A 144,179-nucleotide genomic window follows, 5' to 3' on the forward strand; every position below is an offset into this window, starting at 1 on the left:
CGGGGACTGATTCTAATGGGGTGCTGTGTGCAAGATCACGGGGTCCCCAGCGGCGGGACCCCCGCGATCAGGCATCTTATCCCCTATCCTTTGGATAGGGGATAAGATGTCTTAGCGCCGGAGTACCCCTTTAAAGAAGTGTTCTAGCATTAATCTCTTTTCATTTTGAAGGAACATGCAGCTTAATTCTTGTGGCAGTTGTGGCTGAAATCTTGGCATTTTACAATTGCTGCCATGGTATGCAGACATTTAAGTGTATATATATATATATATATATATATATATATATATACATATACAGCCCAATAAAAAATAGGTGAAGATATTATTTTAAAAATGCAATCACTTAGCTAACACAATCCAAGGCTGGAAAGGGAGCTCATCTGGGACCTCTAGTGTTTCATATTACAACTGCAGGAAAAGCATTGTTTCCAAAGTCAATCTAAGGCTGGGTCCACACTACGTTTTGTCCCATACGGGAGCGCATATGGCAGGGGGGAGCTAAAAGCTCGCGCTCCCGTATGTGACCGTATGTGCTCCCGTATGTCATTCATTTCAATGAGCCGACCGGAGTGAAACGTTCGGTCCGGTCGGCTCATTTTTGCGCCGTATGCGCTTTTACAACCGGACCTAAAACTGTGGTCAACCACGGTTTTAGGTCCGGTTGTAAAAGCGCATACGGCGCAAAAATGAGCCGACCGGACCGAACGTTTCACTCCGGTCGGCTCATTGAAGTGAATGGCATACGGGAGCGCATACGGTCACAAAATCTGATTGGTTGCCATAGTCAACTGCACCACTGTTCCTCTACACAGGTTTTGATAATTCTCCCCATGGTTCATGAATCACTTGTGACAGAAGATACATTGGGACTGTAACATCATAGCTTCCATAGGAACATTACTCACATTTAGGCCAGCTTCACACAAGTATAATAGGGGCGCATTTATGTGCTTGTATAATGGCTACAAGTCCTGGCCTGACCCAAACTGATGGCATATTAGATCACTATGATGCTGCCCGTTTGGGTTATTAGACCCGCAGTGGAACCAGGAATTAATACTATAATTTTAAACTTGTATGAATATTATTCTTTAATGAATAAGCCTTATTTCAAAGAAAAAGTGCACTTGCTTATGGAAAATCAATCAACAACTTGATTGGTTTCCATATATTACTACTCTGCTTTTTCTCTGCATTAGTCTTTATGAATCTTGTTTAGTATTACGTTTCCAGCATTATATGTTGCCCTTTTTCAAATGTGCTTTTTACAGACGGGTCAGCACCAGGGCTCAAGACCCACAGGAATGCATAGGAATGGAGTTTGTGCACTTTTTCCACAGCAGGAGCACTGTTCCCATATGCAGGAGTTCTGCAAGACCAGCCATTGAGTGAAAATCTTGGGTGAGTCCCCACACTTTTTTCCCAGGACTTGAACCCTGGTCAGCACCATGTGAACATAACCAAAGTGACAACAGGTAAGGACTGCAATTACTGCTCCCATAATGGATGTCATTTAGTTTGCTATTCAGTGCTATAGGAAAGCTGTTTGACAGTCTATAAATGTAATGACACAGGGGAAATAGAAGAACTAAGACACATAGAGAAGAGGTAAAATTGTCCATTTGTAAATGAAGGGCAAGAGTAAAAGGTTAAAACAAGTACAATTCCTCCTCTAACTGTAGCACTTCAGTAGCACATCCTCTCCTGGCAGCTCTGTGCACACACAGACCAAACGGAATACAATAAAAGCTTTCAGATAGAAGCTTTAAAAGTCCAAAGTATATATAATGGCTATGTGGCTGTGTGAAGATGCTGTTTGATCTGGAGAGCTATTATGCCTTCATAACAAGGCTCCTCCTGTTCTAATCTATCAGACAATCAAAGGAGCTTTTTCCTATGTCATCTTCTTGGGATTTTAAGGTAGTCATTTCTTATTAATTAAATGTATATCATTTGCTATGCCTGGTACTTGTAATAATTTCCAGCAGAGTAGTTTCTGCCTGGTCATTCCTACTATATAATTTTTTATAGATCTAAAATGCTATCGCTTTGAAAATTCTGATCTAAGAGCAACACTATATTATTCTGATTCACTGGTAAATTTTACTTGCTGGAAGCATATTCATATTATCAGTTTATAATAACATTTAATATTAGCACCATAGAGCCAGGCAAATAATGGAAAACAGCACTCAGAGACAGTGACGTGGAAGTAGAGTTTAGATGGGTACTCCACCAGAAAAAATCTTATCCCCTATCCAAAGGATAGGGAATAAGATTTCTAATCGTAGGACCCCCACGATCTCTGGACCCCCACGATCTCTGCTGCGACACCTCAGTCATCCGGTCCACGGAGTGAACTACAGCCGCTACAAGCTTCCATGTTCCAGATGCCGCCACTGCCGGACCAGAGATCGCCGGGGTCTCCAGCGATGGGGCCCCCGTGATCAGACATCTTATACATCTTATAAGATGTTTTCTGGTGGAGTATCCCTTTAAACAAGGCTTCTCCACATAAACCTTCCCTATCTATACAGGTAACTTACTACTAGCCACCCAACAACCAGTAGATGTTTAGATTCCTTCCAGCCTCAGCCTGCAGACTGAGTTATACCTTGCTTTAAAGCCCATTAACCAGCTGTCTTCAGCACCTGTGCTGATTTGAGCTGCACAAAAGAATTAGATTGGCCAAGGAGGTACTATAATACACTTCTCCAGCTATTGCAAGCTGCAATTACAGTTAAAAGCAATACATTGAGTTGCATGCGATCTTGTAGATCTTGTAACTCTGTTAGTAAGATCCCGTAGTAGTGCTGCAAAAAGAATGCTGCAATGTATAATTAGGGCTTGTGTACATGAGCAAACACATTGCAGCTACATTGGGGTATTATGACACCCAAACATCACTCCTGGCCCAAGGTACAAGATTTCTGACAGGAAGAGGACCGCAGCAATAAACTAGAGCAGAATTCCAGAGGCACCTCAGAAATGCTAGATGTACTATAAGTAAAGGTTACATTTTTAGATCATGTGCAATGAGCAAAGTTGTAACCCCCCCCCCTCCCCCACCCCCGCTGGATCACCAATTTAATACATTAAAACGTCACAGACACAATCAACATCAAACTAAATTTTTGATAAGTGGATCTTATGTTGCCCCGATAGTCTACCATTGACATGTGGTCCACCACTATGTGCAGAAAAACTAAGAAAAAACACAGATAATACGTACAGTAATCTAGCTATGGTGTTCCAAATAATGTAGACTAAACTGCACAGATACCAGTCCCCCATGCTGTGCTCGTGGTTAGCGTAGATAATGAGTGAATCAATTCCGTCACCAGCTCTTGAATGCTTATTAGTAATATTGCATATTACAGGTACGCAAGATGCGTTTTCCTTGTTGCCTTAACCCCTTAAGGACCATGGACGTACGCATATGTTTAAGCATCCTGGTAGTTAAGGACCAAGGACGTACGCGTACGTTCGTGAGATTTTTGGTCCCTGCCGCGTGCTGGTCGGGGACCGGACCGGGGTGACTGCTGATATCGATCAGCAGTCACCCCGCGCAAATGCCCAGGGGGGTCATCAGACCCCCCCATGTCGGCAATCAGCACAAATCGCAAGTGAATTCACACTTGCGATTTGCGCTATTCCAGGTCATTACGGGTCTATGGGGACCCGGTGACCCGGAATATAAGGGAGATCGCGGTTGTCTAAGACACCTAGGATCCCCCTGAAGGTATAGGAGTGAGGTGGCGGGGGTGCCACCCCTCCTATCCCTGCTATTTGTGGTCTAGACACGACCACCAATAGCAGATCGGGGGCGGGGGGGTTAACTTTCGTTTTCCCTGTTCTGCCCACCCACAATAGGCGGGGCAGAACGGGGGAAACGACGGGGACCGGCGCCGGAGTCCACTTACCGATCTGCGGAGGCTGCGGGCGACGATCGGTGTCGGAGATCGGCGGGCGGCGATGACTTGCAGCAGGCTCCCTGGATCCGACGGAAGCCGGTAAGTTGCCTAGAAACATCTGGAGGGCTGCAGTCCAAGACCACTATATAGTGGTCTCTATACTGTAGCACTCCAGATGTTGCAAAACTACAACTCCCAGCATGCCCAGACAGCTGTTTGGGCATGCTGGGATTTGTAGCTTTGCAACAGCTGGAGGGCTTCAGTTTGAGACCACTATATGGTAGTCTCTGAACTATAGCCCTCCAGATCTTGCAAAACTACAACTCCTAGCATGCCCACACAACTGTTTGCTGTCTGGGTATGCTGGGATTTGTAGTTTTGCAGCATCTGGAGGGCCACAGTTTGCAGTGGTCTCTATATTGTAGCTCCCAGCATGCTAGGAGTTGTAGTTGCGATCCCTCCAGCTGTTGCATAACTACATCTCCCAGCATGCCCTTCGGTGATCAGTACATGCTGGGAGTTGTAGTTTTGCAACAGCTGGAGGCACACTGGTTGGAAAATATTGAGTTAGATAACAGAACCTAACTGAAGGTTTTCTGCTTCAAGTATGAGCTGCGGCAAATTTTTCGCCAGAGCACAAACTCCTAGCAAGGAACTCACTGTAAACCTCCGCCAGTGTTGTACCCTAAAAACACTACACTACACTAACACATAATAAAGGGTAAAACACTACATATACACCCCCTTACACTGTGTCCCCCCCCCCCCCAATAAAAATTAAAAAACGTATTGTATGGCAGTGTTTCCCAAACGCAGCTGTTGCAAAACAACAACTCCCTACCAGCATTTCTGGACAGCCACTGACTGTCCAGACATGCTGGGAGTTTAGCAACAGCTGGAGGCACCCTGTTTGGGAATCACTGGCATAGAATACCCCTATGTCCACCCCTATGCAATCCCTAATTTAGTCCTCAAATGCGCATGGCGCTCTCTCACTTCAGAGCCCTGTCGTATTTCAAGGAAACAGTTTAGGGCCACATATGGGGTATCTCCATACTCGGGAGAAATTACACTACAAATTTTGGTAGGCTTTTTCTCCTTTTACCCCTTATGGAAAGGAAAAGTTGGGGTCTATACCAGCCTGTTAGTGTAAAAAAAAAATGTTTACACTAACATGCTGGTGTTGCCCTTTACTTTACCTTTTTTTTCACAAGAGGTAAAAGGAAAAAAAAGACCCGCAAAATTTGTAACACAATTTTTCTTGAGTACGGAAATACCCCATATGTGGGCGTAAAATGATCTGCGGATGAACAACAAGGCTCATGAGTGAGAGCGCACTATGTACATTTGAGGCCTAAATTAGTGATTTGCACAGGGGTGGCTAATTTTACAGCGGTTCTGACATAAACGAAAAAAAATAAATACCGACATCTGACCCCATTTTGGAAACTACACCCCTCGTGGAACATAACAAGGAGTATAGTGAGCCTTAACACCCCACAGGTGTTTGACAAATTTTCGTTAAAGTTGGATGGGAAAATGAAAAAATATATTTTTTTCACTAAAATGCTGGTGTTACCCTAAATTTTTCATTTTCACAAGGGAAAATAGGAAAAAGCCCCCCAAAATTTGTAACCCCATTTCTTCTGAGTAAGGACATACCCCATATGTAGAGGTAAAGTGCTCGGCTGGCAAACTACAATGCTCAGAAGAGAGGGAGCGTCATTGGGATTTTGAAGAGAAAATGTGTCAGTGTGTTTACAAAGCCCCCATAGTGCCAGAACAATGGACCCCCCAACATGTGACCCCATTTTGGAAACTACACCCCTCACGTAATGTAATAAGGGGTACAGTGAGCATTTACGCCCCACAGGTGTCTAACAGATTTTTGGAACAGTGGTCCGTGAAAATGAAAAATGTAATTTTTCATTTGCTCAGCCCACTGTTCCAAAGATCTGTCAAATGCCAGTGGGGTGTAAATGCTCACTGCACCCCTTATTAAATTCTGTGAGGGATATAGTTTCCAAATTGGGGTCACATGTGGGGTTCCACTGTTCTGGGACCACAGGGGGCTTTGTAAACGCACATGGCCCCTGACTTCCATTCCAAACAAATTCACTCTTCAAAAGCTCAATGGCGCTCCTCCTCTTCTGAGCATTGTAGTTCGACCGCAGGGCACTTGACGTCCACACATAGGGTATTTCCATACTCAGAAGCAATGGGGTTACAAATTTTGGGGGTAATTTTCTCCTATTACCCCTTGTAAAAATGTAAAAATTGGGGAAAACCCAGCATTTTTGTGAAAATGTTTTTTTTTTCATTTACACATCCAACTTTAACAAAAAGTCGTGAAATACATGTGAGGTGTTAAGGGTCACTGTACCCCTTGTTAAGTTCCTTGAGGGAGGTAGTTTCCAAAATAATATGCCATGTGGGTATTTTTGCTGTTCTGGCACCATAAGGGGCTTCCTAAATGCGACATGCCCCCAAAAAAACATTTCAGCAAAATTTGCATTCCAAAAGCCAAATGTGACTCCTTCTCTTCTGAGCATTGTAGTTCACCCACAGAGCATTTTACGTCCTAACATGGGGTATTTCCATACTCAGAAGAGATGGGGTTACAAATTTTGGGGGGTATTTTCTTCCATTACCATTTATAAAAATGGTAAATTTGGGGGAAAAATGCACTTTAGTGAAAAAAAATTTTTTTTCATTTACACATCCGACTTTAACGAAAAGTCGTCAAACACCTGTGGGGTATTAAGGCTCACTGGACCCCTTGTTACATTACGTTCAGGGGGTTTAGTTTCCTGAATGGTATGCCATGTGGGGGGTTTTCTGCTGTTCTGGCACCATAGGGGCTTCCTAAATGTGACATGCCCCCCAAAAACCATTTCCGAAAAACTCACACTCCAGAATTCCACTGTCGCTCCTTCCCTTCTGAGCCCTCTACTGCGCCCGCCAAACACTTGACATACACATATGAGGTATTTCCTTACTGGAGAGAAATTCGGTTACAAATTATGAGAGGATTTGTCTCCTTTTACCCCTTGTAAAAATTCAAAAGCTGGGTCTACAAGAACATGCGAGTGTAAAAAATGAAGATTTAGAATTTTCTCCTTCACTTTGCAGCTATTCCTGTGAAACACCTAACGGGTTAACACACTTACTGAATGTCATTTTGAATACTTTGAGGTCTGCAGTTTTTATAAAGGGGTCATTTGTGGGGTATTTCTAATAAGAAAGCCCTTCAAATCCACTTTTATGAAAGGTAAAAGCATCCCAGAGTTATTAATGCTTAAAGTGAAAGTGGTCAGATGTGCAAAAAATGCTCTGGTCCTACAGTGAAAAATGGCCTGGTCCTTAAGGGGTTAATCAGGTAGTACAGGAATGAAAGGTACGCTTCTTGCATGCCTGCACTATGCAATATTACTAATAAAACCTGCTAAGCAAGAGCTAGTGCCGAGATTGATTCATTCAGTATTTACAGCTTGTACTGCCCTCGGTGCTCTGCATGAATACACCACCTTAAAGGGGTACTCCGGTGGAAAACCTTTTTTTTTTTTTTTTTTATCAACTGTTGCCAGAAAGTTAAACAGATTTATAAATTGCTTCTATTTTTTTTTTTAATGCTACAGAGGAAATGGTTTTCTTTTTGGAACACAGAGCTCTCTGCTAACATCATGACCACAGTGATCTCTGCTGACATCTCTGTCCATTTTAGGTACTGCCCAGAGTAGGAGAAAATCCCTATAGAAAGCATATGCTGCTCTGGACAGTTCCTAAAATGGACAGAGATGTCAGCAGAGAGCACTGTGGTCATGATGTCAGCTTGGAGCTCTGTGTTCCAAAAAAAAAATTATTTCCTCTGTAGTATTCAGCAGCTAATAAGTACTGGAATAATTAAGATTTTTTAATAGAAGTAATTTAGAAATCTGTTTAACTTTCTGGCACCAGTTGATTAAAAAATAAATAAAAAGTTTTCCACCAGAGTATCCCTTTAAGATCAACTCATGCCAAAAAGTTAAACAGATTTGTGAATTACTTCTATTAAAAATTGTTAATCCTGCCAGTACTTCTTAGCAGCTGTATACTACAGAGGAAGTTCTTTTCTTTTGGGATTTCCTTTCTGTCTGACCACAGTGCTCTCTGCTGACACCTCTGTCAATTTTAGGAACTGTCCAGAGCAGCATATGTTTTCTATGGAGATTTTCTCCTGCTCTGGACAGTTCCTGACATGGACAGAGGTGTCAGCAGAGAGCACTTCCTGTGGAACACAGCAGCTGTTGGGTGTGTCTGACTTCCAGAGAGAGAGGATTGAAGCAGTGTTTCCTACAGCCTTTTCCCCAGGAGGGTGGCAGCTTCCTTGGGAGAGCCTCCTGCTATGGAGCCCCAGACTTCCACCCCTCGAACTAGGCCGGAGGGGGGTGGGAGTGAGAGAGCTACGGCCGATTCCAAGGACAGGGTGAGAAGATCCAGCAGGCTCCGCAGTAATGTGGAACTCACTCCCCCGTCCTTCGCTGGAAACCGCAAGGCGTCCGGTAAGAAGCTTATGGTTATGTCTTCGGGGACTGTGTCTGATACTATGGAACCCCAGCAATGGGGGGTGAAGGGTCCCAGGGAGTCGCTAGCTACTTTCGGTTCCCGCATGCAGGCAAATCTTGTAGAATATGAGCAGCTGGGGAAAAAGCTGAAAATCATAAGGGAAGACCTGAAGTTTGCTCGCTACCAAACAGATAACTCTGCCAAGGCTATGAGGGCTAAGTTTGCTGCCAGGGTGTGTGAGCTGAAGGCAGAGGAGCAGGAGGTGGTGAGAGCCCGAATGCTGATTGTAGAGGGAGCAGGCATGTTTAAAGAAAAATTAAAGAATGAAGACCGCTATAAAACCATGCGGACCCCTGTGAAGGAGGAAGAGGATAGTCAGGGGGAGGAAGAGTGCTTGTGTGTCACGGAGGAGAAGATGGAGGAAGGTGGTGAGGGAGATGGCGGCAGTGAGGGTGATGAGAGTGAGGGGGATGTGTGTGATACCCCGTGTACCCCTAAGACCTCTGTCACCCCGAGTGCGGATTACATCAACCCTGCCCAAGTTGCCCTACCAGCCACCTCTGAGGAAAGTGACAGTAATGATGGCGGTGACAGTGGACTGGTCTGTGGGGGGCTCCTGCGGGCCATAGTGATGCAGGAGTCACCCACCCGTCTGGAAAATTTCAGTTTTGGCCAGGACCTGGGCCCTGAGGAGAGGAAGAGGAAGAAGAAGAAGAAGAAGAAAAAGGCTGAGGAGCAGATAAAGTTTGTTTTCTCTCCTATCCAGCAGTCTGGGCCACCTGAAAAGTTGGTTCAGGCTGCTGGGCCCCCCACCCTGCCAGATCCCGCTTCTGCTGTGGAACGGGACCAGAACGGGGGGTACAGTGCTGCATCCAACATGGCCGCGGGTGCTACAGTCACGCGTCCTGCTGGTAGGGAAGAGCAGGACAGGCTAATAGTGGGCAATAGTTATGCGGCAGTTTGCAAGGGGAGCGGTTCCCTGAGTATTGTGGGCAATGTTACTAGCCCTGCGGGGCACTTCCCTGAGAGGGGGGGGAGTGTCCAGGCGCCTGAGGTGTGTGGTGAGATCTTCTGCTTGGGGGGCGGTCCCCTGGGCGCTGCTAGTAGTGTCGGTGCTGCGGGGCACTCCCCTGAGAGGGGGGGGAGCGTCCAGGTGTCAGAACCTGCTGCTGAGCCTGTGCGGTTGGGCACAGTGTGTGGCGCAGGCACTGCAGGGATCTCCCCTGTGAGAGAGGGGAGTCCCTGCACATCAGTGGCAGGAGGAGTGGTGGAGGTGCGCCTGGAGGGGCAGCCTCAGCTTCGGGAGGTGATGTCGGCGGTGACATCTCGAATGGAGGAGGAGTCAGCGTCGCCGACAATGGCAGCCGCCGGCGACCTGAGAATGTACAAAAAGGCCAAGCTAAAGCATGTCCAGGCCAGCCCAGAGGTAGTGGGTGAAGCAGCTGCTGATCCCAAAAATACTGTCAATAAAAGCAATGTTAATACAAGGTGTGTGAAAGATGGGAGTGGTAGTGCTGTGGATGAGAGGGGTGTATGTGGCAGTGGTAGTGGTGCAGATGGGAGGAGTGGTAGTGGTGCAGATGGGAGGAGTGGTAGTGGTGTGAATGAGAGTGGTGATAGTGGAGTGAATGAGAGGAGTGGTAGTGGTGTAGATGGGAGGAGTGGTAGTGGTGCAGATGGGAGGAGTGGTAGTGGTGCAGATGGGAGGAGTGGTAGTGGTGCAGATGGGAGGAGTGGTAGTGGTGTGAATGAGAGTGGTGATAGTGGAGTGAATGAGAGGAGTGGTAGTGGTGCAGATGGGAGGAGTGGTAGTGGAGTGATTAAGAGTGGTGATAGTGGAGTGAATAGGAGAGGTGGTAGTGGTGTAAATGAGAGGAGTGGTAGTGGTGCAGATGGGAGGAGTAGTTGTGTGAATGAGAGTAGTAGTAGTAGTGGTGTGGATGGTAGGAATAAGAGTGGCTTTTGTGGCAGTACAGGTGGCCTAGGCGGGGATGTAGGGACGGTGTCTGGTCCGGCTGCCCCCCCGGTCGTCAGGAGTTATGCAAGTGTGGCGGCTGGGGGTTCAGTAGGATCTTTACCTCCTGCATCTGGTGAAGGTCAGTTGCAACGGCGTCTCCTGGAGGCACTAAAGAGAGGAGAAAGGACGCTCCAGGTAGAGGGAAAGGAGATGGACCTGTCTTTTTGGGTGGAGAGACATGGTCTGGGAGCGTTCCGAGAGAGGAATGGGGAGACCGTATGGTCCCTCCAGACACACGGGCAGGAGGTAGGTCGCAGGAATGTGGCCCGTTTGGTCTGGAAAGGCGAAGATGCGTGCCCCCAAAGGGGCAAGGTGGTGGAGCTTCTTTTCCAGATGGGTTTCAGGGCTGGGGACATCTTTGCCCTGATTCACCCCTTCGGCTCCTCCGAGTTTGACGTCAGCTTTGTTAGGCCGGAAGGACTAGATCTCTTTTGGTCTAATTATGAGCTGATGAAAAACGAGCCCGGATGGCGAGATTTCGCTGTAAAAGCAGTATCTCGCCAGAGTATGGTGGTAAAGAAAGTGACCGTTTTGACCCGTAACGAGTCACTTTCTTGTTATGACATTATGACCTGGCTGGGCAGGTACGGGGAGGTGACGGACGTCCCCCGGAAGAACTTTGACGAGCACAATATATGTTCTGGGGCCTGGACGTTTTCCGTTCGTCTCAGGCGTTCAGGGAACACGGTCACCCACATCCCTTCGGCCGCCTTTCTGGGACACGACAGGATTCAGATCTTCTACCAGGGGCAGCCGAGGCTGTGTCACAGGTGTGGTGACCCAAACCACTTTAGTGCCAACTGCACTCAGCAGATATGCGCCCTCTGCTGTGGGGTGGGTCATCTGGCGGCCACCTGTGGGCAGATTCGGTGTAACTTGTGTGGTGACTTAGGTCACCCGTTCAGCCGGTGTCCACGCTCGTTCTCCAACGCTGTGACCGCCCCAGCTGGGGAGAGCCTAACGGTTGCCCCAGCGGGGGAGGGGACTAGTGGAGGAGAGGGGGCACCAAAGCCAGTGAAGGAAAAACATAAGACCCCCTCTATGCGGAGGCGAGAGGAGAAGCGCAGGTTGGAGAGGGCCCTTGAGAATGCCCAGGTGCCAGGGGTAGCTCGGGGTTCCACTCCAGACACTGGCTCAGAAGGAGGTCAGAATAACTCTGAGGCTTTGGGTGGGGCCGAACTGGATGAGGAGATAGGGAGACTGCGTAGGGAAGAATGTCAAGATGCTCCTTCCTCCAGTCATGCCTCTGAATCCGAAACTGTGGATGAGGAGGAGAAGGAGGGGCAGACAGTAAATGGTGGCCAGGAAAAGAAGAAGAGGAGGAAGAAGGGTAAGAGTAAGGCAGCGCCGTCCTCCTCTTCAGTTGTAGCCTCAGACCATAGAAGGAACAACTTAGTCTCTGACCCTCTGATCGTCCTTTCAAATCGATATGAGGCCCTTGGGGATACCATCTCCCCTCCTCTTCTCGAGGGTCCGGAGGCAGTGCGGCCTCCAGGAGGTGCCGAGCCTCCTTCCTCTGGGGCATTTTCCTCAGGGGGAGAGGTAACACCAGATGCTGGAGGTAAAGATCCTGGGATGGATATATCCCTGAGTTTAAAAAGAGGCAAAGGGTCTTCCTCCGATTCAGATGGGGGTGGAGGGAAGGAGAGGAAGAAGGTTTAAAGGGTGAGGCCATCTAACTCAATCACCCAGGATGGCGGCACTCACCCCACTGACACTGGCATCTATTAACTGTGCCAGCATAAAGTCTGATACGGCTAGATTCGCAGCCTTTGATTTTCTCGGCCGTGTTGAAGCCGACATTTTGTATCTGCAAGAGACCAGGTTGTCAGATTTAGCCTCCCTGGTAAAAGCCAGAAGAGAGTGGAGGCGCGGTCCCTCCCACTGGTCTCTTGCGGCTGAGCCGTATAGTGGGGTGGCGGTCCTTTTTACCGCTCCTGTTGAATGCAGACGGGTTATTGAGTTAGAAATGGGGAGGTGCCTGATCTTAGATGTCTTCATGAAGGGACAAGAGCTCCGGCTCATTAACATCTACGCCCCACAAACTAAGCGGGGCCGTAAAGATCTCTTTATGAGGATTAAGCCCTTTCTTTTTACGAGTCGGCAAGTGATCTTTGGAGGGGACTTCAATAATGTCACGAGGTCCCAAGATAGGAGAGGCTCCAATGGTCCGCTGACTTGCGATAGTGTGGCACTGATTAGCATAGCTAGAGAAGCTCGCCTAGAGGACGCCCACATCCGGAGCCCCTCAGGCCACACGGGTTTCACCTATCATCAAGGTAGTCGCAGGTCTAGGATAGATAGGTTTTATTTAAAGGAGGAAGCCGTCTCTTCCGCAGTGTCCGTGGTTGAGGTGGAGTTCTCCGACCACTGTATGATTTTGTTTTCCCTGAATGTTTCAGAGACCCCCCGGATGGGAAAAGGTTATTGGAAGCTGAATTCGTCCCTCCTGGAGGAAGCGGAGATAAGACAGTCCTTTGAGGATTTTCTTCAGAGTCAGGTACCTTTACTGGGCCTATGTAGTAGTAAGTCAGAGTGGTGGGAGATATTCAAGAAGCGGGTTGCGGGGTTCTTCCGCCAGCTCTCGAGCCTCAGGTCCCTGAACAGGTATCGCCTGTATCAGGGTCTGAGGAGGAAACTCGAGCTTCTCGTCTCGACTGGAGGTAGCCGAGAGGATATCTCCAGAGTGAAATCCTTGCTGATGAGGTGTCAGTACGATAGGCACGCATCTTTGGTTTTTGAGAGGGATTTCGGGAAGTACCGCTCGCCCGACCCTTACAGAAACTGTAAGATGTCAGTGAGTAGTAAAGTCATTTCAGGACTGATTGATAGTACAGGATCTCTGAATCGGTCCAGATCAGGGATCTTGGAGGTCGTCAGATCCTTCTACTCGCACCTCTTGGGGAGGAAGGATCTAGATCGAGACAAGATGTCGGTTTTCCTGGTTTTCCTCCCTCTCTTGATGTTTTGGCAGAAGGAATCAGGGAAGAGGAAGTGAGACTGGCGATCGAGGGGCTCGCCCCTAAGAAGTCGCCGGGTCCGGATGGCTTAACATCCGAGTGGTACAGGACCTTTAAGGAGTCTTTAGCTCCCCTCTTGACTGAGGTATTCAATGAGTGTCTCTCCTCGGGCACTCTGCCGAAGTCAATGAGGAGGTCAGCCCTGATTCTTCTATCAAAGGGTAAAGATCCCAGCCATATTGAGAATTGGAGGCCCATAGCTCTTCTCAATACGGACAGGAAGCTTCTGGCCAAGATACTGTTTAATCAGCTGGTGAAGTTTGCACCCCGGCTCCTTTCAGGAGCTCAGCACTGCTCTGTTCCAGGCCGAAGCACCTTAAGTGCGGTCCTTAGTGTCAGGGAGGCAGTGGAGAGGAGTAGTGCGGGTTTCTGGAAGGGGTACTTGCTGTCCCTGGATCAGGCCAAAGCGTTTGATCGGGTGAACCACGAGTACCTCTGGTCCGTCCTCCTGAGATATGGCTTACCGAGTACTTTTGTCAATTGGCTTAAGATCTTGTATGCAGGGGCAGAGAGTTTCCCGCTGGTGAACGGTTGGTCTGGCCGCTCTTTTGAGGTGGGGTCCGGAGTCCGTCAGGGTTGTCCTTTGAGCCCGCTATTATACGTGTTCGCAATCGATCCCTTCGTCCGGAGGGTAGATTGTGGGCCGTTGGCGGGAGTCGGGATGAACCTGGCGGAGCCGGATGTCGCCCAGAGAGTGGTGGCATACGCTGACGATGTCACCATTTTCGTGTCCTCGCGAGAGGAGGTCGATGTGGTGATGTCGGAAGTGGACCGCTACTCGGAGGCATCCGGGTCTAAGATCAACCGGGATAAGTGTGAGAGTCTCTGGCTGGGAGGGGGAGATCCCACGTTTGATCTCCCGGACACCCTTCCAGGGCCCCAAGAGTCAGCAAAAGTGTTGGGCATCATATTCGGCCAGGATGATTATCCCACCAAAAACTGGGATGGTAAGCTCCAGGATGCCACTCAGAAGGTGGACCAGTGGAAGGGTTGGTCTATGACCCTCAGGGAAAGGGTACACCTGATCAAATCGTACCTGCTCCCCTTGTTTATCTATCTGGGCAGCGTATGTATCCTGCCAGAGGCTTACTACACTAGGGTCTACAGCCTGTTTTTCCAACTGTTATGGGGGAACAGGATGAACCTAGTCAAGAGGGAGGTTACGTACCGCACGAGGAGACTAGGGGGTTTATCTATGGTAAACCCTGTGGTGTTCTTAACCAACACCTTCTTGAAAGCTAACATCTCAAACCTCTGGTCAGAGAGGGCTTCTCCGTGGGTACTCTCCTGTAGGGAATGGTTTCGGCCTTTCTTCCAGGAATGGGAGACAGGAGGGCAAGTGAAGGACCTCCGTACGCCCCATGGATATCTTCCGGCTTACGCTACCCCGACTCTGAAGGCGATACGTCGGTGGGGTCTGGGAGTGTGGGAGATCAGGACCCAGTCAAGGCAGTTCCTTGACAAACGGGTTCTGTTGACCCACTTCCAGAAGCCTCTGGCGCTCAGGGACTGCCCAGGTCGGGATCTGAGGGTGGGGTTGTACCTTTTAAACATGAAAAGGATCCCCCAGAAGTTTTGGGACTTGGCCTGGCGCTGCTTTCAGGGGAAGCTATATGTGAGGGACAATTTGAAGTGTAGGAACTCTGATGACCGGGGATGTCCCCGAGAAGAGTGTGGGGACACGCTGGAAAGCATGGACCATTTCCTGCTTCATTGTCCCTTTAATATAGGAGTTTACAACAGGGTGGGCGCTTCCATCGGCTGGAGTCAACTTGCCGGCCTTACCTATCAGGAGTGGGCTTATGGGGCATTCAGGAACCTGGGTGGCCGAGATCGGGGCACTTTATTCTTAGTCAGTTTAGTGGTTAGGTACTACACGTGGAATGCACGGTGTTTAGTGTCGACCCAACAGAAAATCCTCTCCGAGGTGGAGGTCTGTAGGAACATCACCGGTGACCTTGGGAAGATCAGGTCTTTGGAGTATGGCAGTCTTGGTACCAGTAGGGCTTCTCTCCTGTGGAGAGGGTTTTCTTTTGATGTGCCCTAGGTACTAGATCTTTTGGGTAGAGTACCTTTATTTTGGTTGGGGACAGTGTCAGAGGGACAGAGATAGGATGAGAACAGGGTTAGTTTGAATGAAGGGATAGGATTAGGGAGAATTGTAGGGGGAGTTAGGGAAAGAGTGTAAAATTATTTTGAATGTATCAAGTCTGCCATCCTTCTCCCTGGTGGTGGGCTGATGCATGCACACGCTAGTTTTTTGTTTTGTTTTTAAGCTGATATGGTATGAAGGGCTTACAGGCGACCAAACTTGGGCCTAAAGTGGGTTGTGGTTCAGTTTGTATAAGTTTGTGTATAAGTTGGTTGGGAGGAGTGCTAGGTGGGGAGGGTGTGCTTGTGGGTGGTGGTGTTCATCTTTGGGGGACCTGACATGGGTCAGTTAAGGACTGGACTTTGTGAACTGTAAGAACGGTATGGACTCTGACCCATGTACAGGAGGGGTGGTGTGGGTGAGGGTACAGTTTTAGTGTAGGGTTTTTCCTAGGATTTTCTATTGATTTTGTAGGGGTTTTCTGTAGTGCATATATTTTGTTTATATTATATTTTATTTATATAGTATATTTAGTAATTTTGTACCTATATTGTGTTATATCTATATTGTTTCATATTGTTTCAGCGTTATGGTAGCCGGACCAGTTGCTGTGTTGATATGTGGTTTATTTAGTTTATTTCAGTTATTTGGTCTGTTTTATGTTTTCTTTGGTATTTTCATTAGTCCCGGATAGAGGACCCAGTTAATTTGGACGTTTTGTAAGTGAATGTATGTGTGATATGATTATTTTGATGATTATTATTATTATAGTTTTTGTTTGTATGTATGTATATGTACAAAAAATATAATTTTTTTTTTTTTTTTTTTTTTTTTGAGGTGTGCTTGCTACGTTTCTGTTTAGTTTTCTTGTTGCGTGTTCCCAAGTATGGATGGTTTTGAGTTATAGTCGGATAATGATAACTTTTATGTTTATATTTTGACAAGCCAAGTTGTGCTATTTTATTTATTTATTTTTCTTATGTTCATTTTCGGTAAGTGTGTGAGTGTTTGATTAGATATTTTGGGCATACTTTAATATCTTAGTATTTTAGTATCTCAGTAAAGCTGGGCTGGCCGGTTAGGCAGGGTTTTGTTTATGAGGTTTTGTTTTTGGTTCTAGAGTATTTCTTATTTATGTTATAGCTGGTTAAGCTTGCTTTGTGTTTTGTATTTGATAAGTTTTGTATTTTTCTAATAAAAAGAGTGTCAGCAGAGAGCACTGTGGTCGTGACAGAAGAGAAATCCCGCCCAAAAAAGAACTTCCTCTGGAGCATACAGCTTCTAATAAGTACTGGAAGGATTAAGAATTTTTAATAGAAGTAATTTACAAATCTGTTTAACTTTCTGACACCAGTTGATTTTAAAAAAAAAATTCCACCGGAGTACCCCTTTAAGGTCATTTTGCAAGCATCAGAATTTTTCCATGCAGATCTGTCACACATATGTAGCAAAAACAGCATGTGTTACATATTCAAACAGATGTTGCTACAGATTCATCATAGGTCTCACTTATATACACAAAAAGTGAGGAAATCAATCACAAGCCTACAACATTATGAACATTATGGCTGCAGATAAAACTCACAACTGTCCTGAGCCATGTGGCTTCACGCAAAGGGAGAGGGGGAGATTCTCAAGGCCAAAGCATTGTGGCAGCAGCTACCTCAAAAAGATTTATTTTATTTATTTTTTTCTTACTGAAGTGCTGACCCCCACCCCCCAAACACCCTGCTGCCCAAGGCATGGGCCCTATTGGCAAATGCAGGCATGGTGGTATGGCAATTGAGGGGGAGAATGGGGGCCTAAGAGGCACATGCAAGGCATATTGGGACTTGTAGTACACAGCATCTACCCTGTGCCTCCTCTGAATCCTTCCCACAATCTCTCCTGTTTAGCCTGGGACGCAGGGGGTAAAGGACTCTTTAACCCCTTAAGGACTCAGCCCATTTTGGCCTTAAGGACTCAGACAATTTAATTTTTACATTTTCATTTTTTCCTCCTCGCCTTCTAAAAATCATAACTCTTTTATATTTTCATCCACAGACTAGCATGAGGGCTTGTTTTTTGCGCGATCAGTTGTCCTTTGTAATGACATCACTCATTATATCATAAAATGTATGGCGCAACCAAAAAAACACTATTTTTGTGGGGAAATTAAAACGAAAAACGCAATTTTGCTAATTTTGGAAGGTTTTGTTTTCACGCCGTACAATTTATGGTAAAAATGACATGTGTTCTTTATTCTGAGGGTCAATACGATTAAAATGATACCCATTATTATATACTTTTATATTATTGTTGCGCTTAAAAAAAATCACAAACTTTTTAACCAAATTAGTACGTTTATAATCCCTTTATTTTGATGACCTCTAACTTTTTTATTTTTCCGTATAAGTGGCGGTATGGGGGCTCATTTTTTGCGCCATGATCTGTTCTTTTTTTTGATACCACATTTGCATATAAAAAACTTTTAATACATTTTTTATAATTTTTTTTAATAAAATGTATTAAAAAAAGTAGGAATTTTGGACTTTTTTTTTTTTCGTTCACGCCGTTCACCGTACAGGATCATTAACATTTTATTTTAATAGTTCGGACATTTACGCACGCGGCGATACCAAATATGTCTATAAAAAATGCTTTTTGGGGGTAAAATAGGAAAAAACGGACGTTTTACTTTTTTATTGGGGGAGGGGATTTTTCACTTTTTTTTAACTTTTACTTTTACATTTTTTTTACATTTTTTTTTACACTTGAATAGTCCCCATAGGGGACTATTCATAGCAATACCATGATTGCTAATACTGATCTGTTCTATGTATAGGACATAGAACAGATCAGTGTTTTCGGTGATCTTCTGCTCTGGTCTGCTCGATCACAGACCAGAGCAGGAGACGCCGGGAGCTGGACGGAGGAAGGAGAGGGGACCTCCGTCCGGCGTTCTGAATGATCGGATCCCCGCAGCAGCGCTGCTGGCGATCCGATCGTTCATTTAAATCGCGAACTGCCGCAGATGCCGGGATCTGTATTGATCCCGGCACCTGAGGGGTTAATGGCGGACGCCCGCGAGATCGCGGGCGTCGGCCATTGCCAGCGGGTCCCTGGCTGCGATCAGCAGCCGGGATCAGCCGCGCATGACACGGGCATCGCTCCGATGCCCGCGGTTATGCACAGGACGTAAATGTACGTCCTGGTGCATTAAGTACCACTTCACCAGGACGTACATTTACGTCCTGCGTCCTTAAGGGGTTAAACTGAGTAAGAGTCACAGATTCTGTAAATGTAACACAAGAGACTATTGCTGGTGACTGCTTTGGGAACTTTTTGTTTTTAAAGAGAGCAACAAACTGTTTAAAATCCTGCTGGGGAGCACCTGCCAGTGCCCCTTGAAGAGGGCAAAATGCACATTGGCATATGTCTTACCTCTTTCTTGTCTTTCTTAGTTGCCCACTGCCGTGTCAGGATATTCTTATATCATTATGAAGCCAGATGTCTCTCATTAATGAATTAAATAAAAAATAAAAATAAACTAGTTGGCAGGGAGGGCTGGGCACATTGCAGCCTGGCCCAATAGAACACTATTCTCATGCTGGGGAATGAATGTGGCAAAGTAGTATTCTCAGTGGTCTTCAAAGTGTGAGCTTCCAGCTGTTGCAAACCTCCAACTCCCAGCATGCCCGGACAGCCAACGGTTGTAGTTTTGCAACTGTTGTAGGTCCACAGTATGGAGATCTGACCACGAATCAATCCCATGCAAAGCTTGTATGGCAGAAGAGCGCAAACATACTGCAGCTGTTTGTGCTTTGCTACAAGTGACCGGTAGTATATACCATCATTGTTGTTACAGTCTAGCTCTTTGTTGCGTTTAGTATCCTTTAGGTTGTGTTTCCACCTAGTTTCCATTTGGGAAAACTACCACTGCAGTTTTTGAGCCAAAGCCAGAAGTGGATCCATGAGTAAGGAGAAGTGTAAGTCCTTCCTTTATATGTCCTATTCCTTTTGAACAAGAAAAAGCAATGTGGGGGGGCTCACCGCAATATAATATATGGATATGGGTGCAACTCAGTGCAATACATCATACTACCAAAAAACAGCTGCCTCTGAAAACAAGATGCACTCCACTAGATTTACAACAATATCTTTATTGGTACAAAACAGCAGATCAAGTTAACAGAAATATTAAAACCATTTAAAAGGCTCCTAAGGAGCCAGAACACAGCCTCAGAGCAGGGCCATGACCCCCTGCTCCGGGTAAATGACCCCGTCCTACTGAAGATGTAATATTAATAAATAGTGTCGGCTCAATTTGGCTACAAAAGACAAAATAAGGGCATCCTAGATAGAATTATTCTTCATGTTACATTATTGTGGTGTTTACTGTGCCCTTATTTTGTCTTTTGTAGCCACATTGAGCCGACACTATTTATTAATATTACATCTTCAGTAGAACGGGGTCATTTACCCGGAGCAGGGGGTCATGGCCCTGCTCTGAGGCTGTGTTGTGGCTCTTTAGGAGCCTTTTAAATGGTTTTAATATTTCTGTTACCCTAACTTGATCTGCTGTTTTGTACCAATAAAGATATTGTTGTAAATCTAGTGGAGTGCATCTTGTTTTCAGTGGCAGCTGTTTTTTGGTACTATTCCTTTTGAAAACACTTCTGGCTTTGGCTCAAAAACTACAGTGGCAGTTTTCCCCCCAAAAAAACAAAAAAAAATTTTAGCAGAATTCCGCAGTAATATTCCGTTGAGAAATTCCGCAAATTTTAGTGCACCTTATTTTCTTTTTTTTTTCTTTTCAATTCAGTTTTATTGAAAATTAAACATGTGGTATCACGTGATGATACAATTTAAACGACATTTTAAGAACATATGAACATAAGAAAAAATTTCAAGAATACAAGTAATTTAACAGACCCGACACAACAATGTTGCAAAAAGTGCACCTTATTTTCTATGGGGATTGTACTGTCCCATTCACACAGCTGAATTTCCACTGCGGACATTCTGCTGAGGAAATTCCGCATTTCGGATCCCGCAAAATAATGTCTTTAAGGCTAGGTTCACACTACGAAACTTCCGCCTGCCATTCCGCTTTGAAATTGCTTACTAAAATGCACTGTACACTGAATGTTTCCATTCACAAATTCCCACTTTGGAGTTTGTGAAGCGGAATGTGTGAACGGAAAATTCGCTTTAAAATTTCCGCCTGAAGAATGGCGTCGCTCATTCTTCTGGCGGAAATACTCGCGGAACACATTGCAGTCTATTGAACACTGCAGTGTCCGTGCGGTCCTAGTGCCGACTGATTCATTCGGCCGTGGCTGCACTCGAGAATCTCCGGGATTTTGAGAAATTCCGTTCAGAGCCCCATTGAATTCAAGCAAAATCTGTGTTTTAAATGCCAAGAAATTCCGCTTGAATTCAGCTGGAATTCCCACAAATACCGCAAAACTGATTTTCTGAGCGGAATTTGAACGGAAAAGCAGAAATTCTGCGAACATGTGAACACAGACTTAGAGAAGATCAGGGCACACATGGCATATACCTGCCAAGATATTAGCTTTCTCCTCTTATATTAACTAGTGATGAGCGGCATTGCCCATATTCGAATTCACGATATTTCCTAAATATATAGACGAATATTCGTCCTATATTTGTGAATTTCGCGTATTTGTTATATTCGCATATTTGCATATGCGAATATTTGCATTTTCGCATATGCAAGGAAGAAAACAGTGAGGGAGTGGGCAACTTTACTATTGGTTGCTAGGGATGTAGTTGATAACCTCTGACAAGTGTATTTGCATCATTCTAATTGGCCCATAAGGGAAAAAAAGGAATATGCAAATATTCTCATGTGCGAATATTTGCACATGCGAATATGCGCATATGCGAATATTCACATATGCGAATATGCGCATATGCGGTAAAAAAGTGACTATTCGCAATTTTCAATATTTCGGCCCAGATTTATCAAACTGTGTGAGAGAAAAAGTGGAGTGGTTTTCCTACAGCAACCAATCACAGCTCAGCTTTCACTTTACCAGAGCTCGTTAGCTGAGCTGTGATTGGTTGTTGTGGTACTATATCTTCACTTTTTCTTTCACACAGTTTGATAAATCTGGGCCATAGAGAATATATTCGCAAATTTGCGATATTCGCGATAAAAATTTGAAATGTGAATATTCGTGCCCAACACTACAAGGAAGGACATGGCTAGCAACCCTCCCATTGAGTTATACAGTATGATCTTTTTTGTTTGATAATACTCTGGCCAAAAAGAATTGTGCTGTTTAATTGTTATAGACGTGTTGCCTAGTGAATTACATAAAGGTAACGAGGGATAGCCGTTTTTCAGCATCAGCTTACATTGCAACCAATCAGCTTACTTCTTTCATTTTCATGAAGGCCTGTGAAAAATGAAAGAAGCGATCTGATTGGTTGCTATGGGCAATAGGACAACTTTTCCTCTGCACAAGCTTTGATAAATCTCCCCCAGTGAGTGTTATTTATGCATGGTAACAGATTGTGACAGAGCTGTATGTGCCATAATAATATTTTACAGTCCAGCTGATACCTTGTTGCACTTAGAATCCTCTAGAGAAGATCAGGGCGCACTTCGCTATTATCCATAACAAGATAATATCTGTCTCCCTCTATATTAACAAGGGAGGACATGGCTAACAATGATCCCATTGAGTTACACAGTATGATCTTTTTGTTTGATAATACACTGGTCAAAAATCATCTTGCTGTTTAACTGTTGCATTCTTGCTGCTTAGTGAATTACATCAACAAGCAATAAGGGAGCACTATCTCTCAGTATAAGCTTGCCAAACTATTATTCTCTGGTGTCAGCTTAGAACAGTGTTTCCATACCATGGTGCCTCCAGCTGTTGCAAAACTACAACTCCCAGCATGCCCAGACAGCCGAAGGCTGTCTGGGCATGCTGGGAGTTGTAGTTTTTGCAACAGCTGGAGGCACCCAGGTTTGGAAACAGCAGCTTAGAACACAGATCTTAAAGGAGAACTCCAGACCATAAAAATCGTCCCCCATAATGCCAGCAGTAAAAAAAATAAAATAAAGATGTACATACCTTACCCCGCTCCCCTGGGGCCTCCGGTAACCGGCTCCGGTCTCCGCCGCAATCCACTTCCTGGTTGCCGGTGGTCGGATGAATCAGCCAATCACCAGCCGCAGCGCAGTCCGACTCGGCCGGCGATAGGCTGACAGTGTGACGTTTTCGGCCCCGGCCGCAGGTGCCGGTGTAGTGAAGAATTGTGTGTCCTGAAGCGTTTTCACACTGCCGCTTAGCCTATCGCCGGCCGAGTCGGACTGCGCTGCGGCTGGTGATTGGCTGATTCATCCGACCACCGGCAATCAGGAAGTGGATTGCGGCAGAGACCGGAGCCGGTTACCGGACGCCCCGGGGGAGTGGAGGAAGGTCTTTTTTTTACTGCCGGCACTATGGGGGACAATTTTTATGGTCTAGAGTTCTCCTTTAATAAGTATCCTTTAATTTATCCTTTAGTATCCTTTAATAAGTATCCTTTACTCAATGATTCCTAAAAGAGTAATCAGTGTGCAAATACTATGCGCAGTTTCCAACTATTGCTCTCTGGTGTCGGCCAAGGAAAATTGTTATTACCCTAGTGCAAGTAGGACAGTAGAGTGTACAGTGTAATAATACAAATATAGGGACACAGACCAGAGTATAAATAGCAACATAACAAACAAGTACAGTGATCCCTCAACTTACAATGGCCTCAACATACAATAGTTTCAACATACAATGGTCTTTTCTGGACCGTTGTAACTTGAAACCAGACTCAACATACAATGTACAGACAGTCCAGATATGTGAAACGTGTCAATGGCTGTAAAAATCAACCAATCAGAATGGGCATTCACTGGTACAACACCTGTATTACAGAAGTACATGCACTGACTGGCTGTCTGGTAGCACCCCCTACAGTACAGGGAGGTATTACATGTTCTGCACTGCTCTTTACCTGTACCACAGTTACCTGCTCCTTTGGACACCAAGTAAGGTCAGCTCCATTTTACTTTTTTAGGACATTGCGTGTAGTGTACAGGACCCTGAAGAAGCTCCTGTCCTCTACATAGACAGCGATTTACAGCTTCCAGCAGATCTTTCTTACTTTTATATATAAGGACTTGCTTTATCTATATTAGTTATCTACCTATTTTTGTTTAATCCTCACTTTTTCCTATTTTTGGATGACATTTTGGTGGCTTCAGAACCAATTACCAGGTTTCCATAGAGTTATGGTCTCAACATACAATAGTTTCAACATACAATGATCGTCCTGGAACCAATTAATATTACAACTTGAGGGACCACTGTATACAGTACAAGAGATATTTGTACCTGCAATGTATTGATTCTAGTAAATCTGTGTTTCAATTCATTTTTATTGATATTAATAACAGTTTTAAAACATTGCGCCACTTTTCATCACTTTACCACTTTACCATCTTTCCTAGGTATTATATTTTGTTAGGATTGGGCAGTAACATCTAGTGGGCTACTCCACTCATTGGCCGGCATTTATCATTGTAGGTGTACATGAAGCATTTTTCTACACCTTTTTTTAATGTTCTGGTAATGTGTAGGAGCACCAAATTTATTAAAGGGTACTCCGGTGGAATACTTTTATTTTTTATTTTATTTTTTTATCAATTGGTGCCATAAAGTTAAACAGATTTGTAAATTACTTGTATTAAAAAATCTTCATCCTTCGAGTACTTATCAGCTGCTGAATACTACAGAGGAAATTATTTTCTTTTTGGAACACAGTGCTCTCTGCTGACATCTCTGTCCATTTTGGAAACTTTCCAGAGCAGCATATGTTTGCTATGGGGATTTTCTCCTACTCTGGACCGTTCCTAAAATGGACAGAGATGTCAGCAGAGAGCACTGTGCTCGTGATATCAGCAGAGAGCACTGTGTTCCAAAAAGAAAAGAATCTCCTCTGTAGTATTCAGCAGCTAATAAGTTCTGGAAGGATTAAGATTTTTTAATAGAAGTAATTTACAAATCTGTTTAACTTTCTGGAACCTGTTGATTTAAAAAATAAAAGTTTTCCACCGGAGTACCCCCTGAAATGGTCGCAGAGCATTTGATAAATTTTGTGCAGGTCACATTTTCTGAAATTTTTCTCTTCACATACACTAAAAAGCTAAGTCTGGGCTGGTGTAGTTTTAGAGACTTTTCAGTGTTTTTTTTTACCTTTTTTGCGCCTTTTCACAAAAAGGCGCAGTTCATAGGACCCTTCCATGTCATGTGTATTGCAAACCAAAAGGCACCTTTTCTAGACACAAATAACAGTCTAAAGACAATGATAAATGTCAGCCATTGTGCTTAGATATTTAGATACTTTTTTGCAATAAATATATAAGATACATTTGTGTTTCGTACAGGTACAGTATTATATAGATTTGTGAATGGCAGGTATGTTAGATACATTTGTGTAATAAATATATACAATACATACAGATATTATATAGATTTGTGTATGGCAGGTATGCTAGATACATTTGTGTAATAAATATATATGATACATACAGATATTATTTAGATTTGTGTATGGCAGGTATGTTAGATACATTTATGTAATAAATATATAAGATACATGTGTGACATACAGATATTACATAGACTTATACATGTCAGGTATGTTAGATACATTTATGTAATAAATATATAAGATACATGTGTGACATACAGATATTACATAGACTTATGCATGGCAGGTATGTTAGATACATTTATGTAATAAATATTGGGTGACATACAGATATTACATAGACTTATGCATGGCAGGTATGTTAGATACATTTATGTAATAAATATTGGGTGACATACAGATATTACATAGACTTGTGCATGGCAGGTATGTTAGATACATTTATGTAATAAATATATAAGATACATGTGTGACATACAGATATTACATAGACTTGTGCATGGCAGGTATGTTAGATACATTTATTTAATAAATATATAAGATACATGTGTGACATACAGATATTACATAGACTTATGCATGGCAATTATGTTAGATACATTTATGTAATAAATATTGGGTGATATACAGATATTACATAGACTTATGTATGGCAGGTATGCTAGATACATTTATGTAATAAATATATAAGATACATGTGTGATATACAGATATTACATAGACTTATACATGACAGGTATGTTAGATACATGTATGTAATAAATATTATGTGATATACAGATATTACATAGACTTATACATGGCAGGTATGTTAGATACATGTATGTAATAAATATTGGGTGATATACAGATATTACATAGACTTATACATGACAGGTATGTTAGATACATGTATGTAATAAATATTATGTGATATACAGATATTACATAGACTTATACATGGCAAGTATGTTAGATATATTTATGTAATAAATATTGGGTGATATACAGATATTACATAGACTTATACATGGCAGGTATGTTAGATACATTTATGTAATAAATATTGGGTGATATACAGATATTACATAGACTTATGTATGGCAGGTATGCTAGATACATTTATGTAATAAATATATAAGATACATGTGTGATATACAGATATTACATAGACTTATACATGACAGGTATGTTAGATACATGTATGTAATAAATATTATGTGATATACAGATATTACATAGACTTATACATGGCAGGTATGTTAGATACATTTATGTAATAAATATTGGGTGATATACAGATATTACATAGACTTATACATGACAGGTATGTTAGATACATGTATGTAATAAATATTATGTGATATACAGATATTACATAGACTTATACATGGCAAGTATGTTAGATATATTTATGTAATAAATATATAAGATACATGTGTGATATACAGATATTATATAGACTTATACATGGCAGGTATGTTAGATACATTTATGTAATAAATATTGGGTGATATACAGATATTACATAGACTTATGTATGGCAGGTATGCTAGATACATTTGTGTAATAAATATATAAGATACATATGTGACATACAGAAATTACATAGACTTATACATGACAGGTATGTTAGATACATATATGTAATAAATATTATGTGATATACAGATATTACATAGACTTATACATGGCAGGTATGTTAGATACATTTGTCATACAGTTTATACCTGAGGCGAATACTAGATATATTTCTGTGTGATGTGAACATGAATTATATTTGTTTGATCTAAATATTGTTTGTATGACATAGTTTCAGTGCAATTGCTGATCTTCTTCTGCCAGGCTAGACCGTATATCAGTGTTTCCCAACCAGGGTGCCTCCAGCTGTTGTAAAACTACAACTCCCAGCATGCCCGGACAGCCAACAGCTGGAGGCCCCCTGGTTGGGAAACACTGCCGTATATAGTAGACCAGACCCAGCTATCACATTACCGGGGACAGCAGTACAGGGGGCAGCATTACAAGCATGAACTAGAGAAGCATGTCAGAGGGAATAGGCTCCAAATGCACATTATCAGTGGGCGAGAACCAAGGAGGGGGTAGGGAGGGATCCTTGTGCATGCCAGCCTGCCCCTCCCAGCCGAATAATACCTGCACATTGCTCTGTCCCACTTCTCACTTCTTGTCATCTGTGAACAGAAGAGACAGCCTGGGAGCTGTGTCCTGACATCACCTGCAGTCCATGACCTGGAGTATTGTGTTCTCCATAGCTGGACTGGGATCCTGCAGCTCTGCACAGGGCAGGGACATGGCTTGGAGGATGCAGAACCAGGATCCTCAGACAAGAGCTCTACATCTTGTCTACTTCTTCACAGTGACTTTCCTTGCCTGGGGACAAGCTCAGCCTGTATCCCCATCCCTCCATGCAGAACACATTGTAGTGAGCAACCGAGGAGTCCGGGTGCCCTTTGGCAGATCAGTGTTTGTGGATCCAATAGAGGACCTGGTCCTACAAATGCAGCCTGGAGACAAGTGTGTTGTGAACGTGCTGGACAATGACCCCCTGTCCCAGAGACCTGGATCCCTGATGCCTAAAAAGTTTCCATGTGACTTTGGACAAGGAGAAGTGCGATATACTCACCTGGGCTCCCGCAGCCCCCAGCAGGACCGAGTGAAGCTGCAGCTGAGATATGATTCCCCTACAGAGACTCTGATCCTGCCCTTTGTCATGGAGGTGGAGGTGATATTCCAGCAACTTGAGATCGTCACTCGCAATTTACCCCTGGTGGTGGAGAAGATTCATGGACCCAGTGTCCCCATTGATAAGAAGGTTCTAGGTTTCTCCTATGATCCTGCTAAGGAATCCTGCAAAATCACTCCACTTCTTGGCTCAGGTGGCTTGCCAAGGTATGGGCACTTAGTAAACACGACCACCATCCACCAGCAGGGCATTGACTGCCATACCTTTACCAGTTCTGGCTTCTATTACCTGCACACTGCCCCTCATAACTCCCCAAATAGAGATTACCTGCCCATGAGAGTGGACCTGACTAGTACAAATGGGGCAACAAGGCAAGAACACTTCCACCTGACTGTCAGAATCAAGGAGGGAACTGAGAACACTGCTCCTCGCCCCAGCTTTGTATCCATGCTCATGATGGAAGTTGACCAGTTTGTTCTGACAGCCCTGACTCTGGAGATGTTGGCAGCAGAGGATTTAGAGTCTGATCCTGGGGATCTTATCTTTAACTTGACAAGCTACCTTGATGCAGAAACCTCTGGCTACCTGGTAAGCACCGATGACCAGAACTTGCCCATAACTTCTTTTTACCAAAGAGACTTAACTGAGTTGAGGATTGCATACCAGCCCCCATCCAGTGAGTCCTGGCTGGAGAGGATTCTGCAGCTGGAGATGCAAGTGATAGACACAGAAGGTGCCTCCTCTGAAACCTTTGCCTTCATGATTGTAGTGAAGCCCATGAACACACTTGCTCCCCTTGCTACTCGCAATTCTGGACTGTGGCTTCTAGAGGGTCAGTCAAGGCCCCTGTCTGGTCCAGGATCTGGAATGGACAATCTGGTGCTCAGTGATGAGGACAATTTAGAGGAGGTGAAAGTGAGTGTGGTAGGTGGACTCAAACATGGGCATCTAGTCTTGACACATGAGACCAATACTGCTAACAGTAATGGGAATGGCTTCACTTTTACTCCACAAGAGCTGCACTCTGGACTTGTTATTTACCAGCATGATGGTAGTGATACTTACAGTGATAATCTGATTCTCAGGCTGGATGATGGAAAACACCAAGTGGAGCTACTTTACCCCATCACAGTGTCCCCGACTGATGATGAACCCCCAGTTCTCAATGCCAACACTGGACTCAGCCTAGCAGAGAAAAGCCTGGCCCTTATCTCTCCCTTCATGTTAAGTGCTACAGATATTGATTCAGAAGACTCCACCATTCTCTTTGTGTTACAAGAACCATTAAGTCAGTTAGGAGAATTAGTGCTCAGACAAACTGTTACTCCTGCTGAAGGTGAGGAATGGAAACATCTTCCCGAGGAAGAACTGTATGAAAAGGTGGTAAGTGAATGGTACCAAAAAGACATTGTAGATGGAAAACTCTACTATAGGCATGTGGGGCCACACAGCGCTGAGACAGTGTTAGACCAGGTGCTGTTCAAGGTGCTGGATGATAATGATCCACCTAACTATTCCGGACTGCAAGTCTTCACTGTGCGGATAGAACCTGTAGATGACATTCCTCCTGAGTTATTCCAAGGGACAACTTTACATATGACTGTTAAGGAATATGAGGTGACCCCTTTTAAAAGAAAGCACCTTCGTTATACAGATATGGACACAGATGATAGAAATCTGAAGTACACCATACACAGTCATCCAAGGGACACTGACCCCAACCACCCAGTCCTGACTGGTCATATAGTGTTTACCGACCTGCCAGATGTCCAGGTGACCTCTTTTACACAAGCCCAAATTAACCATCACAAGATCTCCTACAGGCCTCCAGAAAAGGAACTGGGGATTGTTGCAAAAGTTTTGCAGTTTAACTTCACTGTAGAAGATACTTCAGGCAATTCTGTACAAGGCACTTTTACAATATTTTTGCAACCCGTAGATAACAAACCCCCTGAAATCACTAATACAGGCATTACAGTACAAGAGAGGGGTTCTTTCATATTTACAAAAACTGAACTTGATGCAACAGATCAGGACACTGACACAAAGAACATTATGTTCAGCCTCTCCCAAGCCCCAACACATGGTCAAGTACACTATAAAGATGAGTTGATGTCAGTGGGAGAGTCATTTGGACTTCCTCACATAGAACTAGGTCATCTGTCTTATGTCCATAATGGGGATGAATCTAATAGTGATTCCTTCTCCATTGTAGTTAGTGATGGCATTCATGAAGTCCCTGTTACAATAAGAATACATGTTAAGCCAGTAGATGATGAGGCCCCAACATTAATGCTTGTTGGTGGCCTTTTGGGATCTTCCTTAGAAGTTCTTGAGAGGGGGGAAACTGAGATCACTACAAATGTTATCCAAGGCACTGATCCTGACACAGATGACCTAATGCTTACCTTTATTGTGGAGAACAGTCCTAGAAGAGGGGAAATATTGGTAAATGGTGTTCCTGCTGAGAGATTCACTCAGCAAGAGCTTCTTAATGGAGATGTCATGTATGCACATACTTCAGGAGAGATAGGCATTCACAATCAGCAGGATTTCTTTAACTTAACCATTTCAGATCTTTCTGATGAATGGGTAATAGGAGGAAACAAAGTGCAGGGTGTGAAAGTACATGTCACCATTTTACCAGTGGACAGTGAAGCACCTAGAGTAAAATTGGGAGATCAGTTCTCTGTATTGGAAGGAGGTAAAAATGTGGTGATGCCTGAAAACCTTGATGCAGAAGATGTTGATACACCAAAAGATGAAATATTGTGCACAATTATTGTCCAGCCCACATCGGGATACATGGAAAATATCTCTCCTGCCCCCGGCTCTGAAAAGTCCAGATCTGGGATTCCAATCAGTGCATTCACAATAAGGGATATCCGTCTTGGCCATATATATTATGTTCAAAGTATTCATCAGGAAGTAGAGCCCATAGAAGACAGATTTACTTTCCGCTGTTCTGACGGTATCAGTTCTTCTCAGCCTCTCTTCTTTCCTATTGTCATAATCCCAACCAATGATGAGAAACCAGAAATGTTCACTCGGGAGTTCATTGTTATGGAAGGTATGAGCCTTGTGATTGACACCCCCATCCTCAATGCTGCTGATGCAGATCAACCTGCAGATGAACTTCTCTTCATTATTACCAACCCTCCACAACATGGTAGGGTAATTCTGCAGCAAAGCTCCTCTCTCGTCTCAAACTTTACCTTGGAAGACATACAAGAGAGCTCTAGCATTGTTTATGAACATGATGACTCTGAGACAAAGGAGGACAGTTTAAGCATTCTTCTGACTGATGGACAGCACAGTGTAGAGAAGAAAATCCTTGTAATGGTTATTCCTGTGGATGATGAGACACCAAGGATGGAAATCAATGATGGACTAGAGATTGACATAGGAGAATCTAAGTTACTTACAAACAAGGTGCTCAAAGCTACAGATTTAGATTCAGATGATAAGTCTCTAACTTATGTCATTCAGTTTGGCCCCAATCAGGGGCTCCTGCAGCAACTTAATCCAGATGGAACAGTCCTGGGCAACATCACAGTGGGAATGAATTTTACACAGGACGAAATAAACAAAGAACTTATCCAGTATACCCATACAGGCCAAGAAGGTATACGTGACCTTATAAAATTTGATATCACCGATGGAATTAACCCATTCATTGACAGATACTTTTACATTAGCATTGGTAGTATTGATATCGCATTCCCAGATGTAATTAACAAAGGAGTCACATTAAAAGAGGGAGGAAAAGTAACACTGACCACAGACCTTCTAAGTACAAGTGACATAAACAGTCCAGATGAGAATTTAAGGTTTAGCATCACTAGAGCACCAAGTCGTGGACATCTAGAGAGTACAGACAAGCCTGGAATTCCTATTACAACCTTTACCCAACTTCAACTGGCAGGGAACAAAGTCTATTATATCCATACCTCGGAGGACGAGATGAAGATGGACAGTTTTGAGTTTGAAGTTACAGATGGATACAATCCTGTGTTTCGTACATTCAGGGTTTCAATAACTGATGTGGACAATAAGAAACCAGTTCTTTCAATCCATACTCTTGTGGCAAATGAAGGAGAAAACAAACTTCTTACTCCCTTTGAACTAAGTGCAGAAGATATGGACACTCCTGACCATTTACTGCGATTTACAGTCACTCAAGTACCAGTGCATGGGAGCATTCTGTATAACAACAGTCGTCCAACAACTACCTTCACCAAACAAGATCTGAATGAAAATCTGATCACCTATAGACATGATGGAGGGGAATCTACTGAAGATAGTTTTTCTTTCACTGTAACAGATGGGACACACACCGAATTTTACGTTTTCCCTGATATTACATTTGAAACTCGAAAACCCCAAATGTTAAAAATTAAAATAAATTCACTGGATAATGGAATTCCACAAATTACAGTCAATAAAGGTGCCACAACATTAAGGCTCCTTCCTTCTGGACATCAAGGATTTCTTATCACTAGTAAAGCCCTAAAATCAGAAGACAGAGACAGCCCCAATAAGTTGCTAAAATACAGAATCACAGATGGTCCAAAGCACGGCATTATTCTCAACATGGCACATGGCAATGGAACCACAAGAACATTTACACAGGGTGAGTACTAAAAACTTATACTACTAAAAATGTACAAAGTAAACTAAATATTTACATACTTTGCTTTCAATAAGGCCCTATCCATATACAGTGATCCCTCAACTTACAATGACCTCAACATACAATAGTTTCAACATACAGTGGTCTTTTCTGGATCATTGTAAGTTGAAACCAGACTCAACATACAATGACAATCTGGACAAAGACAGTCCAGATCTGTGAAACTTGTCAATGGCCGAGAGAACTGACCAATCAGAATGGGCAATTTACTGGTAAAACCCCTGTATTACTGAAGCGTATGCACTGACTGATGTCTGGTAGTGCTCCCCTACAGTACAGGGAGGTATTACATGTTCTGTACTACTCTTTACCTGTGTCAGGGTTAGCTACTCCTTTGGACACCAGGTGAGGGAGACTCCATGTTACTTTTATAGGACATTGCATGTACTGTACAGGACCCCGAAGAAGCTCCTGTCCTCTACATAGACCAGTGTTTCCCAAGCAGGGTGCCCCCAGCTGTTGCAAAACTACAACTCCCAGCATGCCCGGACAGCCTTTGGCTGTTCGGGCATGCTGGGAGTTGTAGTTTTGCAACTACTGGAGGCTCCCTGCTTGGAAAACACTGACAAAGACAGTGATTTACAGCTCCCAGCAGATCTTCATTACTTTTATATGTAAGGAATTGCTTTACATATATATATATATATATATATATATATATATATATATATATATATATATATTACGGTAGTTATCTACTTATTTTTCTTTAATTCTCACTTTTTCCAATTTTTGGATGACATTTTGGGGCTTTAGAACCAATTGCCAGGTTTCCATAGAGTTCTGGTCTCAACATACAATGGTTTCAACATACAATGGTTGTCCTGGAACCAATTAAAATTGTAACTTGAGGGACCACTGTAATGTTTTTGGGTACATTGTTGGAATACATTGGGTTACTGGCAAAAAGGTATGCTGAGGTATACTGCAGTGTACATAGGTGTGGCCAATGAATAATTGATTTTGTGTCCTGCAAAAAAAAAGTAAAAGTTCAGGAAATAGAGAGATTGTACCGTAGTCACAAGCATAGTACCTATGGTCCATTAAACTCAATTGGCCTGTATATTTTGGCATATTTGACATGTAGCGGCAAATCACCAGAAAACTTCATATGAATGGGAAAAGTAAGGATTCACAAAAAGCACAAAATTATTGGGACACAGCGCCCCTGGCAGATTTTAATTACAAGATGATATATTGTAATGCCTTTTACTAAATGGAATTTAGAATAAAAGAAGAAATTGTACATAATAGTTAAATTAAAGGGGTACTCCAGTTGAAAACTTTTATAAAATTTTTTTTTTTTAAATCAACCGATGCCAGAAAGTGAAACAGATTTGTAAATTACTGCTATTAAAAAAATCTTAATCCTTCCAGTACTTATTAGCTGCTGAATACTACAGTGGAAATTCTTTTCTTTTTGGAACCCAGAGCTCTCTGCTGAATCACGAGCACAGTGCTCTCTGCTGACATCTCTGTCCATTTTAGGAACTGACCAGATCAGCATTTGTTTGCTATGGGGATTTTCTCCTTTTCTGGACAGTTCTTAAAATGGACAGAGAGGTCAGCAGAGAGCTCTGTGTTCCAAAAAGAAAATAATTTCCTCTGTAGTATTCAGCAGCTAATAAGTACTGGAAGGATTAATATTTTTTAATAGAAGTAATTTACAAATCTGTTTAACTTTCTGGCACCAGTTGATTTAAAAAAATAAAATAAAAAAAGTTTTCCACCCACCGGAGTACCCCTTTAATTTACTGCAATATAATGTAAATGCTGCCATGTGTGTTTTTTGTATTTCATATTTTTTTCCTTTTCTATTTTTCATAGCTGACATTGATGATGTAAAAGTCTGCTATGTCCTGAAGGATGGGGAGAATGCTACAAGTGATAGCTTTCGTTTCACGGTAGAAGATAATGGTAAGTTCGTAAAATTCAGTTTTGTGATTTTTTTTTATGAATGTAGGCTTGGATGTTTATCAGAAACTTTTTTGATTTTGGGCTTTCCACTATTACAAAGCTATTGTAGCATTGTCCTATTTCAGTGTTTCCCAACCAGGGTGCCTCCAGCTGTTGCAAAACTACAACTTCCAGCATGCCCGGACAGCCTTTGGCTGTCCGGGCATGCTGGGAATTGTAGTTTTGCAACAACTGGAGGCACCCTGGTTGGGAAACACGGTCCTATTTGGTTAAATTGGAAAATACTGCAAAACCTTGCACTGCCACTACATAAAAAACAAAGTTGGCTTTTTAGGCTATGTAAATTATATAGAATCTGTGGCCCAATGTAACACTGATGGCTTATCCTGAGGACAGTTCATTCATTTTAAAAGGCTGGATAACCCTTTTAGGCCATGTGCCTACAACAGAATTTCCAATTATAATCCGAAGGAAAAATTCAGTTTAGAAATTCCATTCTTTTTAATGGAATACTGCTGCACCACACACAGCAGAATTTTTGCAGCAGAAACATTGGCTGCGGAAATGAATTGACATGTCAATTATTTCATCGGAATTCACTCAGGAATGCATTGCCATCTATGTAATTCGGAGCGGCCCTAGTACTGGCATGCTTTGCCAGCGCCTGCTATTTGCGGAATGTCCATCCTAGTTTTCCGGGCACACATTCTGCAAAAATTATGCAGTATAAACATAGCCTTAAAGGGGTATTCCGGGAAAAAAAATATTTTTTTATATATCAACTGGCTCCAGAAAGTTAAACAGATTTGTAAATTACTTCTATAAAAAAATCTTAATCCTTCCAATAATTATCATCAGCTGCTGAAGTTGAATTGTTCTTTTCTGTGTGGCAACAGGGCTCTCTGCTGACATCTCTGCTTGTCTCGGGAACTGCACAGAGTAGAAGATGTTTGCTATGGGGATTTGCTTCTACTCTGGACAGTTCCCGAGACAGGTGAAATCAGAGAGCACTTAGACAGAAAAGAAAAACTCAACTTCAGCAGATCATAAGTACTGAAAGGATTAAGATTTTTTAATAGAAGTAATTTACAAATTTGTTTAACTCTCTGGAGCCAGTTGATAGATATATATATATATATATATATATATATATATATATATATATATATAATTCCCTGGATAACCCCTTTAATTTGGAATATCTGCAACAAATCTGCAGAATTTTTGATTGGTGTGAACATACCCTAAGAATATCAAATAGTATCGCAAAGAAGAAACAGTTTGGGGCACTCACCATATTGTAGAAGAATCTTTTTTACTACAACAACTTACAGATTTTTTTTTTATAGCAGGTACAACCAGTGCAGGGGGCAAAAGTGTGGGGGAGCTCCCCCGCACACTTTTGCCCCCTGCACTGGTTGTACCCGCTATGAAAATCCGTAAGTTGTTATCATAAAGAAGATTCCTCTACAATATGGTGAGTGCCCCGAACTGTTTCTTCTTTGCGATACTATTTGCTATGTGAACACTACCCTAAATATCTTTGAGCACCATCTAGCAAGCAGATAGTGAATACTATAGTTGATTATCTGCAGCCACAGACCCTAGGTGTAGACAGTTTAACCCCAGCAGTGCCAGGGACACTACCTTTTATAGACTGAGATACCCTAAGAATATATTCACACGTTTCAGACCTGCTTTAAATAAGTTACAGAAAGTCCATAACAGACAATTTGCAATATCTGCAGCATTTTAGTCCTTTGAGGAAGTACCCTTAGGGAATGTTCACACAATGCTGATCTACTGATCATTTGCAGATCTACAACTGATCTGCAATTGATTTTAAATACATTGGCCCAGATTTGCATTGACCAATCTGCATTGTGAATTTTCTCATAGCAACCAATTACAGCTCAGGTTTCATACCTTAACAAGCTCTGGTACATTGAAAGCTGAACTGTGATTGGTTGCTGTGACGGATCCTAGAGTCACCCTACCTACTTGGATGGACTTTAGGACATTCCTTCACAGTTGCTAAGGGCAAATTAGCCATATTCTTATTTTAGGCACATTGTTAAATCTAGGCCATTGATCTAGATTATCAGCAAATGATAAACAGCGTATCTGCATTGTGTGAACATACAGTCATGGCCGTAAATGTTGGTACCCCTGAAATTTTTCTAGAAAATGAAGTATTTCTCACAGAAAAGGATTGCAGTAACACATGTTTTTCTATACAAATGTTTATTCCCTTTATGTGTATTGGAACAAAACATAATGTCACACCAAACTCCAAAAATGGCTCAACAAAATTATTGGCACCCTTAACTTAATATTTGGTTGCACACCCTTTGAAAAAATAACAAAAAATCAGTTGCTTCCTATAACCATCAATAAGCTTCTTACACCTCTCAGCCGGAATGTTGGACCACTCTTCCTTTGCAAACTGCTCCAGGTCTCTCTTTTCGGAAGGGCGCCTTTTCCCAACAGCAATTTTAAGATCTCTCCCCAGGTGTTCAATGGGATTTAGATCTGGACTCTCCAGCGCTTTGTTGCCATGCATTTCTGGGTACATTGTGACGTATGTTTGGGGTCATTGTCCTACTGGAAGACCCAGGATCTCAGACACAAACCCATCTTTCTGACACTAAGCTGTACAGTGCAACCCAAAATCCATTGGTAAGCCTCAGATTTCATGATGTCTTGGACACATTCAAGGCACCCAGTGCCAGAGGCAGCAAAACAACCCCAAAACATCATTGAACCTCCACCATATTTCACTGTAGTTACTGTGTTCTTTTATTTGTAGGCCTCATTCCATTTTCAGTAAACAGTAGAATGATGTGCTTTACCAAAAAGCTCTATCTTTGTCTCTTCTGTCCACAAGACGTTTTCCCAGAAGGATTTTGGCTTACTCAAGTTCATTTTGGCAAAATGTAGTATTGCTTTTTTATGTCTCTGTGTCAGCAGTGGGGTCCAACGGGGTCTCCTGCCATAGCGTTTCATTTAATTTAAATGTTGACGGATAGTTCGCACTGTCACTGATGCTCCCTGAGCCTGCAGGACAGCTTGGATATCTTTGGAACTTGTTTGGGGCTGCTTTTTCCACCATCCGGACTATCCTGCATTAACACCTTTCATACATTTTTCTCTTCCGTCCACGCACAGGGAGATTAGCTACAGTGCCATGGGTTGCAAACTTCTTGATAATGTTGTGCACTGTGGACAAAGGCAAATCTAGATTTCTGGAGATGGACTTGTAACTTTGAGATTGTTGATGTTTTTCCACAATTTTGGTTCCCAAGTCCTCAGACAGTTCTCTTCGCCTCTTTCATTTGTCCATGCTTAGCGTGGCACACACAGACACACAATGCAAAGACTAAGTGGACTTCTCTCCTTTTTATCTGCTTTCAGGTGAGATTTTTTATATTGCCCCACACCTGTTACTTGCCCCCAAATGAGTTTAAATGCTTAAAACAATCAAATTTTTCCACAGTTTTGAAAGGGTGCCAATAATTTTGTCCAGCCCATTTTTGGAGTTTGGTGTGACAATCTGTCCAATTTGCAATTTTTCCTCCCTTTTTGGTTTAGTTCCAATACACACAAAGGGAATAAACACGTGTATAGCAAAACATGTGTTACTGCAATACTTTTCTGTCAGAAATACTTCATTTTCTAGAAAAATTTCAGGGGTACCAACATTTACGGCCATGACTGTACACCAAAGAAGTTTTATGAAACTTTTGATTTTGATTTGATCAATGTGAACACAACACTCAGTACTCCTGACAGTCGGCAGAATATTAGAGCCACCTGTCTCCTTTTTTGCTTACACAGGTTTAGTACCATATATACAAGTGTTTATGGCTGATATTGCAACCCAATCCCAGTCAAGTATGGGACAAGGATTTTGTGCATTACACAGCTTTAACTTTATACACAACAGTATACCTGTGTAAACAATGAGGGGATGCAGAGCCCTGGCTAATCCTGGTTGTTTGACTCCCATATGATCATCACTACCTAAAGGGATACCCCGAAAGGGGAAAAAATGTATCATCTGGTACCAGATTTGTAAATTACTTCTATTTAAAGATCTTAAGCCTTTCAGTAATTATCAGCTGCTGTATGCTAAAGTTGAAGTTGTGTAGCTCTTTCCATTCTGGCCACAATGCTCTCTGCTGCCACCTCTATCCGTGCCAGGAACTAGCCAGAAGAAGAGCAAATCCCCATAGCAAACCTCTCCTGCTCCAGACAGTTCCTGATATGGACAGAGGTGTCAGCAGAGATCACTGTGGCCAGACTGGAAAGAACTACACAACTTCCTCTGTAGTATACAGCAGCTAAGTACAGGGATTAATATTTTTAAACAGAAGTAATTTATCTGATGATGGTTCCAGTGGCAGGATATGTGTTTAAAATTTCTGGCAACTTCTAAGCTTAAGGGTTGCCCCGAGATTATTGCAATCTGAAGGCAGATTTTCTGGTTCCATACACTCGCACATGATTTCAGATCACAATAGTCTTGGGGCAGGTCTCTGGCGTTAGGACCATCATTAGGGGTTTGCTTTAAGCCCTGAAAAATACCTCCACATAATGTGACAAACAGTATTTTTTGAAACCTAAAACCATCTCTGGTAACAACTAGTATAGGAAAATGAACTTACTGTCGGTGAGTAAGAACATTCAGAAAGCAGCGCTACAACATGCCCTCAGGTGCTCTGTCTTGTAGACAGGTTTTTACAGATTCACAACACTCTAAACTGATTTTGTGCGGATATCAAGTTATCTGATGACAAATACAGTTGAGGGTTTCGGAAGCTTTAACTATTCATGTCATTGTAGCAGCTCAGAGGATCATCCTGTCATGTTTAGCTTTAGCTGGATAGCTTTAGCTAGCATAACTAATGGGCACAATGGAATCCGCAAAATGCCTCTAAATGTGCCAGTCAGGGAGCCAGAAAATGTTTTGGGACTTCAGCACAATCTCTAAGCAAGGATTTGGGCATACTCCTTAAAGGGGTACTCTGGTGGGAAACACATTTTTAAAAATCAACTGATGCCAGAAAGTTGTAAATCCTTCCAGTACTTATCAGCTGCTGTATGCTCCACAGGAAGTTCTTTTCTGGAATGATTTTCAGTCTGACCACAGTGCTCTCTGCTGACACCTCTGTCCATATCAGGAATAGTGTTGAGCGGCATAGGCCATATTCGAATTCGCGAATATTCGCGAATATATGGACGAATATTCATCATATATTCGCAAAATTCGCATATTCGTAATATTCTCGTTTTATTTTCGCATTCGCAAAACATTCGCGTATGCGTAAAATTAACACGCGAAAATTAACATATACAGTCAGTATAAGCGAAAATTTGCATATGCGAACATTAACATATGCGAAAATTAACACATAATCAACATAAGCGAAAATTCGCATATGCGAAAAATTAACACATGCAAAAATTAACAAACAAAATTAGCATATCGAAAATTAGCATATGCGAAAATTAGCATATGCTAATTTTCGCATATGCGAAAATTAACGCGCCAGTCTCACACAGCAGTATTACAGACTTCTTTACACCACACAAGCTGGAAGCAGAGAGGGGTGATCACTGTGATGTGTACTGTGAAAAAAAAAAAAAAAAAAAAACTAATATTCGTAATTACGAATATATAGTGCTATATTCGCGAATATTCGCGAATTCGCGAATATGCGATATTCACGAATAAAATTCGCATTGCGAATATTCGTGAGCAACACTAGTCAGGAACTGTCCAGAGTACAAGCTAATGCCCATAGCAAACCTATCCTGCTCTGGACAGTTCCTGATACAGACAGAGGTGTCAGCAGAGAGCACTGTGGTCAGACAGAAAAAAAAACTCCAGAAAGAAATGCAACTTTGTGTGGAACATACAGCAGCTGATATTTTTAATAGAAGTGATTTACATATCTGTTTAACTTTCTGTCACCAGTTGATTTAAAAAAAAATTTTTTTTCCACCAGAGTACACCTTTAAAGCCCCTTGATAAGTATTTCAGAAGGACATTTAATATATGCCATTGCACTCAATAGTTCATAAGTCACTATACAGCTACCCAAATATACAGGGTGATTTTAGGTACTTTCTTGTTAAGCTACGGAAGGCTTGTTAAAATATTCACAAGGAGATTTCTGTATTTCAGAACCAATTTTACTTAAAAACACACAAAATGTATTTAAAATAAAAAAATTTAGACTGTAAAAACATTTAGAAAGTGTAATATATTGTTAGTGACATATAGCTTGCATTTGGATGGGTTTCATCCACCAGCCCATAGGGGGAATTTATCATTATCTGTAGACTACATCTTTGCTCTATATTTCCCGCAGTCAGGGCTGCCATCAGAAATTTTGTGGCCCCTTACACAGCTCTCTGCTTCCTGTGCTAACAGCCTCCACAGAGCCGCTGCTGCACCTGAAGCCCGGGCTGGAGTGACAGAACGGAGCCGCTGGCTCCTTCCTATTTGGTCAGCCGCCGCAGCCGAGCACATGCTCAATGTTGTGTGCCTCTTAAAGGGGCACTCAGTGTTAAAAGCTGCGGTCGCTCGTGGATTCGGGACAGATGTCCCGGATCCGCAGGCACAGCCCCCCCGCTCACCTTCTGGCCCAGTCACAGGGGGCACGATGGGGCCCGCAGATGAAGGGTCCGGTTATGCACATGCAGGGACTGTGCCAGCACCGGTCCCAGCATGTTGCAGCCCTAGGGCCCTGGGCCCCTGACTAGGGTACTGGCTGTACCCCCGTGATGGCGGCCCTGTCCATAGTTCCTTTTTTTTTTACTTTTTGCGAGTGTACAAGACGCTTTTCTCATAATTGTTTAAGTATGTCAGAATCAAGTTGTTTTTCTGCAGTGGTCAGAGTTTATCATTTGCAAATGTTTGCACTATGGGTTAAAAAGGTTGCAGATGAGGAACCATACAAAGGGGTGTACCGAAGTGTAATTTCTAAAGAAATATGCATTAGTACCATATTTATCACATACCGTGCGACCATTTAATAAATTTGACGCATTTACATATTATCACTACACAAATTAAAGGTGTAGAAACATTGTTTACTTATACCACCTCCCAAATTCCCTCCCATGTGTTTCCACTAGAGATGAGCGAACTTACAGTAATTCGATTTGTCACGAACTTCTCGGCTCGGCGTTTGCTGACTTTATCCTCCATAAATGAGTTCAGCTTACAGGTGCTTCGGTGGGCTGGAGACTCTCTCCTAGGACTGTATCCACCTTTTCCAGCCCACCGGAGCCCCTGAAAGCTGAACTAATTTATGCAGGCTAAAGTCAGCAACTGCCAAGCCGAGAAGTTCGTGACGAATCGAATCACTGTAACTTCGCTCATCTCTAGTTTCCACTTTTTTAGTTTTTTTTGGCTATTTCTTCAATAGGATTTCTATTGAAGACATGAGTGAAAAAAATTAGCCTAACCCACACGGTGTTCTATATGGCATTTTTCTCTCCCAGAGACTTCTATGTGAAAAAAAAAAACAAGATTTATGCCCAAAAAAGGCAAAGAAAAATGGCAAAGATGAGTTAAAAAAAAACACCAAAGAAAAAAAGACTAGTGGGTTTGGCATTTTAGAAAATCCTTGTTGACTTTCAGCTGCCATCTGGCCACAGAGTTTTTTCACTAAACAATGCTGTGTAGGACTGGGGGAAGAATGTTTTTGCAAAAAAAAAAATCCAAGTGAAAACTTAGCCTTAGTTCACACGAGCGGATTCCCAGCGCGTATTACGCTGCGGATCAGCCACTGAAGGACCACTGTATGCTGCCTTTACAGGTGCCTGCTCGGAGCGGCAATCCGCTGCTACGAGCAGACACACCGCGAGGGGTCCTTCAGTGGTGGATCTGCAGCGATCCGCTCGTCTGAACGTACCCTTAAAGAGCATTTCTATATAAGTGTATCACATGTATCATTGACCAGCAGTTACGTTTAGTATGAAGCCTTTAGAGCATTGCTCTCCAGTCTATTTAACTTAATCACAGGGTTTAAAGTTTCTCTGGAGAGGTGGTCTCCAAACTGTGGACCTCCAGATTTGCAAAACTACTCCCAGCATACCCAGACAGGGTTGTAGTTTTGCAACAGCTGGAGGTCCACAGTTTAGAGACAACCTCTGTAGAGAAACTTTACACTCTGTGATTCAGTTAAATAGACTGTGTCCTAAAAGGTTGCGAAATTGGTTTCCTTAAAAAACTACAATCTGATTTAATGAACCGATAACTGCGTAAACATAGCTATGCTGGTTCAGGTAGATAAAAAAGATAAAATAAAAAATCCTATATTGCTACATTGTTTCCCCTAGCTGTCAGTTGGCACAGTATAGCATATATGTTACCATACAACATGTATAAACCCATTTATAAAAGAGTGTTAGTTGAAAATGCCTCTACTGTATAATTTCATATGAAGGATACAAAAAAAAAAACACAAGTATGATACTTGATCACATTGTATCCTATAATTTCTTCTATAAACTGAGAATAGTTGTCAGAAGGTGAAAAGGTGTTTGCTCCTACATGTGGGTATTAGTGTAGAGTTTTTACAAAAGCAGCAGGAATTTCATTCACCAGAGAGAAAATGGGAGTGATCTGCCATTGCACGTGAGCTGAGGAATGTTCTCCACATACATGTATGAAGGTTCTGGTGTCCCAGGTTACAGGACAGCTGGAAAGATATTCCCTCATAGAAGACGACCATCATTCTACATCTGTGGTGGGATGTTGTTAGTAACCTATACTCAGAAGATTTTATGGTGGCAATTAGAGAGTAGAATAGAGATGACATAAGTTATTTGGACTGGTATTGACTTGTATAGGACATTTACACTTTACTAATTGGAGATTTTCCTAGTCTTAATGATGGAAAATATGGATTTTATTAAAGACAGGAGGCAAGCATTTTGCATATCTGTCTTTTACTGCTCAATAATGTAAACAAATAGCAGCAAAATCTATATATATATAAAACTCAATGGCTCTCATTTACTTAGAAAATCGGGTTGTAAGTCTATGTTGCTTTCTTACCTGACTGCTTTTTCCCCTGGCATTTAGTATTATGTCGCATCCTGTTTGTCGCAAGTGGGTTTTGTTGGTTTTGGTTTCCAACTCCTCTGAGTTGTAGGGAAAAAATCCACAACAATTCAACAAATTCGGGTTGGAAACCTTTATAAATACGTGGGAAAGCTCAGAAATGTCGGGTTACGCCCCTTTTTCGGGTTTGGGAGAATCCACATCGGGTCCGTCGGGAAAAAATGTTGCATTTTGTCGCAGACTGGCGCACGATGTCTGCGACATGTCGCAGACAAAGATGCGCCAAAAAACAACAACAAAACAAGTTGGGTTTAGAATAGTAAATGAGGGCCAATGTGTGTGTGTGTGTGTGTGTATGTTCCACAATCACGTCCAAACGGCTAAAGGTATTAACATGAAACTTGGCACACATGATATTACTTATATGTCAAGAACAAAAATAGGATAGGTAATTTAACCCTTACTCACCCCCATTTGCCAGGGTCGGGGTTTTTGTTTAACCCCTTAAGGACCGGGGGGGTTTCCGTTTTTGTATTTTTATTTTTTTGCTCCTTGCCTTTAAAAAATCATAACTCTTTCAATTTTTCACCTAAAAATTCATATGATGGCTTATGTTTTGCGCCACCAATTCTACTTTGTAATGACATCAGTCATTTTGCTCAAAAATCTACGGTGAAACGGAAAAAAAATCATTGTGAGACATAAATTGAAAGAAAACCGCTGTTTTGTAACTTTTGGGGGCTTTCGTTTCTACGTAGTAAATTTTTCGGTAAAAATGACACCTTATGTTTATTCTGTAGGTTCATACGATTAAAATGATCCCCTACTTATATAGGTTTGATTTTGTCGTACTTCTGGAAAAAATCATAACTTTATGCAGGAAAATTAATACGTTTAAGATTGTCATCTTCTGACCCCTATAACTTTTTTATTTTTCCGCGTATGGGGCGGTATGAGGGCTAATTTTTTGCACCATGATCTGAAGTTTTTAACGGTACCATTTTTGCATTGATAGGACTTATTGATCGCTTTTTATTAATTTTTTCTTGATATAAAAAGTGACCAAAAATGAACTATTTTGGACTTTGGAATTCTTTTGCACGTACGCCATTGACCATGCGGTTTAATTAACGATATGTTTTTATGATTCGGACATTTCCGCATGCGGCGATACCATATATGTTTATTTTTATTTACACTGTGTTGTTTTTTTTATGGGAAAAGGGAAGTGATTCAAACTTTTAATAGGGAAGGGGTTAAATGATCTTTATTCACTTTTTTTTGCAGTGTTATAGCTCCCACAAACTGATCTTTTACATTGATCAGTGGTTTCTCATAGGAAACCAGTGATCGATGATTCTGCCGCTTGACTGCTCATGCCTGGATCTCAGGCACTGAGCAGTCATTCGACGTTCGGACAGCGAGGAGGCAGGTAGGGACCCTCCTGCTGTCCTGTAAGCTGTTCGGGATGCCGCGATTTCGCTACGGCCACTGAGCAGCCCACTGAGCTAACCTGCATGGTTTCACTTTCACTTTAGACGCGGCGATCAACTTTGAACGCCGCGTCTAAAGGGTTAATAGCACGCGGCACCGCGATCAATGCCGCGCGCTATTAGCCACGGGTCCCGGCCGTTGTTAGAGGCCGGGCCCAACCCGCTATGACGTGGGGCCACGTTATAGATTGGGAGCGGACACATGACGTTCCAGTACGTCATGTGTCCTTAAGGGGTTAAAGTCCCATACAAGTCTATGGGAAATATATGTTACTGCATAACTTCCAAACAACTGGAGATATTTTGATAATACTTGGTCACATGTTACTTATATGTCCACTTAAATATAGGATAGTTGATTTAACCCTTAACTAACCCATTTGTGAGGGTCTGGGTTTTTGTTTAAAGTCCCTTGCATATCAATGGGAAAAGTATGTTCCCACAAAACTTCTGTACGGCTGGAGATATTTCAATACCTGGTACACATATTACAGGTCGGGATAGGAGGTCAGGATAGGAATTCGGGATAGGAGGTCGAGATAGGAGGTCGAGATAAGAGGATGGGATATGAGGATGGGATGGGATATGAGGACGGGATAGGAGGTCGGGATAGGAGGTTGGAATAGGAGGTCGATATAGGAGGTCGAGATAGGAGGATGGGATAGGAGGTCGGGATATGAGGATGGGATAGGAGGTCGGGATATGAGGACGGGATAGGAGGTCGAGATAGGAGGTTGGGATAGGAGGTCGAGATAGGAGGTTGAGATAGGAGGATGGGATATGAGGACGGGATATAAGGACGGGATATGAGGACGGGATAGGAGGTAAGGATAGGAGGTCGGGATAGGAGGTCGTGATAGGAGGTTGGGATAGGAGGTCGAGATAGGAGGTCGAGATGGGAGGTTGGGATATGAGGATGGAATAGGAGGTGGGGATAGAAGGTCGGGATAGGAGGTCGAGATAGGAGGTCGAGATAGGACGGGATAGGGGGTCGGGATAGGTGGTCGGAAAAGGAGGTCGAGAAAGGGGGACGGGATATGAGGACGGGATAGGAGGTCTGGAAAGGAGGTTGGGATAGGAGGTCAGGGTAGGAGGTCGGGATAAGAGGTCGGGATATGAGGACGAGATATGGGGTTGGGATATGACAACAATATATGAGGATGGGATATGAAGACAAAAGTTTCCTCCTCTGTTGATTTTCCTCCACAACAAGGATTAGAAAGGAAAAAATGGTCAATGCTGGGAACTCAGCTAGTTGACAATAAAGATATTGAGAAAAAAAATGTACATATGCAAATGAGAGTAGCAGGTAACCAATCAACTGACGATACAGGTGATAAAGTGACAAACCGACTACTCCCTCTTTCTTGATGCGACTAAACTAAAAACTAATTCCTAATCTATGTATATAAAACTCAATGCAAAGTGTGTGTGTGTGTGTGTGTGTATGTGTGTGCATGTGTGTGTGTATGTTCCAGCATCACGTCCAAACGGCTAAAGATATTAACATGAAACTTGGCACACATGTTACTAATATGTCAACAACAAACATTGGATAGGTAATTTAACCATTACTCACCTCCATTTGCCAGGGTCAGGGTTTTTGTTTAAAGTCCCATACAAGTCTATGGGAAATATATGTTACTGCATAACTTCCAAACAACTGGAGATATTTAGATAATACTTGGTCACATGTTACTTATATGTCCTCTTAAAATATAGGATAGTTGATTTGACCCTTAACTACCCCATTTGTAGTTTCTAGGATGTTTAATCAGATCTGGCTTAAAGAAAGGTATCCCTGCACTATCCAACACAATAGATTTAGGGTCATCAAAACCCAATAACTCATCTCCCTCATCGGAGATATCTTCGTACTCTGAATCTTCCTCTTTGTCAGAAAAAAATAATATCTTCATCAGAGGATGATTGATCCGGGGAGGATACATATGAATCAGGCTTTTTTCTAACAGAAGCCTTAGAAGCTTTAGAAACCCATCTTTCAACTATTTCCTCAGGGGTAGAGAGTATGGGGTGCTGTGTAGCATCAGGAATTTCCATAGAAACCTGGTCCTTAACCCGTTTGGGTTTCTTTTGAGTTTTAATAGGAGCGGTAGACAAAAAAGTGCCTTTTTTGGGAGGCTTTCCCTAGGTGTTTCCAACCTCCGGCCAATTTAATTAAAATAGACAGATTCACAGAAGGCAGGAGGGGCGGCGGCACCACTGGGACAACTTAATGATCACGGTTTGCTAGGGCAACTGAGAACTGACCTGGTCCCGATTATTGGGGTGCGTAATGAAAGTCACACAGAAGACTATATGCAATGAGAGTAAAGAATCGCACTCACCAATCCAGGGACATCAAGTAGCGGCTTTATTAAAGAAACTCAGGACATCAGAAACAAAAAGCATGCAGCGTTCCAAAGCGGCAGGAAGTCAGGTGAGCGGCCAAGTGGAGCCCTGTGTTCCACTCGCCCGCTCACCTGACTTACTGCCGCTTTGGAACGCTGCATGCTTTTTGTTTGCTGATGTCCTGAGTTCCTTCAATAAAGCCACTACTTGATGTCCCTGGATTGGTGATTGCGATTCTTTACTCTCATTGCATATAGTTTTATTATAATAGAGGTAGAGTCCTCTGCCAACCAGAACTGGTCTGACGGTGTGGAAGGACCTGCTTTAGGAGAATGTGGAGGTCCTGGATGGGACATTGCCATGGCAATAGATTTGGCAACCACGTCTGGAGTGGATGACATGGCGGACCGCACAGCGGATTGGATCAACTTGGACACTGACTGGTCCACCATGGTATGTATCATATTTTCATCCACATATTAAAACCCTTGGGTTACAGTAGTTAGATCACCCTCCTCATTAGCCATATTGAATAGGAAAAAATTGGCAGAGGGGTAATATATATCATATATATGGTTATTAGTAAGATAGATGTAAATATACCTATGCACAAGATAGGTGATATTAATTATCTGATTATTGAGGGTCTTCCTACACCCCCACTGATCAAAAGAATGAAAGGTCCAAGGGAATGGAACAGTAGAGCAGTTTCTGGGTCTCCACACCATGTTTGATAATGAATGGAGCAAAAGCTGAGCATGCACAGTTCTACTCAATGCACCTTGGGTACAAGGGACCTCTGTCTTTGTGACCAGTGGAGGTGCCAGAGGTCAGACCCCCTTCGATCAGCTTTTATAACCTATAATGGGGCTAGGTGATAACTTTTAATCTTGGATAAGATATGGACATGATGTTACATTTCACCCCCAGCAGTCCGCAGATTATATTTGTAGAAATTCTCTACAGTTGTATGCAGTGTAGGCACTCCTCTGTGAGCTAAGCAGTCTAGACATCAGGCTGATACTTCAGAACAGGAGAGATTTGTGCTGCGCTTACTTCTCAGATGATTGTCTAGACTGGATACATGATAGTGAACATTGAGTCATAAGAAGTATTAAGTCCTCATGGATTTTCAGCTTCTAAACAGGAATGTACTGTATCAATTCACTACACGCACAGATTATAAGGGACCATGACAAACAAATCTTAAAAAGTTGACAAATGTTTAATGACACAGTGATTAAAGGTAGTCATAGTATACTGTGAGGATATGCCATTATTACATTATGATGGGGGGGGGGGGATCCAACCTCTTAAAACCTCTGTGATCCTGTAGATAAATGGTACCAACATTTATTTGGCTTTCTTCCTGTATAATGGTGCCCCCAGTGCTCAGTGTAACTTTAGGGTTTCTTTCCCACCTGTTCTGCAAAGTTCAGCATGTAGAGACAATGCACAAGCTGGATAGTCAGGTTGCTAAGGCATCCTTAGAGTGTTTTTATTGTGGTAAGTAATTCTCATAATACTTTCATTATTTTGGGGAAATATATTCTCTAACTGGAATACGTGTAGGATAATTGAGCCTAAATAGCATTTGCAGGGTCTTTTGTGCACTTAGCTAAACAGACATCACCGCATTCCAAGTGCTTCCCTGTATATGAAACAGGTAAACAATCTCAAAACACCTGGAGGCCTCACCTATTATGTGGAGTTTAGAGAACCTTTGCCCCTTGACATTTGCAGGAACCTTGCCCTGGAGAGGTTCCCTCTCTTCCTTTAAAATACTTACAAGGGTGATCTATTTGATCCTTTAGGAAATGTCCTAAAATCATTTCTATTACTGTCTGATATGAAATAAGTACAGAGACGGAGTTACCTAAAGCCTAATAAAAGAAATGATGTCAAAGGCACATCTTCCAGTTTCAAAGAAATCATTAAATCATTCATGTACACTCTCAAAGGGGTACTTTGGCAAAAAATGTTATTCTCCCATTATGCCCAGGCTACCACACTAAAAAGAATTAACCTTGACTTCCTACCCACCGATATCCCGGGGAAGCTGGTATCGCTATCCCATCCTTCAGTGTGGTCTTCCTGCTTTTGGGGCCCGTCACACTGCCGCTCAGCGAATCGATGGCCGCAGCAATGTCTGACCTCAGACTGAGCAGCAGTGTGATATATGGATCCCAATACATCACTCTTCCGCTCAGCCAATCATCAATCACAACAATGAAGGTCCCTTGTCCCCCAAGTGAACGGAGCAGAGGCCATGATGGTGTACTGCTGCTATGTTCAATCGGGAAACAAAGGATCTCTATTTTCATGATTGGTGTGGATCCAACTCAGCGCTCAGCAATATCCAGAACCCGCAAAGAAAATGAATGGAGCACCCTGTTAATTTGGGTTATATTTAAACTTTGTCCTAAATATTCAGAAGTAGCTGAGAGATGTTCATAGGAGTCAATAATGAGTATAACTTGTAATGTTGAGTTTCTCTACTACAGGAAGTGGCTTTGCTTGGACTAAAGGTGGCCCTAGAGACAGACATTACCCGTATCCAGGGATTGCTCCAACTGGGGTTATGACTTGTGACTCCTGTTTGCCTAATGCTTGTCCACACTTGTCTACACTATTTCTAGTTTTCTAAAGTCTGTGTATGTGAATGAAAATGTATTACAGGGGTTTTCCAGGATTGTGGTATTGATGACCTATAATATTATGGTCTATGGCCCAGATTTATCAAACTGTGTGAGAGAAAAAGTGGAGTGATTTCCCACAGCAACCAATCACAGCTCAGCTAACGATCTGAGGTAAAGTGAAAGCTGAACTGTGATTGGTTGCTGTGGGGAAATCACTCCACTTTTTCTCTCACACAGTTTGATAAATCTGGTCCTATATGTTCATTTTGTAGTGGCTGTTACTGGTACTGCTGGGTGTCAATACCAAACACAGCCACATTAAAATGTATGGCACTGTGCCTGTAAACAATAAATGGACCACAATGCTTCCTGACGCTCTATGCCTCTCCTATAAGCTGACTGCCAGGAGGCCTCTACCTGCTATTACAGGCCTGTGTATAGTCTGTGTATTTTAAATAAATGTATTTGTTTTGGCACAGAAACACTTGCATTTTCTGCAACTGATCTGCAACAGATCTGCAGTGCTTGAACATTTCCTAAACCTACATTTCATCAGATTAATAATAGCAATGCCTTAAAGGGAATGGGAAAGTTGTCTGTATTTCCCAGCATTCTCTATTTCGTTCACATGAATAAACGTTAGAAGAGTCAACTTTTCTAGTTTACTCTTTCCTTTTGTATCAGCAAGACTTAGCATGTGGTGGAAAGGAAGGGCTAATCGGTGCTGTGTATATACTCCCCTGTCTCACATGTAATCTCCGTGTCAATCAGGATTTGTTATCCTGTCAGAAGCAACAAAAAAATGTGATTTTAGAACTACCTGTGCCCATAATCTGCTAGGACACAATGACAGATAAATTGTAGTGGGGGCGACTCACTGTATATGTTAAAGCTTTATTATGTTAGCTGGAAAACAAACCTTGTTTGTAATACTACAGTAATTTACCATAATGTTGGAATGAAATTCAAGCAATGCTTTAAACAGTCCATCTAAACATAATGCTTTACGTTGTGAACCTAGCCTAACATTCTTCAGTGACTTTGCTTTTGGAGTTTGCTAAAATATTGTCCAGCTTCTGATCTTGTGAGAGTCAAGACTGTCTAAGGCTGGGTTCACATATATCAGGCGTTCGGCATAGTTTCCCTCCGGCGTGCACCGGCAGGAACAGTTTTAGACTAAGTGTGGCCCTGGGCAAAGAGGAAAAAGGGGGCCCCCAGATTGCGTGACCAAAGATAACGAGATCTCGCTCTGCGCAGTAATGATAACGGGGTGCTGCAGCAGCAATCCCCGAGGTGCTGCAGCAGCGGGATCCCGGCGATCTGACATCTTATCCCCTATCCTTTGGATAGGGGATAAGATGTCTAGGGGCGGAGTACCCCTATAAGGATTGTTTTTTTGCATCACCAATTGTATTTTGTAAAGACATCACTTATTTTATAATATAAAATGCGGCAAAACAAAAAAAAATTATTTGTGGGGTGAAATAAAAAAAATGCCATTTTGTAACGTTTCTACTTTTGCACGTTTCGGTAAAAATTATACATTATCTTTATTCTATAGATCCATACGGTTACAAGGATAACCAATTTATATGGGATTTATATTATTTTAATACTTAAAAAATTATAAACTACATGCACCAAAATTAGTATGTTTAAAATTGTCATCTTCTGACCCCCTATAACTTGCACAATTTTGAACTTTGCTATTTTTTTACTTGTATGCCATCGACTGTGCAGTTTAGCGAGCCTTATATTTTAATAGTTCAGAAATTTACACACCCAGCGGTACCACATATGATTTTTTTTAATTATTTATTACATTATTTTATAAAAAAAAAAAAGGGAAAAGGCGGGTGATTTAAACTTTTAATAGGGAAGGGGATAATGAACTTTTATGAACTTTTTCCGCTGAGCTGCCGGAATTCTTTCACTTTCTTTTTAGATGCTGTGATCAACTTTGATTGCGGCTTCTAAAGGATTAATGCCGGGCATCGGCCCCATCAGTGGTGCCAGGCATCAGCTGTGGGCCCTGACTGCCCGTTAACCCATATGTGTCTGTGGACCTTTGTTTTCTGTGGGTTTGATGGCATTCCTATATGTGAGATACAAAGATCATGGCTTTGTGTCAGCAGGCAGACGGGCTGTCTGGAGGTAAATATTTCTGGGCTTTAAATTATTATGATCATCAGTTCTCTTTTGAAAATAAATCCTCTGTGAGGATGTTCAGATCTCTTCAATGTAACACTCAGAGTACATCAGTCCATGAATATATCAGATATCAAAAACATATGAGTAGCAACTGGTTGACATAAAGGGTGATATTTTAATGAAGTGTTACACTTATTTAATATTGACAAGGAACAGTAAATTAAAAGTTTTATTTGGTGACAGGTACTCTTTAAGTACATGGTTTGTTATCATAATAAACTTGAAATGCATTTTAGGATTGGTTGCAAAGCAGTGTAAAGGCATAGAAGTAAGACTTTAAGGCTATGTTTACACACAGTTTTGCAGTCTTATAGTCATATTTATTTTCAGATGTTTTGTGTTCATACTTCCAGCCATTATTTTGTTTTTGGTCCTTTATTCAGCCACTAACAATTCAAAATGAAGCTTAAAGCGTAACCTGTCAGATGCCACAAAAAAAAAAAAAAAAGAAAATGCTAATAAATATATATATATATATATATATATATATATATGATTCTCAGTAAACACGTCCAAGGGGGAAGACAGCACTAGTCCCTGCTCTTATGCCCGTGACCATCCGGATAACGAGTCCAGATACAGAACATCCAATTGGTATAGGTCACAGCAAAAAGTATGCAGACTCCCAATTTCAAAAAAGGCTGTGGTCTTTATTTAGGTCATCAGCAGTGCAACGTTTCGGCTATAGTGTAGCCTTTGTCAAAGGCTACACTATAGCCGAAACGTTGCACTGCTGATGACCTAAATAAAGACCACAGCCTTTTTAGAAATTGTGAGTCTGCATACTTTTTGCTGTGACCTATACCAATTGGATGATTCTCAGTAGCTATTTCTGACCATGTACATCGAATTTACGCTTCTATCACCTATATTAAGTATCTCTTTTCATTATCTCACAGTGTTAGAAATCCTCCCAGGAGAGCGGAGCCTTGTCCATGAATCATCTTTTGTCTATGACTCATGGACAAGCCTGATGCTGCTTCAGGACTAGTCAGTGCGCCAGTAAGTATGGGGACGCCTACTGGTGGTATTTTCAGGAGCTGTTTTCTTTATTAAATATGAAAAAAAAAATGTAAGCAACTATATTACAGAAGGCCTTTAATTTTCATCAATAACAACGTGTAAAAAGTTTTTCGATCTAAAAGTGCCCATTTAAAAAACAGTATGGGAACATCTTTAGTTATGCTATGTTTTTATAACAAAGAACAAACAAAAGTATAAAAAGAGCATTAGTCAGAAATCAATTTACAGCAACTTTTCTATTGTTAAAAATAAAACTAATCAGATTAAAAACTTTATAATAATTGTAATCAGTGTGAATTCTCCAAGCCTTCTATTTGAACAACAGTGATGTCAGCCATTGGGCAGCTATCTGGAACTATCATTCAGCTAATAGTTGGCCAAGTAAAAGGGCCTTTAGGAATATCCAAACAGAATCCGGTGAAAAAATTCTGCTTGGAAATCCTGTTGCAGCAGAATCCCACTGTTTCTGATGGGATTTATTTAGTAGAATGCGCATAAAAATGTATTGCTGTCTATGAATGCGGTGAATTTCTAAGCGGTTTTCTGGGTGAACATTCCACAAACTGTACGCCGTGTGAACATTGCCTTAGTCTCTCATCACACAATATTATAATTACAGTCATGTCATTAAACAATCATGTCAATCATGTTAACATTCACATTATTACATTAAAAGTTGTTTTCAAATACCTTATTGGTGCATGCTGATTTGGGAAGGGTGTCCCCCCATTCTAACCTTCCAAAGGTGGAAAGCAGTTACATGAGTTACATGGATAGCCAATTAAATAGGCATGATGAAAAGCTGAATTTTCCCTATGGTCGCACAGTAGAGAGTTTAGCGCTTGCTTATAGGTTCCCCTTATATCAGCTGAATGTTAGGGGGTCCAGCAGCAGGACAACCCTTGTTTAGCTTTTTATCTGGACACCCTTCAAGAGACATATCTCTAGGAACACAAGATGTAACACTTGTAATCAGTGTATTACTACACATACTGATAATTCCTGCTTGTTGCTATTGCTTTCCATAGAACAGAAATGTCACATATCAGAGTAATTATTTTGAAAAGGAATTACATTCCTGTCACTCCAATGAATCTATTACACTTGGCTGAAAACTCATTAGTATTTCAGACTCATTCCGAACCCCCATCAAACTGGAGTCTAAGAAGCTTATTTTAGTGCCGGCCACCCAGCTAAAGCTACATGGTCGTAATTAGGCATACATACAATTAGTAGTGAAGTGTCATTGTGAGTCTGCTGTTCCAAGGTAAGGAATAAGCTTCTGACAGCCATTGTAAGGAAAAAAAGAAAATTATAATTCCCATGTGAATTCTCCAGCAGTTTTTCTCACAGCCTCTTTATATAGTAGTACAATGAAGGTGTTACGTCAGTGGATTCCCCTGCTCTAGTAATCGTTGCATAACTAGGAATTAGGCAATTTTGCAATTCAGGACTGGAAACCATAATAACAACTTTCCCACAAACTGTAATAACTAATATGCAGCTCAATATGGATTTTTTCATAACTTGACAAATAGTACAACTCACTGACTAGTACTTTGTTGGCAGGATGAATGAATAGTGTGGTGATGCCTGTTAAAGAAGTTGTTTATATTGAAAAATACCTTTTTGATGGAATGGTCCTTTGATAAAAAAAATGATCACACTGGGACCTCCCTATCCCATAATATGCTGTTCTCTGTAGGGCTATACAGCTCCAAGTGTTGCTTTGGCCTGCAACACCACAACAGGAGAAATGAAAAATTATACAAATTATACATTGAACTCAATGGTCTCTCTGTGTACAGACATGTAGAGTCATCCAGGAAGAGGAATGCTCTTTGTACTCTATATCTGCCAATCACTGAGGGTCCAGAATGGGGGAAACCCTCCATTGACTCGAGAAGAGGGTATTTGAGTATGCTTTCTAAACCAACAATCCCTTTAAGGTAAACTTTGGTTCTTGTCCCTTATATTTGCTTAACAATGCTCTCAAATTAAATGAAGTTTACACAGCTAAGGACCTTGGGAGTTGGGGAGATTTCAAAATGACATTATCAGGAAGATGTACTCTAATGAGTGTTTTTGGCTTCCAAGTAAAGCCTTGCTGACCACCCTGCACAGCACAAAGCATTTCCAGTGATTGTACAACATTTTTGATTTAGTGTTAAATTATTGTGTTTCATTTTAAAGAATATGATTAACTACCATAAGTATAGTAGTATCAGAAGTTGACTCAAAGGGTAAGGGTGAAAATCAATTTCATCGTCTAGTGATTTTATGTCTAGATATTTCTGCTTCAGACTCACTTTATTAAAAAAAATTAAAAATAATTCCTTTCTTTATACAGTCATGGCTGTAAATGTTGGCGCCCCTGAAATTTTTTTAAGAAGATGAAGTATTTCTCACAGAAAAGGATTGCTGTAACACATGTTTTGCTATACACATGTTTATTCCCTTTGTGTGTATTGGAACTAAATCAAAAAAGGGAGAAAAAAAGCAAATTGGACATAATGTCACACCAAACTCCAAAAATGGGCTGGACAAAATTATTGGCACCCTTTCAAAATTGTGGAAAAATAAGATTTTAAGACATAAAAAAGCAAGACTACATTTTGTCAATATGAACTTGAGTAGGCCAAAATCCTTCAGGGAAAATGTCTTGTGGACAGATGAGACCAAGATAGAGCTTTTTGGTAAATCATTCTACTGTTTCCCGAAAAACTGAATGAGGCCTATAAAGAAAAGAACACAGTACCTACAGTGAAATATGGTGGAGGTTCAATTATGTTTTGGGGTTGTTTTGCTGCCTCTGGCACTGGGTGCCTTGAATGTGTGCAAAACATGATGGAATCTGAAGATTACCCTAGGGATTTTGGGTTGCACTGTACAGCCCAGTGTCAGAAAGCTGGGTTTGCGTCCAATATCTTCCAGCAGGACAATGGCCCCAAACATACGTCAAAAAGCACCCAGAAATGGATGGCAACAAAGCACTGGAGAGTTCTGAAGTGGCCAGCAATGAGCCCAGATCTAAATCCCATTGAACACCTGTGGAGAGATCTTAAAATAGCTTTTTGGAAAAGGCCACATTCCAATAAGAGATACCTGGAACAGTTTGCAAAGGAAGAGTGGTCCAACATTCCGGCTGAGAGGTGTAAGAAGCTTATTGATGGTTATAGAAAGCCACTGATTTCAGTAATTTTTTCCAAAGGGTGTGCAACCAAATATTAAGTTAAGGGTGCCAATAATTTTGTCCAGCCCATTTTTGGAGTTTGGTGTGACATTATGTCCAATTTGCTTTTTTTCCTCCCTTTTTTGGCTTAGTTCCAATACAGACAAAGGGAATAAACATGTGTATAGCAAAATATGTGTTACTGCAGTCCTTTTCTGTGAGAAATACTTCATTTTCTTGAAACATTTCAGGGGTGCCAACATTTACGGCCATGACTGTATAGTGCTAACATATTCTGCAGCATGGAATAGAGATTGTTCACTCACATTGGTCCCCGTCACCCAATGGGATCACAATAAGTTTTTGGAGTGTGGGAGTAAAGTGGTGTACCCGTAGGAACCCCACCCAAACATGGGCAGAACATACAAACTCTTTGCAGATGTTGCCCTTGGTGAGCTTTGAAGGACATTAGTAAATAAGTAGAGGGTGAACATACTTGCATTGTAAGATGCCCACTTCTATTATCTCTTTACCTACACATTATTACTCCTGTGATTTGAGCGCTGTGCTTAAAGTAAGCAGACATCGAGCATGGCATGAATCGAAGTCACAATGACAGTCCTGTGTAAACTCACAAAGTAAATAATTAACCTCATACAAAGTGGATCATATATTAATAGTGTCATTTGATGACACAGCTTTGGTTACCAACATGTTAGTGTAACATTTTTTTTTCATATAGCACATTATTTCATATGTGTACCCATAAAATGTATTGTTGTCACTAACATTGCACTATATCTCTCCATGGTAACCCAGGTTTTACTTCAGTTGGGCCAAATATTCCATTTGTGGCCCTATCTTAATACCCTGGCCAATGAAGTATGGCTTATCATTGACTCCTTTGGCGCATAGCAAAACACATGCCCTGTCAACTGCTCCCTTAGTAATGCCCATGCATTACTAAGCCCCAGCTTCTTAGTTCTAGTGTTTTAATGATAGGAAAGGAAGATAAAGACTAACAAGACTGTAGGTCCCCACCACAGACATAGCGGTGCAAGTTACTGTATTGTGGGTGAATAAAAGAAAAAAGAGACTTACATATTAAGGTCTATAATGACAAATCATAGGAGTCCTTTTTAATAAATCCATATAGTAGGAATGCACATTTTAACATTTGTATAGTTTATGTCTAGATATATTTATTCATTTAAATAGATGAATATAATAATGCCATTTTTTAATGGCCATAAAAGAAAAATTATCTCCATTGTATATCAGGTTATTCAAATATACCATAATTTATTAAATAGGCATACGTACTTAGAAATTAAAGTCAGGAACCAACTAATTGTTACATTGTGATTATACCTATGACATGTGCCAATCTACTGATCTGTCATCTTGAAAGGAACCCAATTCCAAATACAATATTTCATACTGACGTTCCTGTTCCTGGTTTTAGACTCATTGGAAAGACCATGAGGCACTAAGAACTGGAGACCATTCAGCAGTCATATTAACTGTAACATCTTGGTGGAGTATCTCTCATTAATCTTGTGTTGTGTACCTGTCAACTGCCCTAAGACATCCTCTAAACCTGCAAGACCATGCTTGCTGCTTGTTTAATTTAGCATTGTGCTGAATCCTAGTAGAACAACAAGGAGGATATCGGGCTGTGACATGGCCTCTAGTACTAAGAACACTTCCAAAGATCCTGTTTTCAGAGCCATTAATACAATACAATATATCACTCAAGAGGTAAGCTATCATCAGTTCTAACATGGGTGGCCTCTGATGATGTCATCTGGAGACATACTATAGACTCAGGGAGAGTGATGTAAGGAAAGGAGTGTTCTTTATGACTTTGCTCGTGTATAAATAGTTGTTTTACTCAAGGAGGAATCCCAAATATGTGTGTTAGCTTTAGTGGTATATATATATATATATATATATATATATATATATATATGTTTTAGATAGTAGTTTGTACCATGTAGAAATACTTTCCTATAGGCCATTTTTAGATACGAGGGTTGTTTAAAGAAATTTGAGCTGTTCATAACCTTATTGTCTAGATGGGTTTTTCACTTTCTACTAAAATGCATAGTAGTTATGGAAACCAATGTATAGCTGTGACCTCACAATATCAGGATATGTACATAATAATACATTTTCTATACATTGGTTTAACCCCTTTCCCTGGCATGCCTTTTGGACTTAATGCCAAAGCAAATTTAATTTTTGCTTTTCCATTTTTTCCTTCCAAGTGCCGTAATTTTTAATGCCTCCATTTTTGGGGTTCATATATCCTATTGGCTAATATTTATGAACTCCTTTCTTGTTCTGAAAAAAAAAAAACAGCAACTTTGTCATTTAGTTTTTGCATTTTAAATTTGCGCCGTTCACGTGGATAAAAATAACATTATAGCTTTATTCTGTGGGTTTGCATGATAACAGCGTTACCTAATTTATATATATTTTTTAATACATTGCCATAAGAATTTTTTTTTTCTTAAATTATAATGGTGCTATGTTAGCGCTCATTTTTTACAGGAAAACATGTGGTATTTATTGGTATAATTTTTTAAAACGTATAACTTTTGGATAATTTTCTTTTTCGTTTTTTTTGGGAGGTGAATTAACAAAATACCTCAATCATGGCAGTTTTTTTACAGTGTTCAACGGGATAAATTATGAAATTATTTGATTGTTTGGGTCGTTATGGACATTGCGATACCATATATGTGCATTTTTTCTGTTTTATGTACAAAAGGGGATATAAAGGGGAAATACATATATTTTGGGAGAGGGGCACTATTTTATTGATTTTATTACATCTCAGTGACCCTAAATAGACTTATCGATATTATCATATTAGTCTATTGTACATTCAGCTTGCAGCGTATTTATTATTGCTGCAGAATATTTTTGCTCCATTGTGTTTGGCCCTAAGAGGATTGTTTGTCCTATGTGTTTAGCTTGATATCTTTTTTTTGGCATGCACATGTTGCTTTCTATGCCTGAAATAGAGGTTGCACATTCATCAATAAAACTGAATAGAGGTTGCACATTCATCAATAAAACTGAATAGAGGTTGTACATTCATCAATATCCTCTGGTAGATATAATTTGTTGAACACCCATATTCTGGCTATTGGTGTGCTGGATATATATTAGGGGTTCTTATTGATAACCTGGCTGTTATTATCTAACCATCGTCTGTGTTATATCATTATACATTAGTAGTGGAAAATTTCTAACATGTTACATACTTTGTGGCCACAGACCAGGTACAATTGATTGTTACCCTATGTTATTTTCCTTCCAACCATTGAGCCATATCCCTGTCCCTGATGAACCTGTTTACTAACCCAACAGGGGAAAATTGTTAGAGTTTATAGGGATATTCTGCTCTGCACCCGACATCTATTAGGGTTGCAGTTTGCTCTTTATTCTTAACAAATTATCCCTTTTTTGTTTGTTCACCATCACGGTGTATATAAAAAATATTTATTTATAAATTTTTTGGGGTTGTGCTACTATATCCCATCCTCCATACAGTGGGGGATCAAAAGTGTGGGCACCCCAGGTAAACATTTGTATTAATGTGCATAAAGAAGCCAAGGAAAGATGGAAAAATCTCCAAAAGGCATCAAATTACAGATTAGACATTCTTATGATATGTCAACAAAAGTTAGATTTTATTTCCATCATTTACACTTTCAAAATAACAGAAAACAAAAAAATGGCATCTGGAAAAGTTTGGGCACCCTGCAGAATTAATAGCATGCACTGCCCCCTTTGCAAAGCTGAGACCTGCCGATGTCATGGATTGTTCTCAATCATCATCTGGGAAGACCAGGTGATGTCAATCTCAAAGGTTTTAAATGCCCAGACTCATCTGACCTTGCCCCAACAATCAGCACCATAGGTTCTTCTAAGCAGTTGTCTAGAAATCTGAAACTGAAAATAGTTGACGCTGACAAAGCTGGAGAAGGCTATAAGAAGATAGCAAAACATTTTCAGATGTCAATATCCTCTGTTTGGAATGTAATTAAGAAATGGCAGTCATCAGGAACAGTGGAAGTTAAAGCAAGATCTGGAAGACCAAGAAAACATCAGACAGAACAGCTCGCAGGATTGTGAGAAAAACTATTCAAAACCCATGTTTGACTGCACAATCTCTCCAGAAAGATCTGGCAGACACTGGAGTTGTGGTACACTATTCCACTATAAAGAGATACTTGTACAAATAAGGTCTTCATTGAAGAGTCATCAGAAGAAAACCTCTTCTATGTCCTCACCACAAAAATCAGCGTTTGAACTTTGCAAATTAACATATAGACAAGCCTGATGCATTTTGGAAACATGTTCTGTGGACCGATGAGGTTAAAATTGAACTTTTTGGCCGGAATGAGCAAAGGTACGTTTGGAGAAGAAGGAAAACAGAATTTAATTAAAAGAACCTCTGTCCAACTGTTAAGCATGGGGGTGGATCAATCATGCTTTGGGGTTGTATTGCAGCCAGTGGCACTGGCCTTCTCACGAGTAGAACGAAAAATGGATTCAATAACATTTCAGCAAATTTTGGATGCTAACTTGATGCCATCTATGAAAAAGCTGAAGTTAAAGAGAGGATGGCTTCTACAAATGGATAATGATCCTAAACACACCTCGAAATCCACAGGGGATTACATCAAGAGGCGTAAACTGAAGGTTTTGCCATGGCCTTCACAATCTCCTGACCTCAACATAATTGAAAATCTATGGATAGACCTGGAAAGTATTATCCAAACCCTAGGGCCGTAGCCCAGGGTGCAAAACACCTCTTGTTATTCCCCTTATAAAATATAACTTTTATTATGTTCAATGAATAAAAGATAATCCCAGAAAAAATGATTAAAAAATTATGTGCTGAGAGGGATAATTTCGGTACAAGTGGGATCTAAAGACCTCCACACTAAAGGTTCTGCAGCAACCTATAATCCACTCTCAAACACAGCTTTAAAAACACTATATTGCCGCCTCTACATGTTTCGCTGTCTCCACAGCGTTTTCAAGAGGCAAGACAGTGGCAAGAGGCAAGACCTGGAAAGAGCTTTTGTAAGGAAGAATGGGCAAAGATACCTCAAACGAGAATAGAAAGACTCTTGGCTGGCTACAAAAAGCGTTTACAAGCTGTGATCCTTGCCAAAGGGGGCAGTACAAGATATTAACTCTGCAGGGTGCCCAAACTTTTGCAGATGCCATTTTTTTGTTTTCTGTTATTTTGAAAGTGTAAATGATGGAAATAAAATCGAACTTTTGTTGTCTAATCTGTAATTTGATGCCTTTTGGAGATTTTTCCATCTTTCCTTGGCTTCTTTATGCACATTAATCCAAATTTTTACCTGGGGTGCCCAAACTTTTGATCCCCACTGTATCCATTACAAACAACTTTATTATTTTCTCCAGTGCAGGGAGGGAACATCACCATGGTTGAGGCCATCCTGTTAAGAAGATGGGTCCCTCAAAAGGCAGGGTCAGTGAGGGGGGCTCTATAGTCTAGGGTGGGCACCATCTCCTTAGTCCCCATCCCCTAGGAGCCTCCCTATCTTTTGGCCCTCTAATCATTATATACCTTACATCTAAGTAGCACCCCCTAATATCGCCTTACTTATATACACATTTGCCCATATCACTGTATTGTTTGTTTGTTGTTTGATTTATTGCGGTATATATAGGTAACCATCCTTCTGTTGGTACCTTTTTAATAGTAAACAATAAAAAATTTAATTTTATAAATCCTAAAAGGTAATATTCATTTTCTGTGAAATAGTCCTATGAGGTCTCCTCTAATTGGTCCTCTGCTTTGGGAATACATATCCTTCTATTAAGGCAACCAGATTTGTGGATTACAGTACAATGCATGAAGATGAGATGAATTTTTTGTGTTTGACTTACTTAATGTGTTAACATACCTATAGATATAAACATGGGGTGGACATGATCAACTGATCTTCAAAAATAGCACCACACTAGTGTATCTAAAAAGAAAACATTTATCGATGTAAAGCAGATGATCTATTTATCTGTCTAATTCGCTGCAGCACTCCCAAATAGTATAGAAAAGGGTGTTTATTCCATCAAATGTGTACAAGTGTAGAAATGTATTTCTACATGATTTGTGAGAGCTGAAGTGCTTGTACCTTTTCTTTTTTATCTATATTTCTAGCATTTCTATCTTTTTAGCATTTTTGTGATGTGAATGCATTTAAAAGTATGTCATTTTAGCTGCATTCAATATCTAGGAAGTTCCTTTGCCACTTTATACCACAGATAGGGCTGAGTATGGAGGATTTTATGACTGGGCTGCGTTTTCAGCTGGTGGCAGACTCATTAATAGAGTGTGTGCCCCTTTTGATAAACCTGGGTCATGCTGCATGAAGATTTGCATGGTCCAGCAGCATGAAAGGGGTATTCCCAGCACCCAGCGGCAGGAGTTATTTCCTATCCACAGGGGGAGATTTATCAAAACCTGTCCAGAGGAAAAGTTGCTGAGTTGCCCATAGCAACCAATCAGATCGCTTCTTTCATTTTTGAAAAGGCCTCTGAAAAATGAAAGATCTGATTGGTTGCTATGGGCAAATCAGTAACTTTTCCTCTGGACAGGTTTTGATAAATCTCCCCCTGTACAGTGTAGATATAGTACAATGGTATTTTCCGAATAAACATACATGAGCCTGAAAATGGAGGATGGGAAAAAATAATGCACATCGCATATACAGTGGTCCCTCAACATATTTTGATATCACGTCTCCTGATAACACCAGTGGAGTCCATGTCCTTACCACCATGTAAGTAAGTGGCATAGTTTGTGCTGTGATCTTTCCAAGAGGCCACTTTTGTTCTCCTTATTTTATTGTAGTGGGAAGGAGTGTTATGTATAGTATCTCACATACGTGAGTACAACCCTCAAATTTCTGTCAATATTGTATTACATCTTTTCATGTATCAACACTGAAGCAATGACACTCTGCTACAATGTAAAGTAGTGAGTGCACAACCTGTATAACAGTGTTTAATGTTGTGTCCCCTCAAAATAACTCAACACACAACCATTAATGTCTAAATCTTTGCAAGAAAAGTGAACACACCCTAAGTGAAAATGTCCAGATTGGGACTAAAGTGTCAATATTTTGTGTGGCTACCAATATTTTCTAGTACTGCCTTAATCCTCTTGGGTATGGAGTTCACCAGAGCTTCACATGGTTGCCACTGGAGTCTTCCTCCATTTCTTGTGCTCCACCACCTTCAGTTTGAGGATGCTCCACAGATGCTCAATAGGGTTTAGGTCTATAGATATGCTTGGTCAGTATATCACCTTTACCTCCAGCTTCTTTAGCAAGGCAGTGATCATCTTGCAGGTGGCATTGGGGTTGTTTTAATGTTGGAATACTGCCCTGTGGCCCAGTCTCCTTAGGGGATTATGGCAGGTAGGGGGTCAAGCTCTGCTTCAGTATGTCACAGTACATGTTAGCATTCATGGTTCCCTCAATGAACTGTAGCTCCCCAGTGCCAACAGCACTCATGTAGGCCCAGACCATGACACTCCACCAGCATGCTTGACTGTAGAAAAGACACTTTTGTCTTTGTACTCCTTACTTGGTTGCTTCCACACATGCTTGACCCCATCTGAACCAAATCACTTTATCTAAGACACTTAATGAAGTGAAATAGATTAGTCTATTATATTCTCAACACACATTTTCTTTTATTCATATGAATGTAGTGCACCGAGTCCATGTACTCCTATTTTACTACATATTTATAATCTCTTAAAACAGTTGAAAATGTTTAGTTCACTATAGTTTTTTCCTTGTATTTCTTTCATTTTAGGCGGCAATAAACTGAGTAGTCAGCTATTTCGTCTTAACTGGGCCTGGATTTCCCTGGAGAGAAATCAATATACTATAGATGAAGATGCCAAATTCTTAGATGTGACCCTAAAGCGTAGGGGATATCTTGGAGAAACTTCATTTGTCAGTAAGTATCTACATGAATTTAAAGTTGAAAACACAAATTTTTTCTCTGCATCTTTTTTGATATCAGAGGACTTCGTTTATGTGAGCTTTATTTAGTACGGACACATTACCACTGATTGTATTTCCCCCCATACCAGGTTCACTCAGGAAAGTTATGAGGTGTTTTTTTTTCTTCTATAATGGGAAGGGCTTATGAATATGCATGTCTTTTTAGTTTTTGTACACATGATACAAAATTATGATGCATTTTTTATTTTAAACCAAAGTATTCTTTTTTTCCCTGCTGACTTCAATAAGGTCTAAATATATATTATTTTTATACTTACTTTTGTTAGTCTTTTATGTCAGTAAAATATACTAATTATATAAAGAGCAGTTATGTAACAACCAAACTAACAAAAACCAAAGATATCAGAAGATAGATTTATTCTGCGTAAGCAGTACTATGTCAGGAACGATTGTAAATGATTTCTGTTCCAATCATTGACACTAAGCAGAGGTGGCAAAAATGGAAGGGAGGTGATCTCTTTTAATCTGCAACTGGCCTTGACCAGGAAAAAGTAAAAAAAAATGTACACAAACCCCGAGATTTTTGGGGAGTTTTTGATAATCTGTGCTCACCAAGTGGGAAGCACTTGGAGCAAAGGGGGCCTAGTTTTACACAAAGGGGAAGGGCGACATGATAGATCTGAGCTGGCATAGATTTCTGATGTTTGTCACAAAGGCAGACTTAGAAGCCCCTGAGTTTATTAAGAAATGTGCACCTCCTATTAAATCCAGCATGATCCTCCCCCCCTCCCATAGACTTGCATTGAGGGGACGGGGCGTGACGTCACACGGGGCGGAGTCGTGACGTCACGGACTTCCGTTCCGGTGGTCGGGACCCAGACCCTCCAGCGCTTCCAGAGCAGAAACAGGTGGGTGCTGCATGCTATATTGCGGGGGGTCCCCAGTGGTGGGACCCCCCGCGATCAGACATCTTATCCCTTATCCTTTGGATAGGGGATAAGATGTCTAGGGGTGGAGTACTCCTTTAAGACCAGAGTGTGAAATGACAGTCTTGGTCAATTCCCCCCTAAAGTATATTCCATAGAAGCATATCTTGTGTTATACAGTGAGTAGGCTTTATTTACAGAAGGCTTGACAATCCCATTTTACAATGTATCTGTACGTATTTGATCATTCACAGCAGTATCGATAATGATACATAGATATTTTTTTATATTTCCTACAGTTACATATCATACTAACTTTTTTCTGAACATTAAATTTAACTTTAAGATGTACACCACATCTCAAAACACTTGTGTTATTCTCTCTTACATTGCCAAAATTACATTTTTACAAGCTATTTCGAACTTGTAAAGAGCAACTGAAGCGTCATATAATCTCCAGTGTCAATCTCCTAGTCTTTTGCATTTCATTTTCCCAGACAATTCACAGTAACCCAATACCTCTGAAATCTTGCTAGAACATTTACAACATACTCAGTTTACCACATTACAGATTGATGGCAGAGCTGTGGGATAAAATGAACATACAGCTGAAGTAAGGTTATATCAGGAGACAGAAGAAGAATACGTTCTGATAAAATATTCCTTAATATCACAAAAATAGTGTGTGGTTTGGCTAACAGGAGTTATTAAAGATTACAGCAAACTCATAGTATTTATGAGGGGAGTGATCACTAGGCTGTGCCATCACTGAGTGTCTGTCTGCCAGGATCCCCACCAATCGTTAAGGTGCTTAAAGTCAGTACTCGGATGAACCTGCCAACCTGTCCAAATTGTATGGTGGCCTCCTGACTCTCCCCAACAGATTATGTCAGTTAAGAGAAGGGTCAGATGTGTTGGATGGATTTTTACTGCCTGATCTTATTTTTCTGGAAGGAATAAGACAGTGCCAGAGCTGTCTGGCTGTGGCTTACCCCTCCCCATAGAGAAAACATGAATGTTTGGGCATTCTGTATTAAAAGGTTGGGAGAAATAGCTGTTTGTGAATGCCCACCTTTACAATAAAGGAGTCACAACACTTAATAAGCAATCCATAATGTCCCCCTGCTTTTTTTTTATAGTTTCCTGCACAATAGTGAACAGGGGTGTCAATATGCTGGAGAAAACCACAAAGGTCTCTAGTTCTCTGGCTCACAGATGTTAAGCCCTAATATTAGTAATTCTATATTAATATAGCAAACACATATTTTGCAGTACTTTACTCTCAAATTGGTCCATGTCCCCATTGGGGGTCACAATCTATATTTACATATCAGTATTGTGGAGTGTGGGAGGAAACTAGAGTGCAACCCTCACAAACATAGGGAGAACATACAAACTTGTAGATGCTGTCCTTGCAAGGCAACAGTGCTAACCACTGAGCCACCGGGCTGCCCACTAAACTCTCACTGATCATAATGAGATTTATAACATATCCTAGTGATATATCTTACTGATGTGAATACTGATTTAAATTATGTAATAATGTACTGAATTAGTCCTCAAGAGAGTCCTCAAGAGTGCAGATAAGTACAGTAAGGTCTAGAGATGAGCAAAGTTACAGAAATTCGATTCATTCCGAACTTCTCAGCTCGGCGTTTGCTGACTTTAGCCTGCATAAATGAGTTCAGCTTTCAGGTGCTCCGGTGGGCTGGAGACTCTCTCCTAGGACTGTATCCACCTTTCCAGCCCACAAGAGCATCTGAAAGCTGAACTCATTTATGCAGGCTAAAGTCATCAACTGCCGAGCCGAGAAGTTTGTGATGAATCGAATTACTGTAACTTCGCTCATCTCTAGTAAGGTCATCAGAGCATGTTAAAACTTGAGAAGGTGCACCACAAGAGTGACATGAAACCCTTATCATCACGGGTCATGACTTTTTACTTTAATATAGCCAACATGATCTTTGGATCCTCAGCAATTATATCAATATCCCACTGAGATACTACTACTATTAAAGTAACAGGGTAACAACAAATAAGGATAGGAACCTCTAGTATAAATCCCTCTTGAGCTTTCTTTACATGTCAGAGTCTCTTGGTCAGGCCACACAGAAGGGTTTTTTTTTTTTGCATCTTATTCAGTGTTTCTTTGAAGGATCAACTCTTAACTGCTTGTGTTAATTCTCTGTGTGAAGGTATTAGTACAAAGGATGGGGCAGCAATTGCAGACAAAGACTTTAAAGGAAAAACACAGAAGCAAGTCCAGTTCAACCCAGGTCAAACAACAGCTACATGGAGAGTCAGAATAATAGCTGATGACGAATATGAGGAATCGGAGACTTTCCAAATAATACTATCTGAACCTGTCATGGCAGCACTGGAGCTCCCCAATAAGGCCAATATTGAGATTGTGGATCCTGGAGATGGTATGTATGCCAGTAATATAAATGTGAAAATCTGAAAGGATAGAATAAACCCCCAATAATCATTTATAGAAAATAATTGTCTGTTACTGTGTTGATGATCGGAGATAATATATCTAGCATAAATGAATGTGTCACAAGTTCATAACTGCATAGAGGAAATAAAAATCTTTCATGTTTGCACTCAATAAATGTATGCAGCACCTCCTATAACTGTTATGGCCAGAACAGAGGCTTATTTTGTGAAGTATACCTGGTCCTTATTTTCAGACATGAAAATGCCGTTCACTGTGCAGTATGAAACCTAAACAGGTTGAGCCAAAAAGTCTGGAACCAACCCACCCAAAAACAGTTAGGGTCTATTCACACGGCAGAATTTCCGCTTCAAATACACACACTTCTAGCAGAATCTATTGGAATTTCAGAAATGTGAATGGGAGTGTAGAATCCTATAGAAGTCTATGGGCTTTAATTTGAGGCAAAATTCCGCACTGTGAATAGACCCTTAGTGTTAACCATTCAGTAGACTAATAAATAAACCTGAGGCTTCCTACTATTATTATAGCATTAATCTTCATGAATACAAGCATGAAAAGTTTCAAAATGTAAATGTGTCTCCTGACCTTTGAAGTGTATGTGAATGATTTACTGGCACTATACCAGAGAGTAAAAAGTTACTAAGGAAATGTGTTAACAGAAAATTACCTATTGTTCAAGTCAAGTTTGCCTTGTAAACATATTATTGAAAAATGTTTGTTATTGTTTTTTTTTTTTTTTTAATTGTCAAGGCCATACAGGATCCACCATTCACAATTGGTGCTGGTCACAGCTCCCCTTTTTCTTCCACCTGCACAATGAATGTGTCCGTTTCAGGCTACTGTTTCCTCAGTAGTCTGGAACGGACACATTCCAGATGGTAAGACACAATCAAGATGGCCACTTCCATAGGTATAGATAATAGAATACAATATCTACAACAACAAAAAATTGAAAACAATATGTATCCGTATCTGATTTAAATCGAGAAGAAAATAATGTGACATTGCCTTTAAGAACATTACCTTAGTATGGTAAGTCGGTGTACCTGGTGTATTGCTGTATTAAACATTCTTTGCTCTTCCCTAGAATCTACAGTGTATATTCCACAGTCAGAGTATAAAATTGAAGAAGACATTGGGGAACTATTAATTCCCGTTATACGGTCTGGAGATATTAGTCAAGAACTTATGGTTATCTGTTCAACACACCAAGGTAAGCAATTCGGAATATGAGAATATTTCATAATATTCCATATTATTTCATACTCTCGAATATATACTACAAATTCCAAAAGTAAGATGTAAATTGAAAAAATAGTGTAGCTGTATATACAATTTAACCCCTTAAGGACCGAGGGTTTTCCGTTTTTGCATTTTCGTTTTTTCCTCCTTGCCTTTAAAAAATCATAACTCTTTCAATTTTGCACCAAAAAATCCATTTGATGGCTTATTTTTTGCGCCACCAATTCTACTTTGTAATGACCTCAGTCATTTTGCCCAAAAATCTACTGCGAAACGGAAAAAAAAATCATTGTGAGACAAAATTGAAAAAAAAAAACGCTGTTTTGTAACTTTTGGGGGCTTCAGTTTCTACGTAGTACATTTTTCGGTAAAAATTACACCTTATCTTTATTCTGTAGGTCCATACGATTAAAATGATACCCTACTTATATAGGTTTGATTTTGTCGTACTTCTGAAAAAAAATCATAACTACATGCAGGAAAATTTATACGTTTAAAATTGTCATCTTCTGGCCCCTATGACTTTTTTATTTTTGCGCATATGGGGCGGTATGAGAGCAAATTTTTTGCGCCATGATCTGAATTTTTTAGCGGTACAATTTTTGCATTGATAGGACTTATTGATCGCTTTTTATTCATTTTTCATTTCATGATATCAAAAGTTACCAAAAATGCACTATTTTGGACTTTTGAATTTTTTTGCGCGAACGCCATTGACCATGCGGTTTAATTAACAATATATTTTTATAATTCGGACATTTCCACACCCGGCAATACCATATATTTTTATTTTATTTACACTGTGTTTTTTTATGGGAAAAGGGGGGTGATTCAAACTTTTAATAGGGAAGGGGTTAAATGATCTTTATTCACTTTTTTTTTGCAGTGTTATAGCTCCCATAGGGACCTATAACACTGCACACACTGATCTATTACATTGATCACTGGTTTCTCATAGGAAACCAGTGATCGATGATTCTGCCGCTTGACTGCTCATGCCTGGATCTCAGGCACTGAGCAGTCATTCGGCGATCGGACAGCGAGGAGGCAGGTAGGGACCCTCCTGCTGTCCTGTAAGCCGTTATTTCGCCACGGCTATCCCGAACAGCCCACTGAGCTAACCGGCATACTTTCACTTTCACTTTAGATGCAGCGTTCAACTTTGAACGCCGCGTCTAAAGGGTTAATACCGCGGCACCGCGATCAATGCTGCGCGCTATTAGCCACGGGTTCCGGCCGTTGTTAGAGGCCGAGCCCGACGCGCTATGACGCGGGGCCACGCGTTATAGATCGGGAGCGGACACATGACGTTCCAGTACGTCATGTGTCCTTAAGAAGTTAACAGTGAATACCAGCAGTGGCCAACTTATAGTAAATCAATTGTCATTAATCTAAGTGGCTCAGCTAGTCATGTTTAGGTTGGTCCCATCCCCCTTCCCAATTAGTTCACTGAACCTGCGAGCAATGCCTCTTTAAATGCACCCCAATTAAAGTTATTAAGAATCATATTGGGGGAGATTTATCAAAACCTGTGCAGGGGAGATTTATCAAAACCTGTGCAGAGGAATATTTGCCCAGTTGCCCATAGCAACCAATCAGATCGCTTCTTTTATTTTGCAGAGGCCTTGTTAAAAACTGAAAGAAGTTATCTGATTGGTTGCTATGGGCAACTGGGCAACGTTTCCTTTGCCCAGGTTTTGATAAATCTCCCCCATTGTCTTTTTGAGGTGGGATGAAGAGGTGTGATTGGGCAAGTACAAGGATCTCCTATTCTGCTATAACTAGTGAGAGGTATGAACTTCTATTTTCAATATTTAGCAAATTCTAAGATATTCCCAATTTTCATTCATATAGGTACAGCAACAGGCACTGTTCCATCATCCGTTTTGTCTTATTCTGATTACATCACTCGCCCAGATGACCACAACAGCGTTATTCGGTTTGACAAAGATGAGAAAGAAAAAAATTGTCGCATTATCATAATTGATGACTCTTTATATGAAGAAGATGAGGTCTTCAATGTCACCCTTAGTATTCCCATGGGTGGACGAGTAGGGAATGAGTTCTCCAGTGCTAAAGTGGTTATCCTGGCCGATACAGATGACGGTAAGAGAAACTTGGAAGCTTGATACAAAAATGAATATAATATATAGAATAATATGATACAGGTTATTTACCATACACAAAATAAACAGAAATAACTACAATACGGCTGCAACATGTAGATGAAATTAAAAGCCTTCATACATTTCAAGGGGTGACAGACACATCAGTGTAACATTTAAAAAGTACCTGTCATGATCTTGTAAAATTTTATAATCCTTCAAATTTCACTGCCCCCATCATGATAAACCACCCTCTGCCTTTATTTTTATTATTTTTTAGTTTTCTACCTTGATATTGCTCTGTATTTTCTGCTCAGTTTCACAGACTGAGAAGGGGCATTACCCAGCAGGTGTGACATCATGTGAAGCCATACAGGGGCGAACTTCCTCCCTCACTCTGCTACACACAGTTCAGTGTGTGAGATGAGCTATGATTGGCTAAGGCTGCACACAACCCCTCAGCATTTCCTGCTTTTGGACTTCTGCAAAGCCAGCAGGAGTCCAAAGTATGTGCAAGAGATGGAGGAAAATGTGCTCTGGACAAGTAAGGAGACACCTAGTGGCAGCTTTTTTTAAACACAAATAAAGCATAGAAAACTAAATTTTTTAAACAATATATTTATTTACCATAAGGAGTGCAGTAGCAAAAATTTGTTTCAATGAGAATGCCCATTTAAAGATTGATCTCAGTAAAGAGAAGAAGGAATAAAAGTAATAATAATATTAATAATAATAATAGTAATAATAATGTGTAAATAACTATTTTTGTCTTCTCAAAGAATTCTCATTCAATATTACTTTCTTTAATAAAGTGAAAACTCCTCATATCAGTATAGGAAGTCCTCTAAAAGAATAGTAAACAGCCATTTTTTACAATGAAAGTGAATGGCAACATGCATCGGGTTTTAGCAATATATGATTTTGGAGTATACAGTAAAGACATTTAGTTCAACTGTATGACTAAAAGTTGTTGTTGTGAATGTTCTGTATGGACGAAAGTATTGGGACAACTACACATTACCCCTCCACTGGTTTTAGGACATCACATCCATTCCATCTACATCCATAGGCATTTATATGGAATTGGTCCTCCCTTTGTTGTTTTAACAGCTTCCTCTCTTTTTGGGAAGACTTTCTACACAATTTTGGAGCAAATCTTTGGGAAAATGTGCTTATTTATCCAGAAGAGCGATTGTGAGATCAGATACTCATGCATCATGAATGAAAGGGCCTATCCCATAATCTCTATTCTAGTTCATCCTAAAAGTATTCAATGTAGTTGAGGTGAAGGAGAGTCAGGTTCCTCCACACCAAATTCACCCAACCATGCCTTTATGGACCTTGCTGTGGGCACTGGGCACAGTCATTTTGGAACAGAAAAGGGCCAAATCCAAACTGTTCCAACAAAGTTGGAAGAATAAAGTTTTCTTGATATGCTGAAGCATTAAGATTTCCTTTTACCAGAACCTTAAGGGTCAAGACTCGTCCATCAAACTGCCAGATAGAAAAGCATGATATATTATTCCCAAAAAAAGCTAAAGGTTATGTTACAATGTTTACTTTATTCTTTGTAAGATCAAAATGAATGAGCAGGAATAGCCAATGAAACACATGCACTGCTTGTCCTAGCTTAGAGTGGAATACATTTATACATAAATACTTATTAGTTTACAAATGTGTTGTTTTTGAGGTTTTTTTTTACTAATTCACAGGTCAAATTTAATGTTGTGTTTATGTTGTTTAATGTTAAATTTAATGTTGATTTATCCTTAATTTAAAAATGTTTTATTTTTTTGGATTATGTCGATATGTGTCACGTACCGGTAGGACTGGTAGTGGATCCTCTGAACCAGAGAGGCGATGACGCGGGTTGTACCAGAGGACCGGTTCTAAGTGGTTACTGGTTTTAACCAGAGCCCGCCGCAAGGCGGGATGGACTTGCTGCGGCGGTAACCACCTCCAGTAGCAACTAGACCTCTCTGGTGGCTGATATGGCGTGGTACACAGGGAGCAGGCAAGAGCGTAGTCGGACGTAGCAGAGGTCAGGGCAGGCAGCAAGGGTTCACAGGCGAGTATACGGTAGCAATGGGTACGGCAACTGGCAAGGCAATAATCACTGTAGGGAACGCTTTCTCAGAGGCACAAGGCAAAAAGATCCGGCAGGGGCAGGAAGGGGCAGGTGACTTTTATTGGGAAATCCCAATGGGAGGTGTGGAACCAGCGCATCGGTATGGAACCAGCGAACCAGCACCCTTTAAATTTACTGAAGTCGGCGCGCGCGCGCCGGGACCCAGGAGCAAGGAGCGCCGCGCGGGGAGCAGGTGAGATGAACGGGGACGTGGCGCGTGAGCGGGGACCAGCTGCCACGCTAGCCGTGTCCCTGCCACAGTGAGACCCGCGCTCCCGGTCAGTGTGTTTGACCGGGAGACACCGGGACCCCGCACGGAGGACACAGGCAGCGGGCGCTCCGGTCTGGAGGTGGAGACTGGAGCGTTCGATGTGACAGTACCCCCCCCCCCCCCCCTTAGGTCTCCCTCTCTTTTTGGTACCAAGGAAGTTGAGAATGAGACTGCGGTCCAAGATGTTATTTTCAGGCTCCCAAGACCTTTCTTCAGGACCGCAGCCTTCCCAGTCGACCAAAAAAAATCTTTTCCCCCGAACAAGCTTGGAGGCTAGGATTTCTTTAACAGTAAAAACATCAGAGGTACCAGTGACAGGGGTGGGAGAAAGAAGTTTGGGAGAGAAGCGATTAAAGATAGCAGGTTTGAGAAGGGAGACATGAAAAGAGTTATGAATTCTGAGGGAGGGAGGAAGATGGAGCTGGTAGGACACCGGATTAATGCGGCTCTTGACTCTGAAGGGACCTAGGTAACGAGGACCCAGCTTGTAATTTGGTACCTTGAATCTGATGTACTTCAAGGAGAGCCACACCTTGTCACCGGGACGGAATTCTGGAGGAGCTCTACGACTCTTGTCGGCCTGGAGCTTCCGAGGCTTCCGAGGCCTTGAGGAGGGCTGAGTGAGTCTCTCGCCAAATAGATGAGAAGTCCAGAAGGAGATCCTCTACCGCTGGTACAGAGGAGGGAGCAGAAATCCTAGGCAGAGGAGGCAGAAGATGACGACCATAAACCACAAAAAATGGAGACTTGTTGGTAGCGGAAGATTGCTTGAAGTTATATGAGAACTCTGCCCAAGGGAGCAAATCCGACCAATCATCTTGGCGGGCGGACACAAAATGGCGAAGATAATCTCCCAGAGTCTGGTTCACCCGTTCTACTTGGCCGTTGGACTGTGGGTGAGACGAGGAAAAAAAGTCCAGCTTGACTCCGAGTTGACCGCAGAGAGCCCTCCAAAACTTGGAAACGAACTGCACCCCAAGGTCAGAGACGATGTGTCTGGGAAGACCGTGGAGGCGGAAGATGTGTAGAAAAAATTGTTTGGCCAACTGAGGCGCGGACGGGAGACCAGGCAGGGAGACAAAGTGAGCCATCTTCGAGAATCGGTCAACCACGACCCAAATGACTGTCATACCATGGGAGGAGGGGAGATCCGTGATAAAGTCCATGGCGATGTGTGACCAAGGGGTCTCTGGAACAGGAAGAGGCAGAAGAAGGCCGGCAGGTTTCTGACGAGGAGTCTTGTCACGGGTGCAGATCGCACAGGACTGGATGAATTCTGTGACGTATCTCTCAAGCGAAGGCCACCAATGCCTTTGAGAAATTAGTTGAAGAGACTTCTTAATCCCAGGATGACCGGCCAGAAGGGAAGTGTGACCCCACTTGAGGACTTGCAATCGCTGGCGAGGAGGAACAAAGGTCTTACCCGGTCCACAGGTGCAACTGAGATGAGACATTCAGGTGAGACAATGTGTTGAGGAGTAGATATGTCGCCCACCACATCCAAAGAGCGAGAAAGGGCATCTGCCCTGACGTTCTTGGCAGCGGGACGAAAGTGAATCTGGAAGTTGAAGCGGGCGAAGAAGATGGACCAACGGGCTTGACGGGGATTTAATCTCTGAGCAGACTGGAGGTAGACTAAATTCTTATGGTCCGAGAAAATGTTAACAGGGTAAGGAGCACCCTCGAGAAGATGTCTCCACTCCTCCAAGGCCAATTTGATTGCCAATAGTTCTCTGTCCCCAATGGCGTAATTCTTCTCGGCGGAAGAAAAGGTCTTAGAGAAGAAGCCACAAGTTATGGTTTTGCCCCTGGAAGACTTCTGAGTTAGTACCGCTCCAGCTCCCACCGAGGACGCATCCACTTCAAGATAAAATGGCTTGGAGGGATCTGTCCGGGAGAGAACAGGTGCAGATGCAAAGGTGGCTTTCAGGGACTGAAAAGCCTCTTCAGCATGAGGAGGCCAGGACTTTGGATTGGCAACCTTTTTAGTTAGAGCCACAAGAGGAGCCACTAGGGTGGAATAATGAGGAATAAACTGTCTGTAATAATTGGCAAAACCCAGGAATCTTTGTATGGCTCGGAGACCAGAGGGGCGTGGCCAGTCTAGAACTGCAGATAACTTGGCAGGATCCATTTGCAGACCTTGGGCAGAGATGATATACCCCAGGAATGGCAAGGAGGTACGTTCAAACAGACATTTCTCAATTTTGGCATAGAGGTGGTTACTTCTGAGTCGGGTGAGAACTTGCCGGACATGGTCTCGATGTTGCTCCAGATTGGATGAAAAAATAAGGATATCATCCAGATATACTACAACACAAGAATAGAGAAGGTCCCGGAAGATGTTGTTCATGAACTCCTGGAAGACTGCGGGTGCGTTACATAGTCCAAAAGGTATCACCAAATACTCAAAGTGATACCGTTAAAGGCGGTCTTCCATTCGTCTCCTTTACGAATGCGGATCAAATTGTAAGCCCCGCGGAGATCCAACTTGGTGAAGATCTTGGCTCCTCTGAGACGGTCAAAGAGCTCCGAGATTAGTGGCAGAGGGTAACGGTTTTTAATGGTAATTTTATTGAGTCCTCTATAATCAATTCAGGGTCGGAGAGAACCATCCTTTTTAGACACAAAGAAAAACCCGGCTCCAGCAGGAGACGAAGACTTTCTAATAAAACCTCTCTCTAAATTCTCACGTACATAGTCCGACATGGCCTGAGTCTCTAGAGGTGAGAGAGGATAGATTCTGCCCCGAGGAGGAGTAGAGTCCGGTAACAGGTCAATGGGACAGTCATACAGCCTGTGAGGAGGAAGAGTCTACGCTAGTTTTTTGCAGAAGACGTCCGCAAATTGATGGTAAGGCTTGGGGAGACCTGGTGGCGGAGGAACAGGCGGAACCCGTTTGATAGGAGATGGCTTGAAGCACCGGTCAGGGAAGGAGGAACCCCAATGCAGAATTTCTCCGGTGGACCAATTCAAGACAGGAGAATGGCGTTGCAACCACGGCAACCCAAGCAGGAGTTCAGATGAGCAGAAGGGAAGAACAAGAAATTCCAGAGTCTTGGTATGGAATATCCCAACGTCCATCCGCAGGAGCTGGGTGCGGTATCGTACCATAGCAGAGAGTTGTTACGCCGAGCGCTCCGGGTCCCTGCTCCTCCCCGGAGCTCCCGCCGCGTTTATCTCTTGTTCGCAGTGCCCTGGTCAGACTCGCTGAACGGGAGCGCTGCTATGATTCCTCCGGCGGGGATGCGATCCACGCGGCGGGGCATGCCTGCCCGCGGGTCGCATCCCGTTCTGCTCACCTGCCCCGTCCTCTTTAGGCTCCATCCCTGCGCGCGCGGCCCTGCTCTCTAGGGTGCGCGCGCGCCGGCTCTATGAAATTTAAAGGGCCAGTGCACCAATAATTGGTGCCTGGCCCAATCAGTGTATTACCACCAAACACTACTTAAACTCACTTCCCCTTCCTGTCCTCGCCGAATCTTGTTGCCTTATGCCCTGTGAAAGCGTTTTAGTGTGTTCCCAAGCCTGTGTACCCAGACCGTCTGCTGTTGCCTTTGACTATGAACCTTGCTGCCTGCCCTGACCATCTGCTACGTCGCCTCTGTCTAGTCCTTGTGTACCGCGCCTTTCTCAGCTGTCAGTGAGGTTGAGTCGCTATCGGGTGGAACGACCTGGGGGTTACCTGCCGCTGCAAGTCCATCCCGCTTTGCGGCGGGCTCTGGTGAAAACCAGTAACTCCTTAGATTCCGTTCCCCTGGTACAGCCCACGCCATCACCTCACTGACACAGAGAATCCACCACCAGTGTCCTCTCCGCATACCAGTCCGGATCCTGACTGTAGATCCGGCCATGGATCCCGCTGAGGTCCAGCTACCCAGTGTCGCTGACCTAACCTCCGTGGTTGCCCAGCAATCACAGCAGATCGCGCTACAAGGACAGCAGTTGACTCAGTTGACCGCTATGCTGCAACAGCTTCTGCCACAACAACAGCAACCATCTCCCCCACCAGCTCCTGCATCTCCTCCGCAGCGAGTGGCGGCTCCCAGCTTCCACCTGTCTCTACCAGACAAGTTTGATGGGGACTCTAAACAGTGCCGTGGATTCCTGTTCCAGTGTTCCCTGCACCTGGAGATGATGTCAGATCAATTCCCTACAGAACGGTCTAAGGTGGCGTTCGTGGTCAGCCTCCTGTCTGGAAAGGCCTTGTCATGGGCCACACCGCTTTGGGACGCAACGATCCTGCCTCTGCTACAATCCAGTCCTACTTCTCTGAAGTAGGTAGTGTATTTGAGGAGCCAGCCCGGTCTTCCTCAGTCGAGACTGCTTTGCTGAATCTTGTCCAAGGGGGTTCTTCTGTAGGCGAATACGCCATCCAGTTCCGCACCCTCGCCTCAGAGCTATCCTGGAATAATGAGGCCCTCTGCGTGACCTTCAAGAAAGGCTTATCCAGTAACATCAAAGATGTCCTGGCCGCACGAGAAATTCCTGCTAATCTGTCTGAACATATCCATTTGGCCACCCGCATCGACATGCGTTTCTCGGAAAGACGCCAGGAGCTTCGTCAGGAAAAGGATCTTGTTCACAGGCTCCTCTCTTCCAACGTCCTTTGCAATCTGTTCCTGTGCCTTCCGCCGAGGAGGCTATGCAAGTGGATCGGTCTCGCCTGACCCAACAAGAGAGGTCTCGCCGCTGAAACGAGAATTTGTGCCTGTACTGTGCTAGTACCGAATATTTCCTAAAAGACTGTCCTATCCGCCCTCCGTGTCAGGAGAAACGCACGCACCTAGTTCACGTGGGTGAAACGACACTTGGTGTGAATTCTGCCTCTCCAAATCTGACTGTACCTGTGCGGATTTCTCCTTCTGCCAGCTCCTCCTTCTCAGCAGTGGCCTTCTTGGACTCTGGTTCTGCAGGAAACTTTATCTTGGCCTCTTTCGTTAATAGGTTCAGTATTCCAGTAACCCGTCTCGTCAAGCCGCTCTTCATCTCTTCAGTAAACAGAGAGAAATTGGACTGCACTGTGCGCTACCGCACTGAACCTCTGCCCATGAGCATTGGACTTCACCATTAAAAAATTTAATTTTTCGTTCTGCCTAACTGCACCTCTGAAGTTCTTCTCGGCTTGCCGTGGCTCCAGCGTCATGCTCCTACCCTCGACTAGACCATTGGGGAGATCAAAAGTTGGGGTCCTTCTTGTCACAAGCGATGTCTCACGTCTGCTTCCACTAGTCAAACCCCTGCGGCTTCTTCTTTACCGGGCCTTCCCAAGGCTTACCAGGACTATTCTGATGTATTCTGCAAAAAGCAAGCAGAGGTCTTACCTCCACATAGACCTTATGATTGCCCTATTGACCTTCTTCCTGGTACCACTCCGCCCCGTGGCAGGATTTACCCTCTATCAGCCCCAGAGACTCAAGCCATGACGGAGTACATCCAGGAGAACTTAAAGAGGGGTTTTATTCGGAAATCCTCATCCCCTGCTGGAGCGGGGTTCTTCTTTGTTTCTAAAAAGGATGGATCCTTACGCCCATGTATTGACTACCACGGTTTAAACAAGATTACCATCAAAAACCGCTATCCCCTGCCTTTGATCTTCGAACTCTTTGACCGTCTACGCGGAGCAAGTATCTTCACTAAACTGGATCTAAGGGGCGCTTATAATCTTACTCGCATCAGTAAAGGTGATGAGTGGAAAACCACTTTCAATACCAGAGATGGACATTTTGAATATCTAGTCATGCCCTTTGGGCTCTGCAACGCCCCTGCTGTCTTCAGGACTTTGTTAATGAGATCTTTCGGGACTTATTGTATACCTGTGTTGTGGTCTACTTGGATGACATCTTGATTTTTTCCTCTAACTTAGAGGAACACTGTCGTCATGTCCGTCAAGTGCTCCAAAGACTCAGTGAAAACCACCTATACGCAAAATTTGAAAAATGTCTCTTTGAATGCAACAGTCTTCCTTTCCTAGGTTATCTAGTCTCTGGCCAAGGGCTTCAAATGGATCCAGATAAACTGTCCGTGGTTTTGGATTGGCCACGCCCTTCTGGACTCCGTGCTATCCAGCGCTTCCTGGGATTCTCCAACTATTATCGACAGTTTATTCCCAACTTCTCCACCATTGTGGCTCCTATTGTGGCTCTGACTAAGAAGAATGCTAATCCAAAGTCTTGGCCTCAACAAGCAGATGAGGCCTTCAAACGTCTCAAAGCTGCCTTCGCCTCTGCACCAGTTTTATCCAGACCTGATCCGTCGAAACCATTCTTCCTGGAAGTAGATGCTTCCTCAGTTAGAGCCGGAGCCATACTTCTACAAAAAAAAAAGCTACTGGACGTAACATAACTTGTGTTTTTTTCTCAAAGACTTTCTCTCCAGCAGAAAATAACTACTCTATTGGAGATCGTGAACTCCTGGCCATCAAGTTGGCACTCGAGGAGTGGAGACATCTTTTGGAGGGTTCCAAACACCCCATTGTCATTTACACTGACCACAAGAATTTGTCTTACCTCCAGTCCGCTCAGCGTTTGAATCCTCGCCAGGCTAGATGGTCGTTGTTTTATGCCTGCTTCAACTTCGAGATACAATTCCGTCCCGCTGACAAGAATATCAGAGCTGATGCCCTATCTCGTTCCTCTGATGCCTCCAAGTCTGAAGCCCCTCTGCAGCATATTATACCACCTGAGTGCCTGGTCTCCTCTGCTCCAGCTTCACTGGGGCAAACCCCCCCTGGAAAGACTTTTGTTCCTCCACGCCTTCGCCTCAGGATCCTCAAATGGGGGTATTCTTCTCTCCTGGCTGGTCATGCTGGCATTAAAAAGTCCATTCAGCTAATCTCCCGTCTGTATTGGTGGCCTTCACTGGAGAGTGACGTTACTGATTTTGTTCGGGCTTGTACTGTTTGTGCCCGGGATAAAACTCCTCGTCAGAAGCCTGCTGGACTCCTCCATCCTTTGCCCGTTCCTGAACAACCATGGTCCCAAATTGCCATGGATTTCATTACAGATCTTCCTGTATCCCATGGCAACACGGTCATCTGGGTGGTCGTTGATCGTTTTTCCAAAATGGCTCACTTTATTCCGCTTCCAGGCCTTCCTTCTGCGCCACAGTTGGCGAAGCAATTTTTTCTGCAGATTTTTCGTCTTCACGGGCTTGCCATGCATATCGTCTCGGATAGAGGCGTTCAATTTGTGTCAAAATTTTGGAGAGCTCTCTGTAATCAATTAAAGATCAAATTAAATTTCTCATCCTCCTATCATCCCCAATTCAATGGACAAGTGGAAAGAGTAAACCAGATTCTTGGTGACTACTTGTCTCCTCCTGCCAAGATGATTGGGTCGACCTTCTTCCCTGGGCTGGATTCTCGTACAATTTCAAAAATTCTGAATCTTCCACCAAATCCCCATTTTTTGTGGTGTACAGCCGTCGCCCTCTGCCCCCCTCCCCATTCCCACTTCTTCTGGAGTTCCTGCCGTGGATGAAGTAACCCGGGATTTCTCCGCTATCTGGAAGGAGACACAAAAGTCGCTCCTACTGGCCTCGTCTCGAATGAAGAGACATGCAGATAGAAAAAGAAGAGCTCCTCCTGTCTTCCTCCCTGGGGACAAAGTGTGGCTCTCTGCCAAATACATACGCTTTCGTGTCCCTAGCTACAAGTTGGGTCCTCGCTACCCCGGCCCTTTTAAAATCAAGAATCAAATTAATTCTCTCTTACAAGCTTCATCTTCCCTCTTCTCTTCGCATTCCTAACTCTTCCCATGTGTCTCTTCTCAAACCTCTTGTGCTTAACCGCTTTTCTCCCAAGGTTACTGTTCCCGCTCCTGTTTCTGGCTCCTCTGATGTCTTCGCTGTCAAAGAGATCCTTGCCTCCAAGATCGTCCGAGGTAAAAGATTTTTTTTAATTGATTGGGAGAATTGTGGCCCTGAAATGAGGTCCTGGGAACCTGAGGCCAACATTTTTGACAAGGAGCTTGTCTGCAGATTCCTGGGCTCCAAAAAGAGGGGGAGACCTAAGGGGGGGGGGTACTGTTACGCCAAGCGCTCCGGGTCCCTGCTCCTCCACGTTTATCTCCTGTTCGCAGCGCCCCGGTCAGACTCGCTGACCGGTAGCGCTGCTCTGATTCCTCCGGCGGGGATACGATCCGCGCGGCGGGGCGTGCCTGCCAGCGGGTCGCATCCCATTCTGCCCATCTGCCCCGTCCTCTTTCGGCTCTGTCCCGGCATGCGCGGCCCTGCTCTCTAGGGCGCGCGCGCGCCGGCTCTGTGCAATTTAAAGGGCCAGTGCACCACTAATTGGTGCCTGGCCCAATCAGTGTATTACCACCAAACACTACTTAAATCCACTTCCCCTTCCTGTCCTCGCCGGATCTTGTTGCCTTGTGCCCTGTGAAAGCGTTTTAGTGTGTTCCCAAGCCTGTGTACCCAGACCGTCTGCTGTTGCCCCTGACTACGAACCTCGCTGCCTGCCCTGACCTTCTGCTACGTCTGACCTCGCCTCTGTCTAGTCCTTGTGTACCGCGCCTGTCTCAGCTGTCAGTGAGGTTGAGTCGCTATCGGGTGGAACGACCTGGGGGTTACCTGCCGCTGCAAGTCCATCCCGCTTTGCGGCGGGCTCTGGTGAAAACCAGTAACCCCTTAGATTCCGTTCCCCTGGTACGGCCCACGCCATCACCTCGCGGACACAGAGGATCCACCACCAGTGTCCTCTCTGCATACCAGTCCGGATCCTGACAAGAGTTTCTCCCCGTTGACCATAGAAATTAGGAACGGCTTGGGTAGACGAATAATAGGAATTTGATACTTGTCGACCAAGGAGGCATGGAGGAAGCCGGAATCCAAGAATGCGGCAGCAGAGAAGAAGGACTTAGATGAACGGATATCATGAGGCGTGGAGAGGAAGAATCCACACCTAGTAATGCCTCTCCCACATCCACTAGGTGCGAGCGTTTCCCGAACGTGGAGGACGAAGAGGACAGTCCTTAAGGAAATGCTCAGTATTAGCACAGTACAAACACAGATTCTCGTCTCTACGACGGCTCCGTTCTTGCGGGGTCAGGCGAGATCGGTCCACCTGCATGGCCTCCACAGCGGAAGACCCAGAGACAGGTAGAGGTGGACGCTGGAACACTGGAGTCAGACGAGGGCAGCGTTTAAGACAAGCTTTTTCCTTTTCAAGATGGAGTTCCTCTTGTCTTTCGGAGAAACGTTTGTCAATCCTTGTAGCTAGCAAGATGAGGTCACTCAGGGTGGTAGGCAGATCACGTGCAGCAAGGACGTCTTTAATGTCAGAATTAAGTCCCTTCTTAAAGGAAACACAAAGAGCTTCATTATTCCAGTTCAGCTCGGAAGCAAGGGTGCGGAACTGGACGGCATAGTCACCCACGGTAGAATTTCCTTGGGACAAGTTTAGCAAGGCAGTCTCTGCTGAGGTAACCAGGGCCGGATCCTCAAAAACACTATGAAACTCTTGACAAAACTTTGGACAGAAGCAGTGGCTGGATCAGCGCGGTCCCAAAGCGGTGTAGCCCAGGCCAGGGCCCTCCCGGAGAGCAGACTGAGGATGAAAGCTACCTTGGCTCGCTCAGACGGAAACTGGTCAGACAGTAGCTCGAGGTGAAGAGAGCACTGAGACAGGAACCCTCGGCATAGTTTAGGATCTCCATCGTATTTGTCTGGAAGAGACAAACGGATTCTAGCTCCAGTGGCAACCGCAGGCGGAGGTGATGCAGCAGGTGCAGGTGGAGGTGCAGGCTGTTGCTGAGCAGGCAGGAGCTGTTGCATCATGGCGGTCAACTGGGCCAGCTGCTGACCTTGCTGGGCCACAATGGAGGTGAGGTCCGCTAGACTTGGCAGAGGAACATCAGCGGGATCCATGGCCGGATCTTACTGTCCCGTACCGGCAGGACTAGTAGTGGATCCTCTGAACCAGAGAGGCGATGACGCGGGTTGTACCAGAGGACCGGTTCTAAGTGGTTACTGGTTTTCACCAGAGCCCGCCGCAAGGCGGGATGGACTTGCTGCGGCGGAGACCACCAACTCTACCTCTCTGGTGGCTGATATGGCGTGGTACACAGGGAGCAGGCAAGAGCGTAGTCGGACGTAGCAGAGGTCAGGGCAGGCAGCAAGGGTTCACAGGCGAGTATACGGTAGCAATGGGTACGGCAACTGGCAAGGCAATAATCACTGCAGGGAACGCTTTCTCAGAGGCACAAGGCACAAAGATCCGGCAGGGGCAGGAAGTGGCAGGTGCCTTTTATTGGGAAATCACAATGGGAGGTGTGGAACCAGCGCACCAATTTACTGAAGCCGGCGCGCGCGCGCCCTAGAGAGCGGGGCCGCGCGTGCCAGGACCCAGGAGCAAGGAGCGCCGCGCGGGGAGCAGGTGAGATGAATGGGGACGCGGGCGTGAGTGCCACGCTAGCCGCGTCCCTGCCACAGTGAGACCCGCGCTCCCAGTCAGTGTGTTTGACCTGGAGACGCCGGGACCCCAGCACGGAGGTCATAGGAAGCAGGCGCTCCAGTCCGGAGGTGGAGACCAGAGCGCTCGCTGTGACAATATGGAAAACATCCCACCCATATTGCATTCAGTTAGTATGGAATAGTTCTCTTTAAACTGCCAATTACGTGGTGGGGGGAAGCAGACTAGTGCCATTGTTCCACTATTGTATATTTTGGCTATCTAGGACTTGGTCTTTTTCATATCCTTAAAGGCGGCTCAAGAAGCACCTGGGTATGGGAACATGATCTCATGAATTGTTGCTCTAATCATAAATTTCCTGCTCATGCCCTATCCTATGCATACAATCAATGTACAAAGACTTGAAGGGCAGGGAAAGAGAAAAGGTTTACTTCCCTTGTAGACATACAACAAAGGTAAGCTTTCTTAGGCTGCTTTCACAGGCTCCTTTGAGGATTAGTGTAAATGGCCCTTTTTCAGAAGCAACAAGGTAAATTGAGAACATGGGTAGATGGTTGATATCACCAAGGCAGACGGATTTAGGCAATGGGAGTCAGAGTCATGACTATATAAGTAGTATTTGGAAGCATGGCATTTATATAGCAAAAAAAAATAAGTGAGACAAAAGACTTGACTAATACAATTACATCTATGTGTATAAGCACAAAACACACCTGCTAAAATTATTTAAAAAAATAAGTTATTTTATGAAAACCAGTAGAAGGAATAAATGGAAGACTTGCCTATAGAAACAAATCAATTTCCAGTTTTCACAGACCGTATTTTTTGTGCGCCAGTTTTTATACATATTACTTTGTATTGATTTCAAATAAATATTTATCTGTACCTAGGAAGGCTGGCACATGTTCTAGGTACAGATAACTAAAAAGGCAATAACAAGTCAGACTAATTTAACCCAGGAGAGTCGCAAGTCTGCTCCAGGTCTTACCTGGAGTACAAAACTCCTGTACATGAGCAAATTTAAAAAGTTGCAAAAAAGTCTCACAAAAGTCTCAGTTGTGACTTTTTTTGTTTTGCTTATGTTCATCAGAAAATAGAAACAAATTAGAAAAACAGAACAGGTTTCAGTTTTTCAGTTTCAGGAGACACATTTCGCCAGTTTTCAAGCACAATATTGCACAAAAAAAATTATGTTTTGCAAGGAGAGTAAACCATTTTATTTATGCCACTGCAACTTTGATTGTAGCCGAAAAATTGCATTTGTGTAAATAAAAGGGTATGTGTACTTAAAAGGGCTGTCTCGTCAAATTCTTGCTTGGTTATTACATAGAAATTATCTAGTAAGGTGTTCAATTTATGTTCATGAACTGCATACTGTGCTGCTGTTCTGTAATATTCTATAATTAAGAAATTGGCACAAATTGTAACTGAATACTAGCTATAGATTTCAATCTATGCCACACAGACAGCCACAAATGCAAAAAATCTATATAAAAAAAAAGGTTATCCAGTGATTAAAACTTATTCTCTATCAACAGGACAGGACCATGACTCCCACCTCTGAACCCTCCAGTCCCCACCTTTTGAGAAATACTCATCTCAACAGTGATGGCCCACTCAGCCAATCATAGGCAGGACACCATTACGGCCAGTGATTAGCTGGTCGGCCATAACTACTGAGATAGGGGATATGTTTTTAATAGCTGGATATTCCCTTTTGCACCTCATCTCTTCTACAGCACATGTATTTAAGTATTAATGTTAGACCTGTATTCCATTAATAATATATTTGAGAAATATTTTATGTCATTTTCTTATTGTGTGCCTTTATACTAGAGGTTATCTTGTGCATAAAAAATGAGATTTTTAGAACATTTTCCTGAAAGTGTTTCCACCTTCTTGGGGAAATCCTATAGTTATCCCATCCCTATTATAAAGCAAACAACTCGGATTTTCTTTGAATTTCCAAGCAAAGGTTCCATGGTTGAAAAATGTTGTGCTAGATACTCTTTATTGCATTTCACCTTTATTTAAAATAAAATAGTTGAATAGAAGTATCTGCACTCTTTTCCGAGCTCCTTCAGTGTGACCAGCGTTACACTTTATAAAGCAAAGCTGATAACTGTATTGCATTTCCTGTAAAGAGTTTAATTACATATTAACCTGTAATCCTAATGTAAGAATAACCCTAAAGCCCCAGAGGGAGGTGATCTATGTGAACCCCGGATAGGTAGCTAATAACTAAAAAGCATGGTGAAAAGTACCTAAGAAGCATCACTTTATTATCTGTACAAACTAAACCTTGTACCATGAAAAATCCTTTGAAGGTATTTGGATAAGTACAAGTTAGAGTGCTGAGAGAAAGACCAGGGCTAAGAGAACATTATGCTATTAGATATGTCTCTTGGCAGAATGAAGAAAGGGAGAAAGACGCATGGATACTAATTGGTAGAATGCAATTTCCTTCCCTTTGTGCCTGACAACTATGGTTGGATAGTTTAACTACTGGATTGCTGGAGCATGCAGTAACATTGCAACTGGGTAAATTAATCAAAGTTTAATTAGTTAATGTCTTACCAGCTTAATAGCAATCTACTTTAGGGTAAAGCTACATATATGGTGGAATACAGAATATTGTGGACCTATGGGTACTCTATTCTGCCACCCTTAGAAGCATAGCATTAAGGAGAGACTACCTTCATAATGCACCACATAATACACCTACGGTAATCAAAAATGTTGTTCACAACAATTTTCAAACAAATAAAAATGTTGCTTTTTATAGAGGCACACATGTGCAATGTGTGCCAACTGTATGTGCCAATGGATATCAAATTTTTAATGCTGTTAAAAACAACTCAGGCAAGATGGCAGCCTCCATAATAATGTACAAAAAATTACAATCTGAAAATAGAAACCGATTTAAAAAAAAAAAAAAAAAAAAAAAAGAGTATGTTAAAATATAAGCCGCACATTCCCTTTAATCTGTTGGGGACCAAGGGTATACAGGTACGCCCTTGCGTCCCGGTACTTAAGGATCAAAGGCGTTCCTGTACACCCTGGTCCCGTTAACTAGGTTTGAAGCGTGCTCACAAGCTGGGCATGCTTTAAACTCTGTGGATCGCGGCGTCTAAACCGAAAGTAAAAGTGTCCCGGCAGCTCAGCGGAGCTGATTAAGACCATCACGTTGAAACTGTGATGTCATGATCAGCTGTGAGGAAGGGGGGAGGGCACTTACCTGCCTCCTCGCCGTCCGATAAGTGATCAGCTGTTAAAAAAAGTTAATAAAAGTGAATTAACCCCTTCCTAATAAAATTTTGAATCCCCCCTTTTCCCATTTTTTAAAATTAAATAATGAAATAAATAATACATAATCATATGTGGTACCGCCACGTGTGTAAATGTCCGAACTATTAAAATATAAGGTTAGTTAAACCGCGCGGTCGAAAAAATGTATAAAAAGCTATGAAAAAGTCCCATCATAACAAAAGTGGCACCGATAAAATCTACAGACCACAGTGTGGAAAACTAAAAAAGTTCAAAAGATGAAAATTTTAAACATACCGTACTAATTTTGGTGCATGTAGTAATAATTTTTTTAAGTAGTAAAATAAAGTAAAACCTACATAAATTGGGTATCCTTGTAACCGCATGGACTTACAGAATAAAGTTAAGGAGTCATTCTTACCAAAAAGTGCACTGTGCAGAAACGGAAGCCCCCAAAAGTTATAATTTGTCTTTTTCTTTTTTTTATTTCTCCACACAAATATGTTTTTTTTTTTTTTGTTTGGTTTGCTGCAGAACACTGACCGGGTCCCATAATGATCTATCCAGCTTTCTATCTTTACAAATAACCTTTTATCATACCAAACCAAGCTTATAAATAAGCTAAATTTTACCATAGGTTTTATTAAATCGTGTACAACAAAAAGTCAATGACTGATATCTAGTCTACAAAGAAAGTAACAATAAATCCCACCTCTTGTCCTTAGAACCAGCCTTCTACTTTGCTGACACCGATTACCTTGTTGATGAAAGTGCTGGGTATGTGGAAGTTCGAGTATGGAGGACGGGAACAGATCTCTCCAAAGCTGCAACAGTCACCGTACGCTCTAGGAAAACAGAGCTGCTATCTGCAGATGGTGAGCAGAATGAAAACACTGGGTTATTCATCAGCAGAATAAAAGACTGTATTCTGCATGTTGTAACAGACTGGTGATGGCCTGGGCTGCAAAGAAGTGACATTTTGCTTTACATTTTTCATTCCATATCGTAAAGAAGAATCAGTTTTACAAGATATTATATTTAACATAATGTCATGATTGCAAAATGAAGGAAGGAAATTACAGAATTTTTACTAAGTAATGTTTTTTTTTTTTTTTTTACCATACAGCTGGAACAGATTATGTCGGCATTAGTAGAAATCTTGACTTTGCCCCCGGTGTAAACATGCAGAGTTTCCGGGTAACCATTCTCGATGACTTGGGCCAACCTGCTTTAGAGGGTCTAGAAAAGTTTGAACTTGTTCTTCGTATGCCTGTACATGCTGTACTTGGGGAGCCAAGCAAAACCACAGTCACAATCAATGACACCATCTCTGACTGTAAGTTATACGTCATTACATAGCCTATCCTCCATAATGCTAATGAAGGTGACCATTACATATGATAGATATTATTAGCACATAAGTATGAAGACATAACATTATGCTACAACCTAAACTTCCAAATTTGACCTCCTCTTGTAAATCCCATTCCAATATGAATTTGAATTCTACTATGTATTGGTTATACTCCCTTGGGCATACATATGTAGAAGTGCTTGCTTTTTATTACACAAAAAAAGGTTTAACGTTTGCACATATCAATGTATACCATATCTAGATGTATATATACATTTATATAAATATGAATAAAATAATCATGCAGTGTTACAGTCATCATCACTGTGATTATAGTAAATTCCTAACAATGTATTTTCTTATAGTACCCAAGGTGCAGTTCAAGGAGCCAACATACATTGTGAATGAAAAGGATAAGCAAGTATCAGCTATAATATACAGGAGTGGTGATGTCAGCCAAAAATCTTCAGTTCGTTGCTACACTCGCCAGGGCTCTGCACAGGTTACATTGGACTATGAAGAAAGGCCAAATACTGATGACTCTGTAGTAGTCTTTCTCCCAGGTACTGTACACAGCAATTCCAAAAGGGTATTTTTGAAACATTTTAAATTTATGTTGTCTTGTCACTTCTCTATTATCAGTTTACACTTAAAACATTACGGCATGTTTAAGTGTTCTTAAGTAAACCTAAATCTTAATAACATATGTCCTCAGGTGAGATTGAGAAGTCATGTATTGTGACACTAGTGGATGACACAATCTATGAAGAAGAAGAAGAATTCAGGCTAGTTCTTGGAACTCCAAAAAGTGACTTACAGTTTGGAGCTGCAGTTGGAGATCAAAAAGAAACACTGATGAAGATAAAGGATGTAGAAGACAGTGAGTTACTCTTTTCCGTTTTCCTTAATATTACATTTGATGCCCTAAAGAAATTTAGATGAATCACTAGCCATATTTACAAGATGGCCCCCCATTTAGTATAAAAAAAACGCATAAAGCCAAGGAAGATATATGCACATACAGTACAGACCAAAAGTTTGGACACACCTTCTCATTCAAAGAGTTTTCTTTATTTTCATGACTATGAAAATTGTAGATTCACACTGAAGGCATCAAAACTATGAATTAACACATGTGTGAAACAACTGAAAATATGTCATATTCTAGGTTCTTCAAAGTAGCCACCTTTTGCTTTGATTACTGCTTTGCACACTTTTGGCATTCTCTTGATGAGCTTCAAGAGATAGTCACCTAAAATGGTCTTCCACCAGTCTTGAAGGAGTTCCCAGAGATGCTTAGCACTTGTTGGCCCTTTTGCCTTCATTTGGTTCAGGTCTGGTGATTGTGGAGGCCAGGTCATCTGGCGCAGCACCCCATCACTCTCCTTCTTGGTCAAAAAGCCCTTACACAGCCTGGAGGTGTGTTTGGGGTCATTGTCCTGTTGAAAAATAAATGATGGTCCAACTAAACGCAAGCCGGATGGAATAGCATGCCGCTGCAAGATGCTGTGGTAGCCCTGCTGGTTCAGTATGCCTTCAATTTTGAATAAACCCCAAACAGTGTCCCCAGCAAAACACCCTCACACCATCACACCTCCTCTTCCATGCTTCACGGTGGAAACCAGGCATGTAGAGTCCATCAGTTCACCTTTTCAGCGTCGCACAAAGACACTTGATTGGAACCAAAGATCTCAAATTTGGACTCATCAGACCAAAGCACAGATTTCCACTGGTCTAATGTCCATTCCTTGTGTTCTTTAGCCAAAACAAGTCTCTTCTGCTTGCTGCCTGTCCTTAGCAGTGGTTTCCTAGCAGATATTCTACCTTGAAGGCCTGATTCACACAGTCTCCTCTTAACAGTTGTTCTAGAGATGTGTCTGCACCTATAACTCTGAGTGGCATTGACCTGGTCTCTAATCTGAGCTCCTGTTAACCTGCGATTTCTGAGGCTGGTGACTCGGATGAACATATCCTCTGCAGCAGAGGTGACTCTTGGTCTTCCTTTCCTCGGGTGGTCTGCATGTAGTAGTAGCATGTAGTCTATAAAGTGCTTATAGTTCCCTCTTTAAAAATCTGCTTTAAAATCTGCTTCCTTGAAGAAACTGTACACAGTAATGTTCTTCCCAAGTAAAAGGTCCTTTACAACTTTGTATTTGGTTGAATGCTTATTATATTGCCACCTCTGATATATATACATATTTTCACAGAACCCATTATTAGATTTTCGGAAGTAAAATATAGTGTTAAAGAGCCTCAGGAAATAGGAGGAATTGCTGTTGTGAAGATCCCCATATTACGTGTTGGCGACAGTTCCAAAGTGTCGATTGTAAGAGTTCACACAAAGGATGGATCAGCCATCTCGGGAGAAGACTACAACCCATTATCTGAAGGTAAGAGATTTATTTACTGTACTTACACGTTACTGTCATTTATGTCAATTTTAGACATGTCGTTCAGCTGCTCATAGGGTGTCTGCTACCAAGAGTCACACTTCCACCATTCTGATATTAATGGCCTATTTTCAGGATAGACTATCAATACTATAGTCCTGGAAAACCTCTTAAACTTTCTACTGAGGGTACGGTGCCACGTAGCGCTTACACAGTGTATTTCCTGCTGAGCAAGATCTGCTGTGCAGCAGGAAATACACTAAGTATTTTCCGATCAGCATACACTCAGGGCTACCCGGCAGCAGGCCTGTGTGTTCATGGCCCCGCCTCCAAACCTCACTGAACACACAGGGCTGCCACCAGGTAGACCTGTGTATATGCTGAATGGTGAATTCTAAGCGTACTTACATAAAGTAATTCCTTTATTACATCAATTAGTTACATATATACATTTTTTTTAGAATTGTCTTTACTAGATTGTCAATGCTATATTTTTCTTTCCACAGATGTTGAGTTTAAAGAAGGAGACACAGAGCATTTTGTTGAATTAGAAATATTATATGATGGCCAAAGAGAAATGCGTGAGGCTTTCACTGTTCATTTAAAACCAGATGATAACATGGTTGCCGAAACCCAGGTAGGATTCTTGTAGATCTAAAGCAAAATTCTATTATTGAAAAAGAATTAATAATTTCCTAAAAAGTCAAATTCAGATGGGAATAGTAGCTTGGACAGTAGGTTCTTCTTTCAAAATTCAAGGAACTATAGTGGGTGTCTGAGTCCATTTACCTGTTGTTTTCTAGGACATTATACTGTACCTGATACCAGGTGACCTAATAATTTGCATCATTTTAGTTGCAATAATTTCTCACAAAGCCACATGATATATATATGTTTCAGATGAACAAAGCTATTGTGTACATTGAAGAAATGGATAGTGTTGCTGATGTGACTTTCCCAGCTGTACCCCAAGTTGTTTCTCTCTTGATGTATGATGATACTTCTAAGGCAAAAGAAAATCCTAGACCTCCAACTGGTTATCCTGTAGTATGTGTAACGGTAAGCAATCTATTATTCAGTTACATATATATTGTGATAAGGTGAAAGGTTTGGCCCTGGAAGGACTGTATGTGTCACCAAGGTTCCTGGCCTTGGTGAGGCAAGAGCCGGTAATTGTTAGTATCTGTGCTGCGGTGCAGCCTGATACAGTGCCCGTAGTATGGCTGAAAGGTCGATCCGGGACGGCTCTTGCCAGGAATGACCAAGAGCAGGGTGGGGGTCCTTCCCCACAATCCAGGCCGGGCTTTTTGTTGCCTTTAAAGCTAGGCTGCCTCATCAGCTGAGTGGAGTGGAGTGAGATTGGAATGGGGGATTGTCTTTCAGGAGCTGACACAGCCAGGAGAAGCTGTGTGAGGAGCTCTGTCCTGGATACCAGGAAAAGCCATTGTTTTTAAACAACCATATTACAAAATGTCTTTAAGTTTTTCATCAGTAACAGCATATAAAAAGTTTTGGGATCTGACAGTGCCCATTTAAAGTTGCTCAGATTCTTACCATTTCTAATTTCTCCTGCTTCCAGTGTCACAAGATAAAAAGTGTTAGGCTATGTTCACACTTCGGAATGTCCGCATGGAAAATCTCAGTGCGGACATTCGGGAGACTGTGGGCGCTGGCATATTATGCCAGCTCAAGGTCTGCATGGAATGCTTTATCTCATAGACAGGTATGCATTCTGTGTGGAGTCAGCAGAAAGAATTAACAGGTTCATTCTTTCTGCAGACATGGAATTCAGAATTTCCATGGCAAAAACATCTGGCACAGAAATTGCACTGTGTGCACAGAGCAGGGCAGCAGAATCTGGTTGAATTTAACGAGACTTTGATGCAGCGGAATCTTCATGCGGAACTGTAGTGTGGAATTCTGAGATGGGAGCATAGCCTTATTCTGTCAGTGGTTGTGGCTGATCGGGGTATATATTCTTGTTTGTAGATTTATATTTAAAAATGCTTTATCTACTATTTCAGTGCACTAATGTGTATAAAAAAGAAAAGTAATATTAATATTCCAACCTAATTAGTTTTTTGTTTTCTTGTATGTTTACTATTTTATAAAAAGGGGAACATACACAATAATTATTCACTGATGGAAGCTTTACTCTGGAAATGTTGATGTATTTTTTATATATTGTAATATGTTGATATCATCTCTTATTTTCTAGGCATGTAATCCAAAATATTCAGAGTATGAAAAAACAGGCTCCATCTGTGGTGCTGAGAATATTAATGACACCCTTACTCAGTATCGTTGGCTGGTCAGTGCCCCGAGTGGCAGCGATGGCGTGACCAGTCCTATGAGAGAAGTGGATTCTAATACATTTTTCACCAACACCAAGTCAATTACTTTAGACTCCATCTACTTCCATGCTGGTTCCAGAGTCCAGTGTGCTGCCAGGGCAGTCACTGCCAATGGAGATCCTGGTTTAGAATTGATAAGTCCTATAGTCTCCATCAGCAGAGAAGAAGGTTAGCCCTTATTTATTATGCTGCTAAAGATTGAATTATAACATTATAGTGCCATATATATGATATTGTTACATATATGGGGAATTACAAGAAATAGACAATAAAGGGAGATATTTTACATGCCTTGTCTTCGCAATTCTTCTAATGCTTTGAGCACTATTTAAAGATTCTATTGACTACTAAAATACTGTGCATAGGAGAAAGGTGCTGAGCTAGATCTCACTAGTTACAGTAGAATACTACAGTGTATGAAAAGTACACACATTTTGAATTATAATTTATTTCTAAAAGGGGGATGGGTTAAAAAAGAATACAAAGAGAATAAATAACTATTACTAAAAGTTAAGTACAGTACTTAGTTCTGACTAACAGAGTTTTGCTCCAAGTGCCACATATCGTAAATTTTGTAACAATTTTGTAATAATTAATATATGTCCTCTTTTTTAAGGTCTTTGTCAACCTCGAGTTCCGGGGACAGTGGGTGCGGAGCCTTTTTCTGCAAAAATTCGATACACTGGCCCAGAGGATCCAGACCATGCCAACCTAATAAAGCTGACTGTAACAATGCCACATATGGATGGTATGCTTTCAGTGTTTCTTGATTTCTGATTAATTTCTCCCTAAATGATTAATATACAGTCAATGTATGCAGGAGTAACTAAAAACATTAATACTACTATATATTACAGTCATATACTGTAGTACTTTTTTTTTTTGCTCATATCATGCACACTCACCATCTCTAGTCATATAGCCACAGAAAATCAAAGTGCTTAATGTGTCAGAACAGGATGTCAGTCCTGTAAACTACAGAATGACATCATCACCTACCAAATCCCCTCATGCTTGCTCTCAGACCCCTCCCCATCCCTCCTAGCTCCATCTGCTCTATAGGCTCAGGATATACAGTAGACATGCTGTAACTCCTCTCAGGTTGTGTTGACATATTGTGTTTTTTGATGAGTTTGAGCTGCTTTTGCTGTGATATTTTCAACATCTTGGCAAACATGGTGATATTTTACCGTAATTGTGAAAATTACAGTAAAAATATGGCAAGAAGGGACTTCTAGGTGTGATGGGATTCAATGGCACTGAACAGGAGCAGACACATTAGGTAGGACGGAGAATGGCTTTATTAAAACAATGTAACGTGTTTCACCGCAGGTGCGGCTTCATCAGGCATCTGATGCCTGATGAAGCTGCACCTGCGGTGAAACGCATTACATTGTTTTAATAAAGCCATTCTCCGTCCTACCTGATGTGTCTGCTCCTGTTCAGCGCCATTGAATCCCATCACACCTAGAAGTCCCTTCTTGCCATTGTCTTGCTCGGATGGGAAGGCTGCAGACTGGACCTGTCTCTCACCCACTCTGACCACTGTTGTGTGTGAGCTTACACAACCGCTTATGTTAAGGGCATTTCCCATTGTATTTGTGGACCCCTTACCTTGCGGTATTACGCTATGGAGCTCTCTTCTTTCCCTTTTTAACAGTAAAAATATGTCTTTTTTACCCCAATGTTGACAAATCGTAGCAGAAACTGCCAAAATGCAGGAAAAAAATGGGAAAAAACTCAGTACAAATGCTATGTGCAAACACAGCCTAAAGACTTCAAATTTTCATAAAACACCTCAATTGTGATTATAAATAAAATCACTTTCACCTCATGGCACTATTTCTCTAAAAATGCACTTTGAGTAACAAAACGCATCAAAACTGCACAGTATGAACTGACCTCAACCCACAGTCTACTGGCTGAACTCCCGCACTAGCAGCTTAATTAGTTGAACAGCTGAAGTGATCAAACACCAGACCCTAAGCCAGAGGATTTATAGGAAATGTAGGCTCTATTACAGAATGACTTCAGTTCAGGAATTGCAAACCATAATGGAGCCAAGCTTATGTTTGTTACATCAGCTAAAATAGGCAGGCACAAGGCTTACACAAGGAATATTATTTAATAATAGCATTTGCTGCACTATATAAGCAATAATAAAATAAAAATCCCAGAGAGCTTTTTTAGGCCCAGGACTGTTGAATCAAATTTTGCATAAAAGAAAACTACACAACTACTCTGTATGATTAATACTTTAAATTGTTATGGTTATCACAGGTATGCTTCCAGTTGTGTCAACTAGACATATGTCCAACTTTGAACTGACTCTTAGTCCTGATGGCACCCGCGTTGGCAACCATAAGTGTTCTAACCTTCTTGACTACAACGAAGTTCCTACCAAGTATGGTTTTATTACGGAGAATACAAAAGATGATGAACTGGTTGGGGAAACATCTCCATACCAATACAGCGCTGCTCTGAGATCAGCTAAGTCCTTGCGCTTCTATCGTAATCTCAACCTGGAAGCTTGTCTCTGGGAATTCAACAGCTACTATGATATGTCAGAGCTCTTGACAGACTGCAGTGGCACAATAGGAACTGATGGGCAAGTGAGTATATGTATATATAAGAAAATCTATTTGCGACCTTAATTTTGGCTATGTTGTTAGCGTTGTCACTTTACAGCACTAGGGTCCTGGATTAGCTTGAGCAAGGGCAGGATCTGCATGGAGGTTGCATGTTCTTCCCATATTTATATGGGCTTCCTCTGGGTTCACAAGTTCCCTCCCAAAATACAAAAAAAAATATACTTCCAGGTTAATAGGTTTCCTGTGAAATGGTCTCTAGTGTCTCTAAATAGCTAAATTGCTGTGAACCCTTCTGGGGACAGGAACTCATGTAAGTGGTAGAAAGAAATTGTTATGAGCCCTATTGGGGGGCAGGAACTGATGTAATGCTGCAGAATAGGTTGGCACCACCCTTAAAGGGGTCATCCATAGATTACAGATTATCTCCTCTCTACAGGATAGGTGATAAGTGTCTGATTGGTGGGTAATAGTTGGCTAACAGCTGGGACCCTCACAGATTATAAGAACGGGGGTCTAAAGTGTCCCTTTTTTTATATGAGTGGAGCTCGAGCAAAGGAGCTGTGTGTTCATCTACTATTCATTGCCAGTGCAATGAAAATAATCATAATAATTATTGATAATGTATTAGTGTGTAAGTCAATTTATTAATATTTAGAATGGGTTTATAAATAAATGGATTTGACCAACACAGCAACCCATGTCCAACTGCTGTACTTGGACATATGGGCACTAAAAGGGGAAGATGGACACCTGCCAAGAATTCCCTTGTAATAGCCAAAATGAATCTTCGTGCCAACTTACACAGTCACCCATTCATTTGCAGGACAAATGTTCACCCACCTGCAGCTCCTACTGGACAGAAAATTTGACTTCCTTAGGCTTCAGCTGAAGGACCTTTGGTCTGCATTTACATTGGACATGTTGCCGAGAACCCTAGGAGCTAGATTAATTTAAGCTTTACCTAATGCTGTATAGCATGCATGTAATTGATAAAGATACAGGTTAGGCTAATGTTCTACGGTCCTGAATATCGGCACAGTAGGGATAAGTTTCCATCTTGAAGCTAATGCGAGGGGTATCAAATAGCTGCCCTATTCTGCCTGTAAACTGTGGAATAACAGGAAAAAAATCAAACAATTGAACACTTGTTCACACATCAATATACCCAAAGAAAGAAGCAAAATGGTATCTGATAGATTAAGTACTGTCCAGTGTAAAATAAATATACACCTATAAAAATGGCACACCCTATGTCATGACTGGGAATGGACAGGGAGAGTGATCCCTAAGCTGTCCATAGAAACACTCTCCCTGCCTACTTGCCCATCCACCCTAAATTATGGATCGACCACTGGCCGCTGGTCCCTTCCTGTGCTAAAGTGCAATGGGCGTAAAGGTACACAAATAATACATACATAGTCGGGGACAGGAATGTAATGGGAATACAAAAACCAGAACATATATTAATATACAAACAAGGCAGAATAAAGCGTACTAACATACAGTTTTGAAACTGGAATCAAGATTAACGGCAGATAAGAATAAATATACAAAACTAGATATAGAATAAGTATATAGAGCATGGTTACAAGCACAATAATCACAGTGTGAACACAGACTAAGATAACAAGGTTAAAGCAGAACGAACATACATAATACTAAAAGCCGACAAATGTACTAAAACCAAGCTGGCTATAATCTATATCATAAACAGGAATATTAACCATGGTAAAAACTCACACAGACAGACATAGCAAAGGTGAATGATAAAACAGTCATAGTCAGAGTAGAACTAATCACCAGCCAGGAGTACCAGCAGAGCTCGGGTTTACATAACCCCGTCTGAGTTCCCATTGGCAAATAGCATTAAAGATTGCCTAGCCAGGGAGAATAGCACAGAAAACTCTTCAGAACCAAACCTAGTGTCTGAACAGACACCAAAACAGAAAAATACAAAAACAGACATTATACCCTGGCACAACTCTGTGCATAAAAACTAGAATCTTACTATAACATAGAAAACATACAATTGAATTGCATGCATTGAATTAGATAACACCCATTATTTTAGAAAAAGATGGCTGCAAAAAAAACAAACCATAAAACAGGCATGTTTGAGAGTAAAAACACTGGACCAGAAACTGGTCATGGCCTTAAACTAGAACATATCAGTAAGTTCCTCAGGTCTTCTAACTTTCTGAATGTGTCTGTATAATGCCTGCAGGCAAGACTATGGAAGTGTCCATATTAATCCTAACTATACACGACATACCGAAGATTGTACAGTATAAACTGTAACTGTATGTTATTTTACATTATTAAGGTATTGAACTTGGTACAGTCATATGTCACTCTGCGGGTGCCTCTCTACGTCTCTTATGTGTTCCATTCACCGGTAGCAGTTGGTGGTTGGCAGCACTTTGACCTGCAGTCTGAGCTGAGGTTGACATTTGTATATGACACAGCCATCTTATGGAATGAAGGAATAGGCAGCCCACCAGAATCAGAGCTACAAGGTAAGATTAAGTACATTCATATGCATATTTGCCGATTAGCTATTTATCCCCTACCCTGTGGATAGGCGATAACTTTTCATTTTAGGTTAATCCCTGTAATAAAATACTAAGATGTCTAATCGCAGGGGGCCCACCACTGGGACCCCTGCAATCTCTGTGCAGCACCCTGCATTCTGTGCCGGACTGCTGCTCTAGTCTAGGAAACCTCAGAGTTTCCAGGACTGGAGACGTGACGTCACGCCCCCTTCTATAGACTTGAATGGAGGGGGCATGGTGTGAACTCACAAAGTGGCATTGCATAACGTCTCCAGTCCTGGAAACTGAGAGGTTTCCGAGACTAGAGCAGCAGCTCGGCACAGAATGCCGGGTCCTGCATGGAGATTGTGGGAGGTCTCAGCAATGGGCCCCCCATGATCAGACATCTTATCCCATATCTTTTGGATAGGGGATAAGATGTCTATGGCCGGAATACTCCTTTAATATTAGATATTTTTTGACTGATCTTGGCAAATTTCTGAGCGTTATGGCAACAATGTATTGCTATTTTAGGCAATCAAATGAACCCACCAAAGCTGTTATGGTATCACAATAAGCAGCTGTCTATACAATACTGTATATACAATATCCCACACATCTATGAACAGTATCTATTGTTTATTTTAGGATCCCTCTACCCAACCAGCATGCGGATTAATGATGAGGGTCGTCTAGTGGTGAACTTTAAGACTGAAATTCGCTTCAGAGGACAGTTTGTCATGTCCCATCCAGGTAAGGTCTTAAACTAAGCCAGGTACCTCTTGTTACAGTTTTCTAACATACTTCATACAGATAAGGCATATGAAACCTGTTATCAGTGGTGTAGCTAGCAAGAGGGGGCTGGTAAGAAATGGGCCCTGGAGGCAAGGGGTGCATGTTAATTAAATGTTACTTGAATGTTTGCCTCTACATAGATACACATTTGTGTGTTATTAGACTATATTTCTGTTTTGAATTTAATGTGAACCATTGCGCCACTTTTATTTATGTCTCTGCATGAACTGGAATCACTATTGTACTATTATTTATATCATTTTACTCCATTTTTTATTGGGTTTTTTTCTGCTTCAGGTACCTCTCTAACATCTATGGTCATGTCTGCTGACCACCCGGAACTCACCTTTACCTTGAACCTTCTTCGCAGTGAACCCAGCTTCCGGCAGCCTGTGCAACAGTGGAATTTTGTCTCAGACTTTGCTGTAGGTATTGGATCAACGAGTGATTAAATGCTTGTTTATAATCTATCATAAGTAAAAGAACTTAGGGCTTGTTGTATCTGCTTTAGGCATTTCCACTGTTCTGAAAAACTAAAATTACAGCGATGCAGATCAGTTAAATAAAAAGAAAAAAAAACACAGCGCCCAAAAAACACCAATGAATATAAAGGAGTCATTCTGGTTTCCAGCATGGTGTCTGTCATTTTAACATACAAAATGTGCTAATTGATGAATTAGTAATGGAGGCTTCTAACAGAACATCCAACAGAAATGTATGCAGGGCCTAAGAAGTATATTTATATACTTGAATTATCCAAAAATAATTGCCAAAAAATAGTGGGGGCAGAGGCAGCTGTTGCACCATAATTCTAGAGCCGAAGAGAACCCAAATATGTGACATTATCAGTGGCACATGGTGGGAGGGGGCACTAATATGGTTATTTGTTTATCGTTTGAATGCTGCATTTCTTAAATTATGGTCATTTCTTCTAGGTACGGGATTACTCAGGAACATACACTGTAAAAATTATTCCTTGTAGTGCATCTCCTAACCAAGAATACACCGTACCTCCTATTTGCAACCCACGTGAGCCTATCACATTTGACATCAATATTAGATTCCAACAGGTAAGATACAGTGCTCTGTCTAATAGTCTATGTATTTAAATACAACAAAAATGCATGTCATTGTAGGTGTATAAAAAAAAATTGATTATGTGGAACATTCTGATGTATTACAGGTCAGTGATCCAGTGTCAGCAGAGTTTAGTCTCAATACTCAAATGTTTTTGCTGTCCAAGAAAGAATTTTGGCTATCGGATGGCTCAATGGGATTCGGTGAAGGAACAGATGTTGCATTTTCTGAAGGTGAGGAGACAATGTCAGACTATTTTTGTAGAAATGTACCATAAATAGCAGTGGTCTTAGTTTTAACTAGGAATTTTCAAATCTAAGATGATTGAAATGGCATGAAAGCCACGTGTAGTCACAAATATAATCCACTTAGATAACCCTTTAGGGGAAACTGACAGGTTGTTCACCCGCACTAAACCCAATACATGGGATTATAGTGCGGGTGATCAGGAGTAAAATGAGGTTTGATTTATTAAAGATCTGTGATCTCTGCCTATGGTATTTACAGATTTCACATAGAGGAGGATGTATGCCTGGTTCATACAGTCATTAAGTGTGCTCTCCCTTCCGACTCTTGCATTAATTTAGTAAAAATGAGGTATACTTACCTAAATTAGTCCCGCAGTTCTTAAGATATGGCCCCATTTGTACTCCAACTCAAAAGCTTGGTCTACTGTACTTTAAGTCCAAGTACATACACATATATGTTGAGGAAATGACCGGAACTTAAAACCCTTTTACATGAAGTGACTATCGGTTGAATGAGCATTCCTAGGATAGCTTTTTTCCAATAGCTGGTCCATGTAAAAGAGCCAATAATTAACCAGCAAATGACAATGGCAAGTCAGGAGGAAAATCAGGTACAAGGCCAGGATCATGAAGAATATTTAATGACAAATGCACAAGAACAGAGACAGAAATTACCAAATTGCTAGAACAAAGTAGACCCATTATATTTATTAAATAATATTGTTACTAACATGTTTACTCTAAACATTTACACATTGCACCTCTAAATAACAATTGTGTATTTTTCTTTTTTAATTCAATTAAAGGGGCCACAATTTATGGGCGCGTCATGGTGGATCCTGTTCAAAATCTTGGAGACTCATTCATCTGCAACATTGAGAAAGTATTTTTATGTACTGGAGCCGATGGTTACGTACCTAAATACAATCCAGACAACAAAGAGTATGGATGCCTTGCAGATTCTCCTACCTTACTTTATAACTTTAAGATACTGGTATGTTCATTCATATCCAAATCAGCTTACTAACTTACTTACTAAGTCATTGCAAAGTACCTCTATGCAATAGATCAAATTGCATGTTACTGCGTGAATAGGATTTTTTTTACTGGTTGGTGTAAGAAATGAAAGAAAGTTTTAGTGAACGCGTGACCATGTATGTTATAGTTATGGTGCAAAGAAACAGTAGAAAATATAGCGGCACTCACCATAAGCTGTAAAAATTCTTATCTTATTTTCCAAAAGAGTCCATTGGAAAGGCATATTAGGACGTGGGTAGGAGCAGGAGCAACATACGTTTCACGCCTTGCGGCATTAAACTTATGTTGCTCCAGCCTCTAGCCACGTCCTAATCTGACTTTCCTATGGACTCTTATGGAAATAAAGATAGGATTTTTTTATGGATTATGGTAAATGCCACTATATTTTCATGTTGCCTTAGATACTGTTTCTTTGATTACATGTTGCCTTAGATAGTACAGCACCACCTACAACGAGGTAAGTGGTTCCCCTAGCCGTGTGTCCAATATTTCTGCTCAGGAATACACCAGGATTTGCAGTGTCAGCTTTTTTTTGGAAATTTTATCGTTGGTATACATTATAGTTAGGGTGCTTTCCACCATTCTACCAAGGTACTGATCTATTACCTGCAACATCATTTGTGTTATAGAACATGGATAAAATCCCCACTAGTACTCAAAAATACAAAAGTTATATAAAATATATTTTATATGTCATACTAATTAATTCAAACAAATTTTAATACCTATATTTTACTTCCACAATAGGACAAAGCTCAGCCAGAAACCCAAGTGAAGATATTTGGAAATGTTCCATTTAATGCTAGATTAGCTGCTGATAACCAAGAAGCTCTGCCCCTGGTGAAACAGCCAGGATCCGATGGCTTTAGTTTCTCATCAGATGCTCTTTTCCAGGTAAATTGTGGTTAGCATATTGTTATTATAATGCATGCTATATTTTACTACACCAGTGAATAATAAATGGACGACACCCTCAACAAGCACCATCCTTTGTAGAATAGAAAATATTACAAGAATGCACGCATAGAACAGAAATGTAACCCATAAGATAGAAATGTCTAGAGAATAAAATATAAAGTCTTTCATTGATGTTGTCCGGCAAAACACATCTTATCCCCTATCCACAGGATAGAGAATAAGTGTCTTATTGCAGGGGGCCCACTGCTGGGATCCCCCATGATCATCAGGACTGGACCAAGGCTCTCAAAGCAAGCATGTGCTGCAGATGGCACTAGTGCCATTCATTTTATGGGAGCATCAGAGATGTCCGAGTGCTGTAGTCGGACATCTACGACACTACCATAGAAATGAGTGCCGTTTGTAGCACAAGCTCTCTCCATTCTGGAGATTGCAGGTTGTCCCAGCAGTCAGAGCCCCCTACGATAAGACACTTATCTCCTATCTATTGGACAGAGAATAAGTTGTGTTTTGCCCAGCGGTTTGACCACCGGGATCAGCTACTTATCCCTTATCCTGTAGATAGAAGATGGATTCGTTTTGGCTGGAGTTCTCCTTTAAAGGGGTAAACCAGTGATAAACTTTTTTTTTTTTTTTTAAATCAACCGGTGCCAGAAAGTTAAACAGATTTGTAAATTACTTCTATTAAAATCTTTTTAATAGACATTTTAGGAACTGTCCAGAGCAGCAAATGTTTGCTTTAGGGATTTTCTCCTACTCTGGACAGTTTTTAAAATGGACTTCAAAAAGCTTTCCACCAGAGTACCCCTTTAATGCCTGTGCCCCTAATCACTGCTTTTCTCACATATCTCAATATTTTCCATAAATATTTACTTACATATTTGTTTGAACAGCTCTACTTTTAATGTTTAAATGGGCACTGTCAGATACAAAAACTTTTGATATGTTGTAAAGCATTCAAAACCAATAGGTTTTGCAATTGCTTTCATTAGAAAATGTTCAGTATTTTGTACTGAAAAAGCCAGTCAGACAACTGCCCCCTGCCTGCTTGGACACATACTAGTCCTGCTGTGTCCATCATCACCTATGTCATGGACACACCTTGATTGACAGCTGTGAGTGCAGGGCTTGTGTCCCGCTACTGTCAGTGAGGACAAGCTGGGAGTTGTAGTTTTGCTAATGCTAGGGGAGATGTGAACAGACAGCATACTGAGGGAGGGGGCGGAGACCTAAACAGTGAGGCCACGCCCCCTCCCTTTGAGAGGAAATTAGACTAGTGAGCTAAATTAAAAGTGTAATAAAAAAATAAATAAAGGTACTAGACACATAAAAATGAGATATACATGGTCAGGATTAAGTACTGAGTGATATGTAAAAAAAAGTTTTTGTTGGATCTGACGGGTACACTTTAAGTAAAGCAAAAACGTTAAATAAAATGTTTAATTTATCATCTCCAATCCTTTACATTTAGGTGGCTGCTGGACGTGAATGGTTCATTCATGCTATCTATACAGTCCGCTCTAGAGAAAATGCCAACAGAGGCATTGGAAAACGTAGCGTTAAATACCACCACACCATGAGCAGCACATCCATTGGAAATGATCAGTTGATTTTGAAGAGAAGCAAAAGAGCAAAAGAGGACGATTTGGCACTCGCTCAAGAAATTGGTGCAGAAAAGAATAGAGGGACAAACATTCAGCACATTACTCTAACACACTCTAAAAGGGTCTCCAGCAAGGACACATTACCAGGAAGTGCATTGTATGATAAACCAGCCTTAGAAATCTCTGGCCAAGATTCACAGAGCACTTTGATGCCAACTATCGGAGGGGTGACTGCTTTGTTGCTCCTGATTTGCACTACAGTTATCACCATTTTGCTTATGAAACGTAGAAAGCAATCACATTCGGATAAAAAGACTGCCTCCAATAGTCACTGTGATAGCCGTGAAACTGTGACCACTAGACACAGCAACAGTGACAGCTCTGAGGTATAGAGGATCGGACATAAGGTTACCATACCTCTTTTATCTTTGTGCCTATACATTTTGCTATTAGGTCCTTTTCATTTTAAAATCTGCCTTCTTGAAGCAAATCTCTCCAATTTTTTTAAGCATAACGGACTACTTATGGACAATTTGGTAGTAAAACAATTTTTGATCTTTTCATATGCTGGTATCCATTTGTTCCCTACGGAACAAATCAGCCTGATTTGCAAATTAATATAACAATCTTTAATGTTATCTGCCATTATTTGTAGGTCTTAACAGCACCTCTTTGGACACCCCTTTTGTTGTGTTCTGTTAGGCTAGATTTTGGTCTGTTTTCCTTGCTAGCTAAGACAATGGGGAGATTTATCAAAGGATTTAGACAGTTTTTTCATGTCTAAAATTCGCACAGAAAGTTGCAATCTAAATACGTGTGACTTTTTCGCAACTTTTACTTTAGAGGATTTTTAGTACATGATGCATTCTAGTCTATTCTAAATGGAAAATGCATTGGTGCTGAATTTATCAATAGCGACTTTTCGGCAAAAATTTGCATCGGGCGAAAGTTCACTGAAATGTCAGACCATACTGAAGCAGGTTTAAATACAGTCTAAACTGGAGATCCCGAAGTCTGTACTCAGAATTTATCAAGAGCCGTGAAACTTTTGATAAATTAGGCGCACAATAGACTGGCCTTACGCTATGTATGTTGGTCTACATTGATCCGGAAAATAGACAACTTTGATAATTACCCCCAATGAGTATTTCAAGTAGTTTTAAATGTGTAAAATTCAGTGTGATACTGCATTGCATTTGCTGAGTGGTTCTCCTCGAATTAATAGCTGATTGCCTGGGGGTCTCAGTAGGAACATCTCTATAAGGCGCTCATACAAAAGGGGTTTCCTTAAGTGTCCAACACAAATTTACATGTAAATATCTGCATAGGGACGCAAAGGTGGTCATTTATCAAAAAAGGTGAATCTATACAAAAAAAAAATGGACAAAGATATAGGGGGAGATTTATCAAAACCTGTCCAGAGGAAAAGTTGCTGAGTTGCCCTTATCAACCAATCAGACCCCTTCTTTCATTTTTCAGAGGCCTTTTCAAAAATGAAAGACGCAATCTGATTGGCTGCTCTGTGCAACTCAGTAACTTTTCCTCTGGACAGGTTTTGACAAAGCTCCTCCATAGTGTACATTAGGAAATGAAGAAATGTTCTCTTTTATGGTGCTAAAACAAACTGCACTACTAATGTTACTTCTTAGACCTTTCTTAGTCAATAACACTGTTTATTTATGACTACAATCTCTTACATTTCAAGGGATTACTACTGCACAATGTGTTTTATACAATTTTTAATATCATTGGATTTTCTTGTTTTGTATTTACTGCTGCTATGGAAAGACACATAAGGTTCAGGAATATTTAAGCCAATGATTGTATTTTAATGACATATCAATATTACATTTCTTGTGTTTGATGTATATCCTTTTAAGTATCATATGAATGTACATTATAAGCATCTTGTTTTTTCTTTCATGGCCATTCTTATTTCTTTTAGACTGTTTCATTATCATCTCTTTATAGAACAGAGAACTATACTAAATATACTCCTCCTGCCTGCACTTTCAACCAATTGTAATTAAAAGTATCAAGCTGGGTAAAGATATTTATCACCCACACACAAAAAATAGCATTTTTTTAGACATATATGCAAAATGGACATACATATAAAATATCATAAAATAAATAAAATACAGGCACTGAAATGACAACTACAGAAAAGGGAAGAAGGTAAGGGAGGGGCAAAAGCATGGAATACAGGGAATAATGCACAATATATAAGGCAACACCATTACTGATGTAAAGAAACAAGGAAAAGGTGGTATGACCACAGATGAATACAAGAGAAACAGAGTCACAAGAATAAAAAGACAGCATAAGTAAAATCACAGAAAATGCCAAAAACATAAAGACATCCTGCCATGCATGCTGCCAACCAATCAGCTCCAACCCCAACATACATTTCGCTTTGTGCTTTGTCGGGGGGCGTGTCTATAACCCCCAACCAGGTGGGTATATATAATATATCAGCCAATCACCTAACACCATCATCTGGATGACAAGCAACCTGCCCAATCAGTAGTTGGATGTACTACAAAAAGCCCTGCTTATAAATGACTAATCATATAAAAAACCTGTGTGGCAAAGAAGTATAAGCATCCCGAATAGCAGGGGACATCATTGGATGGGACTAGCGCATCATAACTATGCAATGTGCCAAAGATCCAGGAGCGCCGCCATCAGATGGTATGGTCATGTGGTCGGGACTCCGATCACATGGCGTAGCATCAGCAGGCAGGGTGGGGCCGGCTCCAGCTCCGTACCGGGTGCTGAAAACCTAATATGCGCTGCATCCAATCAGGAGATACCGGGGATGTAGCGCTTGCCGGCTGACATGAACAGGACAAGACAGACATGACTAACATCGAAAAAGGCAAACATAAAACATGCAACCCAGTGTGTATGGTTTGAAAAAAAATAAATATAAACTAGTGCCACAGTGCAAAGCCCAATTGTGCATAGTGTGAACGTGTACCACCACCGTGAAGATAATAAGGGAAGAGAATAGACAAATAGTGAGAAAAAGAAAATTGAGTGTGTTAGGAAAAAGGTTTTGTGCAAATGTAAATGGGTGAAAGTGTGTATAGTGAGAATGAATGGTGTAAGTGTGTGCAGAAAGTGCAATAAAATAGAATAACCACCTACATTTAGTTATGGTATAAACCCCCAAGAAAAAAGGGGGGGAGGGAGAGTGGGGAACAATGTACAAGGTAAAGAACAAAATTCACCTCAATGTCGAAAAATAGAGTAAGTGAGAATGTACGGTGACGTATACTAAATGGCAAAATCAAAACAAAGTAGTGTTAAAAAAAAAATATATATATATATATATATATATATATAAAATATATACATGAATATTAAAATATAAAAATGTGTGATATAGTGTTATGTGTGTAAACAAAAATAGAAATATTAGTAATGAAGGGCATATATTGCCGTGAAACAGAAAGCTGGTGACACCTATAGATGTTGGTGTAATTCACTTAGACAATAAAGTGCATTACCCCTAGTACAGAGGAAAACAGGTGTGAATACCACAAGATATAGAAAAAATAGTTTATTAACCTACTAAATTAGGAATATTGAAAAAATAAGGTTGTTTGGGGAGATACAGACTCAATGTGGGATCTGCCAATAGTATGTTCCAATTTTTAGATAAGATCTCTCCAACCTGGGATACCTGTGCATGGTAAGAGTTTATGAATCTTACCTGGTCATCTTTCTTCTTCCTGTTTTGGGTTGTAATAGACTTCGCCTGCTTGTGTGTTTGGCCCTTAGATATTCACGCCTGATCCAGTTGTCTTTATAACCACGTTCAGAAAACCTGTTCCAAAGTTCCATTGCCCAATTTTTAAACACCTCATCTGCTTTAAATGAAGAAATTGACCCATGGGGATCCCTTTGATCAAATTCTAAGGATGCGATGAATGGACATGTAGTAGGGAATTGGTGGCAGTGGGTTTACGAAAAAGATCTGATTGTACATACCCTGCAGGTCCACATTAAAGGAAATGTCCAGAAAATCCATGTGATTCCTTCTGGCTTTGTACATGAGTTTAATATTCAGATTGTTCCTATTCAGAGAAGTCATAAATGTCTGAAGCTCCTCCATTGATCCCTTCCAGATAAAAATGACATCATCAATATACCTATCCCACATTTGTACTTTCTCAATAAATGGGGAGGGGTCAGTTAGAAAAATTTACCTCTGCCACGCCCCTAAAAAAAGGTTAGCGTACGAAGGCAGATATGCCGCGTCCATCGCAGTTCCCAGCATTTGTACATAGTACACTTTCTTAAACAAGGAAAAGTCAAGGCAAAATTGAGGAGTTCAATTATAAACTCACCTAGATCACAGTCAGTTTCTGACATCCTCAGAAAGTCGCCCACTGCCCCAAGACCATCTTGATGTCAGATTGATATGTACAAAGACTCCATGTCGCTTGTCACTATCCACATGTCTTCATCAAGTAGAATGTCCTCCGGGGTGATGGAAATTACATTATCTAGGTATCAATGCATTTGGAAACCAGACAGTTTTCTGTGTATTTTGTTCTTCTGACAGGTCTTCTAATGCTTGCAGAGCCAGAATTTCCTCTCCTGTGGAACAAAAAGATGCTGAGGAGCAATTATGACACTTTTTTTTAACAGAATCTTTCTAGCAAAAAGTTGCAGGTCCTTCTGGACTTCAAATACGTCCACACTAGAAGTGGGTGAGAATGACAATCCCCGATTAAGGACTTGTATCTGATCGTCTGAAATAATGTAACTTGACAAATGTATTACCTTAGATGCTCCTATCTGTGAGTCCCAGAGGTTTTTAGGTGGAAATAGGGAGAGGTTCCTGTGTGGGGCCACCCTTTTTTAAGACGAGTAACACTTTCCTGGAAAAGGTGGAAGGGAACAACGTATTGTCCATTGTAGCAGGTGGTGGTCAAAAATTCCCCTGTAAGACCCCTGTAAGGCCCTACTCTCGACCTATTAATTCCCTTCATGGAGAGTGTTACTCGCCCTAAAAAGGGCAGCCCCACACAGGAAACTCTCCCTATTTCCACCTAAAAACCCTGTAAAATGGAAGTGTTTGTAGGTGGAAATAGGAAGAGGTTCCTGCCTGGGGCCGCCCTTTTTAGAGAGGTAACACTTACCAAGAAGGGAATTAATAATGCGAGAGTAGGTTACAATGGACCATACGTTGTTCCCTTCCACCTTTAGAGGTCTTTGCATCACATCAATACTTGGTGGTGTAGGTGGCACATGGTGTTTTTTTGCACACCCTTCCTTTTGTTTGATTTAAAAAAAAATTGGGTACATATATTTTATCCTAAGAAAAGTAAAGTTTTAGCTAATGCATATCCTCAATACTTACTTGTGGTCTGATGCAGAGGAATGTCTGTAACTGGGGAGCAGCACCTTAAATATGTTTTGCCCTAGTCATATTTGTGAAGTGTCGGTGTGGCATCATGTTCAATCTATTCTGAGGCATCAGGCATTGGTGGGTGGAAATCCTAGCTGATCCATGCAGGATTCATCTTCACAATGGTCAGTCTCTCCACATTTTTCGTGGACAGACGAGTTCTCCTTGGGGTCACTATGGCCCCCACCGCACTAAACACCTGCTCTGATGGCACACTACTGGCCGGGAAGGACAGCTTTTCCAGGGCAAACTCTGCCACAAATCAAGTTTGGCTGCCCAGAAGTCCAGCGGTGTGTTGGCATAGTCATGTCAAGATATGCCACCACCTGCTGGTTCAGGTCCTGCTCCAGGTCTACCTGCTGCTGATGAGTTGCTTCACTATGCGGGTGAAGAAAGCTACTCATCAGCGACTGTAGACTCAGGCTGCTGCTGATGGAGCTGGTACTGCTCCTGCCACCCCACCCCTCCCCAGCAGCCATGGCAGTGGAAGGTGAGCGCAGAGGGCCCCCCCGAGTCAGACCTGCGAGAGGATGTCTCTGTAGTAGATCAGTTTGTCCTCCCTCTCAGTGGGTGTAAAAAAGCCCCCATTTTGTGCCGGTAGCGAGGGTCCATTAACCCCTTAAGGACCAAGGGCGTACAGGTACGCCCTTGGTCCTGCTCTCCTGATATAACGCGGGGTTACACAGTAACCCCGCGTCATATCGCGGCGGGCCCGGCGTCATAGTGAAGCCGGGACCCGCCTCTAATAGCGCGCAGTGCCGATCGCGGCACCGCGCGCTATTAACCCTTTAGCCGCGCGCTCAAAGCTGAGCCGCGCGGCTAAAAGTGAAACCGAAAGTGGCCGGCTAGCTCAGTCGGGCTGTTCGGGATAGCCGCGGCTAATCGCGGCATCCCGAACAGCTGACAGGACAGCGGGAGGGCCCCTACCTGCCTCCTCGCTGTCCGATCGCCGAATGACTGCTCAGTGCCTGAGATCCAGGCATGAGCAGTCATGCGGCAGAATCGTTGATCACTGGTTTCTTATGAGAAACCAGTGATCAACATAGAAGATCAGTGTGTGCAGCGTTATAGGTCCCTATGGGACCTATAACACTGCAAAAAAAAAAGTGAAAAAAAAAAGTGAATAAATATCATTTAACTCCTCCCCTATTAAAAGTTTGAATCACCCCCCTTTTCCAATAAAAAAAAAAACACAGTGTAAATAAAAAGAAAAATGAACATATATGGTATCACCGCGTGCGGAAATGTCCGAATTATAAAAATATATCATTAATTAAACCGCTCGGTCAATGGCGTGCGCGCAAAAAAATTCCAAAGTCCAAAATAGTGCTTTTTTGGTCACTTTTTATATCATTTAAAAATGAATAAAAAGCGATCAATAAGTCCTATCAATGCAAAAATTGTACCGTTAAAAACTTCAGATCACGGCGCAAAAAATGAGCCCTCATACCGCCCCATATACGGAAAAATAAAAAAGTTATAGGGGTCAGAAGATGACAATTTTAAACGTATTAATTTTCCTGCATGTAGTTATGATTTTTTCCAGAAGTCTTAAAAAATCAAATCTATATAAGTAGGGTATCATTTTAATCGTATGGACCTACAGAATAAAGATAAGGTGTCATTTTTACCGAAAAATGTACTACGTAGAAACGGAAGCCCCCAAAAGTTACAAAACTGCGTTTTTTTTTCAATTTTGTCGCACAATGATTTTTTTTTCCGTTTCACCGTAGATTTTTGGGCAAAATGACTGACGTCATTACAAATTAGAATTGGTGGCGCAAAAAATAAGCCATCATATGGATTTTTAGGTGCAAAATTGAAAGAGTTATGATTTTTTAAAGGCAAGGAGCAAAAAACGAAAATGCAAAAACGGAAAAAACCCCGGTCCTTAAGGGGTTAAGGTGGAGAGCCAGAAGTCATCCCACTGCCGAATGGTGACAATTCGGCGGTCACTACGCAAGCAAGTGAGCAAGCATCGTGCCATTTGTGCAAGTGACTCGGAGGGACTCCCTGTCCCCTTCTCCACTGCATTATGCCATGATGTGTCTGGGTCCTCTGTCTCGCCTTCCTCACAACCCTCTAGCTCCTCTAGCTGCTCCTGCTCCTCATCGCCTGTCAGATGACTAGAAAAAACGCCCATCTCACGAAACCTAAACTGTGTTCCACTGTGCCCCTTCCCCTCCTCCTCCATTTCAGCCCATGTGGCCTTGAGATGTAGGCGCCACATCTCCAGTGCTCTGACATGCCATCATTTTCAACACATGTTGTAGAAAATGAAAGTCGTACACTGCCACAGGACCAATGGCCTGAGAGCATGGAGGCAGAGGCGTGACCTGTCCAAGTTGCTGTTGTGGCTGTGCAGGAACCACATTCACCTAGTGGGCCGTAAAGGACATGTATTGTCTCTGACCGTAGTTACAGCTCCACATGTCGGCGCTGCCGTGCACTTTGGTACACACCGACAGGCTCAAGGACTGGCCGACCTTCTGTTCCACAAAATTGTGCAGGGCTGGTACTGCCTTCAGGGCTGGTACTGCAAAGAAATGACGCCTTAGGACTCTCCACCTCAGCTCGACACAAGCCATCAGTTCTCTGAGTGGGCGCATACTGATGTCTCTTGGACATGGCTTCACCGATGGATTGCTGGTGGAATGACTGACTCGAAGTAGGAGGAACAGAAGCATCTGGAGCGACAGAAGATGGGTATGACAGACAATTCCCTTCGGCTGAGGTTGTCGAGCCTTGGCTGGCTGAAACAGGGAGCGGCGTGCCACTGGGTGATACAGCAGGCTGGACCACCACATCAAAGCCACGGTTCTCCCAGGCCACTTTATGGTGACGCTGCATGTGTTGAGGTAGGGCCGTGGTGCCAACATTGGGACCCGGGCCACACTTCACCTTGTGCCAACACATCTTGCATGTGGCCAGGTTAACATCCTCCGGATGCTAAATGAAAAACTGCCACACCGCTGGGTAACTGATTTTCCCATCAACAGTCCGCACTGATTGACTGCTACTGCCGCTGACTCCAGGAACCCCTGTTCCACTACCTCCCAGGAAGGTAAGCTGCTTAAAAAAAAAAGTTAAAAAAATAAATAAATGTGAATTCACCACTAATAAGTTTGAATATATGGAAAAATTTAAAAGTTACAGGTGCATGTAGGTATAATTTTTTTTAAAGTAGTAAAATAAAATAGAACCTACATGAATTAGATATCCTTGTAACTGTATGGACCTACAGAATAAAGATAAGGTGTAATTTTTACCGAAAAGTGCACTACGTAGAAACAGAAGCCCCCAAAATTAACAAAATGGCATCTTGTTTTTTATTTCACCCCACAATCATATATTTTTTGTTTCACCATAGATTTTGTTTTGAAATTTATGTCATTACAATGTTGACACAAAAAACAAGCCCTTATATAGGTCTGTCGGTGCAAAATTGAAAGCGTTATGATTTTTCGAAGGGGATTAGAAAAAAATTAAAGTACAAAACTGAAGATTGGTCCTTAAGGCCAAAATGGGCTTGGTCCTTAACCCCTTAAGGACTGAGCTCTTTTTCACCTTAAGGACTGAGCCCTTTTTTACAATTCCGATTTTATGCGTTAATAACTCTGGGATGCTTTTACCGTTTATTCTGATTCCGAGATTGTTTTTTCGTGACATATTCTACTATAACATAAATTTTCATTGTTACTTGCATCCTTTCTTGGTGAAAAATCCCCAAATTTCCTGAAATTTTTTTTTCTTTGAAACTCTCGGCTTGTAAGGAAATGGATATTCCAAATACATTTTATATTGATTCACAAATACAGTATGTCTACTTTATGTTGGCATCATCATCAGTTTTTAAAGACATTTGAGGGCTTCAAAGTATAGCAGCAATTTTCAAAATTTTCACGAAAATTTCAAAATCAGAGTTTTTCAGGGACCAGTTAAAGGGGTACTCCGCCCCTAGACATCTTATCCTCCTATCCAAAGGATAGGGGATAAGATGTCTGATCGCGGGGTTCCCACTGCTGGGGACCCCCGGAATCTCAGCTGCAGCACCCACTACGACGGCTTCCGGCAACGCAGGAGGCTTCCGATCCCAACCACGCGAGCGAAAGAGCGTGACATCACGACTCCGTCCCCGTGTGATGTCACGCTCTGTCCCCTCAATGCAAGTCTATGGGAGGGGGGTGACGTCACATGGGGGCGGAGTCGTGACGTCACACTATTCCACTCGCGTGGTTGGGATCCGATGCCTCCAGCGTTGCCGGAAGCTGTCTTGAGGTGAGTGCTGCAGCCGAGATCCCGGGGGACCCCCACGATCTGACATCTTATCCCCTATCCTTTGGATAGGGGATAAGATGTCTAGGGGCGGAGTACTCCTTTATGTTTGAAGTGGACTTGAGGGGCCTTTCTGAGAGAAATACCCCATAAATTACCCCATTATAGAAACTACAACCCTCAAAATATTCAAAATGACATTCAGAAAGTTTGTTAACCCTTGAGGTGATTCACAAGAATAGCAGCAAATTGGAGGAAAAAATCAAAATCCGCATTTTTTACACTAACATGTTCTTGTAGCCCCACTTTTTCATTTTTAATAGTGGTATAAGGAGAAAAAGCCCCCCCCCCCCCCCCCCAAACTTTGTAGCCCAATTTCTCTCGAGTATGGAAATACCTCATATGTTGATATAAAGTGCTCTGTGGGCTCACAACATCGTTCAAGAGAGAAAGAGAAAACTGTGGGATTTTTGCTGTCATGGTTTTTGGGAGCCATGTTGCATTTAGGAAGCCCCCATGATGCCAGAACAGCAAAATAACCCCACATGGTATACTATTTTGGAAACTACACCCCTCAAGGAACGTAACAAGGGGTATAGTGAGCCTTAAGTGCTTGTGTTTGACGACTTTGTGGTGAAGTTGGGCGTGAAAATGGAAAATTTTATTTTTAACAATAAAATGATGGTGTTACCCCAAATTTTTCTTTTTCACAAGGGGTAAAAGGTGAAAATGAATGCCAAAATTTGAATCCCAATTTCTTCTGATTAAAAAAACGCCCAATATGTGGACTTTAAGTGTTCTGCTAGTGCACTACAGGTCTCAGACCAGAAAGAGTGCCATTGGACTTTTGGAGAGAGAATTTTGCCCAGTGCTCTCCTGGCACACTACAATACTCAGAAGACAAGGAGCAAAATTTGGCTTTTTGAAAGAGAATTTTGCTGAAATGTTTTTTTGGGGGCTTCTTGCATTTAGCAAGACCCCAGAGTTCCAGAACAGCATATAACCCCCATATGGCATACTATTTTGGAAACTATACCCCTCAAGGAATATAACAAGGGGTATAGTGAGCCTTAAAACCTCACAGGTGTTTGACAACTTTGCATTTAAGTTGGACGGGAAAATGGAAAATTAGATTTTTAACATTAAAATGATGGTGTTACCCCAAAATTTTTCTTTTTCACAAGGGGTAATAGGAGAAAATGGACCCCAAAATTTGAAGCCCAATTTCTCCTGATTAAGAAAATGCCCCATATGTGGACTTTAAGTGTTCTGCTAGTGCACTACAGGTCTCAGACCAGAAAGAGTGCCATTGGACTTTTGGAGAGAGAATTTTGCTGAAATTGAAGTTGGGGGACATGTGCATTTACAAACCTACCATGGAGCCAGAACAGCAGAAACCCCCCACATGTAACACCATTTTAGAAACGACACCCCTCACAGCATGTAATAAGGGGTGCCGTGAGCATTTACACCCCACTGGCATTTGACAGATCTTTGGAACAGTGGGCTGTGCAAATGAAAAATTTAATTTTTCATTTTCAAGGACCATTGTTCAAAAAATCAGACACCTGTGAGGCATACATGCTCACTGTACCCCTTATTACATTCCTTGGGGGGTGTAGTTTCCAACATGGGGTCACATGTGGGGGGGGTGCACTGTTCTGGTACCACGGGGGGCTTTGTAAACACACATGGCCTTAAATTCCAGACACATTCTCTCTCCAAAAGCCCGATGGCACTCCTTCTCTTCTGAGCATTGTAGTTCACCCGCAGAGCACTCTACATCCACATATGGGGCATTTCCAGAAGTGGGGTTACAAATTTTGGCTGGCTTTAGAAAAAAAAAAATTTGTCCCAAGTACGGAAATACCCCATACGTGGCCCTTAACTGTTGCCTTGAAATACGACAGGGCTCTGAAGTGAGAGAGCGCCATGCGCATCAGAGGCCTAAATTAGGGATTTGCATAGGGACGGACCCGGATGCAAGAATTACACTTGCCTCCGATACCAAAATTACCCTACGGCAGTGTTTCCCAAACAGGGTGCCTCCAGCTGTTGCAAAATTCCCAGCATGCCTGGACAGTCAAAGGCTGTCCGGTAACACTGGGAGTTGTTGTTTTGCAACAGCTGAACGTTTTAGAAACCGTGCCGTACCAGACGTTTCTCATTTTTATTGGGGGGGGGGGAGAGGGTAAATGTGTAGGGGTATGTGTATATGTAGTGTTTTACTTTTTATTTTGTGTAGTGTAGTGTAGTGTTTTTGGGGTACATTCACACAGTTGGGGGTTCACAGCAAGTTTCCCGCTGTGAGTTTGAGCTGCAGCGGAAAATTTGCTGCATCTCAAACTTGCAGCGAGAAACTCACTGTAAACCCCCGCCCATGTGAATTTATCCTGTACATTCACATTGGGCAAACCTCCAGCTGTTGCAAAACTACAACTCCCAGCATGTCCTTTGGCTGTCTGTATGCTGGGGGTTGTAGTTATGCAACAGCTGGAGACACACTTGTTGCAAAACACTGAATGTTTGTTACTTAACTCAAAGTTTTGTAGCCAGTGTGTACCCAGCTGTTGCAAAAGTACAACTCCCAGCATGTACAGACAGCCAAAGGGCATGCTGGGAGTTGCAGTTTGCAACAGCTGGAGGCACACTGGTTGCGAAACACTGAGTTAGGTAACAAACCGTGTTTCGCAACCAGTGTGCCTTCAGATGTTGCAAAAACTACAACTCTCAGCATGCAGTGACAGCTGAAGAGCATGCTGGGACTTGTAGTTGTGCAACAGCTGAAGGCATACTGCTACAACTCCCAGCATGCCCTTTGGCTGTCTGTGCATGCTGGGGGTTGTAGTTATGCAACAGCTGGAGGCACACTGGTTGCAAAACATTGAGAGTTTGTTACTTAACTCAGTGTTTCCCAACCTGTGTGTCTCCAGTTGTTACAAAACTACAGTTCCCAGCATGCCCAGACAGCCTAAGGGCATGTTGGGAGTTGTAGTTATGCAACAACTGGAGGAGAACAGTTTGGAGACCACTGTGTAGTACTGTCCAAACTGTAGCCCTCCAGATGTTGAAGATCAGTGGTAAGTGATCTTCACTGCTGCCTTCTAGGAGTTGCCAAACTACAACTCCCAGCATTCCCAGACAGTCAAAAGCTGTCTGGGCATGCTGGGAGTTGTAGTTTTGCAACATCTGGAGGGCCACAGTTTGGAGATCACTATACAGGGATGCCCAAGCTGCAGCCCTCCAGATGTTGCATAACTACAACTCCAAGCATGCTCAGACTGCCCATGCATGCTGGGAGTTGTAGTTCGGCAACATCTGAAGGGCTACAGCTTGGGCATCACTGTATAGTGATCTCCAAACTGTGGCCCTCCAGATGTTGTAAAACTACAATTCCCAGCATGCCCAGACAGACTTTGGCTGTCTGGGCATGCTGGGAGTTGTAGTTTGGCAACTCCTAGAAGGCAGCAGTGAAGATCACTTACCACTGATCTTCACTGCTGCCGCCGATCCCACCGCTTATCCCGCCGCTGCTTGCCTGCTTGGAGTTGTAGTTTTGCAACATCTGGAGAGCTACAGCTTGGGCAACACTGTATAGTGGTCTCCAAACTGTGACCCTCCAGATGTTGCAAAACTACAACTCACAGCATGTACAGACAGCCAAAGGGCATGCTGGGAGTTGTAGTTTTGCAACATCTGGAGGGCCACAGTTTGGAGATCACTATACAGTGATGCCCAAGCTGTATCCCTCCAGATGTTGCATAACTACAACTCCAAGCATGCTCAGACTGCCCATGCATGCTGGGAGTTGTAGTTTGGCAACTCCTAGAAGGCAGCAGTGAAGATTACTTACCACTGATATTCACTGCTGCCTCCACCGCTGCCGCCGATCCCACCGCTTATCCCGCCACTGCCCGCCTGCTTGGAGTTGTAGTTTTGCAACATCTGGAGGGCTACAGCTTGGGCAACAACTGGGAGTTGTAGTTTGGCAACTCCTAGAAGGTAACAGTGAAGATCACTTACCACTGATCTTCACTGCTGCCTCCACCGCTGCCGCCGATCCCACCACTTATCCCGCCGCTGCCCGCCCCGATTGGTGGTCCCGCCGCCTCCTCGTGGTCTCCGGCACCCCATGCCATCTTCTTCCCACTCTGCCGTGACATCCAGTGGCAGGTAGAGCGGGGATTTCAACTTTAACCCTCCCGTCCCCAACTGCCATTGGTCGGTTAGTCCTAACCGACCAATGGCAGGGGATAGGAGGAGGTGGCACCACTGCCACCTCGCTCCTATCCTTCAGGATGAATGGGGATGACATCTATGACATCTCCGATCATCCCTATTTTCCGGGCTATCAGGTCACCAGAGACCCGATCAGCCCGGAATCACTGCAGATCGCCTATCTGAATTTATCTCAGAACCCCCCCCCCCCCCCCCCCCCCGCCACCCCCCCTCAGGCGTTGTCACAGGATGCCTGCTGAATGATTTCAGCAGACATCCCGGTCCGGTCCTCGACCGGCTAGCGGCGGGGACCAAAATTCCCACGGGCGTACCCATACGTACTGCAGATGTTGCTGTTTTTTTTCCTCCACTCAACTCCTACAAAACAGCAGACCCAATGCAAAGTCAAAGGGACTTATTGGTGTCAGTCGTGCAACAGACCCATTCAGCCCGATTTTGTGGCCTTGAACGGATATTCAGCTAAATACTGACATGCACTTAGCCTAAGTTATAGCATTGGGGTGTAAAATAGTACATAAAAAGCATCAATGCTCTGTTACTTAAAGGAGAACTACGGGATTGAAAAATGTATCCCCTATCCTAAGGATAGGGGATAAGTTTCAGATCGCGGGGGCCCGACCGCTGGGGCCCCCCGCGATCTCCCGTACGGGGCCCCGGCTCTCTGGTTAGAGAGGGCGTGTTGACCACCGCACGAAGCATACACTGCTATGGGAGAGCCGGAAATTGCCAAAGGCAGCACTTCGGCTCTCCCATAGCAGTAAATGGAGGGCGCGTGTCAGCCGCCGCTTCGTGCGGTGGTCGACACGCGCTCTCTATGGAGAGAGCCACGGCCCCGTACGGGATATCGTGGGGGGCCCCAGCGGTCGGACCCCCCCGCGATCTGAAACTTTTCCCCTATCCTTAGGATAGAGGATAAAATTCTCAATCCCGTACTTCTCCTTTAAAGGGGTACTCCACCTCTTGACATCTTATCCCCTATCCAAGGATAGGGGATAAGATGTCTGATCGCAGGGGTCCTGCTGCTGGGGACCCCGAGATCTCTCCTGCAGCCCCCTGACTCATCAGCTCTCCGGAGCTAAGTTTGCTCCGTGGCTGATGACAGGGACCAGTGGTTCGTGACATCATGGCTCCGCCCCTCGTGACATCATACCCCGCCCCCTAAATGCAAGTCTATAGGAGGTGGCGCTACAACAACCACGCCCCCTTCCCATAGACTTGCCTTAAGGGGGTGGGGTGTGACGTTATGAGGGGCGGAGCCATGATGTCACGAACCTCCTGTCCCTATATCGTGAGTCATCAGCCATGGAGCAAACGTAGCTCTGGAGAGTTGATGACTCGGGGGGCTGCAGGAGAGATCGCGGGGGTCCCCAGCAGCGGGACCCCTGCGATCAAACATCCTATCGCCTATCCTGGAATAGGGGATAAGATGTCTAGGGGCGGAGTACCCCTTTAATTACTGCAGAGTTCTAAACCTCCTCTGGCATTAAAATTAACACAAACATGGTGCACCAGGAGCATCATGGTATGGGTTTCCACAAGACTTACATCACCAAGCACAAAGCCAAGAGTCAGATAAATCAATGTCACGCACACACCACTGGACTCAATAGGGCAGTGGAAATGTGTTCTGTGGAGTGAGAAATGACACTTCTCTATCTGGCAGGCTGATGGAAAAGTCTGCATTTGGCAAATGCCAAGATAACATTACCTGCCTTACTGCAATGTGCCAACTGTGCTTCAGCATATCTTGACATTTTGGTTAATTGCATGCTTCCATTTTAGTGGAAAAAGTCAGGGATACACCATTTATAATTCCAGCATGACAGTGCATAACAGAAAGTACATAAAGGGCATGGTTAAGTATGATGAGAAAGATGTCCTACAACCCTCTCTTGGTGCCAAATACTTCTGTATATCTTGGAAGACACACGAGTGCCCTCTGGTGGCTGCAAACATGTATCGCACATATCTGATGTTTGTTAGGAGCAGAGCAGGTACATATAAACACCAACTGCGTAGCTCACATAAATGCATGTGGCTCTAGTGCAGTGTTTCTCAAGCGCGGTCCTCAAGACCCCCCAACAGGTCATGTTGTCAGGACTCCCTTAGTCTTTAAAGGGTGATATAATTGTGGTGATGTCTGATTCACTGACCATAATTATATCACCTATGAAAGACTAAGGAAATCCTGAAAACATGACCTGTTGGGGTGCTTGAGGACTGCGCTTGAAAAACACTCCTCTAGTGGGTGCAAAATATTTTAAGGTGTAGTGGAAATATTTCCACCTCTTTCTCCCTTTATTCATAAGCCAAAAGCATGCAGTGGAATATAGGGAGACTTTAACAAATATAAAAGTCGACCAGTTGCCCATAACAACCAATCAGATTGAATCTTTCATTATTATTATTATTATTATTATTTTTTTTTTTTTTTGAAAGGGCCTCTGGGGGGAAAAAATCAACAAGTTTGTTGCTATGGGCAACTGGTCAACTTTTGCTCAACTATTGAAGAATCTCCCCCATAGATACTAAATACTGACAAAAACACTACTTTGTGAAAGAGGCCTAAATGAAGTGCACTAACAAAACCCTGTGTGCTCCTTCAAGTGGGTACATCACCTATATTTATGGCATAGCCACTGGATATAAAGGTTTGATACCAGAGGATAGAGGATGCTGGCTAATACAAGGGGAACCAGAACACGAATTTGGGTAAGGGATACCTCATAGTAATCTGGTTCACCTGTACTATAACCCTCCATTTTGGTTTAGTGGATGTGAACCCCCTGCATTTTTTTTCCTTTAAAGGAGATGCTATTCCCATTACTTCAACACGCTGTGTTCACATTAGCATACATAGATGTGTTGGCAGATAAGAACCGTTCGGTTCATTTAGTCTGCCCAATAATCTGAATACTATGAATAGTCCTTGTCCCTATTTTACAGCATATAAATGATAGCCTTATACCTATCCCATGCATGCTTAAACCCCTTCACTGTATTTGCAGTGACAACTTCTATGGGATGTATCCACTACTCTCTCAGTAAAGTAATACTTCCTGATATAACTGCAGAAACCTTTGCCCCTCTAATATAAAACTGTCTTCTTGTGGTAGTTTTTCTTTGTTTAAATATACTCTCCTCCTTTACCGTGTTGTTTCCCTTTACGTATTTAAAATGTTTCTGTCATATCCCCCATGTCTCATCTTTCTTCCAAGCTATACATGTTAAAGGGGTACTCCACTGAAAAACATCTTAACCCCTATCCAAAGGATAGGGAATAAGATGTCTCATTGCAGGGGACACGCAGCTGGGGACCCCCGCAATCTCCGGCATGGCACCCCAGTCATCCATGCACAGAGTGAACTACAGCCGCCAAGCCCCCTCCATTTATGTCTAGCTGTCATGCCCCCTCCTATAGACATTAATGGAGGGGGCATGGCATGAAGACACGATGCGGCTGCTGACACAGAAAATCGCCCAGGTCTCACCAGTGCTCTGTACAGTGGCATGAGCACTTCCCTCTTTCTACTGCTAGCATTTCCTGCTGCTCTATGACATTGTCTAACTTTAAGGTACTTATCCACATTAAATTTCAGTTGCCAGAGTTCTGACCATTTTTCTAGTTTACCCAGTGGCATACCTACCACTTGTTGAACCCAGCCCCCGACACCTGGTGAGGGGCGCAGGCCACCAAACAGATCAGGTCACCCCAAATCAGTTAAATAGTAAACTTGTCAGGTGTTGGGCGGCAGCGGGATCGGCCACCACAGTGCAGCAATCATCAGGGTTAATCTTAATTGCTGACTGCGGCTGCATCGTATCTCCATCCCTAGTCCTAGTAGCGCAGGGGAGCCGCGGTGACGTCACATCACATGTGGCGCCCGCTGGCATGACTCCCGCTGCGCCTCCACGTCATAAAGCTGGGACCCGAGCACCTCGGCTGATTGCGTGTTGGGCCTGTATTATTAGGAGCACCGGAGCTGCAGCGAGGAGCTGCATACTGAGTAAAAGGTTAAAAAATTATGTGGTGTGGAGGGGAGGCTGGGAAGACCAAAGATGAGGTGCGTGGGGCTGTTGGCAAAGATCAAGGATTGGGGGGGGGGGTGAAGATCAAGGATTAGGGGGGAGAAGAAGATCAAGGATTGGGGGGAGAAGATCAAGGATGGGGGGAAAACATCAAGGATAGGGGGAGAAGATCAAAGATGGGTGGAGAAGATCAAAGATGGGGGGAAATGATCAAGGATGGGGGGAGAAGATCAAGGAGGGGGGAGAAGATCAAAGATGGGGGAAAAGATCAAGGATGGTGGAGAAGATCAAGGAGGGGGGAGAAGATGGAGGGGAGAAGATCAAGGATGGGGGGAAGAAGATCCAGGATGGGGGGGAGGAGATTAAGGATGGGGAGAAGATTAAGGATGGGGGGAAGAAGATCAAGGATGGGCGAGAAGATAAAGGATGGGTAGAAGATCAAAGATGGGGGGAGAAGATCAAGAATGGGGGGCGAGGGTGAGGAGATCAAGGATGGGGGAGGGTGAGGAGATCAAGGATGGGGGTGAGGGTAAGGATAGGGGGGGCGAGGGTGAGGAGATGAAGGATGGGGGGGGGGCAAGGGTGAGGAGATCAAGGATGGGGGGGCAAGACTGAGGAGAACAAGGATGGGGGGGCAAGTGTGAGGAGACCAAGGCTGGGCGAAGGGGTTGCTAGGATGAGGAGACCAAGGATGGGGGGGGTAGCAATGGTGAGGAGACCAAGGATTGGGTGGTGGGAGGGTGAGGCTGAGGAAACTGATGATGAGGGGGGGTTGTATATGTATGACTGATAGATGCATGTATATAAGTATAATATATGTGTGTATGTATGATAGATCGCACATCTTGCATCCATCTATCATACACACATTCATCTATAATACACACATCCATCATACATAAGTCTACCATGAATACACACATCTATCATACATACACCTGTCATATACACACCTATCATACATACATACTTATACTGTACATTGATGCAAAGAGGTGGGGGCCAGGGAGTGATTGGGTACGTGTAACACCACTGATGGGTTGAGGAATATTGGTTTAGATTGCTGTTCTCTAATTGGCTGCTCTTCAGCCGTTGTACAACTACATCTCCTATCATGGTCTGACAGCCTTCTAGAGCAGGATTATGGGGTCTAAGAAGGGAGGAAGAGGAGCCTGGAGAGGACTATGGCGTCTGAAGAGGGGGCAAAGGACCGTGGAGAGGACTCTGGAATCTGGGTAGGGGGGCAGAGGAGCCTGTAGAGCACTCTGGGTTCTGGGGAGGGAACCAGAGGCATGTGGAGAGGACTTAGGGGCCGAGGGGGTTGCACAGAGATCTGGGAGAGGACAGTTCAGGGGTAGGATTTAGCTGAAGAAGAAACAGCATGAGACAATATCATTATGGGCACAATGTGTGGCAGTATTATATTCAGTGGGTATAGTGTGTGGCAGTATTATATTCAGGTGGCACAGTGTCTGGCAGAGCTATAATGATTATTGTCTTTAAACTGTATAGAGGATAAGGATCGGCTAACAAAGTGAGGAACCAATGATGTCCAGGCGTCAGACAAAATGCAGAGAAAATGTAGCTGGAACAAGACCTGGCATTTGGACCAGATGAATGGGAAAAGGAACAACAACAGAGAAGACATCACTCAGGTCAGAGATATCATTGTGTATTCTCCTGACTGTCCCATCAGAGCTGTGTAATCTGTAAGTTCTGCAGTTATGATGGGTGATACTGTACCTCAACCTGTGGCTCTCCAGCTGTTGCAAAACTACAACTCCCATAATGCCTGAGACTCTCCAGACATGATGGGAGTTGTAGCTTTGCAACAGCTGGAGAGCCACTTGAAGCGAGGTGATCGGTGGTGGTGCCAGCAGTCAGATCCCCACCAACAAAAATGGACTGTTTATTAAAAAATGCCAGGGCCTATGTTTGTTCCCAGTCCAGCCCTTGCGTCGGGGGGGAGGGGGGAAAGTAGGGGGCCCCAAGGCACTTTTTGTGCATCGGGGCCCTGTAGTTTCTAGCTACTCCCCTGATTGGTGGGTCACTGTATCTAATCTATATATCAAGTTACAATATCTAATGCCACATGTTTTTACCTTAATGACTGGGTCCAATTTTTCAAATCTGTCCTGTGTCTCTTTAAGTGGTAATACCTCTTGCATGCTTTTACTTAGTAACACGATTGTGTTACGCTTTTGGCGTACTGTAGGTATATACATTGGTCTCTCTTTTTTGTTAACCCCTTTTTGATTACTACTTTTAACAGGAGCCATATATATAGGACTTTTTTTTAGGTATATACACAATGTTTCCTGTCTGGTAACACAGATTGGTTTTGTTTTGCAGTCCTTTTTTGGCCATTGTGATGGATTACAAGAGCAGAGATGCCATATGGCTGTTAAGAGACCAAAATATGTTTATTACTGGATCCACACAAGGACCGGAGTTTTCTCAGAAAGCTAATTTGAAAAAAAAAACATGAAGAATGTTTTACATAAACGGACACGAATATGGTGGAACCGGGTATTTTTACAGAGATGTCTAGCAGGAGGACTCCTACCTAGAGGCCTCCGAATTTAAGTCTTCCCTTCTTTTCCTATAGAAGACATGGATCTTAAGACAAAATGGGAAGAAGCTTGCAATAAATGCTCACAGGTATTCCTAGAACTTTTAACTGCACATAAAAGTCAGTTGTTAGAGACATTGGAATGTGAATTGGAGGAAACCCAAGCTACCCTTACAAGAGATTGCTCTTAACCGGAGGTGGATACCTTTAATAAAGAGCTTGATGACAGCCATAACACTTGGGAAAAGGAAATCCAGAATACAAAGAGTAAAAAGTACCAGTGGGACTCGATTGATGCATAGACCAATAGAGTCTATCGATAAAAGCAGAATAAAAATAATAATTCATTGAAACGGACACCTTCCGTATCATCAGTGGCATCCACAAGTTCTGAATCCACAGCATCCACCACCCACAGACACAACTTTAATAGGAAAAGGAAGTTTGAGTATGGCAACACAACGAGATATGCTCCAAAACGACGCTACTCCGCCAAGGAGATCAAAACCAGGTAAGCACAAAAGTGATCAATCTTATCTATCACTTACTTACCGAGACACAAACTAAAGTTTTAAGTCTTGGTCTTACGTTTTGCCCTACAGGAAAATTTGATCAGTTTACAGCTATAAAAGATTTGCAATTGTTTGCTCGCAAACTAGCATTTAAGAAAATATTTCATGAAAACTTAGTTGTCTCACATCCCAACCTCTCTACTAGGACTAGAAAAAAGGAGATAAGGAGCGCTCCATGGTGTAATAATGACAAACGCTAAATGTGAAGAAGCGCTTACCGTAAAATGTTGTGCAACGGCCAGCACAACATGGAGAAGAGTATATATCAATAGCCCACTGCTGCCATTCCACAAGTAAACAAAAATAACCACAATCCACCTCCAAAAATGGAACCTCAGGCGCTGAGGGACCAGGTAATAATATGAGCAAATAACTTTATTCCCAGCATGCAATGCGTTTCGCGCATCTGCGCTTCATCAGGCAGGACTGATGAAGCGCAGATGTGCAAAACATGTTGCATGCTGGGAATAAAGTTATTTGCTCATATTATTACCTGGTCCCTCAGCGCCTGAAGTTCCATTTTTGGAGGTGGATTGTGGTTATTTCTCTCTACTAGGACTGACCAGGAGGCCGTGCGCTCTCTTGTGGAGTTACTGGATGAACAAGAACCTGAAGAAAGACGTACGTTTCCTAAGTCTCTTCTTCCTAAATCTAAACATGCCCCTTAACTGTCACAATTCCCTGCGATTGATTTATTTGTGAAATTGGTATCCGAGAAATTCCATAAGATACCTGAGACCAGATATAATGACAATTTGTCGCTTAAGCAACGTCGAGCATTACAAGAAATACAATCTCTTAAGGATGTTATTGTTAAACCATCTGACAAAGGTGGAAATGTGGTTCTGTGGCCTTTGAAAATGTATGAAAGGGAAAAGTTTCGGCAATTGAAACAAGTAGCCTGTTATAGGAAACTGACATATAACCCCACTATTTCATTTGGCACAGAGCTACATGACATCCTACAAGAAGCAGTCGAACAAGGGGTCTTGTCAACCAAAGAAATGGATGTTAATAAAATCCAAACCAACTGTATCATCCATCTACTTACTCCCCAAGGTGCATAAAAACGTGGTCTGCCCACCCGGTAGACCTATAGTCTCGGGTTGTGGAAATCTATGTGAATCATTGTGCCGCTTTATTGATCACCATCTTTCATCTTTCGTAGAAACGCTACCCTCTTTTTTAAAAGACACAAATATTGTACTGCAGAAACTAGACCCCCTTCAATTGGAACCGGACATGATATTGGCAACATGTGATGTTGAGGCCTTATACACCTCTATCAGATACTGTGATGGCATACGAGCGGTAAGATTTTTTTCTTTCCTCTAGCTCCTTAGACCCTGCGCTGTGTGACTTTTTAATTGTCGCCCTTAATTTTATTCTGTCACACAACTCTTTAACTTTTAACACCATAACCACTATGGACATGTATAGACGTCCAGGCAGGATGCACGTTCCCGCAGCAGGATGAGTATACACGTACATTGGTTCTCGTGTGTGCTGCCCAGTGCACCCACGAGATCGCGGCAGGGACTCAGCTGAAACAAACAGCCGAAACCCTGCCGCACTGCCTGGACGAAGTAATCTTTCCTTTAGCACGCCGCAGGTCAGGGGGAGGTGCTGCTGGTTACCTGGGCAGCCGCGGGTCTTTACAAGGACCCCCAGGTCTGCCCCAGTTATTGCCTGTCAGGACGTGCCAGAGGAATATATACACATTCTCCTTATAGCTCTTAGTGGGCTGTTATATATATTTTTTTGTTTACATGACATAATCCTGGGTCTGAGGTTGTATTCATTCTATTTTTATCTATTATACACGATCCACTGCCATTTTGTGGTAGCCCGGGTTTTTTCCCTAGCACTCATTTATCCATGCATGCTCAGTACCAGAGAGAGCGGACATTTTTCTGTAGCCATACACTCTGCACAGCAAAGGGGAGGGCAGTCATGTTTGTGTAGCAATACATCCTATACAATGCATGCACACGCCATGTGTGGAATTCACGAGTGTCGTGGCGTCCCAGGTCATTTCCGGCCCATACAGACAGGTGTGTCAGTCCATTCCTATTGGGTTACTTCTATTTAAATATCGCATCTGCAGTCACTATATGCACTCCTTGAGAAAGCCTTCCTATTGGCAAAATGCGTCAGAGATCTGTAGCAGGACCGGGGGGTGAGCCCAGTATATATGTGACTATAATTATGCTGCTATCTGTTGTTTGATTTGCTTTATCACATTTTATATTATCTGTTGTTTTGGCTATAGCACTTGCTTCACTATTTGCGTGATCACCAGTGCCATTTTTTCTCTATTGGTAGCTAGCACTTTGTACTTTGCTGTCTCACATTGTTGTGGACCACCAGTTTTTGTTTTATATTGATTAATTGCACTTTTTAACTTATAACGGCCTCTATATATACTATCTGTCACGTACACTCTCTTCAAAGGTATTTACTTTCTTGTACACCTGTTATATACCAGGATCTTTTTGCTTCTCCCATACCCTGCTACATCATTTATATGTCTTACTCTGAGATGAATTTTTATATATATATATATATATATATATATATATATATATATATATATACAGTACAGACCAAAAGTTTGGACACACCTTCTCATACAAAGAGTTTTCTTTATTTTCATGACTATGAAAATTGTAGATTCACACTGAAGGCATCAAAACTATGAATTAACACATGTGGAATTATATACATAACAAAAAAGTGTGAACCAACTGAAAATATGTCATATTCTAGGTGGAAAGTGTCCCCAAGTGCAGTCACAAAAACCATCAAGAGCTACAAAGAAAATGGCTCACATGCGGACCACCCCAGGAAAGGAAGACCAAGAGTCACCTATGCTGCGGAGGATAAGTTCATCCAGCCTCAGAAATCGCAGATTAACAGCAGCTCAGATTAGAGACCTGGTCAATGCCACACAGAGTTCTAGCAGCAGACACATGTCTAGAACAACTGTTAAGAGGACACTGTGTGAATCAGGCCTTCATGGTAGAATATCTGCTAGGAAACCACTGCTAAGGACAGGCAGCAAGCAGAAGAGACTTGTTTGGGCTAAAGAACACAAGGAATGAATATTAGACCAGAGGAAATCTGTGCTTTGGTCTGATGAGTCCAAATTTGAGATCTTTGGTTCCAACCACTGTGTCTTTGTGCGACGCAGAAAAGGTGAACGGATGGACTCTACATGCCTGGTTCCCACCGTGAAGCATGGAGAAGGAGGTGTGATGGTATGGGGGTGCTTTGCTGATGACACTGTTGGGTATTTGTTCAAAATTGAAGGCATACTGAGTCAGCATGGCTACCACAGCATCTTGCAGCGGCATGCTATTCCATCTGGTTTGCGTTTAGTTGGACCATCATTTATTTTTCAACAGGACAATGACCCCCAAACACACCTCCAGGCTGTGTAAGGGCTATTTGACCAAGAAGGAGAGTGATGGGGTGCTGTGCCAGATGACCTGGCCTCCACAGTCACCAGACCTGAACCCAATGAAGGCAAAAGGGCCAACAAGTGCTAAGCATCTCTGGGAACTCCTTCAAGACTGTTGGAAGACCATTTCAGGTGACTACCTCTTGAAGCTCATCAAGAGAATGCCAAGAGTGTGCAAAGCAGTAATCAAAGCAAAAGGTGGCTACTTTGAAGAACCTAGAATATGACATATTTTCAGTTGTTTCACAATTTTTTGTTATGTCTATAATTCCACATGTGTTAATTCATAGTTTTGATGCCTACAGTGTGAATCTACAGTTTTCATAGTCATGAAAATAAAGAAAACTCTTTGAAAGAGAAGGTGTGTCCAAACTTTTGGTCTGTACTGTATATATATTGAATATGTATTGTTTTCCTTCTATCATATATACTTTTTAGACATGCCCTTTTATTAAATAAAATTATATATTTTACATATTGATTTGTATTTTATTGTGTATTGGGGTCACATTGTGTTACGCTTTTGGAGTACTGTGGGTATATATATATTGGTCTCTCTTTTTTCTTGACCCCTTCTTGATTACTACTTTTATCAGGAGCCATATATATAGGACTTTTTTTTAGGTATATATATTAGCGATGCGATACTAAGATCGTCTTTTTGTGACATATTGTACTTTATACTAGTGGTAAATATTTGTTGATTCATGCAGCATTTTTTGTGAAAAACTCCAAAGTATTATGAAAAATAGAAGTTTTTGGCTTTTTTATTTTATGGCATTCACTGTACGGTAAAAATCAGAGTCGGTACGATTATGGCCATACCCAATTTATATAGCTTTTTATGCTTTTTTTTTTTTTTTTACTTTTCACAACAAAATCCTTTTTTTTACCCTTTTTTTTGTTGTCATGTTCTGACAACCAAACATTTTATTGGTATTCATGATATCTTTTAATCTTTTTTACAACACATTTTAGACCAAAATTAGCAATTTCTGCACTTTTTTTTTAATGGCGTTCACTGTGTGAGATAAATAACATTACTTTATTGTAAAAGTCATAACAAACATGGCAATACCTATTATGTATGTTTTTTTGGGGGGGGGAGGTGATAATAGGGTTTTATTGGGAAAGGGCCATTTATTTTAAAAAAAATTACACTTTATTAATGTATATTTTTCACTTTTTACAGGTTATATATACTATGCTGCAGTACATAGGGGGCTTTGGGACAGTAACATACTATGACAGTATCTAATTTATTTAGGGGGTCATAGTATTTAATTCATCATACTATGACAGTATCTAATCAATTAAGGGAGGAACAGTATTTAACCCCTTAGGAGGCAGGGATTTTTCAATTTCGCACTTTCTTTTTTTCCTCCTCCCCTTTAAAAAATCATAACGCTTTCAATTTTCCACCTACAGACCTAAATGAGGCCTTGTTTTTTGTGCCACCAATTTTACTTTCTAATTATATCACTCATTTAATAAGAAAATTTATGGGGAAACAAAACTAATTTTTTGGTGGGGCAAAATTGAAAAAAACAAAACACATTTTGTACGTTTTGGGGGCTTCTGTTTCTACGCAGTACATTTTTGGTATAAATGACACCTTATCTTTATTTTGTAGGTCTATGCGATTACAATAATAAGTTATATTGTTTTTTATTTTAATACTATAAAAAAAATTATGACTTTCTGTATCTTTAAAGTTGTCATCTTCTGATCCTTATAACTTTTCTATTTTTCCGCATGAGGACTAATTTTTTTGTGCCGTGGTCTGTAGTTTTTATTGGTACCATTTTTGTTTTCATGGGACTTTTTGATCACTTTTTATGATTTTTTTTTTTGGTATATGAAGTGACCAAAGTTTTGGACTTTAGTATTGTTTTACATGTACACCATTGACCATGCAATTTAAAGGGGTATTCCAGGCAAAAATATTTTATCCCCTATCCAAAGGATAAGGGATAAAATGTCTGATCACAGGGGGGGCCCGCCACTGGGACCCCCCGCGATCTCCCTGCAGCACCCGCATTCTATGAGGGATCCTCGTCTCCAGTTTCGGAAACCTGACGTCATGCCACGCCCCCTCCATTCATATCTATGGGAGGGAGCGTGACAGCCATCATGCCCCCTCCCATAGACACGAATGGAGGGGGGCGTGGGGTGACGTCACGTCCCCAGTCCCGGAAACCCGGAGGTTTACGAAACTGGAGATGCATAGAATGCGGGTGCTGCAGGGAGATTGTGGCGGGCCCCTCGCGATCAGACATTTTATCCAGTTTTTCCCCAGAAAACCCATTTAATTAACATTATGAGCAAATAGATACAGTGATCGTCACTCGCGCTGACACTAACACACTGGGTATACTTCAATTTAGCTGAACGTGGTGAGCGTAGAGGAACGGACAAATGCAAGCTGAAAAATGGTGTCCCTTCTATGAATCACAAGTGCACAGTTCATGAAAAAAAAAGATAGTAGAGCAGGAGGCACTCACAGTTCCAAAATCGTGCAGTTTTCTTTATTCAAGGTGCATGAAAGCATACATCTGCAGGATGCCGGGCCAGGATTAGATAGGTGCCATAGTTATAGCCATTGCGCTCAGTGGCTATAACCATGGCACCTATCTACTATTTTTTTTTACATGGGGAAAGGGGAGTGATTTAAACTTTTATTAGGGAAGGGGTCAAGCCGCTCTGGGCCCAATGAGCGGCGAACACAGCCACCACACCCCCTCCATTCATTATGGGAGGAGGCGTGACGACTATGTACTGGCTATGATGCATGCTCAGCTGCCCCTCTGTGCTTAAGGCAAGATTAGAATGTTAGATGTGCGTATATAATTTTTTGCTTAAATAATGTAATTATTTTTTCTTGGGGGGAGGGGGGGCGCTAACACAGTACCTCGCCAGGGTCACAAGGAGCACTAGGTACACCTCTGACTTTACCTAAATCCTTTTCCATTTGGTGTTCCTCCAGGAACCAGTGGTGTAGCTATAGAGGTCGCAAGGATCGCGACTGGGCCCAATAGCCTGGGGGGCTGCCACTTTACTAAACGATATATTGCAGCAACAGGTCCCGGGTCCGCCGCTGCTAGCACTTTTTTAAAACTGCCCGGGCCCTGTTGCTGCAGCAGGGTCAACAGACAGGCAGAGGGCTGGTGGGAGAGCAGCGCAGGCATGCACGTGACCTGTCACAGCCTCTGACCCCGCGAGATCTATCCCAGGCAGCCGGTGCCAATAGGATGTGATGGAGGCGGACCATCTCATTCTATGGCAAATCTCATTCCACGGCAATGCACCGGCAGTGACAGGAGAAGCAGACTCTCCAGCCTCGCACCGCTCAGCTTCAGGAAGGTGAGTAGAGCCGAGCCAGGATTGGTGGGGGGTGTAATGTTGATGAGAAGGACGGGGTGGGGGGGTTGGGATGTGGAGTAATGTTGATTAGGAGTAGGAGACCGAGGACAGGGTGTGTGTGTGTGTGTGTGTAATGATGAGGGGGGGGGGGGACCGGTGATAATGAGGAGACTGAGGATGGAGTGTGTGGGGGGCTTTTACTATACAAAATGCCTTCCTCTAATACTGAGGCAAACTAGTACACCAGATACCCAGATGTTGCAAAACTACAACTCCCAGCAAGCCCAGACAGCCAATGGATGCTTGGGCATGCTGAGAGTTGTAGTTTGCAACAGCTGAAGGGCTGTCCGGGCATGCTGGAGGAACACAGGAGCAGTCGCCCATAGCAACCAATCAGATTCCAGCTTTCATTTAAAAAAAAAAAAGGCCTCTGAAAAATGAAAGCTGAAATGTGATTGGTTGCTATGGGTGACTGCTCTATTGTTCCTCTGCACAAGGTTGGATAAATCTCCCCCATTATTCTTGCCATGAAAAAGCAACAGGAATGGAGACAAGCATTGGTGTGATGTTATTTACATGGGACTGTATATTGGTGTAGGGGAGTGATGTTATTTACATGGGACTGTATATCGGTGGTATGGGAGTGATGTTATTTACATGGAACTGTATATTGGTGATATAGGAGTGATGTAATTTACATGGGACTGTATGTTGGTGGTAGGGGAGTGATGTTATTTACATGGGACTGTATGTTGGTGGTAGGGGAGTTATGTTATTTACATGGGACTGTATGTTGGGGGTATAATAGTGATGTTATTTACATTGGACTGTATGTTGGTGGTAGGGGAGTGATGTTATTTACATGGGACTGCATGTTGGGTGTATAATAGTGATGTTATTTACATGGGACTGTATGTTGGGGTATAACAGTGATGTTATTTACACGGGACTGTATGGTGGCGATAGGGGAGTCATGTTATTTACATGGGACTTTATGTTGGTGGTAGGGGAGTGATGTTATTTACATGGGACTGTATGTTGGTGGTAGGGGAGTGATGTTATTTACATGGGACTGTATGTTGAGGGTATAATAGTGATGTTATTTACATGGGACTGTATGTTGGGGGTATAATAGTGATGTTATTTACATGGGACTGTATGGTGGTGGCAGGGGAGTGATGTTATTTACATGGGACTGTATGGTGGTGATAGGGAAGGGATGTTATTTACATGGGACTGTATTTTGGTGGTAGGGAAGTGATGTTATTTACATGGGAAAGGACTTAGGAATGTAGGGGGGAGTTCAGGGGAGCATGAAGAGGACTTACAAGTCTAGGGGGAAAGAGGGGGAAACAAAGGAATCGGGAGGAAGATTTATATTATATTCAATGTACAGCATAAAGCAGGGTTATATTTAGAGGCTACAGTGTGTGGCAGCATTTTACTCAGGAGGTAAAATGTGTACCTGTATTATATTCAGGGGGTACTGTGTGTGGCAATAATATATTTACAGGGTACAGTGTGTGGCAGTATTATATTCAGGGATACAGTATATGGCAGTATTATATTTAGAGGTACAGTGGTTGGCAGGACTATATTCAGGGGGTACAGTGTGTATCAGTATTATATTCAGGGTACAGTATGTGACAGTATAATATTCAGGGGTACAGTGTGTGGCAGTATTATATTCAGCGATACAGTATATGACAGTATTATATTCAGGGGGTACAGTGGGTGGTTGTATATTCAGGAGGTATGGTGTGTGGCAATAATATATTTAGAGAGTACAACGTGTGGCAGGGTTATATTTAGGGGGTACAGTGGCTGGCAGTATTATATTCAGGGGGTACAGTGGTTGGCAGTATTATATTCAGGGGGTACAGTGTGTGGCAGTATTATATTCAGGGGGTACGGTGTGTGACAATAATATATTTAGAGGGTGCAGTGCGTGGCAGGGTTATATTCAGGAGGTAGTGGTTTGTAGTATTATATTTAGGGGGTGCAGTATTATATTCAGGTGGTACAGTATTTGGCAGAAATCTAATGATTATTGTCTTCATACAGAGGATAAGGATCTGCTGACAAATTAAGGAACCAGACTCTGCAAAGAAGATGGAGCTGGAAGAAGTCCTGGCGTCTGGACCAGATGAGGAAGAAAAGGAAAGACAGCAGAGAAGACGTCACTCAGGTCACTGATATCATTGTGTTTTCTCCTGACTGGTCCCCAAATATTGTAACAGATGTTTATTTGTTTCCAACACGTTTTGATCCTGGACAGGGATCTTCATCAGGCAGAGATGACGAAGATCCCTGTCCGGGATTGAAACGCGTTGCAAACATCTGTTACAATATTTGGGGACCAGCAACTTCTTGAGAGGAATCCATTTCCCAATATCCTGCCACTTCCCTTCCACCGGTTCGACTGACGTCACACCGGGAAGTTCCTCGTGGCAGCGGTCCGCCTGTTTCTCTCCAGATGCTACTGTACGTGTTGTGCCCTGAGCGCAAAACCTAGGGGTAAGAACTAGGGATCGACCGATATCGATTTTTTAGGGCTGATACCGATAATCTGTGGAGGTTAAGGCCAATAGCCGATAATTTATACCGATATTCTGGTATAAATTATCGGCTATTTCTCTCCTGCTCCCCCCTCTGAAGCCGCTGCAGATCATTGATTTAAAGCGGGCGCTTTAAATCAATGAACTGTAGCGGCTTTTGCGGTGCCAGGGACCGCCGCCGCCACTTGCTTCTCTCCCCCTGCCTGTATAATGCCCCCCTGACTTATAATACCCCCTGTCCTGTGCCCCTCATATATAATGCCCCATGTCCTGTGCACCTCACATATAATGCCCCCTGAGGGTGCAGAACAGGGGGCATTATATGTGAGGGGCACAGGACATGAGGCATTATATATGAGGGGCACATGTCAGGGGGCATTATATGTGGGGGCACATGATGGGGGCATTGTATGTGAGGAACACAGGACATAGGGCATTATATGTGGGGGTCACAGGACAGGGGGTATTATGTATGAGGGGCACATGATGGGGGATTATATGTGGGGGCACATGACAGCCCACCCCTGTCATGTGCCCATATAATGCCCCCCTGACTTATAATACCCCCTGTCCTGTGCCCCTCACATATATTGCCCCCTGTCCAGTGTCCCTCACATATAATGCCCCATGTCCTGCCCCATCAGGGGGCATTATATGTAAGGGGCACAGGACATGGGGCATTATATGTGAGGGGCACAGGACAGAGGGTATTATAAGTCAGGGGGCATTATATGGGCACATGACAGGGGGGGCTGTCGTGTGCCCCCATATATAATCCCCCCTGTCCTGATTTCCTCACATATAATACCCCCCTGATATGTGCCCCTCACTTATATTTGCCCCCCTCACTTATAATTTGCCCATCCATCCATACAGCGCCCGAGCAGTGCTCACCTTTCTCACGCTGCTACGTTCTTGTACTTAGAGTGAGAGCTGCAGGGATGTGATCTCCGGGCGCCGGCGCGATGATGTGATGTCATCACGCCGGCCTGCCAAGGATGGCGTCCCCGCGGCTCTCACTCCCACTGCAAGAATGAAGCAGCGTGAGAAAGGTGAGGGAGTGGAGGAGCGGGACAGCTGACAGCTCCCTCTCCACCATGTTGTCAGCTGTCAGGCAATTGCTCCGCACGGCAAAACAAGGCATGTGCACGAATCGCGGGACTTCAGTCCCGGCCTGAAGTTCAGGGCCGGGACTGAAGTCCCGCGATTCGTGCGCATGCCTTGTTTTGCGCATTATCTGCAGGTTAGAAGCCGATAACGGAAAAAAACTTAAATAGCGGCCGATAACATCGGCTGTGCCGATAATCGGTCGATCCCTAGTAAGAACCCATCTTTGATTTCACTTTGTCACAACTGGTAACCGGTCTTCACTAGGGGCGCACCTCCTGTTGTTTTTTTTTCCATATTAATTGGTATCTTTGTGCGGCTTAGGCCGAGTAAGGGGGTCGTCAGGGATTGGGAAAGCTGGTCGTCGGAGGGGGGGGGGCTGTGGGGGGGTATGGGTAGGGGGGCCGATGACAATTTTTAGCATCGGGGCCCTGTGGTTTCTAGCTACGCCCCTGCCAGGAACATAAACCCTGTTACAAAGTCTTTGTGTCATCAGCAAAAATACCTCATCATCGAGACCTTCTGCAATATCACAAAAAAAAATAATGAACAAAATGGGTCCCAATACAGATCCCTGAGGTATTCCACTGGTAACAAGACCTTGCTCTGAATATACTCCATTAAGTACAACCCTCTGTTGTCTGATGCTTAGCCACTGCCGAATCAATTCAACTATATGGGAATCATACTCACAGTTTATTGATAAGTCTATGTTGGACAGTGTCAAAAAGTCTTACTAAAATCTAGAAGTGATGCCTACTCCACATCCACCATCTATTATTATAGTCACCCAATCAAAAAAAATCAATAAGATTAGTTTGACATGATCTCCCTGAAGTAAACCCCATTTTTAATTATTCAATCCATGAAAGATGGATTACTTACCGGTAATCTGTTTTTTGGTAGCTCATGACAGCACGCCTTGAGAGGACCTCCCACCGCAGGACAGTAGTGTTGAGCGGCATAGGCCATATTCGAATTCGCGAATATTCGCGAATATATGGACGAGTATTCGTCATGTATTCGCGAATATTCGCATATTCGTTATATTCTTGTTTTATTTTCGCATATTCGCGAATATTCGCGTATGCGAAAATTAACATGTGAATATTGGCATACAAAATTAACACGCGCGTAAATTCGCATATGCGAAAATTAGCATATGCTAATGTTCGCATATGCGAATTTCCGTATATGCGAATTTTCGCACGTCAGTCTCACACAGTAGTATTACAGCCTTCTTTACACCACACAAGCTGGAAGCAGAGAGGGATGATCACTGTGATGTGTACTGTGAAGAAAAAAAAAAAAAAAAAAACGAATATTCGTAATTACGAATATATAGCGCTATATTCGCGAAATTCGCGAATTCGCGAATATGCGATATTCGCGAATAATATTCGAATTGCGAATATTCGCGAGCAACACTACAGGACAGGAAACCTGAGGATATAAAAATATGCCACAGCTCAGTTCATAGGAAAGTACTCTGACAGGGAGCCCTAACATGGGAATTTATTCTTAATATATTTAATTATTTATTTGTTTGATTTATTTATTTTTGGGAGTGAATAAGTAAGGGGTGCTTTCATGAGCTACAGAAAAACAGATTACCGGTAAGTAATTCATCTTTACCATTCCGCTCATGACAACACCCCTGGAGACTAGGAGTAAAGTTAGGGAGGGACCATAGCCTTCAAACCCTTGCGGCCAAGACATATCTGAAGTAGGATTTAATTGTAATCTGTAATGTATTAGGAAGGAATGCCAAAAAGAACATGTGGCAACCTTATATATCTGTTTAAGGTAGGCTTACTCTTTCTCTGCCCATAATGCCTCAACTGCTTTAGTCAAGTGAGCAGAAAAGTACAATGGAGGAGTCTGATTCTTACAGACATAGGCCATGGAGATGCAAGCTTTGATCCATTTACTAATAGACTATTTTGAAGCAGTTTTTACCCTTGACCTGAAAATTTGTATAAGAAGATCCTCTGATAGGTGAAAGTCCTTGGTAGAGTCCAGATATTTTAAAGGACAATGTCTGACATTAAGGTTATTAAAAGCTTGTTCTAATTTTTTGGGTTTGAACTGAAAGATGGAAGTACTATTACTTGGTTTTAATGAAATTCGGACACTACTTTTGACACTACTTTTGGAAGGAAAAAAGGCAAGGTCTTTTTATTACTTTATCAACCAGAGTTTTAGCATAAGGAAAAAAGACTGAAAAGAGCTTGGAGCTCTCCTACCCTTCTAGCTGTGGATAAAGCTGAGAGAAAACATAAGAATCTTAAATCTAAGGGTACATCTAAGGGTACAAGGGGTAGACCAGGAGGGTAATGTTATTTTTGAAGGGGGATTTAACTTTACAGATCCCCTGATAAATTCTTTACAAAAGGATCCTCTGCCAGTTTACAACTGAAAACTAAGTGCAGAGATTTGTGCCTATAGAGTAATAGGATTGGAGTAATGAGATTCAGGGGAATACTTGGCACTGGCAGGGAATCTATGGAGTGGTCAGCAAAACATAGAAAAACTACCAAGTTCTCTGATATCTGATGGAAGTTGATATTGTTTCTACTGCCTAATAAGGTGTAATAATTTCATCAGAAACCCCCCTTTTTCTTAAGATAGATCATCCTTTCAGTATCCAAGCTGTCAAGTGAAGATGAGAAGACTGTGGATGATGAATTGGACCGTGATAACAGATCCTCTCTGTCTGGAAGGACCCATATATAATATTAGTGTTGAGCGGCATAGGCCATATTCGAATTCGCGAATATTCGCGAATATATGGACGAATATTCGCCATATATTCGCGAATATTCGCATATTCGTTATACCCTCGTTTTATTTTCGCATATGCGAATATTCGCGTATGCGAAAATAACATATGTGAAAAGTTGCATATACAAAATTAACGCATGCGGCGAAAATTCGCATATGCGGAAATTAGCATGTGCTAATTTTCGCATATGCGAATTTCTGCACGTCAGTCTTACACAGTAGTATTACAGCCTTCTTTACACCACATAAGCTGGAAGCAGAGAGGGATGATCACTGTGATGTGTACTGTGAAGAAAAAAAAAAAAAAAACGAATATTCGTAATTACGAATATATAGCGCTATATTCGCGAAATTCGCGAATTCGCGAATATGCGATATTCGCGAATAATATTCGAATTGCGAATATTCGCGAGCAACACTATATAATATATACATTATATATAATTGTTTATTTAGGAGAATTTTTCCATTTATACATACAAAAAAAGGGAAATAAAATAAATAAAGAAGGATGTACAATAAATCCAGTTAAGATTGCATGAATACAATACATAAGGACCCAATGAAATGGTATTGTACATAAGAATAAGAGAAAAAAAAAGATTATATAGCAGTACAGAAGTACAAGTAAAGGACATAGTCCTACAAAGGGGTGAGAGAGAAAAATAGAAAAGAAAAGAATAAGGTCTCGCATGGTCATGACTGTTCATTGAGAAGTTATAGAATCTTCGTACTCCTCCCAAAGTCTCCAAGTCTTCTGAAAGGAAAAAAGCCTATTCTCCATAACAGCTGACAGGTGTTCCATCCTACGAACCTCCCTAATGTTTTCAATTAGAGCCTGGATAGGTGGAGCATCTGAGCGCTTCCACCAACGGGCTATGAGACATTTGGAAGCCGTTAGGATGTGTAAAAGTAATTTGAATAAAGTGGAGGACATTCCGGGAGGAGGGAGGTTTAAAAGGTATGTGTTCGCGTGCAAGGGAGGACAAATTCCCAAAACCCGAGCTATTAAAGATTGGACCTCCAACCAAAAGTGTCTCAATGCAGAGCAATCCCCAAAAATATGTTGGAGGGAGCCAATGCCAGCCTGACACCTCCAACACAAAGGGGACACCCATTGTTAGGCCCTTGTGGCCAAAAGGGATCTATTAATAAGACCAACTCATGATTCTGTTTTATTATCTTCAGGATCCAAGAAATTAAACGAAGAGGAGGAAAGGCATAGGCTCTTTCTTTTGCTCAGGTTGAGAGAAGATGTCTACTGCCAGAGGGTAATCTAAAGGTGTTGTTTGAGTAAATAACAAAATTTTCCAATGAAATTGAATAATCAAGTAAGAGATGGCATGTAGAACTACTGTTCTTTGTAATTTGATGATGAAAGGATCTGGGAAGGAGATCACCTGTGGACTGATTGTAAACAGCTCCCTACCCCCAAGGGCTGGCATCCATGGATACTTGTAATCTCTGTAATGGGGACCAGGGTACGGCCGGAAAACAAATTGCAGGCTCATCCACCATCTTCATGAAATCCTTGTTTTTATAACACGCCGTAGTAGACCAACTATGTTGAGCTGGCTGCCCTATCAAACTAATAGGGGGAGAAGGGCCTTGGTAAGAGAAGTGAACAAGAACCCAATGGTCACTCTCTGCCTGAGCTCCAAAGATCCTGTGTGCAGATGGGAAAAACCTTCAGAAGATCAACCAGTAGTCCACCCATCTGGGTTTCCCTTTGGAAGACATGACAAATTTTTGATTTTAGAGAAGAGGCATGGCCATCCTAGCTGACGAGACTGGTTGCTTGTACTCTCGGGATGTGAATTGGGCACATTTCACTGCTACTATGCAAGATGTCAGTAGACACAACCTGGATAGGGCTTCTCTAAGGGTAAGTACAGTGGTTATGAAAAGATTTGTCTTTGATGAGATTCTATTTGTCTAAAGGCAAAAAGGACTTCTGCAGAGCTGACTTAAAGGGGTACTCCTGGGAAAAACATTTTTTTTAATCAACTGGTGCCAGAAAGTTAAACAGATTTGTAAATTACTTCTATTAAAAAATCTAAATCCTTTAAGTACTTATCAGCCGCTAAGTTCTTTTTAAATTTATTTTCTGTCTGTCCACAGTGCTCTCTGCTGACACCTCTGTCCATGTTAGGAACTGTCCAGAGCAGGATAGGTTTGGTATGGGGAATTGTTCCTGCTCTGGACAGTTCCTGACATGGAAAGAGGTGTCAGCAGAGAGCACTGTGGACAGACAGAAAATAAATTAAAAAAATAAATGAACTTCCTCTGTATTATACAGCAGCTGAAAAGTACTGGAAGGATTAAGATTTTTAATAGAAGTAATTTACAAATCTGTTTAACTTTCTGGCACCAGTGGATTTAAATTTTTTTTTCCACAGGAGTACCCCTTTAAGATATCTGTGGACTGGACTACAATCAGGAAGTCGTCTAGGTAGGGGATTAACTACTTAAGGACGCATTGCGTACCTGTATGCCCTGAGTCCACTCCCTTTCTATAACGCGGTGCCACGGCCATGGCTCTAACAATGGCCAGGACCCGTGCCTATTAACCCTTTAGACGTGGCGTTCAAAGTTGATCACCGTGTCTAAAGTGAAACTAAACTGCTGCCGGTTAGCTCAGGAGGCTGATCGGGATCGCCGCGGCAAAATCACAGCATCCCGAACAGCTGTAGGACACGAGGAGGGTCCCCTTACCTGCCTCCTGGTGTCCGATCGCCGAATGACTGCTTTGTGCCTGAGAGCAAGGCATGAGCAGTCAAGCGGCAGAATCATTGATCTACTGTATGTTATCCTATGGGATACCAAAGATCAATGTAAAAGATCTTTCGCTGCCTTTTTTGTGCTTTTGGTAAAGCTCTTGTTACTGGATTAACATAGTTTCTCCTTTTTTCCCTTCCCATTTTTAAACTGCTCATATTTTACAGAGCATGTCATCGGCTGATGGTTCCCGGGAGGTTTCTTTTAAAGAAAACGTCCTCCAAGAGGAAGCACTTGCAGTGCTACAACTGTCAGTCCGTGATTGAGGACAACTATCAGTTTTCTCGCTATCCCTCGTGCCGTGACAGATACCAGACCCAGCAAGAACCCATTATCCAGGACATGGTGGTCTGGGTCAAAGATTTCGTGTCCTCAAACATGAACACCATGGGAGCTTCCATTGACGAATTAAAACAGATTTTATCTGTGAAGCGTTCAAGACCATCTTCGCCTCCAAGATCGATGGAAGTGTCTGGGGAAGCAGCCCGTGATGACTCCCAGTCCTCTTCATCTGAGGAAGAAGACAAGTTCCAGTACTTCTTCTTTCCGGAGAAAACACAGCGGCTGCTGAGGTCTATCAGGTTGGGGGACCGTTATGCCGAAGGGGGTGAAGCCTCTACTTCCGCCTCTAAGGGGCCTAGGGCCTTTAAAGCGGATGAGTCACTGCTGTCTTTAATGAAGACAGAATGGAAAAAGCCAGAGAAGGGTCCCGTGCTTACCAAGCATTTCAAGAGCATGTTCCCTATGCAGGAAGACCAGGTATCTTCCTGGGGACCTGTGCCCAAGGTGGATTTGGCCATCTCTAAGTTATCCAAACGGACCTTGGTACCCTCTGATGATGGCTCCAGCCTCCAGGATACCATGGACCATAAGCCTTGGCGTCCGCCTCTGTGGCGATAGCCTTTTCTGAGGTGGCTAAATTTCTGAGAAATAGATTTTCTCAGATTCAGTCTGACCTAGACCAGGGGATCTCTAGGGATGACATTTTGGCCTCTTGTAAGACGACTAGTTTAGCCATCAATTTCCTCTGTGATGCCGCCCCTCAACAGCTTAAGTTGGCCGCTAAAACCATGGCTCTTTCCTCTGCGGGGTGTCGCCCCTTATGGTTGAAGCCATGGAGGTCTGATACCTCCTCTAAGCACACCTTGCGTGCCATGACATACGAGCCTGGCATTCTTTTTGGAACTGAGCTTGACCGCATTATTGAGGGACTGTCTGATCGGAAAGGGAAATCCCTTCCTCAGCAGTTCTTTCGTGGTCGAGGTAAAAGGTATGGAGCCAGATCTGGCTCCCAAGCCAGATCCCAAAAAGATCGGGGGTCCCAAAAGCAAAGGGGCGGTAGACGCCCCAGGGGTTCCAAGGGTGGAAGATCTTCGGCACCCTGACTACGGGCCTCCATAAGACTCTTGGATTCCAGCCAGTGCTCCCATTCTATCCCCACTTCCCTTCCCGTCTCTTCCTGTAGGTGGACGTCTCCACCATTTCTTAGATGCTTGGAGGACACATATCCAAGATCCCTGGGTCCTCCGAATTATTTCGGAAGGGTACAAAGTGGATCTGGAGGATACTCTTCCAGACAAATTCGTAAGAACCAGACTTCTTCCTTCCAGCAAACAAAAGATTTTGAAAGCCTATATTCTGGAATATCTCCAGAAGGGTGCCTTGGAGGAAGTTCCCTCTCAAGATCAAGGGGCGGGCATCTATTCTCCCGTGTTTCTAGTTCCCAAAGCCACAGGAGATTTGAGGATGATCATAGACTTAACCTGTTGGGGACGAAGGGCGTATGCATACGCCCTTGTGTGCTGGTACTTAAGGACGAAGGGCGTATCCATATGCCCGTGGGAATTTCGGTCCCCGCCACGTGCCGGGTGGGGACCGGACCGGGTGACTGCTGATATCTATCAGCAGGCACCCCGTGCAAAAGCCCAGGGGGGTCGTTAGACCCCCCCATGTCGGCGATCGGCGCAAATCGCAAGTGAATTCACACTTGCGATTTGCGCCGATTCCGGGTCATTACGGGTCTATGGTGACCCGGAATAGAAGGGGGATCACGGTTGTCTAAGACAACTACGATCCCCCTGAAGCGATAGGAGTGAGGTGGCAGGGGTGCCACCCCTCCTATCCCTGCTATTGGTGGTCTAGACGCGACCACCAATAGCAGATCGGGGTCGAAGGGGTTTACTTTCGTTTTCCCCGTCCTGCCCACCCACAATAGGCGGGCCAGAACGGGGAAAACGAAGAGGACCGGGCGCCGACGTCCACTTACCCCTCCGGAGGCTGCGGGCGACAGGGATCGGTGGGCGGCGACGGAGATCGGCGCGTGCGGCAGAAGAAAACGGCTCCCTAGATCCTACGGAAGTCGGTAAGTTGCCTAGCAACATCTGGAGGGCTACAGTCTGAGACTGTAGCCCTACAGATGTTGCAAAACTACAACTCCCAACATGCCCAGACAGCTGTTTGGGCATGCTGAAATATGTAGTTTTGCAACAGCTGGAGGGCTACAGTTTGAGACAACTATATAGTAGTCTCTAAACTGTATCCCTCCAGATCTTGCAAAACTAGAACTCCTAGCATGCTCAAACAGCTCTTTGCTGTCTGGGCATGCTGGGATTTGTAGTTTTGCAACATCTGGAGGGTCACAGTTTGGAAATCACTGTGCAGTGGTCTATAAACTGTAGCCCTCCAGATGTTGCAAAACTGCAAATCCCAGCATGCTCAAACAGCAAACAGTTGTCTCACCATGCTGGGAGTTGTAGTTGCATAACCTCCAGCTGTTGCATAACCTCCAGCTGTTGCAAAACTACATCTCCCAGCATGCCCTTCGGCGATTAGTATATGCTGGGAGTTGTAGTTTTGCACCAGCTGGAGGCACACTGGTTGGAAAATTCAGAGTTAGGTAACAGAACCTAACTGAAG

The 144,179-nt window shown here is 42.5% G+C and overlaps 1 protein-coding gene across 1 annotated transcript; it reads left to right on the forward strand.

Annotated features, from left to right (window-relative positions):
* Positions 1 to 26,995: 26,995 nt before the first annotated feature.
* Positions 26,996 to 106,142, forward strand: FREM3 (FRAS1 related extracellular matrix 3). The gene is made up of 24 exons (XM_056562881.1): positions 26,996 to 32,399; positions 34,287 to 34,376; positions 64,230 to 64,376; positions 67,506 to 67,736; positions 68,859 to 68,984; positions 70,868 to 71,119; positions 87,924 to 88,073; positions 88,325 to 88,534; positions 88,918 to 89,115; positions 89,268 to 89,432; positions 90,760 to 90,942; positions 91,449 to 91,579; positions 91,843 to 92,001; positions 93,161 to 93,464; positions 93,913 to 94,044; positions 95,577 to 95,908; positions 98,211 to 98,403; positions 99,067 to 99,171; positions 99,511 to 99,638; positions 100,149 to 100,283; positions 100,397 to 100,523; positions 101,345 to 101,532; positions 102,324 to 102,470; positions 103,966 to 106,142. Exons 1-24 carry the CDS (start codon positions 27,308 to 27,310, stop codon positions 104,488 to 104,490), a joined length of 9,450 nt encoding a protein of 3,149 aa, XP_056418856.1. The 5' UTR covers positions 26,996 to 27,307; the 3' UTR covers positions 104,491 to 106,142.
* Positions 106,143 to 144,179: the final 38,037 nt, after the last annotated feature.

Source organism: Hyla sarda, chromosome 1 (genome assembly GCF_029499605.1).
Source record: "Hyla sarda isolate aHylSar1 chromosome 1, aHylSar1.hap1, whole genome shotgun sequence".
NCBI classification, from domain to species: domain Eukaryota; kingdom Metazoa; phylum Chordata; class Amphibia; order Anura; family Hylidae; genus Hyla; species Hyla sarda.

Bases quoted from the DNA above. Each gene is read 5' to 3' on its own strand.
- FREM3 (XM_056562881.1), top strand. From the start codon at position 27,308: ATGACCTGGAGTATTGTGTTCTCCATAGCTGGACTGGGATCCTGCAGC. The intron at 64,377-67,505 runs GTAAGTATCTAC...CTCTGTGTGAAG, and splicing joins TGGAGAAACTTCATTTGTCA to GTATTAGTACAAAGGATGGG. The intron at 90,943-91,448 runs GTAAGAGATTTA...TTCTTTCCACAG, and splicing joins CTACAACCCATTATCTGAAG to ATGTTGAGTTTAAAGAAGGA.